The sequence below is a fragment of the Callorhinchus milii genome, unplaced genomic scaffold, assembly GCF_018977255.1.
Source record: "Callorhinchus milii isolate IMCB2004 unplaced genomic scaffold, IMCB_Cmil_1.0 Scaffold14, whole genome shotgun sequence".
In the NCBI taxonomy this organism is placed as follows: Eukaryota; Metazoa; Chordata; class Chondrichthyes; order Chimaeriformes; family Callorhinchidae; genus Callorhinchus; species Callorhinchus milii.
In genome coordinates, this window is record NW_024704755.1 from 2119128 (window position 1) to 2260146 (window position 141019).

General features: G+C 46.1%; 8 protein-coding genes across 12 annotated transcripts in view; 5 read left to right on the plus strand and 3 right to left on the minus strand.

The window, feature by feature from the left end:
* LOC103175913 (chromodomain Y like 2) overlaps window positions 1-9532 on the plus strand; it is a 38290-nt gene extending 28758 nt beyond the window's left edge. The window contains exons 3-9 of the mRNA XM_042340382.1: window positions 533-1118; window positions 1808-2022; window positions 3657-3829; window positions 5832-6042; window positions 6449-6592; window positions 7389-7466; window positions 8668-9532. Coding sequence (XP_042196316.1) covers window positions 533-1118; window positions 1808-2022; window positions 3657-3829; window positions 5832-6042; window positions 6449-6592; window positions 7389-7466; window positions 8668-8826 — 1566 coding nt within the window. The 3' untranslated portion in view covers window positions 8827-9532. The remainder of the gene's footprint in view (window positions 1-532; window positions 1119-1807; window positions 2023-3656; window positions 3830-5831; window positions 6043-6448; window positions 6593-7388; window positions 7467-8667) is intronic.
* Window positions 9533-17421: 7889 nt separating this feature from the next.
* Window positions 17422-20589, minus strand: cmc2 (C-x(9)-C motif containing 2). 2 transcript variants are annotated; one of them, XM_007889211.2, is made up of 4 exons: window positions 20456-20589; window positions 18820-18970; window positions 17993-18064; window positions 17422-17724 (listed from the first exon to the last, which is right to left on the minus strand). In XM_007889211.2, the coding sequence occupies exons 2-4, from the start codon at window positions 18898-18900 to the stop codon at window positions 17650-17652; spliced, it is 228 nt and encodes a 75-aa protein (XP_007887402.1). In that variant the 5' UTR covers window positions 18901-18970; window positions 20456-20589; the 3' UTR covers window positions 17422-17649. The 2 variants fall into 2 exon arrangements, with proteins under 2 accessions (XP_007887402.1, XP_007887403.1); XM_007889212.2 differs by lacking the exon at window positions 20456-20589 and adding an exon at window positions 20048-20065.
* A 488-nt stretch (window positions 20590-21077) lies between these two features.
* Window positions 21078-27618, plus strand: cenpn (centromere protein N). 2 transcript variants are annotated; one of them, XM_007889215.2, is made up of 11 exons: window positions 21078-21246; window positions 21598-21779; window positions 22654-22699; window positions 23011-23070; window positions 23351-23430; window positions 23542-23712; window positions 24313-24414; window positions 24979-25036; window positions 25214-25329; window positions 25839-25965; window positions 26215-27618. In XM_007889215.2, the coding sequence occupies exons 2-11, from the start codon at window positions 21615-21617 to the stop codon at window positions 26325-26327; spliced, it is 1038 nt and encodes a 345-aa protein (XP_007887406.1). In that variant the 5' UTR covers window positions 21078-21246; window positions 21598-21614; the 3' UTR covers window positions 26328-27618. The 2 variants fall into 2 exon arrangements, with proteins under 2 accessions (XP_007887406.1, XP_042196413.1); XM_042340479.1 differs by lacking the exon at window positions 21078-21246 and having other exon boundaries at window positions 21716-21774.
* Window positions 27619-28534: 916 nt separating this feature from the next.
* On the plus strand, window positions 28535-35951 carry atmin (ATM interactor). The gene is made up of 4 exons (XM_007889220.2): window positions 28535-28753; window positions 29650-29778; window positions 30045-30244; window positions 31721-35951. The coding sequence occupies exons 1-4, from the start codon at window positions 28538-28540 to the stop codon at window positions 33540-33542; spliced, it is 2367 nt and encodes a 788-aa protein (XP_007887411.1). The 5' UTR covers window positions 28535-28537; the 3' UTR covers window positions 33543-35951.
* Window positions 35952-36208: 257 nt separating this feature from the next.
* LOC103175916 (uncharacterized protein C16orf46 homolog) lies at window positions 36209-40583 on the minus strand. 3 transcript variants are annotated; one of them, XM_042340291.1, is made up of 4 exons: window positions 40547-40583; window positions 38177-38234; window positions 37641-37899; window positions 36209-37440 (listed from the first exon to the last, which is right to left on the minus strand). In XM_042340291.1, exons 3-4 carry the CDS (start codon window positions 37857-37859, stop codon window positions 36394-36396), a joined length of 1266 nt encoding a protein of 421 aa, XP_042196225.1. In that variant the 5' UTR covers window positions 37860-37899; window positions 38177-38234; window positions 40547-40583; the 3' UTR covers window positions 36209-36393. The 3 variants fall into 3 exon arrangements, with proteins under 3 accessions (XP_042196225.1, XP_007887409.2, XP_007887410.2); XM_007889218.2 differs by lacking the exon at window positions 40547-40583 and adding an exon at window positions 40023-40078; XM_007889219.2 differs by lacking the exon at window positions 40547-40583 and having other exon boundaries at window positions 36209-36950; window positions 37071-37440; window positions 38177-38384.
* A 199-nt stretch (window positions 40584-40782) lies between these two features.
* LOC103175918 (M-phase specific PLK1 interacting protein) lies at window positions 40783-41753 on the plus strand. Its single transcript, XM_007889221.1, has 2 exons — window positions 40783-40804; window positions 41131-41753. Exon 2 carries the CDS (start codon window positions 41227-41229, stop codon window positions 41737-41739), a length of 513 nt encoding a protein of 170 aa, XP_007887412.1. The 5' UTR covers window positions 40783-40804; window positions 41131-41226; the 3' UTR covers window positions 41740-41753.
* Window positions 41754-64212: 22459 nt separating this feature from the next.
* Window positions 64213-78030, plus strand: LOC103175920 (meckelin-like). Its single transcript, XM_007889222.2, has 28 exons — window positions 64213-64819; window positions 65486-65568; window positions 65712-65796; window positions 66194-66269; window positions 66548-66614; window positions 66831-66866; window positions 67264-67335; window positions 67476-67591; window positions 67707-67806; window positions 67983-68060; window positions 68282-68347; window positions 68489-68633; window positions 69238-69346; window positions 70060-70153; window positions 70449-70505; window positions 70813-70911; window positions 71289-71387; window positions 72000-72095; window positions 72535-72634; window positions 72932-73062; window positions 73265-73405; window positions 73785-73865; window positions 74115-74231; window positions 74804-74920; window positions 75471-75575; window positions 76539-76641; window positions 77022-77164; window positions 77733-78030. Exons 1-28 carry the CDS (start codon window positions 64591-64593, stop codon window positions 77811-77813), a joined length of 2826 nt encoding a protein of 941 aa, XP_007887413.2. The 5' UTR covers window positions 64213-64590; the 3' UTR covers window positions 77814-78030.
* Window positions 78031-78819: 789 nt separating this feature from the next.
* Window positions 78820-85823, minus strand: cibar2 (CBY1 interacting BAR domain containing 2). Its single transcript, XM_007889224.2, has 9 exons — window positions 85572-85823; window positions 84247-84481; window positions 83624-83692; window positions 83084-83185; window positions 82586-82591; window positions 81290-81394; window positions 80648-80761; window positions 79950-80048; window positions 78820-79549 (listed from the first exon to the last, which is right to left on the minus strand). Exons 1-9 carry the CDS (start codon window positions 85589-85591, stop codon window positions 79406-79408), a joined length of 894 nt encoding a protein of 297 aa, XP_007887415.2. The 5' UTR covers window positions 85592-85823; the 3' UTR covers window positions 78820-79405.
* Window positions 85824-141019: the final 55196 nt, after the last annotated feature.

Here is a 141019-nt window from a genome sequence, read left to right on the forward strand (position 1 = left end):
TGTTCCTATGTTAGTCAGGCACATTTCAATGTGAAAAGGCTCCATGTAATTGCAAGTTCTCTTAACTTTAATTCGATAAGGCTCGTCCTTCTGGTAAGAGATATGGGGAATTCACAAGTTCTTATGGATGAGTTAGCTCGATGGAGCTGAAAGATAGTAGTCAGGATCAGGGCTTGTCGTGATGGGCCGCAGAAGGCTGCAGTAAATAATTTCTCGGGACTGTTAGTTGTTGTGTGGCTGTTGTGTCTCCACTCACTGGAACAAACCTCCCCAAATCCTTGCCCCCTCTCTCCCTGTTTTCGAAACTCCTGCTCCTTCAACTGTGATTTCACCCTTCACTTTACCCTCACCCTCTTCCCAGTGCTCAATCATCCACATCATCCTTGCAAAGCACTTTGACTTATGCCCTTTCTGAATTAGTGTTGTGTAACTTCTTGTTGATGTCAAAATGGTAATGATGATCCAATAACCTATACACCCGCCCCCCACCCCAACCCACTCTCTCTCCCTCTCTCTCTCTCGATCCCATTAGGTCGAGAGGATAGTGGACAAAAGGAAAAATAAAAAGGGGAAATGGGAATACCTTATTCGATGGAAAGGCTATGGAAGTAATGAAGATACGTGGGAACCAGAGCACCACCTCCTTCACTGCGAGGAATTTATCGATGAGTTCAACGGGCTGAATGTGGCTCAAAAGCGGACTAAATCAGGGAAACGGGGCAGTAGCCCGAGGCAGGTCTTGCGAGACAATCATGGGACGTCTGCAATCAGGGCTTACGAGGCCACGAAGGGCAAAGGGGGAGGCTTGCGGAGAAAGAGGACTATCGCTCATCAAAAGCAAAAGCGAGGCGCGGTGGGCAGAGAAAGCAAGCCCGGCCACGGGGACCCAAAGAAAATTATCGCTACTAAAACCGTGCATTACAGAACCACGGCAAGTGGAGTGCAGATTATGCCTTACAAGAAGACTGTGAACTCCTTTCAGAATGGCGACGTGAAACACAAGAACGCATTGCAGTTCGACAGCACTACAAGGCAACAGAGAATGAACCTGGACTTTGAGGACGAAGACTTTGTAGACGGGATGGCAATGGCTGAACCGCCTTTAGTGAATGGAATAGGTACGTACGTAGCACGGGTTTGCTTGTGGTCCTCAATCTTCTGGTTAAGGGAGTAAAAGGAGAGGGTTCAGAGGGTTACATTAGGGCTCCGAGGTCTAATCCTACATAAAGGGCACTAGGCAAATGCCAGTTGTCATTATAATTTCTTGCATTTTTTTTAAAAAACGATTTGTTTACTCAATCCACGACTGTTCGTGGGATAGTGCTGTGTGCAACTGGCTGCTGCATTTTGCCTGCCAGCAACTCTTTACAATATATTATGTGAAGCATTTTGAAATGTCTCAACAATGTGATGGGGCGCAATAACAAATGTAAGGATTATATTATTGGCAGGGTGTCATTTCCTGGGGTGTCATTTCCTGGGGTGGCTGTTAAGAGTAATTTGATTGGAACATTTAAAAAATAATTCAACAAGCGCTTGCATATAGATAAGATATAGACACGTTCTCAACCCTGCAGGTCAAAAGCCCGAGTGGGGAGGGTGGTCCTTGTTGGGAGGTGTGTAGGGAGGGAGCAGGAGAGTGCAGTTAAACCAGGTGGCTCCTGTGGAACATAAATAACACCAATACAGACTTATTGGGCTGAATGGCCTGTTTCACTGCTGTAACATTCTGTGATTCTAAGACTTGGACTGTGCAGATACCAGGATTATTACACGAGGCTTTGTTGACATTGATTTCTCCTTTCAGGCACTTCAAATGGACAAGCCAACCACTCGTGCTCTGCAAAGAGAAAACTCACGGAGGACAAAGAGGACTATGTGTTTGATAAGAGATTGAGATGTAGCGTGCGACAAAACGAAAGTAACTACCGATTTAGGGACATTGTGGTTAGGAAACAGGATGGTTTTACGCATATATTACTCTCCAGCCAGACGTCTGATAATAATTCCTTAACACCAGAGGTAAGGTCCACAGTGTGTCTTTCATACAACATGAAAGTTGACCCAAGATTTAGTCTTGTTGGTAAACAGTTGGCGTACTTTACCTACTCACCCAACTAGGCAGCCTGGTTGAATAGACAGCACAATTGGTAAGAACGCACTGGCCTATTCACTCTTGCTCTCCTTTCCTCATCACAAGCTGAAAATTGTTTCAAAATGGTTTTGTTACTTGAGGATATGAAGGAACATTTGATGTAAATAGTAGTCTTGCCCACATGCTAAAGCATATGGTATGCTATTCGAACCAAATAAGGAACCCAATTTAGAGGGTTGCAAGTGTGTGAATGGGAATTAGAGCCAAGGGATATCTTCTTTGTACATCGATGAGACGTTAAACTGAGGTCCCAAATGGCTCTTCAGGTAGATGTTAAAGATACCATGGCACTGTTCGAAAAGAGAAGGGAGCTTCTCTCTCCTGGTGTCCTGGTCCAACAATCCATGTGAAATTAGTCATTCACTTCATGGCTGTCTGTAGGACATTGCTGAGCGTAAATTGGCTACTGCGTTCGCCCGCACCACAAAACACACAGTCACTACACTTAACAGTATATGCTTTGAAGTGCTTTGAGATGTCCTCCTGATGTGAAAAGTACTCTACCAAATGTAACGGTTATTAATACCTATTGTACAACCAGTATTTTTTTAATTTCGCTGTTTCGTACTTGTTTCAAACTTACTGTACTATAATGGGATGGGCAATCACAACCCTCGCGGGTCACGTGGAAATCTAGTGTCGCTGAGCAAGACCTGGCTGTGAACGAAATAGGTTTTCAGTATGTGTTTGCACATGGTTAGCACAAACAGTTAATTCACTTTACAGTCTATTCTGTGAAGCGCTTTGAGACGTCTCGAAGACGTGAAGAGCGCTATATCAAATGCAAGGATTATTATTATTATAAACACAAATTAGACCCATGATCAATAAAGCCACATGCCAGTGGAATGCTTTGTCAATGCTTAACTTGGAAACATAGAAACTCACTGTCATTGCACCACGAGGACAAAGATTGCCACGGAATTGGGTTATTCCATCAAAAAAATTGTTTTCCGTGAATGTTGGCATTTTTAAAAAATTGCTTTGTTACTCTCCGCAGCATTCTGACTAAAAGCATCAGCCAATATTTTTGTTAACTCCCCCCACTCTCCTCTCCCCTTCCCTCCCAACTCCCGCACACTCCAATTATACATACTTTGCCCCCAAAGTACACAGTCAATCCACTTTACAGTGTATTCTGTGGAGCGCTTTGAGACATCTCAACGACGTGAAAAGGCGCTATATCAAATGCAAGGGTTGTTATTATTATAAATAGAGCCGTGTTGGGTTGAGAAAGTAAATCTGAAACAATGCTTTCAGATATATCGAGTCTGGAAGGTGAGAGGACACGTGTTCAGGGTTATGAAATGCAGTCTTAGGACAGACACAAGGAAGTACTTGAATTAAAGCAGCCCAAATCAGGAAGGGTAGTAGTGAGAAGGATGCTGTACCCTTTTTTTTCTGTCAAGTGAGCCAATGCAAGGATTATAACAAGTGACCGATGAGTCTGTTGTGATCTGGTGATGTGCTTAGCAGTAAAGGTGGCTGATTCTCGCTGCAGATTATGAAGGAGGTTCGGAGAGCACTGAGCAACGCTGCAGCTGATGACAGCAAGCTCCTCTTGCTCAGCGCGGTGGGAAGTGTGTTCTGCGGGGGCCTGGACTATTCCTACTTAATTGGCCGTTTGTCGAACGACAGACGGAAAGAGAGCACTCGGATTGCAGATTCAATAAGGTACGTTTTGTGTTGTAAGGGCGGCTCAGGTATTGGATGTGCTTGAAGCTCACTCGTTTGCCTCTTTGCCTCTTGTGTTTTGTGACAAGTTCTCGAAAGCAAAAATGTTTTGTTAGGGTTTCTCACAACATCGCTTCAACAACGATTTCATATCAACAACAACAACAATAAAACCAACAACAAATTGAATGTATATAGTATCTTCCGCCTTGGGAGTCCAGAATAGTAAGGAAAACACCGTGTGATCCATGGCCCAGAGAACACACCTTACGTGTAACCAAGATATTAGGGAACACAAAGTGTGCGCTGGGTTACTACTGAAATTAAACTCCTGCTGTCAACTGAGTGTACGAGGTGCTGGGAAGCTTCCCACTTCTTGTCCAGGTGGGATCCCTGCTTAAGTCCGTCACCGACAGAGCAACAGCAAATATAAGTGGTGGAATCCAAAGAGAGATGCCTGGAAGCATCTCTCTTGATGCCATCCAGCGCTCTGATGATGAAGATATTGACGACAAAGATATCGGTGATGCAGATGTTGCCGGCGATATCACCGATGAAGACATGGAAGAGAACGACGATGAAGGTAGGCATGACAATGCTGACAGTGTACAGAGCACAGACCGTGTTGTAAGACAACAGAACAGTTTCAAGACAGCAGAGATGAATAAACACAGCTAAACACTGACAGTGGAGTGGTATGTGGCAGAGGGAGCTCGAGGGGCTGAATGGGCTCTTGTTCCTGATTTCCTATGAAGGGCTCATGAAATCGATCATCATTGGAAGACGGCTGATGAAGTGCAGATCTGTGCCCAGAGCAAAAAATTGGAGCCTAGCGAGCACACTCACACACACACACACACACACACACACACAGCTGGACTGTGCGCTACCTACTACCAGTTACTCGGGTAAAATGGTTGTTAGCGTACATTTGGATTGCGTCCCCCAAAAAAAGCCACACACAGCTGCGTGCAAGAGAATTTTTTTTTATTACGCTGACATATTTATGCCAAGGTTACTTCCTTCTGCAGATAAAGTGAAATGCAGTAGTCTGGTTAAGATTAGTAAAGAACTGGGAACACTTTTCTCCTCCAGAGCTCCCGGACTGTAGCAGCAATCGTGTTTTTACGATGATGATGATGATGACCGTGTTGGACTTGCTGTGCGTGAGCTTTCAGCGATTGGGAGCTTCAAAATTCCACCCGGTTTTAGCTTGCGAGGCCACTGAGTCTTAAATTTGCATAGAATTGTGGAAAGGTTACACGAGGGGGAAAAGCTGTGGGAGGGTGTCTCACACTTGGCGAGGTTGGGTTGTCGTGTGTTACGAGCGATGGATACTTATCTCCTGTGGAGTCCTGTAGCTCAGTGGTTAGAGCACTCGCTTTGCAAGTGAGAGACCTGAGTTCAATTCCAGGCAGAGGGCGAAACCTTGGGCAAGTTTCCTTACTCCACACAGAGCCTAATAATAATCCCTCCAAAAACCAAAACAATAATAAATTGGTCATTTTCAATCCACGACTGTCTGTGGGACATTGCTGTGCGCAATTGGCTGCCGCGTTCGCCCACAAATATACAGTCAATTCACTTTACAGTATATTCTGAAGCGCTTTGGGACGTCTAGAAGACGTGAAAAGCGCTATATCAAATGCAAGGATTATTATTATTATTCTTCCACATGGGTCTGGGTAGCTGTGACCACCCTCATTTCCTGGAAAGCCTGTATTATTGAGGCGTTCGGGAGTTTTTCCCCAGAGCACTGGCGAAGGCAAGCCCCGGGTGTCCTGGCTAAGCTTCCCCCGAATAAAACTGGTCACTCACCTACGCCGTGGCCGTTTGCGGGACGTTGCCGCGCGCAAGCTGGCTGCCGCGTTTGTCTGGCAAATTACACAAGTCGCCGCACTTTACAGGACATCCTGGAAGCGCTTTGAGATGTGACGGGTTAAGGCGCTGTATCGAATGCAAGGATTATTATTATTATTGTTGTTATTGTTGTTATTAACAGGGATTTTGTGAACGCGTTCATTCAGTTTAAGAAACCCATTGTGGTGGCGGTGAACGGGCCGGCCATGGGGCTTGGTGCCTCTATCCTGCCGCTCTGCGACATTGTGTGGGCGAGCGAGAAAGCCTGGTTCCAAACACCATACGCCACCGTAAGGCTAACGCCAGCCGGCTGCTCGTCTTACACCTTCCCACAGATCATGGGAGTTGCGCTGGTGAGTCCGTACCCGTTTTTATTGCCCACGGCCTGCCGCACGGGTATCTTTAATAGCCGTATGTCGGACGCGTTTGCGGGCGGATAGCCCCCACGCGCACACTAAATCCTCAGCCGCCGTCGGGAATCGTCCCACAGAGACTCCCGGTGACTTCCAATGTGTGACACGAAACGTGCTGTATACCGAAGCGAAAAGGACTTGAGAGAGTTTGTCTAGAATAAGACCGGCACAGCACCGGTGTAGAGAATGATGCCAAAGCACGTTTTTAAAAAAAAAGAAGTAAGAGAAGTAAGAGGAAAGTCGAAGAAACCTGGCGCCGGCATCGACACGAAGGGCTGAATGGCCTTCTCAAAATGCTGCAAAGTCTACAGTGCTAAGCTCAGCTCTTTTTTTTTTCCTTTTACAGGCAAATGAGATGCTCTTTTGTGGGCGAAAGTTGACCGCACAGGAAGCGTGCAGCAGAGGGCTGGTATCTCAGGTCTTCTGGCCGACGACATTCAGTCAAGAAGTCATGTTGCGGGTGAAGGAGATGGCCATGTGCAGTGCTATGGCAAGTGAACTGCCCGCTTACTTACCCCTCGCCTTGGAGTTATGGTTTCCAAATCCAGTCGCGTGCGGTGCTCGTGGGTATCAGGTTGCAGCCACTTTAATTGTTGGTGGAATGGAATCAGAAAACGAGAACCTCAATAGATCTGGATCCCGCAGACCAAAAGTAGAAGGTCCCGTGAATCAAGTCCCAAGACTTCTCAGCCAGGCTGCAGTTAAGGCCATAGGTCGGGGGGGATCCGAACACAACATACTTAGTGTTGGTGGTGTGGGGGGGAGGAGGAGGAGGAGGAGGAGGAGGAGGTTGTTGCCTGTGATGCAAGTGCATAATATTCTGGATGTTGCAAAGTCGAGCGATCCACAATACTTAGCGCTCACACAGGGTCATCCCAAGGGGCGTCAGGCATATAAAACAGCAGCCAGAGGAGATGTTCTTGGCCGTCGGGGTCCAGTCTTTCAACCACAACAACAACTTGAATTTACACAGCGTTTTTAGTTGGCCCAACTAAATCAGTTTTCTTGATCGAATATTTCTTCGATTTACGCCGTAAGCTGCAAAACATTCAATCACGGGGGAGGAGGAGGAGGAGGAGGAGGAGGAGGAGGGGGGTGGGGTGTGGGATGGAAACAAAATTTATGACCTAGACTAGTGGGAATGTTCGGTGGGCCACTTCCGTCCCCGTGGGCCATGGGTTGGAGTCAGTGCCGATTGAGCGTGATGTTAAAATACTGCTGTGAAATTCTCTCTCCCTCCCCACCCCCACCCTCCACCCTCCACCCCCTCCTCTCCTCTCCTCAAGGCGCTGACTCACGCTGGGGACGGTCCTGCGGTCGGTGACAGCCCACCAGTGCCTCACTCAAGCGGCCCTTTTCATTGTGTGAGTGTTGCGCACGGGATTTGACCATTGGGACCACACGGCCTGATGCTACCTTCGTCTCGTAGACTTTCACTCACTCGCTCTTTGGCTTTTTCACTCGCTCACCTTCTTTCCCTCTCTCTCTCTCTCTTTCTCTCTTTTTTCTCTCTCTCCACTTTCACTCTACAACCCCCCCCCCCCGCCCTTCCTTCTCTCTTTTCTCTCACTACATCTTTCGCTTTCCTACCCCAACTCTTTTGCCCCCCCCACCACCCCGCCCCCCCCCACCCCAACCCCCACAGCAAGGCTCATTGGCCAATAGTTCTTGGCACATTTCTTACCCCACTCAGCCCAGTAATGGGCCAGTTATTGTGTTATTACTGTCATGTTGGCAGCAACGACTTGGTATTGGACCCTGATCCAGCTTTGGGGTTGATGACTCAGCCTCACACCAGTTAGCATGAGAAACTAGAGAATGAAGAGAGGTCATTCAGCCCCAATCGGACACATTTCTTCCAGTTCAAAACAACACATAGCCAAACACAGCATTCACCCCCCCCCTGTTGTTATCTACTGGGGGAGAGTTCTGAACTACATTCTCCCTCTCCCTAATCCCCAAAAGGTAAGTTTGTTTCAAGCAATCACACAGCCTTGGCCTTTTGGAAGGAGGAACTCAATTGGCTTTAAACGAACCCTTGAACAGAATTGAACGCGGTGAACGACTGCTGTTGCTCGTCTGTAGTGTTTTCCAATGTGCGTCTTTCTCCAGCAACTTTATATAGCTTTATAATGTGGGTATATTAAAAAAAAAACAGCCTTGGCTTTTTTGCAATGTGTGTGTCTGGCATCCATCAGGTGAGACATTAAACTGAGCAATCGTCTACCTTGTTCTTTAGGTGGACATCAGAGCCACCCTCCCCCACCCACCTCAAATGACTATTTAATATAGGAGAAGGGAATCGTGCCTGGCGGATTGTGGCTTGTTTGTGGGACCTATGCTGTGTGTAAAAGAGCTGCCGCATTTGCCCATTAAAGACCACAAGTCTCCGAATTTGACGGTCGTCAGCGTGAAGCACTTGGAGGAGGTCTGACATGATTAAGCGCTGTTTTTTTTTTTAAAAAAAATCAAGCTTGCTTCCTTTCCTTCTTTCTTTCTTGTATCTATGCTGCCTGGCGTGTTGTTCGAGACGTTCACGTCTTGTCTGTCTCTTGTGTTTTGCAGGTCCTGGAAGAATCCAAGTGTCTGGTTCGCAGTTTTCTTAAGTCCACCCTGGAGCAGGTGAACGAGCGGGAATGTCAGATGCTCAAACAGCTGTGGAGTTCCTCCAAGGGACTGGATTCTTTGTTCAGCTACTTGCAGGAAAAGATCTACGAGGTATGAAGCTGCCAGGAGATCCAAGCTGCAGCCCATTGTTCCGTCCGGTGTCCGTGGAAGGAGCCAAGTGAGAGCCGGGACGGATTTGAGGAGTCCGGGGTCTCAGCGCTGCGAAGAGCGGCTATGAACCGACCGGCAAAAACGTGTCCTGTAATTCTAAGACCGAGCGGATCCGTTGATCGCGACCGAACGTGTGCATGTTGGCGAACGCTCCCACCTTCTGCATCAACGTCCGAACCCTTTAGGTGATTGTTTTAATCGATGCCGTGTTTAGCAGTTGCATTACTTCCTCGGATCCAAAGCCGAGCGACGTTAAGTTTTCGTCCAGTTCTTTTTCTCTCTTTCCGCAGAAACGCTTAAGCCCTCGCGAGCACAAAAGCTCGCGCTGTAGATACGAGTTTCCCTAAACCCTTTGCAGCGCAAAAACCAGGAACAATGGCTGTACAACCAACTACATCGAGGTTGTACGTCAGAACTCGATTGGTTATCCATTCACCTGGCGGGGAAGAATAATGGAAGGTTGCATTGGAAGATTCACTCACGTATATTTTACAGCGGTCACCTGAGTTGTCAGAAGTGCGTACCCCCCACCCCACCCCCAAAGAAAAAGTTTCAAAAGTTGCGAAGTTTGATAACTTTTTAAGAGAAAAAAATATACATATAGTAAATTCTTTTTCAGAGTTCTTAACTCTCTCAATAGAAAATGACTCGAGGCGTCAACTGTTCTTTCTTTCATGTTTTGTGAACAGTATCACTGATCAGTGATGTTGTTTTTCTTTGACCGTCGACACACTTTCGTGTCTTTTTCTGGGTTGGGGGGAGACGGGACATTTGCATTTTGTTGAGAATGGTTCCGCTGACCCAAGTGCTCTGGGGCACTACCCTGTGTGATGGGGGTGGGTGGGGGGGGGTGGTGTGTCTGTATAAGTGCAGGTTGTTGTTGACCTAACTCGAGACCTGCGGGAGAGATTGACGCTATCTTGGTGCCGTTGCGTAACTCTTAGAACGAGTCCTGTTGAGTGAGGTCCATTAAACACACAAGCGAGGCTCAACGTTACCTCCCGAGTGCCCTGTGTGTAACAAAATACAACGCGGTAGAAGGAATCGTTTGCTGGTCGATGGCTGTTTTCTTTAACTGCTCAGGTCTCATCGTGAATAGCAGCCAGCGTTCAGGTGTTGACTTGCCGTGTTGTGTTTTCCTGTTCGAGCTCCAGAGCCTGTCCGCGTTTGAACTTCTAGAATCCTGGGTCCCAGCTAAAATACTCATCAGTTCTTATTTATTTCAAGTAAATGCACTAATTCGGCTGCTGATTGAATAACTCAAGAGAAGTTTGTTGCGACGAGGCATTGGGTATTTAAATGTGACTAAATCGAAAAGGATTCGATGAGGACTTGCCAAGTTTAGAATGGCTGTGGGGGAAAAAAAATCTGAGCGTGATTTCTTTATGCGTGTCTGGGTCCTGGAACAAATGCGGTATTGACTAAAGTTAAATGGGAAGCCATAACACAGAGGGTCGGACACTGAAGTGTGTTCTTCATAAACTGCTGTAATTTTTTTTAAGTGTTCTTTTTCAGTGTTCCGACAAAAATCAATATCCCCTCTCGTCTGCCACCGCACGTTCTGAACGGGACCGTGTGCTGCCTCTGTGTGTGAAGGGGGAAAGACGTACAGTTGAGCTATTAGTGGTTTTGCTCAAGTTATTTCGGTAGCTGTGCAGAAATACCACTTAGGGGCACCCTGTGCGAGAGACGTGGTGAATCTGGAAGGTTGCAGTATATATATTTTTTCAGGACGGTAAAAAAACTTTCTTTTATACTTAATTCACTGTCCAAGAGATGTTTCTCTCTACACTTATCCGGCAATCCTTCTTCTCTGGTCCCAAATAGATGTTTTAGGTGTTTGACCCACTGCCTGTGTAAACCTCACTGCTTTTGTGCCAATATCATTTTGGATGTCCGTCGAAATACTGCTGATCCTCTCCCCATCCTCTCCCTCTCTCTTTCTCATTCAGACTCGTACTGTGTTTCAGCCGTAACACACTATTTAAAGGACTCGTCGCGGTGTGAATATTTTGCCAAGTCGTGTTTCTGTTCAAGATAACAAAGCGTTGTTTGATATGTGTAAACTTCAGCGAGTGACCTGGCAGTTAGAAAGGCTAAGGCTAAGATCGGTGAATCGATGCACTTAGACGTGAAGACAATGTGGGGGGGGGGGGGGGGGGGGTGGGGGGGAGGAGGGAATGGTCATTTCGGGGGTTCCATCTGTGAGACCCATTTTGTCTCAAAATTTGCGATCGCGCCAGAATTGTGCAGAAATTCTTAATTGTTACCACGGAAAGCTTTTTTTGTTTCTTTTGCGCAGTCCTCTTGCGTTTGAAAAGAAAATCTGCACGACCGGGTTTAAGAATTTCTCCACCACTCTGCACAAAGGTTAAATCTCACGGGTCTGTTCGCGGTCTGTCTCGCAAGGCTCAGGCCAAGTGGAATTTTGCGGCCTCAGACCTTACGTTTATACCCTCTTCCCGAAGGTCAGGCAATCCGTTTGAAGCACTTGAGGCTGAACCATTGAGGTGTATTTATCCCACAGAGGAATACAATGGGGTTTTAAGAGATTTTTTTTACAAGTTAATGGGGGCTGTGTTTATTTAAAATTGTTAGCGATCTGTTTGGTGTGGGCACCCTTTTTCTTACTCGGAGGTATATTATCTATGTTCTATAAACTACCAGGTTACTCTGATCTATGTGATTTTAAAAAAAAAAGACCGTGTTCGACCGAGATGTACACAAAACCCAAACGTGTAATGCTTTTTTTGTAAATTAGTGTCCGAACACTTTTCTGGGTGCCTTAGAAGTTGTATTTTTCATGTGTGTTAATATATTTATACATTGTGGAAAAAAAGCTGCTCCCAATAAAATTATACGAAATTCGTTGGCGGCGGCTCGACCTGGTGTTAAGTCCCGCAGATCGAGACAGAGCGCGCAGCCCAAATCTCCAGCAGTCTAAACAAAGCATCAGTAATTCAACTCCAAACACGTCGCGTGCGGATAGCTGTGGGCAGATATAATAATAATAATAATAATAATATCTGTTCCATCGGACTGTTTCTCGGAGCGAGGACAGCCTTCCGCAGCGTGTGAGATTGTGCATCATTTATTCAGGAGCGATTTGTATATGATAGCCCTCACGTTCGGTTCCAACCACCAACACATCGAGGGAGTTGAATCGAGGTCGCGGGTCCTCTTGAGATCTCGCTGCTTTCTCAACGCTCTGCTGCGCCGCGGCTGAGAAACATGCTCCAGATTACAATATAATAACGCGCTGTGTAGTAATTGCCCCTCGTAAAGATTCTGCATCAATGCACAGTGACGCCCAATGCGTATTTTTCCAATTCCCCTGTTGCGGATGTGGGGTTAATCGCGATAATAATGTGCTGGGGGCGAAACCATAGGCAAGTTTCCTTACTCCACACTCCTCTGTTTACCCGCTTGTTAGTCGATTGGTGGATCGATTTCCAGGGGGTAATAATCCGCGACTGTTTGTGGGACACACTGCTGTGAGTTGCGTCCACAAAATGTACAGTCAATTCACTTTACAGTGACTTAGTTTAGCGCAACTATGATGCGCTTTGAGACATCTCAACGACGTGATAAGGCGCTATATCAAATGCAAGGATTATTATTATTATTATCGTGCACAAATTAGCTGTTGCGTTCACCCACAAAAACAGTGACCACTCTTTACATTGGGTCCCGCGAAGTGCTTTGAGACCTCTGCTCCCCACGCGAAAGGCGCTGCATCAAACGCGAGGATTTTTTTGCATCAATAACTTGGCTAATTGGGCTGAACGGCTTCCTCCTGGTTCCCGTGTTCTTCGGTTCCTCAACTTTAATGTCTTCTTTCCCGGAGACCACACTTCAGTTCGTCCCTCAGAGCTTTCTGTCTTGAAGTTTGACGCTGTCCATTTCTTTACTAGGATAATATGAATGTCCTGATTAGCAGGTTTGGACCAGCGCTTGATGTTCCACAGTTTTATTAGAGCCTCCTGTAGTCAATGGTGTTCTTCGGTTTCCTGAGTGTCACAGTCAGAGATTAACCCCTTTGGATGAGTATAATTGCCACACTGCTTCGAGCCATCATTAACGTTCCCCCTTCCAGCACTTACCCTTCTGCATGGTAAGGTAGCCCTAATGCCGTGAGTCGTCAATTTAATTGTTTTCAGTTCAAAATTCTTCATTATAATGGATTCTCGACGAGAACGTGCCTTCAGGGATCAGATTTTTTTTCACAGTAAAGGGTAGTGACTTGTGTAGACCGGAGGTGTCATTTCGCCTCATGGCCGTTTGTGGGACCGTTGCTGTGCGCAATTTGGCTGTCGTGCTCGTCTGCAAATCGCTTGCCTTATAAACATCCACAGTCGCTGCACTTTACAGTAAAATCCTATGATGTGCTTTGAGACAGCCTCCTGACACGAACGGTGCTGTGTCAAATGCAAGAATTATTATTATCATTACTTTATCTGTTGGGACCATCCCTCAGTAGAAAGAAGAAGGAGCCAAATGTCCTCAGGAGACCAGGGCGGTGGAAGGGGGTGGGGGGTGGGGGTTGCAGTGTGGAGACAAAAATACACAAAATAAACCCACATGATGTTTGGTCGGAGTCTTGCAATTCCTTCTTGGTTGCCTTTTAAATCTACGCATCTCCCGTCCCGTTCTGTAACATGGGATCGGGTCAGGACACAGGCACCAGTGTGTGTGTTCGAGTGAATAGAGCCATTGTCTGCAGCCTCTCTGAGGATGGCTCACAGCTTCGGTCTGGGAGAGTGACACCCGTCTACAAGACACCTTTGTTTTCTGGGTCCTGCAAGTGCCAGGCTGGCCAGCGAGCGGGTATAAACCATTTGAATTTATACAGAGGCCTTCACACGGGGCAGCAGCTTGGGGCACTGAGCCGCAGCCGGTCTGATGCTGAGCCCAGGAGTTGGGAGGAAGTGCCCGCAAGCCCGTTCGGAGAGGAAGGTCTCGAATCGTGGTCGAAAAGGGTATACACAGCCCAGCGAGCCCACAGCCTGATAAACAGTCCGTGGTGAGAGACGGGGCAGTGGACGTGGGGCGGGGGGGGAGAGGGGGAGCTGATGTACACGTGCGTTTAAAAAGAAAAGTCACTGCACTTCACAGGGAATCCTTGGAGAGGTCCTCACGATGCGGAAAGCGCCGTATCGAATGCGCCGATTATTTAGGATCACTGGAGAAGCCTCGTGGAAGTCTGGAAGCGCTTCACGGGATTTTCTGTTAAGTGGAGTGGACTTTTGTCAACAAACCTGCAGCCAATTTGCACGCAGCAATGTCCCACAAACAGCCGTGACGTGAGTGAGCGATTTTCCCTGCAGTGCAATGCGCAATCCCATGTAACGAGCCCATAATTTCACTGCCGATTGAGCCATTGAGCTCATCGACCGGGACTCTCCTGCTCTTTTGCCCACTTCTCTTTCTGCCCCCCCACGCCCCAGCCTCTCTCCCCCCACCCACCACCACCACCAATTCCCGCACATCTCTGCTGCTTCGCAATAGTATTATTTGGAATCTGTATTTGTCCCTAATACGCACTAAAAATAGCCAGACATCTCATCCGCAACACACTGAGTGATGCTATTTTTGGGAGATATTTGCAGTACGTTTGAAAATATTTTTCTCACGCGCACAACAAACTGGTTAGTGTGCGTTGATGAAATTGCTATAATTACCGTGTATTTACCACCCCCCCCGCACCCCCTGCCCATCCCCACACAGACGTGTTTGACACCTTGCTGGTGGGTTTCAGTCTGTTTATTGTTCACTCATCCCCACCCGGTTGACCTCAGTTCCAGTTGCTGTATCCTCACGTTACGTTGAGCCGTAAGGGCTCTGGGACGCTACCCTGCACGAGGGGTGCTGTATAAATGTAAGTTGTCGTTGTTTTTGTTGTTGTTTACCCCCTCCCCACCACACCTTCCCCCTCGCGCTCCCCCCCCCCCCCCCTCCCCGTTTTGCTCCGCTCTTGGGAGCTCTGGGACGGTTAATATAAAAGGGGAGGAATGATGCCATCTGTGCTTTTCCTGGCATCAGAACCTGCACTGTGATGACCCCTGCAATTAGGCTATATTGGCTGTGTGAGTCCAGGAAGACAGACACACACACATAGACAGACCCCGGCAGCGGTTGTGCCTGGGGACTATTCAAGGTTTTGCAGATGCTCAATAGAGTGCGTCTGACAGGAAGTGAGAGCTCCTTATGCTGGCTTTGACTGGGGTGAAAATAAGCACTTTATAACTTGTTAAACTTGAATGTGTTGATTAATTCCTTATAATAACAATAATAATAATCCTTGCATTTGATACCACACGCAATATACCAGTAGGAGGACCATTAATGGCCCTACTATAAATGGACACAGTGCCAAGTTACCAACAAATCAGTTACACACACTAGACCTGGAAGAAAATTGGGCAAATGGGAACAGTGTGCGTGTTTTTGAAGGGATTAGATTTACAGTTGCAAAGGATAATTTCGGCACAGATCCAGGAAGTATTTCATTTATACTTACTGACTCACTGAGGGTAATGAACGAGAAGGTATTGGAGGGGAATAGTTAAAGGACATTGAGTGTCAGCCTAGAACTTGGAGCTCAAAGTCCTGACATGGGAGCTTGAATCCACTTTCTTCTCATCAAGAGGCGGGAGTGGAGTTAAGCTAATTTAAGTCGTGTCTCACCTGAGAAATTGCACTCGCTGAGCAAACAGGAATATAATCCTGTAAAACTGGTTATTTTTGCATTGACAGAACGTACCAAAGAGGGGGAGGAAGCGGAAAGAAATCTAGGGGTATGAGTTGATTCATCACTCACCATGTCAAAAACACTGTGAAGCAGCAATAAGCAAGGCTAACAGGATGATGAGCTATATTGCTAAATAAGTTGAGTTCAGATCATACTGAAGCTATCCTCGTCAGACTCCACCTTGAGTCCTGCACACAGCTCTGATCACGTCAACGTAAGGCCAAGACACAGAGACAAGCGAGGGCTCTTCAATCTTGAGAGGAAACTTGTAGAGGTAAAAATATTTTACAATTGTTTAATGGGATTGGAGAAAGTCAACCCAGAATATAATAATAATAATAATAATCCTTGCATTTGATTTGGCACTTTTCACGTCTTCTAGACGCCTCAAAGTGCTTCACAGAATAGACTGTAAAGTGAATTGACTGTATATTTGTGGGCGAAATACTTTTAGATGCAACAAGATAGTAGAACAACAGGACATAGGTTTGGATAATAATATTGATAATAATCCTTGCATGTAGAGCCTTATCACGTCTTCGAGACGTCTCACAGAGCTTCGCAGAACGTATTGTAAAACAAATTGACCACATTTTTTATGGGTGACATAAATTGCAAGTCGCGAAGGTGATTTTAAGATGGGCACCAGGAAGAATTTCTTTAGCCGGAGCTAATTAATGATGAAGGAACTCGTTACCGGGGAGGGTGATTGAGCTCAGGACACTGTGGGTGCACTCGTTTTTCTTTTTCAAAAAAAAACTCTTGAATCTTTGATACGAAGACTAGAATCTGGAAGATTGCCTTCATCCAAACTAATCGGGCCATTTTGTGACCGGTCTGTCTGGTTTTCATTGACATTTCATTGATATTTCCTTTCATAACTAGTCCCTCCTTTTGGATAAATGACAACATAAGCCTACGATGGATCAAGCTTTTAACGTCGACGAGAATTATTTGTCCGCCAGAATAGTGCATTGTTCTTACGACTGTTTGATCCCATTTCTAAGGGCTCTTTATTTGATTGCCTTCCTCTTTCACCGTTGCCTTGCCTTGCACTGGAGGAGTGGTGTGAGATGTCTAGTGTTGCAGGCGGTACCCCCACCGTACGTCAAACCTGCGGTCTATTATCAATAGCCCTTACAGTGCAGGAACCCGCAGCACAGACTATGTCCAGTAGGTGTCGCTATCGGCTCAGCTCAGCTCCCAGACTGCGCATCTCAATGCTGTTGCCTTTGCATTACAATTCCGCGATGATAAGAACGTGCGCTTGAGCCGGTGAGTGCAGCACGAATGGCCTCGTTTGCCGCCTCCCCCTTGGTCTGGTGCCGTCGGGAGGTCGGCGAAGAGGCACGCGGCGAAAGGCGAGAGGGACGTTGAAGGGTCAGAATGGCTCCTCTGGCACCCTCTGCCGGCTGCGGCGGGTCGCAGTCCGGAGACGGCGCGAGCAGAGGTGTGGATGGAGATGGAAGTGGACCGTATTGTCTAACGCTACCGCGTCTTGAGTCCAAGTTGTAGTCTCCAAACAGAACATTGGCCCTTTGACCTCACGCACAGGGTCAATTCGATGGGAGAAACTATCTTCTCTTTGAATAGCGCCGCGAGATCTTTAATGTCCACCTAAACATCGAGTGTCAGGCTAGACCGTCATCTTAAAAGTCTCGAGGTCCCGACCAGGCCTGTAGGTATTTTTGAGGAGGGCGACAGAATATTATAAAATCAAAATAGCTTCCTTCTCTCCTCCCCCCCCCCTCACCCCGCCCCACTCTCCCTAAAGTGAAGGCACCGAACCGTTAGGTTTAAATAGTCTTTAATGCTTTCAAAGAGAACAGCGTCACTCTGTAACACGATGAAGCAAATCCAGGTTTTAACGTGCCAGGATGTCAGTTTATGAGGAAACTCCTGAAACCTCCGGACCTGGAGACTGCACCGTTTGCAGGATGAGCCCAGCCGGTGTGTGCGGGGGGCGTTGCTGGTGACCACTGAAAGGGGCAGGAGATGTTAATGGCCGTCTGCTTCTCTCATTTCGATGCCTCAATCAGTCTCTTTCTCATCCGCTCTGCGTGTGCTTTGCTTTTTTCTCTGTTGGCTTGGTACTGTTGAGGAGGCCGAAAAAAACAATTACAACAGAACTTTAAAAAGAATAACAATTCGCACTTTTTTTTTAATATGTATAGTTCCCTCCACATAGGCAACATCTCGAAGCGATTCACAGAGACTGAGTTGGGAGCTGTGCAAAGGGAATCATTCACGAGGGCATAAGCTAGGATCGTCCTTGGTTGCAAGATCCAAGAGAAACCACTCGACTTTTTCCTAAATCGCTTCTCGCCTCATTAAAAGCAGAAAGAAAAACGCACGGCTTACCTCCTTTCTGAGACATCGCCTCATTTCTCGATCAAAGTCGTTGCATGTCCCGAAAAACTTCAGGAAGTTGTGCTGTTGAGATAAAAGTAGCTTGTCTTACCAATAGAGCTGGCTTTTAGTTAATGGCCTTTAGGTACCAGCTCACGAGGTTAACTCTATTTCCAAACCTATTCCTGGATGTTCCAGGACATTCTTTCCAACGTGAAATAGCGTCTTATAATCATAATATAATAATAATATAATAATAATCCTTACATTTGATATAGCGCATTTCACGTATTCTCGACGTCTCAAAGCGCTTCACAGAATAGACTGTAAAGTGAATTGACCGTATATTTGTGGGCAAAACACTATTTGCTATTTCACTATTCGCTGTTGTCCTGATGTTCACACACACACACTTCCCAGAAAAGGACAGCGACTGGTAGCGAGAGACCTGGCTCCATTCCCCCCCCCCCACCCCCCAACCATCACGCCACTCTAGATGCTGAACCACTCTTGACAAATTTGCATAGATTTCTCTTGAATGAGTTTGTCTCAGATGGGGGATTGAAAGGTAATAATTATTAAAACTCTTCCCACTCTGTATGGTTTGATTTACAGACTAGTCATTGAGGAAGGGTAGAAAGGAGCTTGGTTAACATTAATGAGGCATATGGATGATGATGATGATAATAAGAATAATAATCCTTGCATTTGATACTGCACCTTATCACGTCTTTGAGATGTCTCAAAGCTTGATCAGCAAGGATGGTGCTTTAAGAAGTCAAACATTGTACAACACTTTTGTGCTGAATCAGCGCAGCTCCATTTGGTACATTACTCACTTCACTGTGGCATTGTTTGAGGCGCCTGATCATGATGTTGCACTCCTCTGTGTGCAGGTGTGGAGACAGGTCTGGATGCATCTCGCTTAAAGGGTTATTCTATTGTTTTTCTGGTCGCTGAAGCCACGGAGGTCATTGAGCCCCGACTGACCTGTCAACAGAATGTTTATACACGGTCACTGGGCACAACCTGCCAGCCCACTCTTCCCCCAGCAGCAAATTGCTCATTCCCACAGGCACAGGGCCTGAAATTACAGTAACGAAGAGCCAGTAGTTAGCTATTTTCAAGAGGAGCTTTTTCTCAACTCCAATGTGCACCCACTCGCTGAGCGCTGTAACATGGGCCGATTGCCAGCAATTGTTTCCCACCAAACCGCCTCAATCCTACAAGGACATCAGCAGGAGATGGTTACTTCCCCCACAGGGAAGGGAATTGACATCCAGCAGTACTGTAGTCTAAGATTTGGGGGAAGCTGTGTTCCTGTTGTCTGGGTTGGAAGGAAATGTTACAGTGATTTCACTGTTTTATTAACAATAATAATAATAATCCTTGCATTTGATCTTGTGCCTTATCGCAACATTGAGACATCACAAAGCGCGCACTAAAGTTATAATAATATAATAATCCTTGCATTTGGTACAGCGACATCACATCCGTGAGACGTCTCAAAGCGCTTCACGAAATACACTGTAAAACGGATTGAACTGCGTATTTTGTGAGCAAAGTTAGGAAGGAATTTTTTTTAAAAAAAAAGACAGATTGCAGTGCCATCGATACAGACGGAGCAGTATATACTGAATCACATCAAGACGTTCCCTTGAAATAAGTGAAGACTTCGCAGACCCTACATACGACGACGACGACGACAACAAGATTACATTTGTACAGCGCCTTTCACGTCGGGAGGACATCCCAAGGCGCTGGACGGACCGAGCCTGGGTCGGGGCGGGGGAGGTCGGGGCGGGCGGAGGGAAGCGTCCGGGAGATCGACGGCTCTCGGTCGAAGAGGGAATGCACGTTGTGATCACTCGCGGATCCAAAGATAACGGATGAACGATCGGAGGAGGTCGAGTCGGGTCGCAAAACGGGTAACGTCTCGCAGTCGCGGGCGGTCGGCGGTGGGGGCGAAACTCAGGGGGTCTACATATATATATATATATCTACATATATATAAATATTATTATATAGTTACTATACACATACAGTATATTTATTATTATTACAAACCCTCGTATTCAAGTCCCTCCACTCCTCTGCACCCCCCGGACCCCCCGATGTCCTCTCTCCTCAAAACAGTGCCCCCCGTTGCCTCCTCGTCCCCCGAGTCCTCCGCTCCCCCCTCGGCGGCCGGGCCTTCAGCCCCTACGCCCCGAGGCTCTGGGACCGCCTCTCTCCCTCCCTTCGCCTCTCTCCCTCCCTTCCCGGTTTCCGGGCTCTGCTGAAGGCCTTTGGTCATCTTCCCGCCCCCCCCCTCCCCCCCCGTGACTCGGCCCCGGGTTCCGTTACTGTGAAGCGCTCTGAGGCGCCGTCCGGCGTGGAGGGCGCTGTGTAAACCCAAGTTGTCGTTGTTGTTATGTACATATCAGAGATAGAGAGGGAGAGAGAGAGAGGGTACAATCGCCGGTGTGTAGTTACTTATATAAAGTGAGCGGTGAATCGCCTGAGAGGGCTCCCGGTCACAGGGACCTCCGACCCGTCCCACACACAGCGGCACAGCGACCCCTCCGCCCTCACACTCCGGATGTGACACTCCCGACGATTGACAGCACAGCCGACCAATCGCAGGCCGCGCCGCTCGTCAGCCCCACCAATAGGCGAGGCCCGAGCAGCTGGAGGCGGGCGGCTCTCACCGTCAACCAATCGCAGCGGCTGTGAGGCAGGTGGGCGGGGCGGGGAGGCGAGGGTTGGTTGGTTGGGTCCTCCTGGGTTGGAGGTGACGCTGTGCGCCAATCGGCAGGCCGATCGGACCCTTCTTGCCCAGATTAGGGTGCTCTTTGTTTCTTTCCCCCGGCCCCTCCCACGTGTTGCTAAGGGGAGGTGTGGCTGGTTACCAAGGGGGGTGTGGCTAGGTACTAAGGGGTGTGGCTAGTTACCAAGGGGGGTGTGGCTAGGTACTAAGGGGTGTGGCTAGTTACCAAGGGGGTGGGAGCTGGTTACCAAGGGGGTGGGAGCTGGTTACCAAGGGGGTGGGAGCTGGTTACCAAGGGGGTGTGGCTAGTTACCGAGGGGGTGGGGCTTGTTACTAAGGGGCGGGGCTGGTTACCAAGGGAAGGCTGGGCCGCGCGCCATTGGTAGGTTTGAAAATTGGCGGTTGGCGGACGGGCCTTCAGACCAGAGACGAAGCGGGAGAGACGGAGCCCGGGCCCGGCCCGAGAGGACTGACTGACACACACACAGAGAGAGAGGAGCGGACTCGGCGCGTTCAGGTTTGAGAGCCAGTTTGTTTTATTAGGAGCAGCCCGTGTTTCGGGTCCGGGCCTGCGGGGCTGTGCGAGCACCGGCCTGTGTTTGGTCTTGTCAGCCGGGGGGGAGGCGGGGCTGCCTGACGGCCTTGGCCTTTGGTGGGGGTTGATGTCGAGCGGTCGCTTGCGGGCTGGGCCTCTCCCTGTCCTGTTACGGCTCGCGCAGGAGATAATAATAATAATAATAATAACGACCGGAGGATTATCACTGTGGTGTGGTACCCACGGGCCGCTCGGGACGCCTCCGCGGCCTGAGGTTGGTGCCCACCTCTCCCCCCCGAGGAATGACTGACTGACTGACTGACTGTCCCACAGGCGAACCCCCGGCGGCGATGGACGGGACCGAGTATCTGATCAAAGTGCTCTCCAAGTTCCAAGTCGCGGAGTTCCAGCGGCTGTTGCGGGTTTGGGGGGTGTTCTCGGAAAGAAAACTGCAGAGCCTGAACTTCAACCAGAACAAGAGGGAGTTGATCTTACAGATTGCCACACTGTGTGAGGTACCACATCTGTGTATAGATGTGTGTGTGTGTGTGTGTGTGTATATGTGTGTGTGTGTGTATATGTGTGTGTGTGTGTGTATATGTGTGTGTGTGTGTGTATATGTGTGTGTATATGTGTGTGTGTGTGTGTATATATGTGTGTGTGTGTATATATGTGTGTGTGTATATATGTGTGCGTGTGTGTATATGTGTGTGTGTATATGTGTGTGTGTGTGTGTATATATGTGTGTGTGTGTATATATATATATGTGTGTATATGTGTGTGTGTGTGTATATGTGTGTGTGTGTGTGTATATATATATATGTGTGTGTATATGTGTGTGTGTGTGTATATGTGTGTGTGTGTATATGTGTGTGTGTATGTGTGTGTATGTGTGTGTGTGTATGTGTGTATGTGTGTGTGTATATGTGTGTGTGTGTGTGTATATGTGTGTGTATGTGTATATTGATTGTCTCATCTGTGACAATGCTTTTATGGATGTGTCAAAGGGCAGAGGGCTGATTTCCCATCACTGTTCTGAAGGATATAACGTAGCAGTCGTAGTAGTAGTAGTAATAATAATGATCATCCTTAGAGTGTCAGAAGGACATCTCAATTCCGCTCCGCAGGAATTACTGTGCAGTGGAGTGACTGTATTTTGTGATGAAACGCAGCAGCACAACAGCGAACAGCAACGTCCCCACAAATAGGCAGGAGATGTGTTACCGGTTTTATTTGAGGGACACCGAGGGGAGGGGAGGGGGGGGGGACTCCCTTTTTGCACTGTACAACTCTACGTTGTGTGTGTTTTTGCCTCACGTTTTCCACATCTTAAAGGTTATGGTTGTTTGGAAGGCATTTTTTCACCTCGAATGTCTTTATGCCATACAGGACAACGGAATAACTGTAAAACAAACGGCTGATTTAGAAATCATGTGTAAGTATCTTTTTTCACTACCTTGTTTATTGCTGCCAAGTCTTTTTGTCATTGACAAAAATAGCACAAGATAATATAGTAGTCTCTTTATGTTGTTGAAATAGAATCGTGTTGGGTGTGATTATTTGATAGGTTTTCCTGCCTTCCCTCATTAAATTGGGAGTCTTTCGTCAAATAGCAGTAATGTAAGATATGGCACCTCTCATTTATTTGAAGGTTTAGCGTCAGAAAAAGACCATAACTTAATTTGCAATATCACTGAACTGCACTTTTACTTGCTTAAAAGATTTTATTATTTCTTCTATATTCAGTTTATTGTGCACATCCGCAACAGAAAAGATGGAGTGCCTATCAGATGTCTAGAATGCAAGGTAATGACTTCAGGTTTTAGTAGTTTTCACTGCTAAAATCAAAATTTGCTTCTCCATTTCCCAATTATTGTTTCCCAGCGTCTCCAGTCTGTGGAAAAACTACTTCCACCTGCAAGTTTTAAAATCCCAAGCTTTGTATCATGTAATTAATTGTATTACCTTTTCTCTCACTCTTAATCTCAGTGGTGGTTTGCACTGTGGGCTGTTGTCTTTTACCCAAGCTTTTTTTAAAAAATCTACTTTAATCTGATGATTCAAATATGTTCTATGTTCTTCTTAGGTGATGAGGATGCCCACTTGGTTGATATATGGAGCTTCAAGAAAAAATTTGAAAGTAACCTTAAATTACTTGTTAGAAATGTAAGTTTCAATGAGTTGATTAATTACTGTACCTATCTTTTGTTACTTGGCAGGAAAGTCTCGTTCAATACAAGAAGTTGTTAATTTAAAATCTTATTTCTCACCCTGAAGGTCACAATTAACATCTTAGAACGTGGGGATGCCTTTTGGATTCGTATTGCTTGGGGCAAACGGCACACATCACCGAACCAGTTAAAAGCCTCGTATGCAGTGTACTACCCACAGACTCCTTTCGTTTTCCTGTCTAATCTTACTTCACAGTACAGGGTATATTTTTCTCAGGTAAAGGGTCTAAATTGTATCATTATAATAATAATCTCTCAAAGGGCTTCACTGGATTGTGTATTTGTTGTCAAACAATCCAGTGTATGTTGGCCTATGGACTGATAACTATCCTCGAAGCGTTTCTCTTACCCTCTGAATGTTTTCTCTCACCTATTGTTAATGCTCAGATAATATTATACCATTTGACTGCCAGTGACAGGCCACTCTACTTTCTCCACACAGACCATGAGAGAGACTCTGGCTCAATTGGCAGCTTTTAAGGGTGAGATTGAGAACTTGTCATGGAAGCAAGTGTAGGTGTTAGTGCGTGAAAACAGTTTGCAGTGCTCTGAACTATTGCTCTTTAAGGGCCATTAATTTTTATCCTATTTTTTTTCCCCCCGATGTCTTTTCCATTGGTGGGGAATATAGATGGACTGCATTACTGAGTTTGAGGTAGCTGCTTACTTCCCTTAGAATATTGAGGAATAGATGCAGAAATTTGTTTTTAAGAACAAATTATGACACTTGAGATTTTTACTGGTGCTGGGTATTAACTTGTAAATGATGCCCTATAGGATGAAATCCAATCCTAACGTATTTCAATTTGTTTTACAGGCACTAGTTATTGCTGCTCAGTATACCATGCTCAAAGAGATGGATCTTTGTGGTCATTGTTTGGACTCCCTCCGGGACATTGCTTTTAAAAGGTTCAATCCGGTAATATAAGGCATTTTTCAGGAAAGAATGATTTTTGTTTTAAGGAAATTTATGAGCATAACACTCCTAGTACTTGCTGAATTAATAATGTAATGCTTTGCTTCACCATTCTTTCCTGCCCTTTGAAACCATCTATTAAAGATATTATAGTAAAACATGCATAATACTTTATAAATTGTATAATTGCCTAAATCATACATGCACCTGAGCCCCATTCAGTTTCCTTTCAAAACCACTTTGCACTACTAGTATTAATCGTTCCTTCTTCACCATCCACAAATCTTTTGAGTTTCAACTTTTATCTTGTGTCTTTCATTGCCTTTGACTAAGCAGCCTTGGTTGATTCCTTTTTTTACATTGGACCTGGATTAAACCAAGACCTGTTTCCTAATGAAATGTTCTGATTGATTTATTGGTTAGACTTCTTTATTTCCTTGTTCTGTGCCTCACTTAAAAAAACAGAACTGGTTCCCTTCGTGCAAACTGAAGTGAACATTGCACGAGTGTATGCAGTTCCTGTGTATTCAAGGTTTAGAGATCCCATTATACCATTTCTAATTCCAGGCACTTACTGCACATCATAGAAAACCTTTACAACAGCTGAATGTCGCCCAGGAATCTGGTACTGTGGTATATTTATATAGCTACAATTTCAAAAAATTGACATTATAATCCTATATATTAATTATAATTCATATACTTTTGCTTACTATATTGCATATACGTTTCACTACAAATGACCATAATGTACATATTATAATGCAGCGAAAATGATCGACTTATTATTTGTTTCCTAAAGTTCAAGACCCTAGAATCACAATGGAAAATGCAAAAGAGAACGCTCATGCAAAACGATTAACGACGGCAGCATTTGGAGACGGTCCATTACCAAAACTGGAGGAAGTGCAGTATAGGGTATGTATTTTCTGATGGATCACTTTGTAAAGCATAAAACCTTTACGGTATGTACGGCTGAAGTCATTGGCAAGTAGATTTAGTCTCCGGTGAGATAAGAACATAAGGAATAGGAGCAGGAATAGGCCATTCGGCCCCTCGAGCCTGCCCCGCCATTTAATAAGATTGAGCTGATCTTCTAACCTAGATCTTGAGACGTGTACTTCTGATACAGCAACTGAAGACTCTCCAGCTTACTTTTTACTCCAGTTTATTCAAGTGTTTATGATTTTTAAAAAAAATTATAGTCCTACTGCTGTTTTTCATGCATAGCACAACTTAGGGAAGCATACCATTGGCTGGAAATATAATTTGATATAGATGCAACTTGTTAACTCTGCACTATTGCTGCTATTGCTACTTAGAATTTGCCACCAGGGGGCAAATGAAAGCATTTGGTGAATGCGACATTAGCTTCAGTACTGTTAGGTTATCAGTTGCCTTATCATTAATGAGTATTTTTCCATTAGCTACAAACTGCCTTTAAGGATGACCGGAATTTGGGGATTTTATCAGACCGAGGAAAGCCATTCCGATGTATAGCAAAATTTTCCAGCCCAAATATCCTTGAATCCCTTCGAGCCCTGTCAGCATTGGGTAAGTATACAGTACTTGTGAACGTCTATGTTCAATATATAATGTTATCATGTTTGTTCTATTGTCATGTATTGCTAGTTAGTAAAATTAGTAGTGAAATATGAGGTATCTCTATAGTAGCTCAGTGGTGGGTTCTTGTGTTGAGGAGGGGGAAAAGAAAACATAAAAAGCATTTGGATTTAAGATGTGATATTTAGGACATTACCAACATTTTTATATTATAACAGTCAACCTTTTATTCCATTTTAGGTATTGTAGATGTCCCTATTTCAACAATGTTCAGCAGTATACCAGAGAAAAGAAGGAATTATTTCAAAGTAACAGACAGACGGACCCCTGGGCATAATGCTTCAGCCTCTTAATTCTATTGTTCAAGGACATTTTGTAAATACTCATACGTTTCCTGTGGAAAACTATTATTCTTCACATTACAAAACTTTGGATTTCCCATGTCTTTGACCCAACACTTTGCACTATTCCATGCAACATTGTCTTTATTTCTCCTTTTTTATTTATCCTGATTTTCTCCACTACTCTCCTGTGTTGCTAATTCATGCTGGGTTATAGCTCAATGATGCTCCATCCTCCACTACCTCCACCAAGAGTGTAGTCTTCACACAAGGAGCGTTGGGGGACTGTTATTGGACATATATAACTTTGTTGTTATGGCTGCCTGGAATACTGCCTCAAAAGATAATTCCAGGCTTCACCCCCATGAGTTATTTGAAAGCTGTTTCTATTTTTTAATGATAGTTCAGAAGCTAATTGCAGCATTAGTGCAACACCAGCCAATGCATTTACTTTATAAGTCATAGGAGAGNTTTTTAAAGTCCTTCCCTTGGTGCAAACTGTCAACTTATTAAAGCAATATAAATGTGCTTTTGGGCCAAGGATTTATATTTTAAAGTAATTGACTGTTGAATTTTCCAGGTCACTAGTGTGTGTTGGATATTATGCTGGTACATTTTCCATATCCATTCTGCAGTCTTAAGACGATTTCCAACCCGATCATTACATGTAATACTTAATGTAAACTGCTTGTTCCACGAAATATATGATGGGCAGGACAGACTTCACATCACACTTATTGAGTGAGTTTCTCAAAGGTTGGAGAGGTTTTGTACATCAGTTTAAAATTGATAGTCTGAAACCACTTTACTATTTAGGAAAATAGGAGACCCTTAGTAGTTGTTTGATCTGTTTAAGTCCTCTAACAGTAGGAGCAGTTAAAACCAGGAATGTCATAAATTGTGGTTCAATACATCTTAAGTGGGATTTCTCTCTGCCTGTCGGGAAATGCTGCATTCCCAATGGTTATTCCAAGTAAAGCAGTTAACGTTACATTTTTAATTCATGTCTGGTAGTGTTAAACATGACCTGATAGTTATATCTTCTACTGTTGACTATTAGCTTCCAGTTTTAACCTGTGCAGTTTTCAATCTTTAGAAAGCAATGTACAGTATTTGTGAATACTATTTTGCAAAAATGCAGCAATTGTTATTTACGATAATTACCTTCTCATATTTTGTAGATCTTGAGAATTCGTCTGTTTTAATTTCTGTGATTGCCATGATTTTAAAGATTAAGAGCTCAGTAACAATGTTGGGTTCCTATTGAAGAGAGTACATATAAAATAAAGCACAAACTTTATAATATAATAACCCTTTGATATATTAATGATTCTGTCCATTAATTCTTCCGGTTACGATAGGCAACATCGCCAGTAATTCACACGGTCAGCGTCCCACAGGCTGCATTAGTAATTCAGAGGCTGCCTGGTACACCAACTAAAGCGTTATTACCAGAGTTCCAGCGCTGGTTTTGTCCTATATATTGAATTTTGTGCGTGTGTTCTCGATTTGTGATTCTGTGATGCTGCCAACCATTTGGAGCGCTTTTCCGGAAATGGACCGGAGCCATTGATTCACAAAGAGAAACCTGCGTCAAATCTGCAATTAGAATTCCGAACAAGTCCCCGGCCGCGCGCCCTCAGGGCGCGTTGAAGAACCGTCCGTCCAGACTCTGTGCTCGCGGTATCCTGTCCCCCCCCCCCCCAAAGTCCGCAGTCAATCCTGTGAAGCGCTTTGAGGCGTCTCGATGATGTGTCCGAGCCCGACATCCAACGCAAGGATTATTATTATTATTATTATTATTATTATTCTGACTATTGCCCCTGGTGCCTGTGTGAGCTTTGTATCAGCACAATGTGACTGAGCGCCTGAGCCAATCGCGTAGCACGGTGGAGGATTAACCAATAGAATTGCGGGTGAGCCAATGAGAGCTCAGGGAGGCCGGGCTCTTAGCCAATGAGGGCTCTGGGAGGGCGGGCTCTCAGTCGCTGGGTGGGCGGGTTTAGCCAATGGGAGCTCTGGGAGGGCGCGCTCTTAACCAATGGGAGCTCTGCCTCTCGGCCAATGGGAGCGCCGAGCGGGCGGGCTCTCGGCCAATGGGAGCGCCGAGCGGGCGGGCTCTCGGCCAATGGGAGCGCCGAGCGGGCGGGCTCTCGGCCAATGGGAGCGCGGGTTGGCCGTTGGGCGTTACCGCGCCTGCGCTGAGCCCGACTAACGGCAAAATGGCGGCGGCCTGGGCTGCGGCGCGCTGCTCCTTTCCCGCCGAGAGCCTGGGCCCGCAAGCCGGGGGGCAGGGCCCCGAGATGATCAGGCCCTCGGTCAGCGAGCTGACCAGGGAGGTGAGGAGCAACATCCTGTGCACCGTGAAGGGCTGCGGCAAGATCCTGCCCAACCCCCCGGCGCTCGGCATGCACCTGGTCAAGTCTCACCGGGTCAAGGTATGTGACCTCCACAACAGCGACGACGACTTGGATTGATATCGCGCCCTCCACGCCGGACGGCGTCTCAGAGCGCTTCACAGTAACGGAACCCGGGCCCGAGCCACGGGGGGGGAGGGGGAGGAGCCACGGGGGGAGTGGGGGAGGCGGGGGGGTGGGGGAAGGTGACCAAAGGTGCGGTCGAAAAGAAAGGCCTTCAGCAGAGACCGGAAAACGGGAAGGGAGTGAGGGAGGCGGTTCCAGAGCCTCGGGGCGTAGTGGCTGAAGGCGCGGCTGCCGAGGGGGGAGCGGAGGACTCGGGGGGACGAGGAGGAGGCCAGACCCGGAGGAACTAAGGCAGCGGGTACTGTGCTGAGGAGAGAGGAGGGCAGAGAGGTCGGGGGGTGCAGAGGAGTGCAGGGACTTGAATACGAGGTGAGGATCTTGAAATCGATCCTCTCCGGGCCCGTGCAGTCCGGCCAGGACTGGGGGATCGGGGAGCGGAGTTTATTTAGGTGATAGGGGAGGGAGACCTCGTCCCTGCCTCACACCCAGTGATCTATACACACACACACACATATATATATCCCTGTGGGTTTGCTTTTTAATTGCTCTTCCTTTCTTAAGAATGTAACGCACACCAGGTTGTTGTCCAAAGGTCTGGCTTGTTGTCTAAAGTTTTTTATATATATATAAATAATAATACTCCTATTTGATGCTAATACATTGTGATCTCGGTACATTGTGTTTCGAAGAGTTTCCTGACGTTCTGAATGAGTGTGTATGTCCTGGAGATCCTGGTCTTCTACCACACGGGTGGTACAGTTAGTCCACCGGATGAATACATAGGGGGAATCAATACGTAAGTTGCTTTTTTGCAGCCGCGTGTATATTGAATGAAGTGTTTCTGGTTGCAGGACTGCAGCATAAATCCAACAGTTAGAAAGGACTTGAAGTCTTCTGTTCAAAAGCTATATTGCTGCCCCATTGAAGGTTGTCCAAGGGGACCAAATAGGCCGTTTTCTGAGTTTTCCCGTGTCAAGCAGGTAAATATGCCTTTAAGTATGCTATAGAGTGCTGTATTGAGGTTTATGTGGCATTGTCCAACTACGGCGGAGGAGTTCGTTAATTTTTCTTGAAGCAAAATGCGGCACTGATTCCCCTGCAGCATTCTTTGAGGGTTGAATATCATGTCACTGTCGGCGATTTCTGTTGCATAATTTCTTGCAGATTGTTTGTCGTAATTGAAGATTCGCCAAAAACATAAAACGGGCTTGTTTTGAAAACGTGTTTGCCATTTTGTTTTCTGAAGCACTTTATGAAAATTCATGCTGAAAAGAAATACAAATGTGACAAGTGCAGTAACTCGTATGGGACGGAAAGGGACTTGAAGCGGCACGCGGAATATTGTGGGAAGATCTTCCAGTGCACTTGTGGGTGTCCTTATGCCAGCCGAACAGCGTTGCTATCGCACATTTATCGGACTGGGCATGAAATCCCTGCTGAACACCGGTTAGTATTGTTTTGCTAAACACCTTTGAGCTCGGTGCTCATATCCCTTTCTTCAAAAAGCTGTGTGTGACTGGTCAGCTTTGCTGTGTTAAGCATCACTTTAAAAGTTCACATGAGTACTTCTACTACATGCAAAAAAAGAAAACTAAATAGCAAGACAGTCTTGGCAGAAGGACTTGGTTCTCGATGTCTATTCAGTATTATGTTTTCATTGGTGATAGCTGTGAAAAGTTCTGTGTGATCTCCTGTCTCCTCTTCCCCACCTATGTACACTTTCTGCATGTAAACCTTCAGGCTGGCGTGAAAGCTCCAGCAAGAAGAATTTTCATTTTCCCTTTCTTTCTGCCTCCATTTTTCCAGAATTAGAGGATCATGTGGCATTATTCTGAGCTACCAAGTGACTAAACTTGCTTCACTGGATTTTAACCAGGTTTGTAAGTAGTTGCATTCACTGAACATTGTAGAGTCCTGTAGCTCAGTGGTTAGAGCACTCGCTTTACAAGTGAGAGACCTGAGTTCAATTCCAGGCAGAGGGCGAAACCTTGGGCAAGTTTCCTTACTCCACACAGAGCCTTATAATAATCCCTCCAAAACCAAAAACAATAATTAAATTGGTCATTTTCAATCTATGACTGTTTGTGGGACATTGCTGTGCGCAATTGGCTGCCGCGTTTGCCCACAAATATACAGTCAATTCACTTTACAGTGTGTTCTGTGAAGCGCTTTGGGACGTCCTCCCGACGTGAAAAGCGCTATATCAAATGCAAGGATTATTATTATTATCAGGCATCCTCAGTTTTAAAGTTGTTATTGTTCAGTTTCTTTTTTTTAAAAAATGTGCTACAAAGCCTAGAATTAAAGAATGGTGTTTGGCTGAATTACTCTGTAATCCTGAGAGTTTAAATTTACACCAGCCTTTACTCATTTCTTTAGTTATGCATTAATCTTGTTTTAATGCTTTGAAAGCCTTTAAAAGGGCACGCACCCTTTTATCCTCTGGGAGGCAATGTCAGTGAGGTAAGTTGTGTGCTTCTGGGCATCTGTTCTTGGTTGGCTGCCAAGCAGTCTTTGAAAGGGCCTTGTGATGATTTTCTATTCCTTTTATCTAACATCTCTCTCAAGACACTAAAGACATCAAGCATTCACTTCAAATGTGCTGGAATGCTACAGCTCATGCCAGGTGTTGCCTGACTTCATGTTTTTTGTTGGTTAGTGTGATGTGGAACAGACTTTGTGTTTGTAGTTTTCTTCAAACACTGGGTCAAGACAGCACCAGTATTTCAATGTTTAATTCCCTATTTCCAGGAAGCTTCTCACAAGCAGCGTTAAAGCAAAATACCTGGGGCCAAGCCACAGCTGTGAAAGAATTGATAGTGTACAATCTTTTGACATTTTGGGGATTTTTTAAAATGCTGATGGTGTGTTGCACAATTTTATTGGAAAACCTAACAAGTTAACTTGTTTCTATACCATTAGAGATCCACCAGGAAAGAAGCGGAAGAGTGAAGAATTAAATCAGAATCACTTCACCAAGACTGCAAAAGAGCAACAGAAAACACAGTCTGTCCAAGAGCCAGCAGAGAATAATCAGGGGTTTTCTGTGGAAAGCACCTTTGGAAACTGTGGCAGTAATCAAAATCCCACTCCTGCAAAACAAATCCAGAAGTTGTTGCTCCCGAAGCCTAGGGTTGCACTGGTCAAACTACCGGTAATGCACTTCACTCACTTACCAGTCTTTGTATCTTCAGGCACACCTGTGGATAGCTCCATCAAATCAGTTGTAGTTGCTGTTGACAATCAAGGATCTGTTATGAGCACAATGCATGTCTTGTCTACTTCAGAGGGAACTCTCATACCAACTTTGGAAGCCAAAACATTGAACTTTAAAGACACTGTGCCGTTATCCAAGATGGCCAGTGTCATGGTGGTTGAACCAGTCAGTGCTGCAGTGCAAGTAAATATGGATTCAGACCACCAAGTCTTGACGCAATTTGGAGACCTAGGGCAAAAGAACAAGTGTACTTCTATGAACGTGCAGACAGACATATCGTACCTTGCACAGAACCCATTGCCAGAATCCCTTGCTGAATGTTGCTCCCCTGAGAGTACCGTGTCTGCTTGCGCACAGACTGATTTGACTTTCAGTGCCCAAGTATTGCTGCCCATCAGTGTTCAGACACAGACGTTTGGATCAGACCCGAAAATTACTACATCGATGAGTGCTCAGACAGATTCTTTTGACCAATCCTGTTTTCCATCGTATGGGGTATCTAGGGAAACGCAAACTAATGTGATGGTGAATTCAGCTCATGTTGGAGGCCCCATACACCAAGCTTTAATTAATACAGATAATCCAGAAGATATGTTTGACCATTCTTCAAGTTCTTATGCTGTTTGCAGACAAACTCAAACTAGTTTTGCTTTGGTCGCAGAGGATCTGGATCAAAGACTAGCCAACACGGCTAATCATGCCCTGGATCTGCAGAGCACTGATAAATCACTGGTTGATTTTCAGGTTCAAACCAGTTTACTTCAACAGAACCCTATGACTGACAATCAAACTCAGACAATGAGCCTGTTCAACGATTTGGAAAATATTCTATCAGAAAGCATGTCTGGTCATTCACTGGAGAACCGTGGGCTTTTATCTGAATCCAGCCACACCTCTGGAGAGAACATGGCCAGCAACCAGGTACAGACTGCAGCCATCGACTTTGATATTGAAGAGTTTTTGTCTGCAACTAACATCCAAACTCAGACAGAGGAGAATGAGCTTGGTGCTATGCAGGCAGTTTCTGCTCTGGAGTCCTTAGATATAGAAACTCAAACCGACTTCCTGTTTTCGGACCATCCTGGCCAAGTGGACACTGGCAGGGGGCCGAACAACTATTTAGGACTCGAAATGTTTGATACTCAAACTCAAACCGATTTAAACTTCTTACTAGACAGCAGTTCACATCTACCTCTCGGCAGTATCCTGAAACAATCTAGCTTCTCTCTAAGCACGGATTCAAACAATACAGAAACCCAGACTGATGTCCACAGCCTGGTTAGAAATAACTACAGCGCTGAAAGCCAGGTGCGGTTAAACTGTGCTGAAACACAGACAACAAGCAGTTGCTTTGAAAACCTGGGTAGTTTGTTCTGCACCAGCAATGAAACGCAGACTGTCGTTGATGACTTTCTCCTGGCAGATATGGCTTGGAATCCACTGGAGTCTCACTTCAGTTCAGTTGAGACACAAACGTGCGATGAAATCTTTTCCTTATTCCAAAATACAGACAAAAGTAGCAATTAAACTGCACAGAGTGCAGGAGGGATACCCTTGAGCTTGGTGTGGAGTGTGGCATTACCAGGACTTTCCACTATTGCTGCTCTGGAATCAACCGCTTGTCAGTATTGAATAGAAATATTTATTTCACTCCACTCTTCCCTTCCCCACCCACCAACATTGTTGGCATTCGGGTGGGCTTCCATTTGGCAGCTTTCTGTGAACACCCCCCCCCACCCCACTCAGGATTGGAAAGTATAGACAGAACATGGATCCAGAACTCATGTCTTCCCATTTCATATCACAATGTATTAGCCCATCAACCTGCTGAACCACCGTGGAAAGGCTGCCGTTCCAGTAGAATACGTCCAGTTGATTTAATGGTTGTGAATGATTCACACTTCTAGAACTGAGAAGTCCTTTTCTGCATACCTGGTCTTTAACACAGCCATCAGATCAGCCTTGGGAACTTTAAGGGTAGTAGGCTATAAAACTGAACAGATATACTTCTCACTCCTCCCTCTCAGTTCATTACTTTTCACAAGTATCTGGGACAGTAAGGGATCTGATTATGTGAGGGCAACCTTTCATGCACTGCAGTAGCTTGTTTGGTGGTGCCAGTAGGGGGAGGGGGTCACCTGAACCAGCACAAGGCTGAAGCATGAACAATAAGGCTCATCCATGGGTACCTCAAAAGATCCTTGCAAGAACAATTGAGTTTTCAGGCCCAAAGTTTATCGTTAGGATTCAAAACCCTCCAGTTTGGCATAGACATTTCACCAGCCTTGCATAAAGCTCCCTTCCATTAACTCAAGAGAGGCAAAATTCTGCTCCCCACAGCTTCAGACTTCATGGATTCAGTAGGAAGCAGATTTAAACATTCTGGAAGAAATTACATCCAGGTCAAAATTTTGGGTTGTTCCCTTTATTTGAAAGTGAATACTAACAGTTTGAGGGACAGCAGTAGAACACTAAATACTGATAGGTTTGCAGTTTTGTTTATTAGTTTCTGTATGGTTATATAAATTTTGCATTATTTATATCTGTATGTGTAAAATGTAATTGTTTGAGCAGAAAAATGAAGTTCACCTCGTATTTGTATTGCGCTATTGTTTGTGCAAATTCAAGTGGTCACTAACAGAGTTCTGTTAGCTGTCTTATTCAAAGAAAAGTTGCTACACACTACATTGATGATGGTACCTGCATACATTTCTGGTGGTCTTTTGAGCTCTCGCATTTTAATGCTTGCCCAAGATAGGTATAATGGCTACTTGGGTCGTCCTCCCAACATGAAAGGCACTATAAAATTTTATTTGTTGTTGATCCATGTTTTACACTTCAACACTGTTTAGTAGTTCCTGGTTTGTTGCAGTCACTGCTTTGTTTCCCAAGTCGACAAAGGCTCAGATGGGAACTTGACATGTTATCCCTCGACTTTATACTAGCTTTATTTTTTACAAATTTGATCATTAGCATTGCCATCTGCAGTGTTTAAAGAAGTTCCTTTTGAGGAGTGACTGCTTGGCAAGCAGGAGAGATTTGCAGAGCCCCTGCAAAAACTAAAATAATGATTTCCTTTGGAGTGACTTGTTCATCTATGACTGCTTTTGGTGATTAAATTGGAGAATGTGTCACTCGCACGCCTAACCTTGCCCTCGATGAATGTTCACACACCTGTATTATCCAGGTATCACAATGGTGATCAGAACCCAGGAACTTTGACTACCTTCTCCTGTATAGCCACTGAAGCTAATTGCAGTGCTTTGACTTTACCCTGGAGTCCAGTATTTAAACCGGTGACTTTCCGGTTTGTTACACCAGGGTGGCTTTAACCAAGGCAGCTCTTTGAATTTTATTCTGTTTAACTGATTTGGTTTTGCTAAACTTTGTATCAGTTCTTTGTATGGTGTTTCATTCATTTCACAGGTGTAGTGTTTATTTTGCATAGATCAAAAATGACTACACAGTATTTGTACAGTTTATGTTTGTGCTGTTATTGGATCATTTGCATTGCTGACTTTGAAAAATGAACCATTGTATACATAAAGCTGCTACACTCCATTACAAGTGTACCTGCATGTGTAACTTATTTGCAGATCTTTTGTTCAGAAGAACCTAAAGAACTGTGTGGTTTTGGAACTGTTTATATCACTAATGTGTTGTGTAAATGCATGCAAAATATTCAAGTGCCAAAGTGACAGTTTTTCTTTTTTTGGAAAGGGATTTGTAAGCTGATATTATCAGTGTTATTTAATGTAACCGTCAGAATGGTTTAATTGTACTCCAGTCTACTGGAAATTTGCACATTGTTTAATTTATTTTCCTTGTGTATATTGTACAAGTTCAGTTGATATTTGCATAAAGCACTTATGGATGCTGGTTAAAATTATTGGTGAGTTGCACAAAATAAAAGTTAGTTTCTCCACAAAAGATAAATGAAGTTGATTTATTTTCTGGCTGACAAAACTAACAAATCAAACTTCAATTAAGTTCTTGTCAAGCTGAAAGCAATACAATGTGATCCCAAACCTGGGCTCTATTTGATTTTATGAAGTAAAATGAAGGTACTGTATGTTAGAATTGCGATGTGGAGGCTGCAAATGCATTAAAAATATCTGCAATATTTGTAAATGTATTACAAAAAGCTACCTTATATATGATGTGTTTTCTCCAAATAAACATGGTACAAAAAATTATTATTGATCTTTATTTAAAGATTGTTAAAGGTTCAATACAGCAGTTGGAGGATTGTTCTCTGATCCGCGATGGTTCAGCTAGTCTCAATCAGCAGTATAATTGACCTATGTGATCCTGGCAGAACAGGACGTTGAATGAGGAAATAGTTAGGGTTCCTTGTCCCTAATTGCCTTCAAAAGACTCAGAATTTACAGCAATCTATGTGGCAATAAAGAGATTCCCATCCTAGTCCCAATAGGTAGGGTGGGGCTGGCAGTGGGAGCACAGGAAGGAGAGCTTCCCCTCCTGTATTCCGTTGTCTTGCTCGACCTAAATGTTTATTATTTAGGTTATTGTGACTCGAACCAGATCTGCTGAAGTCCTCTTGCTTTAGGTTTTTGGGGTTGGTCTTTGCTCCTCTTGAAGGGTACCCCCTGATGCAATGGTTATCCATTCTTTTGGAAGTCTGACCACTGGCCTTGATCAAGTTGGGTTTTCCAGACGAAAGTGAATATTGCCAGCACCAGTGTTCTTTGCTATGCAGTAAGGAAGTCCTTGAGATCTTGAAAGGAAAGGAACCAAGTGGTCTTTGAGGCCTTCTGACCAGCTCATTGTTCACATTAGAAACAAGGTGTCTCCCGTGCAGAGAATCCTCCTTGCCCTCGGTCGCTCTGTTGATAATTTGCAATTGTTGGTTGTTGCTTTGTACGCTGTTATGAGGGGCATCTCCAGGTTTGTAATCCGAGGAAGTTTCAGCAGCTGTGGCAATGACAGGTGGAAGCACAGGGAAGGTATTTAAAGGCAGTCCCTCTAGTTGACTAGGTTCATTTATCAGGATCTGCTGAGATTTGGTGCAATTTATGTCAAACTCTGTTCTACCTGCTCCGTTGACCTTGGTCTCTGTGTTGTCTCGGGCGCTGATTTCCCGAGTTATTTCATGTATTTGTTTCTCTGAATTTCTGGAGTTGTGGGTATGTATCTTGCTTCGTAAACCACGAATTAAAGTGCTCTCTATTGGCAGAGAGTTGGTATTCTTCCCTGTTAAACTACAACTCTCAGTGATTGACATGGATGAGAGCTCAGCGCATTCGGCTGGTGAATCATCTCCTTGCGCACTACTTTCTGAGACTTGTACCATATCTACACAGAGCACACAATGGCTGCCCTGAGGCTCAGTTGGTTTTGGTTTCCTTGTTTTCTTTGGAGGAAAAATACAGGAATAGGGTGGAGCCCTTCCCCAGCCTTGTGTCTACAAAAGAAAACCATATTTTTATTACATCAGCGACTTACAGGTTAGTGGCTGAAACTTACTGAGGTTACGAATGGTATAGAACGATACATTAAACCCATTTAAAGGGAGCAACATTAATTTGTTTTCATAACTTTAAGTTCAATGTATCAGACTACTCCCATTGGGAAATGCTTTACCAAGAAGGGAAAAATACTTACTGCATCTTCCCACCCCCCGTAAATAATAGATTCATCAATGTGCTTCTGGTCTTCACATGTTTCCTCAGTGATCCCATTCAGAAGATCAATGAGGTTTCTTTCAAACTCCCATGAATGTAGATAATTGGCAGCATTTGTTTCTTTATCGGTATTGTTTCCAGAAGCAATAGAAATCGCTTTATTTTCACTCTCCGACGTGTCGTCATTGTGAGACTCCATTTTCTGTCAGAAATTTTCGAGAAACTCGCTCCGTTTATTTCTTGAAAGATAGAAAGGTTGCAAGGAGTGAATGTTTTAATATTGCATTTTTCCCTCCAACCCTCTTCCCTTTGTTCCATGAAGAATTTGCTTCCTGAACATGACAGTGCTCCTTTAATTGCAAATTAACCTTTTTTTATTTGAAAGTCACTGAAATCCCAGTAGCAAATACAAATTATATTAATATACAATTATCCTCATCATTAGCAATTATTTTCAAAAGACTTAGAATTTTGCTCGCAAATACTATTATTTAAACTTAAAGAAAACACACATACCTTGAAGATCACACTGCAGAACAGACCTGCTGCTTGAGTTGGTTTAGCCTCATTTTCACTTGTAAAGAGCAAAATGAAAATTGTGAACATTTGAACTAAAAAAAATTAATATCCACTTTCCCTCGCAGGCCAACTGGATGCTATCAAATGTAGAGTCACTAATAAAGCCATCACAATGGGGCGAGTGCTTATTTTATCTTTAAAATCTCGGTGAGTTTATCCAGGCAGCAATTGTACTGGGGAGGTGCGAGATTCAAAGTGCAATCTGCACTGCATTAAGCCGATTGCTTTTCTGAGGCAACAATATGGGAGCTCTTCACAGGATATACTGTAAAGTGATTGACTGTGTATTTTGTAGGTGAAATGCAGCAGCCAATTGCACACAGCAATGTCCCACAAACAGCCATGGAATGAGTGACAACATTTTATTTGGGGGAATGTTGGCCAGTAAGAGTGAAAACTTCCTTCTCTTTTCAAAAAGTGCTGCAGGATCTTTAACATCCACCTGAACAGGCAGACAATTAAACATCATACGGACAGCATCTCTGACAATGCAACACCTTCCTAGCAGTACACTGGAATGTCAGCTCAGATGATGTGAACTCAAGTCCCGCCCTACGTGGGGCTTAAACCCACGACCGTCTGATTCAGTTACCACTGAGCCAGGCTAACACAGCAAAGGGAGAGGGCGACCTCTGGGCCCTGAATGGTAGGCAAGTGCAGCAAAGTTCCCACTGCACGCAAATAATAACGGAAGCAACTAATAATAATAATTTATAATAATTATCCTTGCATTTGATATTGTGCCTTAACACGTCTTTGAGACGTCTAAAAGCATTTCACAGGATATACTGTAAAGTGTTTTGACTGAATTAATTAACCACCAACAACTTGCACTTGTACAGCGCCCTCCAGCAGGATAGCATCTCAGGACGTTTAACAGTGGCGTAGCCTGACTCCGAGCCCGTTGAGGGGGTGGGAGGTGACCATAAGCATAATCGAAGAGGAAGGTCTTCAGGCAACTTGAAAAAGGGGAGAGAGGAGGGGGCAAGGGGTAAGGATTGGGGAGAGAGGAGGGGGCAAGGTGTAAGGATTGGGGAAGAGAGGAGGAGGGGGGGCAAGGTGTAAGGATTGGGGAAGAGAGGGGGAAAGGGGTAGGGATTGGGGAAGAGAGGGGGAAAGGGGTAGGGATTGGGGAAGAGAGGGGGAAAGGCGTAGGGATTGGGGAAGGAGGAGGGGGCAAGGTGTAGGGATTGGGGGGGAGACTAGGGGGCAGGTGTAGGGATTGGGAGAGAGAGGAGGGGGCAAGGTGTAGGGATTGGGGGGGAGGGGAAGAGGGCGGGGAAGGGAGTGGGGGCAAGGTGTAGGGATTGGGGGGGAGACTAGGGGGCAGGTGTAGGGATTGGGGGGGAGAGGAGGGGGCAAGGCGTAGGGATTGGGGGGGGAGAGGAGGGGGCAAGGTGTAGGGATTGGGGGGGGGGAGGGAGGGGGCAAGGTGTAGGGATTGGGGGGGGGGGAGAGGAGGGGGCAAGGTGTAGGGATTGGGGGGGAGTGGAGGAGGGGGCAAGGTGTAGGGATTGGGGGGGGGGGGGGAGAGGAGGGGGCAAGGTGTAGGGATTGGGGGGGAGTGGAGGAGGGGGCAAGGTGTAGGGAGTGGGGGGGAGGGGAGGAGGGGGGAGGGAGGGTGGGGGGGGGGGGGGGGGGGGGGGGGGGGGGGAGAAGGAGTGCAGGGATTCGAACAGGAGAGCGAGAGATGCTGAAACTCAACAGAAATAACTAACACGAATCATCCACACACACACACACGCACACACACACGTATATAGATAGATATAAAACATAATACCAAACGACGGGAGAGCCGCGGTGTCCGGGTGGTGGGGGGTTGGGGGGGAACTCCAAAGCAGCGACCACAGAAGAGTGGGGGAGGGGGGAGAGTGAGTGAGAGAGAGAGAGAGATAGACAGAGAGTGTGCGGTTGGGGCGGGTGAGGTGAAGTGAGACGAGCGGAGCGAGGAGGGAGAGAGGAGAGAGGGTGGGTGGTGGGGTGGGGGGGCACTGGCTGACAGGGGGTGGGGTGGGGAGGGGAGGGGAGGAGGGGGCCGTGTACCGGTTGCCACAGCAACGGGGCTGACAAAGAAGAAGAGGTGCGTCTGTTATTCTCTTCCCCACCGTCTCAACAAAAAAAAACAACCCCCACTGAACACAGCGGGGGAGGGGGCTGGGTCAGGCCCGCATCTATTAGAGAGGAGGGGGGTGGGGGAGGGGGGGGGGAAGGGAGGGGCCTTTAACCTGTTCGGTCGGGACTCGAAAATAAAATGAATTGGGAGGTGGGGGGACACACACACGAGAAGAAAATGAGGGTCGGAACCTTTTTTTTTTGCGCGCTGAGAGGGAGCGCCTGCGCGCGCACTCCCCCCCTCCCCGTGCGTGTGTGTGTACACAGAGAGTGCAACGCAAGAGGAAGTCGGGCCGGGGACGGGCGGAAGTATTTAGCGGTGGCACCGCTTTGACGGACGTTTCGAGAAGGTTCCTGTGCTGTGCGGGCGGGGCGGGGCGTCGTGGCGCGAACGAACGAACGAACGACCGACCGACCGACCGACGACGAGGAGAAGCAGTAGCAGCGAAGGTTTTTTTTTAAACCCCCACTCTCTCTCTCTCTCTCTCTCCTCGCCCTCCCCACGCGAGAGAGAGAGAAACTTATTATTATTTTCTCCGAATAATAATTATTATTATTATTCATCGTAGTAATAATAACGCCGCCGCGTTGGGCGCGGGTGCGGTTGCAACGCGGCTCAGCTCGGCTCGGGCGGGAAAGGGGGGGAAAAAGAAGCAGCAGCAGCAGCGACGTTATTGAGCGGGTTTTATACACAGCTCTCTCTCTCTCTCTCTCTCTCCATATATATATATTATATATTATTGTTATATATAAAAGTGCGGCCGATGTTCCGTCAGGGTTTTCGGGCCTCGCAGCATGGCGCAGGCAACAGGCAGGGCTTCCGCAGCCCCCCGCCCACGGCCTACCCCGGCTCGCTGAGCCCCGCCCTCACCATGCAGCCCCCCGGGGGTTTGCCTCACGCGTGGGGCTCTCCCACTCCGCCCTACGGGCCCGGTCCCCGCCACCGGGGTTCGCCTCAGCAGCAGCAGCTACAACAGCAGCAGCAGCAGCAACAAGGCCAAGGAGCGCCGCCATTTCATCACCAGCATCACCACCACCACCACCAACAACAACAACAACGCTACAACAGCCCGTGTGTCAGTCACCAACAACCGGGCTACAGCCCCCGGCACCGAGGAGGCCGCGGCTACTCCTCGCCGCCCTATCACCCGCTCTCCCCGGCCCACAGGAAGTACCAGGGCTCGCCCAGGACCTCGACGCCGTCGTTCGGTGGGGCCCAAGGCCGGGAGAACCGCTTCTCGACCAACGTGGAGCACTATTACAAGCCTTCCATGCTCGAGGACCCGTGGGCTCACCTGGAGCCGGTCTCTGTTTGTGACATTAACCAGCAGCACAGCCAACAACAGACCACCAGCTCGGGTCAAAGAGGGAGGTATTTCAGTTAAACAAAAACAGAGAGAGAGAGAGAGAGAGGAGAGAGAGAAAGTCACTCGCAATAAACAAAAAAAAATGCAATGCAGACAACACATTACTTTCCATTTGCATCTACGAGGGACAAAACTGGGTAAGCGAGAGAGAGAGAGAGAGAGAGAGAAAATAACTTGATCTATACATTGTCACAACCGATGAACGTTATCCAAGAACTATGGGTTTCCTACTGTAATTGCTTTCCAGAGACAAAGGTTTTTAATTTGACTTAAATATTTTCAGGATTGACTTTTTATGAGAACGTATTTTTTTAAAAACACCTCTGGTTTTTTTGCAACATGGGGGCTTGTTGGATGTTACCTAGGAGGGTTCTAATTACTTCAGAACTGGGAAGTGCCTGCTCAGAAGAACTGTTAAATGTTCTTTTTAAACACCAGCCAATGAACAATGACTGATAAATTTACAGGTGTCCATCTCTTCTATGCATTACAAACAGGTTAGACAGGTTGTCAACCTTTTGCTGTAAACCACCCCCTACAGTTCTTTTTTAATTTGTCAAAACTTTTTAGATCCAGGATAAAATAATAGTGCAATGTTATGACTTTGTATCTCCCATGTTTCTAGTCGTATGTGGAAAAAAAAAGAAATCTGGTTTTCTTTACTTAAAATTATGTGTTTCATGTATGATTTAGTAGTGGTGAGACGGTAACTCTTTGGCATGTGCAGTAAAGGTATAGAGGTGTGCGTACTGTTATCAGCATTTCTGTTTTTGAGAGAATAAATATTTTGCAAAGTATAGGTAAGAAAATTGAGTACATTTTAATTTACTCAGGGAATTGCATGTGAACTGGTCATAGAGGAGGAATGTCATGATTTGTCTTGTCAATAGTCTACTGGTCAAAACTTTATGTAAAACTCAAGAGCTTTTTTGTAATGGAAATATTTTTTCCCATAACTGATATTAACAGCAAGTACAGGGAAATGCCTTCCTTGAACCTGCTGCTATGGCTAAGCTGTTCTTTTCAACTCATACCCTTTTTTTGCTGGAAAGATAATTGTAGTATTATTTGCTCAAACTTCAAGAAATCTCACTTTCATTATTAGCTCTAAATTACTAACATGCTGATAACCCATTTTAAATAAAGTAAACTTTTTACATTTGCTTCCCCTGTTGTACCTTGTTTTCCTACTATTTTCTTACCCTCTATAATCTGAGTTTAGGTTTGCTTTATTCCTACACCTTCGTTTAGGATTTAAGCTTTTTGCCTCCTTCCATAAATGGAGATAAGAGTATTTTTTTTGTTATTTTAGATCATTTACCTCCCATCAGAAGATGCAAGTAATCTGATCCAGAAATTGGACATAAACTGTGGGAAGAGATGTCCATAATGCTTAAATTCTGTAGCAAACTAGTGTTTCTAAAACATTTTAAAAATTCTTATTTTTATAGTTGTACATCTAATTACATATTATTTTGGATAATAAATAACTGTTCCAGATCACAAGTTTGTGAAAACATTGCAGGTAATGTTAAATTTGTTTGTGGTTACTGACGGTATATCTGTTCTAACCCCAGATTTATTCAGTTCAGAAGTGATATACACATTTCCACCTTGCGCTACCATGGTGGTACTGCAATGGGTGCAAGTGAGTGGGAATCTTTAACTCAATTGCATTGTTTAAACAATAGGGACATTGGATTGAATGGCTGTCCCCAATGTTGTAAATTCTATGAATTGTCCCATAGCAGTTTCCTCACTGGCCTGTATGGATTCAAAGGTGTTCAGAAAAGTTTGACAAATTGCATTTGTGCAAACTGTTTGCACAATGTACAGTTTATTTCTGCTGCACAACATCGGTGGGGGAAATTCCACAACACCAGCATCCCTGAGCTATATTGCAGATCTGCATTCTCAAGTGGCTTTTTGCAACTCTTTTTTACAATGTGTGTTTTACACCAGCCGACCTACTGTTCTTCAATTCCAAACAGTAATTGGTAAAAAAAAAAGTTTTTTTAATATGAATTTGCTAAATGGAGTGAGGAAATCCTATAAAGTAGGAAGAGCTGCGGCTGGATATACAAACAAGCTTTGTTCATCTAGTTGGTGAGTAGAGTTTCTAAGTAGCAATTTTAGTTGCAAATATTTACATAAAACCTGTGAAATCTTCAATACTATTTTTAAATATCGATCTATTCTCTAGTTTCACTGTTTTTTTGTCTTTTCTTCTATGTCCTAAATTGTATTAATTCTACAGTCTAATGGAATGAAAGGAAGTGGGAGCTAGTTTTCCATGAGAATTTGATGCAAATATAGTGATAGCATTCCATAGTCACATCTCAGTCCAGCTAGCATATTGCTTGACCTTCTTATTTGTGGATATGTGTCTAATGTATTAACTTTTTACAGTATTCAGAAGCTTGTTTTGTGCCTCATCAAAACTATTCGACCTTAAGTGTGACAACATAGTTGTGGTTAATCGGTGCAATGAAAATTACAATCACATATTGGATTGTGGGAGCCTAGTGGATACCTACACAGGTGCAGAAAATATTATCGTCATACAGAGCACACTTCTTGAAAATCAATAAGCAGGTAAAAGTCTCTGGCAGGCTCGTAACTGGATGTATGTTGTAAGATGGTGCCAAAGTTGGATAGATTGTCGTCACAATATGAGTGGTAGTTTTTTACACTTTGTCTATTTTCTAATTGTTCCCATCCTTATTCAGGGAAATTGTGGAGGATAGTGCACAAAAATAGAGGACGACTTTGGCCCATCCCAATTTGTAGCTATTGGGATGTCCACCTAAGATACATACTCCACCGTATGAAGTGTACTGAGTGCTATTCTGTTTCTCTATTTGAGACCTGAACTATTGTTGATAATATAGGTAATAATAATAAATAATAAATTGGCAAGTGTGAAAGAAACCAGTTAGCTCTATCTAGTTCCTCTGAAATTGGAACAAGCTACGCTAAATCTTTGTTGAATGTAATTGAAGGTAAGTCTAAAGGATGCCCTTTAGGGTTGAGGTATCCCGTTGTCGTCTAACTGAGTTGTCCTACCATGTAGGAGAAATCTGAAGCTATTTCCAGCAACATCCATCATGAAGCTTTGGAAAATGAGAGGGAGCAGTCTTGTTGAAGTCATGGGGAAGAACAATTTGCATTGAAAAGTAAAATCAATTGCAGGTATGTTTTTTTTTCATCTTCCTACTTAAAGAAACTGTAGGTCCTTAGCTAACGCTCCCAGGGATGTCTATGTGAGAATTTAATTTTTTTTTCCTTTTTTTGAGAAAAAATTCCTCGAGCAATAAGCTCACAGATGTTTCTTAATACAAAAAATTCTTAATGCTCCGTAGATTCTCATGATCTTTCTGAGGGTATTTCCCCTTCTTCCCACCAATAATCTTTTTCAGAATTCAAGGATTATGATTGACTAGTTCATTCGAACCAGCACACTCGGTCCCATCGAGAATAGTCGAGGGGCCCATAATATATGGTTGGTATCAGCTTCTTGACAGTGTTGGAATGTCCAAATGTAGCATAAAGCATGCTTGAATGATTATCTCTTCACATGAGATGGAATATAGTTGGTGGATTTATTGTAGACTCCAAATAAGATTGATTTGCCTGTCCTAATCCTATTGTCACCCATTAATATTTAAACACGTGCAAAAGTGTATGCCGTTTCTAATTCACTTGGCGTGCAATATTTGAGCAACTTCATTCTACTGGGGAAAAAAGGCTACTTGTACGTTGCAATAGTGAAAGTTAGGTAGTTAGCCTCTGGATTAATAACTTGCTATCCACACAAGGTGTTAGTATTTACAACCTATTGAATTATCTGAGTCCAATATTAAGAGCAGTAATTTCCACTAGCAGATATTTGAATTGTGTTTGAATATATTAACCACAGGTATGTGCTGGCTATATGCTGGGGCATGATTGTGCTTGGATAGTGGAGAAATGTAAATTATATTTCCTCTTTTCTCCTTTCACAAGGTATCTGCCTTGGTTACTGTAGACAGATAACCAAGTAGAAGCCAGGCATTTCCTATGAAGAGTTGTCCACGGCCAGCCGTTGTTGCCCTTATGGTAGTTGTCCGAGTGACATTAGTGGAATCTTGGCTAGGAACATCCATCTTCCTGTTAAGGATTTAGCACTCAACAAAAACAAAGTGAAAGATAGCAGTGTGAGTTATTGGTGGCCACTAATTTGAAACCACAGTTGTAAAGTTAGAACAAAACCAACTGTTAGATAACATTTGATGTCATGTGTAATCTGGAATCTCATAGTCTAAAACACTGGCAAGGGTGGTAAGTGTGGGGGGGGACGGGGGGGACTGTTGACATCAATGATGATTAAAGGCAATGTAATACATTGAGTAGATTTTCAATGTGAAAATTCTTTTGACATTGCAAAAGTAATCTGGAACTTAGGACATAGCATTTTGTCACAAAATTGGTACACTTTGCAGATGTCTGTGCAATAATATCTTGTGAGTTGTTTAACTCCATATTGCATCCAATTTCTCCCTATGCTCCCAATTCTCTTTTCTACTCGAATTATAGAGTAAAAATTATCTCCTTTTTTTAATTTCTCATTTGATTTTTCCTTTAGTGGCATTAAAATAGGCATTTCCCCTGAATGTTGCAACTGACAGATTGGAAATGCAAATGTGTATTTCGTGTTTGGTCTTGGCTGCTGTAAAAATTGTAATTGTATACCAAAGCTGTTATTTAACATTTAAAGAACAAAGTACTCTGTATACTGACTGTTTAACGAGTATTAGTACAAGATGAGCTTTATGCTTCCATTTAAGGAGTTCTATTCAATAGTGGGGAGGTTGTTGATGCTTGGGTCTGTGACACTCAGCGGAGAAGGACTTAATAAGATGTTACCCAGAGAGAGAGAAAAACAAGGATCAGCCAATACAATAGCCACAACCGTAGCTAGCACTTGGCAACAAAGTCAGGTAATTTTGTAGCATTTTCTGCCTCGAGGTATAAACATAAGATGCTCTTTTTTAGTGATGACTGAATAGAAAGTGGGGGAGGAGTCGCTATGTAGTAATGTGAAGTAGCTGTAGGAGAGGAGGAATAAAATATGAAAGTTTTCATGTACTTTTTTTGAGCAACATCCCAGTTAGATTTGAAGGAAAATCTAATACTTGTGTTGGTATTGTGTCGAATCCATCTTGGATAAAGGTTTTTATTATGGTGAATAAACGGACTCGCAGAAGGTTGGTTTTATATCAAATCAACAAGATTATCTCACTATTTTCTTTGTAATTTTTTTAACCTTCTTGGTGACTTTCCCTTATTAAGCTCATGTGGACATTGGTGAACAGAATAAAGTACAACTATGTGTGTCAGTTTCATTTATTTTCATTGTGTTAATCCATTATTGGATGTTAATAGTATAATGTGTTGGAACTCACTAAATCCAGATTTTGCGGCCAATAGGACTTGGGTGTTTTTTTTAACAAAACAGATCTTTTGATATCAGGAACTGATGATATAATTAGGTTGTTTGGAAGCTTCACTTTTAACTCCCTCATTTTCAGCACCCAGTTGGAACACAGGAAAATATTGGGCACAAAGGAAGAGGAGGAAAGACCCAAAAACAGTTCAGTGGGAAATTAACTGCATAGAGATCCAATTAGGAAATACTGTACCACTGAAAAAGAACGAATACAGCCTTATAATAATCCTTGTATTTGATAATAGTGCTTTTCACGTCTCCTAGATGTCTCAAAGCGCTTCACAGAATATACTGTAAAGTGAATTGACTGTATATTTGTGGGCGAAACGCAACAGCCAATTGCGCACAGCAGTGTCCCACAAACAGTCGTGGATTGAAGTGACCAATTTTTTTTTTTCTTGAGGGATTATTATCAGGTGTGTAGAGTAAGGAAACTTGCCCAAGGTTTCACCCTACCGGGAATCAAACCCAGATTTCTCACTTGCAAGGTGAATGCTTTAACAACTGAGCTACAGGACTCCTTGTCTTCAGTTTGCATTGAGCTTGTCTTTAGCTAATTGTTATGAAATTTGAATACTTCAAATGTAATCTGCATATTGAATTGCAATTGTTACCCTCCATGGTTTGAAAGCTTGTGAGAATCTTTACCACGAGATGAGCGTTTCACAAAATTTAGATGCAAGCGTTTCAAACTGCTTTTCCTAATAGCTATATCTGTTTCTACATTCAACAAGATCTACTTCAACTCTTCCGAAGCTGCCTTTATCTGCCAATGTAAAATCTGCATTCAAATGAATAAGTTAGAGGTTAGCATCAAGTCACTGTTGAAAATTAAAATTGTCTTGGTTCTATGTCCCCTTGGGTCTTTGAGAACTGAATGATGGAAGATAAATGTAAAACATGAAGAACATCAGTTTAGAGGAAAGAATTAAGAAGCGCTTGATACTCAAGTCTGAATGTTTTAGTGAGCTCTGGATGAGATGGGTTATTTCATCAGTTGGGCTTGTATTTTATACCTCTGTGGTATACAGTTTACTTCGGCCATTTGGCTGTCAATGAGCAAGCCTCCTGTGTATACTTCATTGATGGAGGATGTCACACAGACCACCACAATGCACAAGCCATGCCAAATGAGTTGGGATAGATTTGATAAGTTCCAGAGTTAAAGGACCTTACCCAACTGTACCCATTCACCACAACCATCTTTGGCATTAAAAGCAGATGAGCAGCAGCGGAGCTAAGTACGTTGTGAGAAAGGGATCGTGATGACTACCACACCAGGAAAAATTACATAAATATTAACACCTTGGAATAATTTATATTGACAATTGAATATCAAATCCATGGAAGCGAAGCAGTCATTGACTGCCACAGCTTTGACTAACATTCAAGATTACTGCTGAAAGTGTTGCTTCTAATTTTAGCATTCAATTTGGTGTGGTGCCAAATGACTTTGTCACAAAAGACTTGCTGTGTTTCAGGCTACTTTTGAAATCAATAAATTGCAATTTGCAATACATCACTTTGTCTCTGGAAAGTTGCTGCATTACAGTAATGTGGAAAATAAGTTGTGGGTTTTTACCTCAGTGGTGATGCATTATGTGGTGGTTTTTTTTTCACTCAGTGAAAAACTTAAGCAGTTACTCCTGGATTACAGCAATATTAAGCATTATATTTTTACATTTTGTACATAAAATGTCAGAAGTGAAATGTTTTTCTGTACACTGATTTTCTCTGGATAATAAAGTTTTTGCTCTCAAAGTTCCATGTCATTATTGAAATTGTGTAAATTGTTAATCAAAATGGCTTCAAATGACTACCACAAAAGCAAGAATTAGTAGAATCATGTTTTTATTGCACACTGATGAAAACTGTTAAGTAGTCATTGTTGCTAACTGCAGCATAGCTGTCTTGAGGAGTAAATTGCTTTTTATTTAAACTAAACTGAAGCCATGAATATAATTTCCATATGCATAGATATCAAAATGATGAAGTAAGTTTATGCTCTTAAGTGAATGTGTATTGGATAAAAAGATCTGAAGTACTGCCATGTCACATCTAGTTTCTGTCTGATATCCACACGCACGGGATTTGCAACAAGAGAAACATGAACCAGCAATTGGCAGCAAGAGCCTCTGGTGATATTTGCCTTTGAGGCCAATTGTAGCACCCTGACTGCCATCATGATTGGATTAATTTGATAGATCAAACTTCAAGACTGTTAATGTGTATGACTCAATTACTATTCCAGGAAGTGGTATTCCCAAGTAGCCATCAAGGGAGCCTTTTTAAAGTAGCGCATTCTAATGTGTATATTTTCTACAATCCTTTTTAACTGCTTGTGTGTATTAAACTGTGTTTGTACATTAGGACATTTTCAAAACCTTTAATAATAGCTGTTGTGAGTCAGTAGCAAAATGAGCTTTTTCCTGTTTTGCCTATGGGAATGCCTCTGTTATCAAGCATTGTGGTTTAAATTGAGTACATAAATCTAGGAGATCGCACACTGCTAAATGTGCTCATGCCAGTATAAATAACACTAATGTTTCATTTAAAGTCTCTGGAAGCCGAGAAGTTGGGATAATTCCCAGGTCCTGCAATGGATTGCCAGGTTAGAGATGAGCTCAAATCCCAACATGGGCCTTGACCCACAACCTTCAGCCCCAGAGACCAGAGTGTCACCAATTGGACGTGAGTTGACAAAGGGACATATTGGTGGGTCTGGGCTCGCTGGAGAGAGAAGTTACATCTGTGATATTGTGGATGACAGAAATGACGGAAGTTGACATTGATGGATGGAAGCTAAGGGGGATGGGGAGCAGAAGTAAAGGAAGAAATCTGGGAAATGGTGCAGGTTCAATCCAAGGCCTTCGCAATCGTAGATAAAATAATCCTTGCATTTGATATAGCGCTTTTCACGTCGGGAGGACGTCCCAAAGTGCTTCCCAGAACACACTGTAAAGTGAATTGACTGTATATTTGTGGGCGAACGCGGCAGCCAATTGCGCACAGCAATGTCCCACAAACAGTCGTAGATTGAAAATGACCAATTTATCATTGTTTTTGGTTTTGGAGGGATTATTATTAGGCTTTGTGTAGAGTAAGGAAACTTGCCCGAGGTTTTGCCCTCTGCCTGGAATTGAACTCAGGTCTCTCGCTTGCAAAGCGAGTGCTCTAACCACTGAGCTACAGGACTCCACGATGAAGAAAGCGCTGAGGGCGAGGCCATTTCGCAAGATGGGGGCAGATTATTGCAACCACGTTGGGATAGATAAAAGTGTTGCAAACCTTAGTCAAGTCAGTAACGAGGCACAGACAGACCTGCTGAGCTCAATTCAATCATGACTCATGAAACAGGAGACGAGCTATGAATCAAATAAGGCGTCATTGCGCGCAGTCTCTGCCTGCCTCATATGAGTTGACACATCGGTTTATAACATGCACGTCGCTTAAGTCTGAAAGAAGAAAATGCCAATCAGCCGAGCCGAGTTATTGGGTAACACAAATGAAAGGCTGCCAAGTGATTTAAGATCAAACAGACCCCGCGAGCGACATCAAACATGCCCTATATTTAAAATCAAGTGGCTTATTGATCTGTGGTGGAATGTGAATCAATCTAAAGTGCGAGTGTTGCTTACAGGATGTACATACTGTGCAGCAAAGTAGCTCCCCTTCTGGAACTGAAAGTTTTTTTAAAAAAATTACAGTGAGATAGATGTCCATAAACCAGCTTTGTGGCTAAGATGATTTAATGGTAGTAATAATACTAATAATCCTTACATTTGATACAGTAGTGCCTTATCACATCTTTCGAGACGTCTCAAAGCGCTTCACAGAATATAGTGTAAAGTGGATTGACTGTATTTTGTGGGTGAAATTTTGTGATGGATACATTGAACGCACCCAGTACCATTCATTAATCCCTCCCATTAAAATCAAATAAATTGGTCACTCGTTCCATGGTGGGACACCGCTGTGCGCCATCGGCTGCTGCATTTCGCCCGCAATCGATACAGTCGATTCACTTTACAGCATATTCCGTTCGGCGCTATTGAGACGTCTCGAAGACGCGATGAAGCGCTATGTCAAATGCAAAGGATTATTATTGTTAAGTTTTCTCTCCGGTTGCTTTAACCTTTAACCAACCGAGTTCACCAAACGTGTATATGCTGTGAGTGTGTGAGTGAGTGAGTGAGTGAGAGAGAGAGAGAGAGAGAGAGAGTGTCACACACACACAGATCGATGTCAGCGCAGAGACGTTTTAAGGTCGTTACCTTATATTTTATGACAACTGCACTCGACCCTCTTTCTTACTCACTCACCCTTCGCTTCCTGGTCGGTGGCACTTGACGCGTATCGTCGCTTCCGAACTTTGCAACGCCCTATTGTTTTGGTTACAATCGCTTTCATTTTTTTTTAGATTTCTGAATGTTATTTTATTTCAGTGCTTTTTTTTTTATAGATACATCTATTTAAAAAAAAAGGGAATATATATATATATCTATAAAATAAAATAGGGCAGTATTTCTCCGGGTTGGTATTGGGGTTAATAGACAGACAAGAGTGGTGGATTCCCTTTCGATCGGGGGGAGGGGGGGGGGGGAGGGAGGAGAGAGACACAGACAGAGAGAGAGAGAGAGTGTGTGTGTGTTGTAAGGTCTTAACTAACTTCCATCATCCGCGTCATTCGCTGCTTGAGAAACCCAGGAGCGAGATGATAGGGGAGAGGGGGGGAGAGGGGGGAGAACCCGCATTGCTGCTGCGGGAATTGGACTGTTTGACATCATGTTTGGGCTATAAATCCCCTGACAGCTGAGCGACCGACACCAACCTCCCCCCAGTCAACTAACCCTCCCTCCCAGCCCGGCCAGGACAAGCCAAGCCCAGCCCGGCCAGGACAAGCCAAGCCCGGCCAGGACAAGCCCAACCCAGCCAGGACAAGCCAAGCCCGGCCAAGCCCAGCCCAGCCCGGCCAGGACAAGCCAAGCCCGGCCAAGCCCAGCCCGGCCAGGACAAGCCAAGCCAAGCCCGGCCAGGACAAGCCCGGCCAGGACAAGCCCAGCCAAGCCAAGCCCGGCCAGGACAAGCCCAGCCCAGCCCGGCCAAGCCAAGCCCGGCCAGGACAAGCCAAGCCCAGCCCGGCCAAGCCAAGCCCGGCCAGGACAAGCCAAGCCAAGCCCGGCCAGGACAAGCCCAGCCCAGCCCGGCCAAGCCAAGCCCGGCCAGGACAAGCCAAGCCCAGCCCAGCCCGGCCAAGCCCGGCCAGGACAAGCCCGGCCAGGACAAGCCCAGCCCGGCCAGGACAAGCCCGGCCACCGCCGCCGGTCTGCGTCGGACGATGGAGCAAACTGCTCTGTTCAGGTCGCCTCCTCGGCTGTGTCTCCCTCGAAACCTGAGCTGTATGGCTCGGCTGCAGTGCTGTCAAACGCTCGAGACTCAGGCGGCAGTGATCGCCTGCAATGGACCTCAGCACAGCCCGAGCCCCAACCCCAGCCCGACAGACCCCGAGAGACAACAACAACAGCAGCAGCAGAGAGGACGCGAACCGTCAGCCAACACCAACACCACCACCAGCAGCAGCAGCACCGGCCTGGACCCGGACTCCAGCCCCGGGCAACGCAGGAGAGCCAAGTCCTTGTCTCCGGTGGGCGAGCGGTGGCTGCTGCAGCCGGTCTCCGAGCGCGGGCCCGCGGGGCGGGCGAGGAGGAAGCGGGTCCGGTTCGCCGACTCCCTGGGCTTGGAGCTGACCAGCATCAGGCACTACCGCGACACGGACGTGCCCGAGGTCCCGGGCCGGGTGCTGGCCCGGCTGGAGGCCAGGACCGAGCCCGCGCCCCCCGCCCCCGCCCCCGCCTTCCCGGCGCCGCCCTGCCCGGGGCTGGAGCCCCTCTTCCCCAACCCCGGGGACTCCCCGGACTTCCTCTCCCGGGTGGAGCAGCGGGGAGTGTGTCTGGAGTCCATCGCCACCGACGACTTCAGCATCACCGGCACCGTCCGCGTCCTGAACCTGACCTTCCAGAAGGCGGTCCTGGTGCGCTACACCTTGAACCAGTGGCGCTCCTTCGTGGACATCGCCGCCGCCTACGTCCCCGACTCGTCGGACGGACACACGGACGCCTTCGCCTTCAAGATGATCGCCCCCGTCTTCCTGGAAGCCGGAGGCCTCCTGGAGTTCGCCATCCGCTACCGCACCCCCGGGGCGTCCGGGCAGGAGCGCTGGGACAACAACGGCGGCGGCAACTACCGGGTAAGGAGCCGGAGATTCCGGGTCTCCCCCCCCAAGGACTGGGAGGACGCGTGGATCCACTTCATCTGAACGGCTTTGCTGTGGTCTACACTGGTGAACTCTCTCCTTCGCTCCCCCCCCCCCCCCACCCACTCCCACTCCCCCACCACCACCCCCACCACCACCCCCTCTCCATATCTCAGTCCCCCCCCCACTCACTTCGAGTCCAGGGGTTGGGGGCTGTGGGGAGGTGGAGGGCTGTGGGGAGGTGGGGGCTGTGGGGTGTGGGGGCTGTGGGGGGGGGGGGGGTTGGGGGCTGTGGGGAGGTGGAGGGCTGTGGGGGGTGTGGGGCTGTGGGGTGTGGGGGCTGTGGGGGGGGGGGGGGGGTTGGGGGCTGTGGGGAGGTGGAGGGCTGTGGGGGGGTGTGGGGCTGTGGAGTGTGGGGGCTGTGGGGGGGGGGGGGGGGTTGGGGGCTGTGTGGGGGTGGGGGATGTGGGGGGGGGGATGGGGGCTGTGGGGGTTTCTGACCTGTGGTTCCCAGGGGAGGTGTTGGGGATTTGTTTTTGTGTGTTATGTCTGCAATTTGTTTTAACAATTCAAACGGGAACCTTCCCGCGTTGAAACTGTTCAGCTGTGGTTGTGTGTGTGTGTGTATGTGTGTGAGGGTTTGTGTGTGTGTGTGGGTCTGTGTGTGTGAGGGTGTGTGTGTGGGGGTGTGTGTGAGTGTGTGTGTGTGGGGGGGGGTGTGTGAGGGTGTGTGTGTGAGGGTGTGTGTGGTGTGAGGGTGTGTGTGTGAGGGTGTGTGTGTGAGGGTGTGTGTGTGTGAGGGTGTGTGTGTGTGAGGGTGTGTGTGTGTGTGAGGGTGTGTGTGTGTGTGAGGGTGTGTGTGTGTGTGAGGGTGTGTGTGGGGGTGTGTGTGTGTGAGGGTGTGTGTGTGTGAGAGGGTGTGTGTGTGTGTGAGGGTGTGTGTGTGTGAGAGGGTGAGTGTGTGTGTGAGGGTGTGTGTGTGTGTGAGGGTGTGTGTGTGTGTGAGGGTGTGTGTGTGTGAGGGTGTGTGTGTGTGAGGGTGTGTGTGTGTGTGAGGGTGTGTGTGTGTGTGTGAGGGTGTGTGTGTGTGTGAGGGTGTGTGTGTGTGTGAGGGTGTGTGTGTGTGAGGGTGTGTGTGTGTGAGGGTGTGTGTGTGTGTGAGGGTGTGTGTGTGTGTGTGAGGGTGTGTGTGCGCGTAATCTTATCTCTCTCTCAAACCCCCTCAGTCGTGTTCATTTCGCCCCTATAAATAAAGCGCTTCCTACATCTGGACAACTATCATATCAGCCTCACACACACACTCACACACACACACACACACACACACACAAACACACACACCAACACACACACACATACCAACACCCACACACACAAACACACACACCCTCACACACACACACACCCTCACACACACACACACACACACAGACACACAAACACACACACACACACACACACAAACACACACACAAACACACCCACCCACACACACACACACACAAACACACACCCCAACACCCACACCCACACCCACACTCATCTTGAGTCGGAAGGATGTGGGTTCCCCCCCAGCTTCCTTGTTGTCTGGGCTGACACTCCAGAGCAGTGTTGGCGGTGTAGAAAGGTTGTCTCTGCTTATTTCAGGTGGACATTAAAGATCCCATTGGTACTATTGGAAAAGTGAAGGGAATCTCTCTGTCTCTCTCTGTCTCTCTCTGTCTCTCTCTCTGTCTCTCTCTCTCTGTGTCCTGGCTCCCTGACCAACAACCTCACAGATAAAGTTAGGCATTCACTTTGCAAGGGACAAGGATGGATTGATTTCAAAAAATGTATATATTTTTTAAATGTGCGGTAGTCCCTTAATTGTGCTCTTTTTGCCCTATTTCCGGAAACCATCTTAATTTTCAGCGCTGCCTTTGGGTTATTTCTGCTTTTTGAGTACCGCGGCCCAAGTTTTGTTCTTGAAAAACCATTATTTTTTAAAAAATAGCAAAAGTATTTGGCTCGTAATTGGCTCAGGGCAGGGCTTAGTGGAAGTGTTTCCTTAGGCGTGTTAAGAGGGAAATAGGAATTTTAAATAAATGTTTAGCGATTGCCCTTTCGCTCCCTCCCTCCCCTCCACTCGCAAACACACACACAAGTTTTGAAACTTGATCTGACTCGCATCCAAATCACGGTGTCACTTTCTTGGATCGTTGTGACAAATTGATGCTGATCCCTCCCACGAAATATCATTCCAAATTCCACTGCCCGTGATGTTTCGGCAAACTTTAAATTGGTACAAAGTCTCGAATTCCAGGCAGAGGGCGAAACCTTGGGCAAGTTTCCTTACTCCACACAGAGCCTAATAATAATCGCTCCAAGATAAAAAAAATAATAAATTGGTCGTTTTCAACCCACGACTGTTTGTGGGACATTGCTGTGCGCAATTGGCTGCCGGGTTTTGCCCACGAATGTACGGTCAATTCACTTTACAGTCTATTCTGTGAAGCGCTTTGAGATGTCAAGAAGACGTGAAAAGCGCTATATCAAATGCAAGGATTATTATTATTATTATAAAGAACATCCATTGTTATACAGCAGCTACGTTTAACATTGCAAAGCAATTCGCAGTTAATTGTTGTCAAGTATAATCACATTTTAAAGCCTATTTTAGAAGGCTTTAATTTTAAGCTGGAGGATTGTTGGCCAGTACCCGCCCCTGGAGAAATTCCCTTCTCTTGGGGATTAGGAAACAATTATATGGGTTAGGTTTATTTTGGGAGATGAAGGGCGTAGGTGTTGTCAGCACTGCTTGACTAAGGAGTAAATGATTTCTTTATGACTGGCTATCATCAGAATTCTCTGTTATCTATCATTGTTTTTTATAGGCACCGTTTAAACATTGAAATTGCCACCGACATGTTTTTATATATATATATATATTTACACACACACATACATATGTAGTATACATACCTACATATACTGTATGGTTATATACTGTATGTAATATATATGTATGGGGAATTTGGTTTTGGGTTCAGTTTGTTGAGCAGACTGCTCTGGCAGGTTAAGCAGTGCTGTAAGAGCCCTGTGAACTCTTGCTTATCAAGTCGATGAAAGCTGGTGCTGGTGAGTGGAAACACGTCCATTTTAGGCTCTAAAATGACAGCATCACTGCTCTCGCCAGGTTGAGTGTAGCGTGGCCCAGTGAAACATCCTGTGTTCTGCCCCAATCTCAGAATATCCCGTTTCCCATCGCACTCTGTGTGAACTCGCCAATTGTATTGAGGAATTCAGGGCAGGTTTTGTTCAATGGGTGTGTTATGCTCACTGGGAACAGGCTGAGAAAGTCCAAACTCCTTTTCACACAGCAGCCTTACAGAAGGGAAGCAGAAAGGGAAACCTTCCTCTATTTAAATGGAGCTGTCAGAAGTAAACGACCAGTGTTGTAACTCATTGAATTGACCATTTCCCTCCCCAGAAACCATTCAGTGCTTTTTAAACTATTTGATTACATCCCTTGCATCCAAAGAATACTGGAACAATGTACAGTAAAATTCCTGATTGCTCATCAGTCCAAGGGAAAACGTCTCAATGACGAGTTACCTGGAACGGCGAGTTAGGCATATGTGTGTATATATACACAAATAAATGCGGCTGGGATATTGACAGCTTGATAGTGGCAGTGACGGGTTGAACCAGGGTTGGGTTATTGGGAGTTTACTGTACATAAATCGTGTATGTACCCTATAAATCTCAGGTGAATTCACCTATGCCTTTTAATTTCTGGATGGTGTTGATTTTACGATGTACCCCCCTTCGCCCCCTCCCCCCCCTCTCCCCACATGATCTCTGGAATTGTATATGGGGCACGTCTGTGGGAATGGTTGTGTTTGATTTAATTGCTTGGCAACCATCAATGGCTGCCTCCACTGCTGCCTACTGTCACCATGACCTCTGTGCACAAATGTGTCTCATTTTCTTCAGCTTTTGGTAAACTGCCTGGAAACCTTTCGCAAGAACTGTGACAGCCTTTCTGATGATCATTCCTAAAGCTCGCTTTGTAACAATTTTTATAAAAATACACATCTGAGAAATACATCAATTTGTACATCAATACAGAAATCTGAATTGATGTATAAAATCACAGGTGTATTATCACTATGCATTCTTCGACAATCTTTATAATTCATTTCGGACACTTGTCAGCTCTGGATATAGTGGTGTTTTGTAAAGGTACATTATTCTGATGACACTGCCCCTTCAAGCTCTTTCCCTTCAACCCCCCCCCCACCACCACCCCTCAGCATGAGAAAATGGGTGCCTGCACTTTTAAGGCTGGGCTGAAGGAGTTGTTCTAAGCTGAAGTCATCAGCAATTCTGCTGGTGTCAGGATGTCAGGATTCATATGAGAGAGATGCAATGGCAAAATCTGATTGTCTCCTCTCAGCAGATGCCTGACCTTTTGCTCCAGGTTTGGTGAGTGGGTTGACTCAGTACTACTTGATCCCTTTCATTTAAACATGATGCAACTTCCTAACAAACTCAAATGTCGGGAGATTGCAGATCCAGATCCCGTAGGGAAAATGATAAGCAAACTACAAATGAAAAATCAAACGGAATCGGTTTCACAATCTTATTAATAATTGTACTAACTTACTTTTAATACCAACACAGTACACAGTTGGTATGCTAACTGTAACTGTGATAAACATCTATCTGTGTTGAGAGTATGAAGGATTACATCTATTTTTATAATAGAAATGTCAGCATGTTCTGTTTCAAGCTTAAGGTCGTATGGAGCATCTCTTAATAAGCTTCATTTTGCCATTGATATTCAGTATCTATTCTCTGTGTTCCTCACTGTGAAAAGTTCCACCCATCTCCTTTGTGTCTTAATCATAAAACCTGCATTTTGCAATTGATTTTTTCTTCTCAAACCAGACAGCGTAGCCTTTAACCCGCTGTTTGTTTTGGTTAAAATTCTTTACCCGCACTGTCTCGCACTCCACGCCTGACATTGCTTAGGAGGAATGATTCCACCCAGAGAGTTGCTGGGAATGTGGAACGCCCTGCAGAGTAGGATGGGGCAGTGGAGTCCATTGTAGCTATCAAGAGGGAAGCGGACAGATATATGTCTACTTGAAGGGAGATGAGGATAAGGCAGTCGATGGGATTGAATTGATCTCCTGGCACTGTGAGCTGCAGCGGACTCGATGGGCCAAATGGCCAGCTTAAGCGTTGTAGATTTCTATGTTTCTAAGACAGTTTTAGCACCTGTATGTCTTCTGCATCAAAGATCCAACCAATTGTTCACAGTCCATGGTTAGAGCCTGGGACAATTGCAGATTGCATCACCTGGCCGGTGGGGGCAGGGGGAGTGGGTGGCTGTATCGATGTATTTACAGAAATGCTATCTTATCTGTCTGTGCAAATGCTGACTGAAGACATTCCTTTAGAATATTGATTTTAAAACTCCCAGAGGATTAAGGATGGGGGGAAAATCAGCTTGGTTGCTATATAGGGATTTTCTTCCCTTCTTCGACTCCCCCCCCCCCCCCTCCCCCCATTAGGAATTTTGTATTTGGGTGTGCGATGAGTCAGGATTAGACAGGATGAGATAGTAATGCCCCCCACCCTCCCTCCAGGTTCAATAATCTGCAAATGTCTTAGCTCTGGGCCCATGTATGAAGCATGGTCACTTGGTGAGATAGAAAGGGCAGGAAATTGATCTCAGGGTATGTTAGGAGGCATAGAAGAGGCAACATTGATCCCGCGCCCACACAATTTTTTATTTCATGTCAAATTCCTTAAAGAAGTCTTAAAATCGAATACCTTCAGGGTTTAGAATATGTCAACAAAAAGCAAAGCAAAATACTGCAGATGCTGGAAATCTGAAACACAAACGGAAGTGGCTGGAAACACTCAGCAGGTCAGGCAGCATCTATGCAGAAAGGAAAGTGAGTCAACGTTTCGGGTCCACGACCCTTTGTCAGATTTGTTTAGAATATGTAAGTACGTTTAACAAGTGGCCACTGAGAAAGACTGACTGATCTATTGAAATGGTGAGGTTGTAGTTCCCACAAAGGCAGAAAAAACATTTGCCAATCTAAGCACGTCCTTAAATGCCAATAAAGGGTTGAGGTTACAGAGGAGCAACTGATCGTAAACCATCTACACAAAAGTGAAACAGAAGGAAAGGATTATAAAGTTCAAATGAGGATTTAAACTCAACGTTTCTTTAAAACAAGTAAATTAGCCATTGATACAAGGGTTCAGTAGATGTAACTAGTCGTTCATTAAGATGAGTGTTCTGGGAAGTGTCTTAAAATAGACAGGAGGAGAAGAAAGTTAAAGGGTCTAAAAATATGTTATGTATGTTACATAATGACAAATGAACATCCCTTGAAGGTTACTGTACTCTAGTTACATCCTTGTACAAAGTGTGAAGAAAGACATTTTGGTCATTGTTAATTTTCCAGCACAGAGTGTAATGTGCTGTTAATGTGTGTGATTACATGTGAAGTACTAGATTATTGCACTATAATGTTCCAAAGTGTTGAATATTTGTTTATTTCACTCTCTGGCCTTGACATTACAAGCCCATACTTCTATTCCTGCCCTTCCCAGCTATGCACGATTTGAGCGGGGAGGAAGAGAGGAGAACCAAGAGCCATAGAACCAAAATCTGGGCCGGTTTTAGTACAAGACAAAGCATGTTAGAAATCAGGTTGTGGAGAGAGGATAGTTTTATTCTGCTAACGCAGTGCCTTTGCACTCCTTGGCGAAATTATTCGATTGGAATTTCTGCTGCCGTAAGCTTAGCCATGTTTGCTTTGATTTAAAAGCTGATTGCGTGTGTGTTTTTTTGATCGGAATTCGATCTCATTGCACAAAGTAGCACACAAATCTTAACACATTGCCAACGGCTACTGCTGTCACAGCGACTGCCTCAGAGCTCCGCTCCTCACTGCTCACCCAGCACACGTAACATTTCACACGAAATGGGCAAACAACTCTGCATCATTTCAACCTCAGCCTCATCTCAGCGCACTGACTTTCCATTCAGTCTTCGCCTTCAACGATAAAGAATAATAATCCTCCTCCTTTCAATTCACACAACGCCATATCACTCACGCCGTCGAAACGTCTCAAAGCGCTTTACAGGATACACGGGAGAGATTAAAATGTGTCTTTTAAATTTGAAGACACCAGGTGGAATTTCGTTCTGTTCTATTTCTTGAGCAAACGCGGTTGCCCCAGTGAAAGGCAAAGGGAGTGATCTGAAAGATAAGAGATTGATTGATTGATTGATTGATTTATGGTGTCCGAAATAAGTGTTACCTATGACTTTTATATTCTATGCATCTGTATGCAAAACTCTCTGCATACTCTCCTTAATGATTGCACTAATAATGACATTTTCTGTGCTGCTTAAAACCTTTCTCATGCCCAGTGCACTGATGTGTGTGTTTGCTTTAATTTTTGAAGCTGTTCCTCCTGTCGCCATGAGCTGGCTTTCACTGTGAAATTCGATTTTAAAAAGAATTCTCTATCTCTGTCTTAAGTATCTGACCTTGTATCTGTGCATTGGTGAACTATGCAATATTCAGTCATAACTGTGTTCTATTCAATGGGCAGAAATAACTCAATGATAGAGCTTTGTGTACGAACTGTTGTGTGATTTTTTTTGTAAAAATAATTTGTCTAATGTGTCTGACCTAGGTACAAACTGTTTGTCCGTGTGCATGGGTCTATCTTGTTTGGAATGAGAACATGTTGTAAGTTATGATTTTAATGGTGTGCTTTAAATTCTGTGAAATAAATAGCTCGATGAATCAATAAAACAAAACAAATGAACGCTACAAATTAATTATAAGGGCGTTGTGCTGTTCCGTAGACTATTTTACTTAGTAAATCATTAAGTGTTCACTTCATGCTGAAGGCCACCATTACATAAAGTTTATTATAAGTTGGTTCCAATGCCTTTTACTGTAACAGAGGGAACCAATCTCTCTGGAATGACTGTTCTGGACAACGTTACCATGTATTATATTGTCTTTCTATTTCGTAAATGTTTTATCTTTGTGGAAAATATGCTTTGTACTGTATTTTGTATATTGTGATGTCATTAAAACATACTATGCTGCAAATGGTTGTGTAATGAATCGATTTTAAGCAAGACTGTGATTACCTAAGAATCCATAGACTGTCTTCCATATCCTGCTCTTGTGACGTTTCCAGTCTTGTTGTTGGGACCACGTATACGATTGGAAGAGATATTCTTCCAATGAAGTCCAGTCATAGACTTGTTCCCTTCCCATTTGGGGGGGCGTGCACATTTTCTTTGAAACTAAAGGCTGAATTTAACAATGACCCAGAGATTTGCCCGTTCTGAAATGCTAAAGGGAAGAAAAACAAAACAACTTGAATTTATATTGCGCCCCTCACGCAGGCTAGCGTCCCAGAGCGCTTGACCGTGGCGGAGCACGACACAGGGAGGGGGGAGTAGGCACGATCGATGAGGAACTTCTTCAGGAGCAACTTGAAGATGGAGAAAGAGAGGGCAAGGTGGAGAGAAGAAAAAACTCCCTGCTCCATTAGATTCCCCCACTCCCACAGCCCCCCTCCCACAACCACCAGGTCCCTCAATTAAGAAGGAAAATTGTTTCTCTGTACCTGAGCCCCAGATTTCCTCTTAAAACTAAGACTGATGTCTTCAAATATAAGCCATTTTGAAAGCCGGCTCAACACAATTCCTTTTTTTAAAATAAAAAGTGGAATCTCTTAAGATTTAAGATCGAATTTAAGAATTAATCAAAATTCTGCACAATCTTAAAAGACCACGAAGGAATTTTGGTCCTCAGATCATTATTCAGTGACCTCTGAATGTAGGGACATCAGGTAAGAATAGGATACAGGTTGACCATAATGTACTTTTCCTTTCTTTCTCTTTCCCCCTCCCAATCCTGTGAAAAAACACACTATTTTGGAGCTTCTATGGTATTCAGTTGTGCTTTTAGTTCCACTCAGTGATATTTTGCTGCTCTTGACGTCAGTCCTCTCTCTATAAATATAAATATATATTACAGTTTCATGTCTGAAGGTTTTATCAATGATTATTTTTATTTTTTTCCCATTTGCAGCTGAAGCCAATTCATATCAGATCCAGTCACCATCCACAGTGTGCCCAAACCAGGCCAGCCTGCCTGTCAGCGGCAGACTGGGCAGCAGAAATATAATTAGGAAAATGAGCAGCACTCATAACAAGCACTATCTCTTAAACACAGCCACCCTGGATAAGATTAGAGGGTCAGTGCTCCAGGGGCAATTTATCTAGAAGCACATTATAAATTATTTATTGTTCATCTCACGGAAGTTCCTGTCAACTTGCATTTTCTTTCCATCTGTATTTTCCTTCCGCTGGCTTACTATTGACCAGTCAGTCTCTGGTACCTTGTCAAGTGGCCATTATATTTTTTGTGTGAACCTTGACTGAATAATAATAATAATGATATTCCTTCCATTTGACATAGCGCCTTATCACGTCATTGAGATGTCTCAAAGCCCTTCACAGAATATATTGCAAAGTGGATTGACTGTGTATTTTGTGGGCGAAACGCGGCAGCCAAGTCCGCACTGCAGTGTGTCCCACAAACAGTTATGGAGTGATTGACCAAATGTATTTTTTTTGGAGAGATTATTTGGAGGGTTGTTCTTTGCAGAGTGTCTTGCACCCCCTCCCTGTTGCCTTCCCCTTTCTGGGCAGTACGGACAGTTTCACAATACACAGTACATCAGCTAACTTAAATACACAAGGGATTGGCTTCTTTGGGAATCCTTGGTTCCTACTTGAACACAGTGCCTCAAATTAACCTGTCAAGATGATTTAGTGTGCTGCAAGGTCACTGTAACTCCTTTCCTCCAAGCTTTCACAGAGCAGCCTTCATGATTAGTTATCCCTCTATCTCTCCCTCTCTCTTACACCCACTCACAATTACAGCCCTGCCACCCTGTTTAGATGGTCAAGAACATTTGTTTGGCCACTTCACCATTCTCATTTACAGGAACGTCATTCGCAGAAACATCACCACTTCTCCATAGGATTCATATAAGGTTATTCAGAAGGTAACTATAGTTTCCTTTGGTTAATTAAACAATAACAACTTGTCAAAAGCTATTACCTGGAGCAGGTTGTCTCTCGCCTCTGAGTCAGAAGGTTGTGCGTTCAAGCTCCACGTCAGGACTTGGAATCACATAATTTAAGTTGATGCTCCAATGCAGTGCTTGGGGGCGTATTGCGATGTCGGAGGTGCCGTCCTTCGGATGAGATCTTAAACCGAGATCCCGTCTACCCATTGAAGTGGACGTTAAAGATACTATGGCACTATTCAAAAAGAGAAGAGAATTTCCTCTCTCTCTGTGTCCTGGCCAACAAGAGAAACTTGTGCCATAGTGCGATGGGATCTTTAACAAACAATGCTGTATCAAATGTAACTATTGTTATGATTATTGTAAAGTGGGGGAAATGTAGGGCCTTTTGCAACCTATTAGATGTCACTTGGCTTCTGCTGTAAAGCATTCCAGTGGGCAGGGTGAGTCATGTGAAATGTATATGATGAGAATATGGGAGTGGGGGAGGTGAGGGAGAGAGAAAAAAGGTGTTTCATTCGGTAACGATACCTTGATGCATTTGCCCACAAAATATACACGCGTTCACTTTCCAGTTTATTCTGTGAAGCGCTTTGAGATGCCTCGAAGACATGAAAAGGTGCTTTATAAAATGCCAGGATTATTAGTAGTAGTGATAACAGTTTCACAAGGATGTGGCCGAAATACTAATAAGGGGGGAGGAAAAAAGAAAGTGGATTGGAGCTGGTTTCTGGAACGAACCAGATCAGAAAGCTGTACAAATCAGATGGTGGAACTCCCCCCATCTAGTGGTGAGAGGAAGAGGAGAAGAGAGAGAAAGAGGGAGGAGGAAAAGCGAGATGTAATTTGACACTGAGTTCTGGAAACCATAGACACGACTTTTACACAGTGAAGTGAACGTCAGGCGGGGCCGTAGCCCAACAGAACAAGGGGGGAAAAAAGAGCCATAACGTAACAGGCCCCAATAAACATCCTTTGCTTTGTGAACATGTTTTCCTCCCCAGCATTAGTTACAGCAGCAGCAGCCGGAGGAGGAGGGAGCGCAGTGTGTGTGTTTGCGGTGTTGCTGGCTGTGCTGTGCGAGCTCCCTTCCACCCTGGCTGCTGACACCTCCATTCCCTTTGTCCAGCCCCAATCCTGCAGCGATTCCCAGTTTTACCAGACTTCCCAGCTCCGGTGCTCCCCGTGTGGGGCTAACCAGGAGCGAGGCCCTGATGGTAAGCTCTGTGTGTGTGTGTGTTTGCTTTTATTGATTGGGATCCAGTAGCAACACCTCTGCTCCCTGTGTAGTGTGTTTACCAGATCAGCTACCTTCAACAATAATCTGCATTAAATCTATTGCATCCGAATTTGCTTCTCTTTCCACCCCCCCCCCCCCCACCTCCCTCCCCATCCAAAGTGAAGAGAGTGTTTTTTTAAAGTGTGTGTGGAGTGGTGGGGGGGGGGTGGGGGGAGAGGGAGAGGTGATGTAAGGCACCAGGTAAATCCAATTTGTTATTGTTAATGTAATACAACACTGAAAATCTACACTCCAGGTGAATGTACGTGTATAAAATAAATATACATGTAGGTACCTTGCCCTCCACCGCACTGCGATCCCAACCCACAGCTGGGGTGCAAACCCTCCTGACATATAGGGGTGAGGGTGGGGTTGGGGGGGAAACGGGTGTGAGGGGACCACTGTGAAATTATAAGATTTGCATCACTAACTCAGTCTCCCACGTGCTCCCGGACACAGGAGAGGCTGGTGGTGGGGGAGGGTGGTGGGGGAGTGGGGGGCACGTGGACCAGTTTTTATGGAGTCCTGTCACTTCCAATGGAAATGCGTGATCACGTGAAGGTTGTGTCATCGGCTTCAATTCCTTGTTTCCTCCCGACTTCAGGCCTGCGCTGTGTCTGCGGGGACGGATACACCACAAACGATACAGTATCACCCGTGGCTCAGTGCACTCCGTGCAGCCGAGAGGTACGTAGTCACACCAGACCATAGGGTCCCCCCCCCCCCTGTGCCCGTGTACCCCCCGGGTTACCGCACGTGCTGGAAATAACGCGCTTTTTAATTTTAATCAACAATATATTTTTTTAAATGTTTCCCCGTTGACCGTTCAGGGAAAGGTCGTGTCTCTGGATGGCCGGAACTGCTTGACGTGCATAGGCGGAGACTGCAGGTTGTGTGGAGACAACCAAGTGAGAGGTACGGCTTCAGTGTGGCTGGCCCCAGTAGTCAAGTGAGGTTAGGCGGTACTTGGGAAGGTGGGGAGGGGGAAATTCGCCATCGTGCTCCGCCACTGAGTCCTGCAGCTCAGTGATTAGAGCACTTGCCTCGCAAGCGAGAGACCTGGGTTCGATTCCCGGGCAGGGCGAAACGTTGGGCAAGTTTTCTTAGTCCGCACGCGCACACGCGCCTCTGTTAACCAGCAGTAAGTAGGGACCCGGTTGTTAGTCGATTGGCGGATCGTTTTTCTCAATAATCCCTTCAAAAAAATAATAATAATAAATTGGTCACTTCAATCCCCAATCGTTGGTAGGACGCTGCTGTGCGCAGTTGGCTTGCTACACTACTTTTTTTCTTCTTCATCTTCGTTCTCCAGAGGAGCATTTGACCTCGAGGACGGCCAGGTGTATGAACTGTGGGAACAATACTGTGCCAAACGCTCTGGGGAATGCGTAAGTCTCTCGCTGTGCGCAAAGCAACCCTATCTGGTCATTCTTGCTGAATCTCACGTAAGTTCCTGGTAAGGTGTTGTATGGGATCGCCTTCTCAAAATACATTGTGTGTTAGCTCGGCGCAGTGGCAGCACATCTTTGTAAGTGATACAGCGCCTTTCATGTCGGGAGGAAGTCTCAAAGCTCTTGGCAGGATTTTACTGTCAAGTGTAGCGACTTGTGTAGATGAGACTTGAAATGAAATGGACTGAAGGAGTTCTGTTTCCTCTCTCTGCCAGGTGTGTTCCTTGTCAGGAAACCTTCCTGTTGACTACAGGCAGCTGCACCTGTCCGGCTGGTAACCTGGTAAGTGAAGCGGGGGAAAGGATAGTCGAAGGAGAAGGCCAGTGCGAGTGGCCAAGTGATGGTGGTTCGTCACGATGCTCACCACAGCAGAAGTGTTGCTCAAGTGACCCCAAGCGATGGATATAAACTGAACTGACCTGCTCGATCACTGCATTGCGTGCATTACGGTTTTATTATTTGTAATAGTCCGTAACCAGGTTTCTGATTTACTTTCAGAGAGGAGGCTTGTGTTTTGGAAACACCCAATTGCCGGTAAGCAACGTTACTTTCGGGTGAAAGTTGTTATTATTGACATTTTGTGGGTGTAGCCCCTGTTTCCCCCCCTCCCCGCGCCCCACACACACACATTAACACAAACACACACTCGCTCCCAACGGTCAAGCTCAGAGCCAGATCCTAGCGCAATGAAGTGCTGGTTAGTAGGACACCAGCTTAACTCCACATACAAACCTGGAATTAAGACGGTATGAGTTGTTGTTGTATGACACTACAATTGAACCCAAGCCTGGCAAGTCCAATTTGTGCTGAGGGTAAGGGTCGGCCTCAACCGTTCGTGTTTTTTGAGGGGGGTGGGGGAGTGTGGAAAGAGCTCGCAGCTGTGTGTAATCCAGAGGAATCGGCAGTCGTTATCAGTAACCTTTCCCTTCAGCCCACAGAGTTGCCCGTCCCTGACTCTTTCTGGTACGGAAGGCACCTCCACGCAAGTTACCTGGCGTGCTCAGTGAGTCGTGCTTTTCAACTCAAAAGAAAAAAAACTTCTAACTACGGGATTTGAGGCCCCGTAACAAGCGGGATCTTTAAGGTCACTTTCTCTAAAGCTAAGCAGAGATTTCTTTGCCCCCCTCCACCCCCCCCACCCAGAACCCAAGCTACAAGAATCAGACTGCGTGCCAGCTGCTCACTAACCTGGTTGTGCTGCATGTCAACTCATTGGAGAGGAGCAAGGCGTTCGTCCTGTACAGTGCAGTCGCCCCCTCGTGAGTGTAACGTCCTCCGTTGTCGATCGCAGCCCTTAAATCCTCTCCTCGTTCGGTGTCGAAGGGCAGGGTATAAAATTTCGTTTTCAATCTTTTTTTCTTTCTTTCCCTTTAGTACCAAGCACCTTCCCAAACTGTTCTACGTGGACAGCAATTTGGCAGCCACGCTGGGACAGACAGCACCCAGTGGGCTCTCCTTCCAGAAGGACTCTCAGGCAGGTGGACAGCGCAGGGCGTGAGTTAACACTTTGACCAGTTGAGCTCAGTGCAGTTATTCACTGTGACTCCTCAAGCCGGCAGATAAAGAAGGCCAACACAGCACTGCACGGTCTTTGGCCACTCTTTACTGTCTGTACTGCTCTCTACCATCTCACGTCTCTTTTGCCTACAGATCGCCCTGAAAATTGTGAAGTACGACGCCCGAGGGAATTTTTTGGGCTGGGAGGATGTCACGGGTGGCACGTTACAGGTAAATCATTAGGGAGTTTGACATCATCTCGTGTCAGTCTGGCTCAGTCGGTAACACTCTCGCCTCTGGGTCTGAAAGTCACGCACAGTTTGCCTACGTGTAGACAGTCGTCGCTACAGTTGAAAGCAATTGCTTCTGAAGCACTTTGAGACGTTGTGGACGCTGTGTGACACGCACGGATCATTGTGAACGTGTCTTTTGTCTCTTGTTTGTTGTTACAGCTGTGCCCGGGTGCTCAACATGTACAAGATGCTGCGTACAGATTTGGCTCTTTCTATCTGCAGTCTGTGAGTGATGAAAGACCGGCTATATGATTAACAAGATCAATGATCACAGCTGACATTGACTCCTGAAAGAATTGGAATTGAATTGCAAGCAACCTGAGAGAAATGAGCCGCACTTATTTAGTGTTGTTTTTTTTGGTGCAGTGCACGATCCGAGTTTCAGAGCTGCTCAGCCGATTCCCAGAGCCGGTCCTTTACGAGCTCTTTCTTCAGTACAGCGACTCCCAAGGACGGATGAAGGTTTGGCCGATCCCCGTACGTAGCCTGAACCTCGACAGGGATGGCTTTGGTAAGTCGCTGGCGGTTGATGAGCTCTTGCAGACGAGGCTTTGGGTTGGTGACCTGTTGGCTTAATAGTAATAATAATAATTATAATAATCCTTGCATTCGGTGCAGTGCCTTATCACGTCGGACGGACGTCTCAAAGCCTCCTCATGGGATTTACAGCGAAATGAAGCAACCGTGTATTTGTAGGCAAACGCGGCTACATAATTGCGCACAGCAGTGTCCCGCACACAGCTATGAAACGAGTGACCAATCTTATTTTGGGGGAAGGTTGGCCAGGGACAGCGGGAGACAGAAACTCCCTTCTCTTTTCGAATAGCGCCGTGAGATCTTTAACATCCACCTGAACAGGCAGATGGGACCTCTGCAAATTTGCATTACAAGCAGAATACTCTAGTTACTTTGAGACATTTCGTTGACGTGATTTGATTGCTGTATCAAATGCATGGTTTATCATATATTATATTATATTCTCTAAGGCTATAAGTGGGAGGATTTTTGGCTGAGCGAGCGAGACATTCCCCCAAAACAGGAATTCTAGTTACCTGGGGGCAATGTTGTGACAGGGAGTGACTGACTATCGATACCATGTTGGCGGCTTCACACAGGGACTGGAGCTTTGCGGAGATTCTTCCTGGTGGACGGGATGACGGGGAGGAGTCGGAGCCTGAGCGACTCACCCAGTTCCGTGACATACGCGAAGGAGCTTATACTGAGGTGAGCAGCGGCTGTTAACCTCTTAAAGCCTGCAACGAAACACCTATCCCCCCCACACCCCAATATTCCAATTCCCAAGGGCAATTGGCTGCTGCGTTTCACTCACAAAATATAGAGTTGCTCCACTTTACGGTGTAACCCGTGAAGTGCTTTGAGACATCTCAACGACGTGATGAGGCACTGTATCAAATGCAAAGATTATTATTAAAGGAGCTAAGCCCTTCTTAAAACTGAAATACACTCCGATACACTCCTACATAATCCCTCCAAAAACACAAACAATAATAAATTGGTCATTTTCAGTCCACAACTGTTTGTGGGACACTGCTGTATGCAATTGGCTGCTGCGTTTCGCCCACAATTATACAGTCAATTCACTTTACAGCATATTCTGTGAAGCGCTTTGAGACGTCTAGAAGACGTGAAAAGCGCTATATCAAATGCAAGGATTATTATTATTATTTATTATTCCATGCCAATTGGGTACAGTGTATTAGCACGCTGCAAACCCAGCTCAGAGTGAATTGGAGGCAGATCTGTGCAGCCCAAATAGCAATGAACAGTTGCAGGGAGAGAGCTGGTAAATGGGATTAGTAAAAGGAGGAGTGATTCAGAAGACCAGGCGGCACAGACACGATAATAATGATAAACGTTGGGGCCTTTCCACACAGAAAACCTCTACCCTTCTCATTCCATTATCTCTGTTTCCACAGGAGCTACCTGCCAACCAGCGAGCCATCCAGCCAACCTCCATTTCTGTTGACCATTCAGTATGCTCAGATACAGGACCTCAGTGCACAAACTCAGGTGAGGTCAGTGCTCGGGTGCTGAAGGTTTGTCTGTTAGTCCTTCGCACTCACCCAAATACAACAGGCGTCCCAGGGCTGGTGCATTTGCACAGCTGCTGTGGTGGACCAGTTAGTCACCCGACAAGCTGTCGGCTTGGCTTGGTTGTTGGCGCTCTCGCCTCTGGGGAGAAAGGTTGTCTGGTCAGGTCCCGATCTGCAAGAGGACACAGCTTTAGGGTTATAAAGTGGCAATTTCTGGACAGTCACCAGTAACCTGCGCTGTTTCCTCAAGTCAATGTTACTTTCCCCTCCAGGTGACATTTTCCGTGACGTACGACATGAAGCAGTCCACACGCAAGCGAGACACTGACGTAAGTAGCGAGGGTCCGTGGGTCCCTGATGCCGTCCTTTACCTCTTGTCTAACGTGTCAATCTTAGGCCATGATACAGCCGGGGTAACGCAAACAAAATCGTAGAGTTAAGCAAATATCTCCCCCACCCACCACTCTCCACCCCCCACACCCACCTCCACACACACACTCATACACACACACACACACGCACACAGTCGATGTGCAGTTTGATTCACGCCCAGGGTTGTGATTGAGGATTCCAGCCTCTGGCTGTGTTTTCCGGACGTTTTTGCCTGTGACCGTGTTTAACCCTGAGCGTGTGTAGGTGGCTATGGGCGTGCTGGGATCACTGGCCATTTTCAGCGCCATGCTGGAGACCAGTAGCTGGAGGCGCAGGACGGGGCTGCAGTTCATAGACGTCACGGTACGTCATTTGTTGTTGTTGGTGTTGTCATCGCGCACTGAGTTTAGCACGCTGGTCACCTGTTCACCAGTGGTTCTGTCTACAAGTGCCCGTTTTAATAATAATAGTAATTATTAAGAATAATTATCCTCGCCTTTCTCCGCGTGGCATTCCACAGCACTTCACGTGACTTATTGGGAAGTGTAGTGACTGTGTATTTTGTAGACAAATTCTGTAGCGCAATTGCTCATTGCGACATCCCACAAACGAGCCAACAAAATCAGTGTCATTTGAGGCAAATATTGTCGGCCAGGACACTGGGAGAAACTCCTTTCTCTTGACTACTGCGAACTAACTGCTTATCTCTATCCTTTAAACTGTGCCCTTTCCTCCTACAGACAATTATGAAATACTTTGCATGCCTGGCAGGGGCTCTCTCCAATGCCTTCTTCCTCGTCTCGTACGGTACAGGAATTTATTGGCTCGTTGTGTATAAGGTAAGAGTTTTACTGCATTGTTTCAGCGAGGCTCAGACACTAGCTGTAAATCCTTCGATCCCGATTAAATTTACGACCAAGTTTAAGAGTTTTCCAATACGATTCAATTTGCCGGTTCAATTCCTGAGCAATTGCAGAGGCACAAATTTCTACTGTGCCTAAACTTCTTATAATTTTTTTTTAAGTTTGAAGATGGCAAAGATTTGTGGTTGGTTCTTGATTTCGATCTCACTTTGGAAGCTGTTTGTTTCCCTGCATTTCTTCCGAGATTAATATATTCCTTAAAAATCCGACTCTAGCTGGTAATTAAATGTTTTTCCTGACTAATCACACCCTAAGTTGCAATTTGCCAGGGAAGAAATATTAATACTCCTTGCATTTGATACGGCGCCTTATCACGCCGTTGAGATGTCTCAAAGCGCTTCACAGGAAATACTGTAAAGTGGAGTGACTGTATATTTTGTGGGCGAAATTAAGACTGGATTTAAGAATTTCAAGCACTTTCACACCATCGTAAACTATAGGACAAAGTGGGCTTGCAGGCTATCAGACGAGCAGGATTTTGGGCCTGTCGAGGTGAAAAGCTCACTAATGTTCTACGTCTCTCCTCAGGGCCAGCAGTCCACAGTTGAGGTGACTCTACCCCCTGTTGGCGGTCAGATCGAAACCGACTTCATCATCTACGTGTCTTGTGCGTTTGGACTCAAGGTTGGACTCTTGTGATGACATTGGGCTGGTTTTGTTTTGGAAGTTCATGCTTTGAACTCAAGCATACTGGGTTTAAATGAGATCTCCTTCCCCTGTACCCCCACCCCTCCTCCACCCCCCCCATTAAAATTTACAGGAGTTTGTGGGATATACGTGGGAATAAATACCTGAGGCACATATAACTGGTGGAGAGTTAAACATCCCTCCCTTTTAAATATCCCAGTCAATCCTGTTGCATGTTGCACGTGAAGAAACATCTTCTGAATCCAGTGGTATTTAGTGTAAAAGTGAGGTGATCACTGTCCAGACTATTACAGACAATATGGTACAGATTTCCCACTGCTCAGGCGAGTGTCTCTCATTGTAGGATTGGAACAACCGTCGGGAAGAGATTCTCGGAGAAGCGGTTTCTAATGTTCAAATATATGATTTGTTTCAGGCACTGGAGTTAATTCATATCCTTATCGTTCAGATGACAATTTCAATCTTCCTAATAGACTGGGAGAAGCCAAAAGGCAGGCAGTTACCTAAATCAGGAGGTAGGCTGCTTTATACGATTTACACAGATCAGATTTATGTGAGTTTTACCGTATTAAAATAATAATCTTCACATTTGATTTAGCACCTTATCGCGTCTCAAAACATTTCGGAGAGTGTTTCTGAAAAGTGTAGTGACTCGGTGTATGCAGTTGAAAACTTGCTGTCTTTTCTTATTGCCTAAGTCTCTCTTGTTTCCTGTTCCGTTAGTAAAACTAAATAATGGTTTGGATTTATACAGTGCCTTTCACGTTAAACTGAACACCGCCAAGTTGTTGCTCTTTTAACTGTTGTTGCAGGAAACCAGCCAAACAACTCGTCAGTCAGTATTTGGAGAACCTACTTCATAGCCAATGAATGGAACGAGATCCAAACTAAGAGGAAGATAAACCCATTCCTACAACTCTTTGCTGTTATACTCTTGCTAGAGGTACTTTGTTCTCTGTGAATCTACGTTGTCCTTTGGATGAGGTGTTAAATCGAGCTCTCTGTTCAGGTGGATACTTATTATTAGTATAATGTACGGTTAAATACTGTGAAGCGCTTTGAGACATCCTCCGGACGTGAAACGCACATTATGAACAGCAAAGATTTTTATAAAGTTGTTTTTGTTTTATTATCTCCGGTTCCAGGTTATCGGCTTGAAGAACATCGCGAGGAGAGACCTGCATTTGGACCTGGACCCGGGGCCCGACGTGAGCCTGGCTCCCTGGAGCCCGATTCTCCGATACGGGATAGGAGTTTCCATGTGGTTGGCCGTTGGCTTAGTTCAGGTACGTCACGTGCCGCTGACTGATTTAAGTTCTGATCAATGTCCAGCACACAGTTAGGGTTCATTAAGTGAAACCCCTAAAGGTATCAGACTGACTCAGTTGTTAACACTCTCGCTCGCCTCTGAGTTAGAAGGCTGTGGGTTCGAAGGCTCCAAAGTCCCACATTGTAGAGTTGAACTCGTATAGTCGAGGCTGATGCTCCAGTGCGGGGCTGTGGGGAAGAAGTACTTTGTCAGAGTGCTGTCCTTTGAATCGAGACATTAGAACTCAGGTCGTGTCGTGCTTGTTTAGATAGATAGACGTTAAAGGCAAGTAATTGACTTCACGGCTCTTTGTGGGCACAGAACTAACCGATGGGCTGATGCTGTACACGTTTCAGGTGCTGTTCTTTGTCGCCATCTACGAGCGATTTGTCGAAAACAAGATACAGCAATTTGTGGACCTGTGTTCCGTGAGCAATGTGAGTACCTGGAGCCCCTGCTACCTGCTCGCTGCCCCCACCCCCACCTGTTCAGCAGCCCCGCCTACCCCCTGAGATGGCCCCACCCACTTCCACATCGACCCTGCCCACCTGCTTGCCAGCCCTGCCTCTTGACGCTTGATCTTTCGAGCCCCACCGCAGTGGTTCAGATGAGGAACGTCGCCACGACTTCCTGGCAAAGCTGGCTCTTCGCGTGCGAGTCACCCTCTTCTGCTCCATCCCAAACAGGTGTCGGTCTTCGTCTTATTGTACAGATGTTACGGCTATTACATCCACGGCCGCTCTGTCCACGGACAGACCGATGTTGGTCTGGAGAACATGTACCTGAACCTCAGGAAAGAAGAGGTAAGCGATGGAGCGAGGACTAGACGAGCCGGGGGGGTTGTCAAGTCTTGAAAGGAACCGTCTCAGAGTCCAGATCCGTTGCGTCCTGTAACGGGACAATAACATGGCTTGCGACTTTTTTTTTTCTGGAGCAGATTTGATACTGTCTGAGACCAGGGTAAATCTATTTTAACAAACAAATATATATATTTTGTTTAAATTTTTTTAAAGAAATAATGAAACTTTAAAGGGGATTGGGAAAAGTAACCCCAGAATTCTTTTAGACGCACCGAGACAGTGGAATGAGAGGTTTAGAGTCGCAAAGGGCAGTTTCAGGACAGACAACAGGAAGTATTTGTGGCTCGAAGAGTATTTTCAACCTCTTCAAAGTATTTATGCTTCTTTCATCCAAATTGATTTTGTGATCCTGTAACTCGATGTTGACAGTTCTCATGGCAGAGCAGATTTAATCTAAATTTAATCTTCGGTGAGAGAGAGAAAAACACATGCAAAGGGGAGTCGTTAGTTGGGGACAGGCAGATAAGAAATCAGTAGACTCCAGGGTTTCCTAATCTTTGTATTCTGCATGACAGGAAAACCTGTGTGGGATGAGAGGCCTGGAGCCCAACGCAGACGTTCAGACCTTTGAGATTTTACTTTCTAACAAGGTCAGGCAACAGTACGACAGGATTCTGGCTCCTTTGCAAGAGGTACGTAATGCAACTGAATTATTAACCGTCACAGCTTGGCTCAGTCGATTGCGCTCTCGTCTCTGAGTCAGAAGATTGTGCACTGAAGCCCCACATCAGGACTTTGAAGTCACAAGGTCCTTCGGATGAGATGTTAAACCAGGATCCCGTCTGCCTGTTCAGGTGGATGTTAAAGATCCCACAGCACTATTCGAAAAGAGAAGGGTGTTTCTCTCTCCCGGAGTCCTGGCCAGCAATCTCCCAAATAAAATTGATCACTCACTCCACGACTGTTTGCGAGACATTGCTGTGCGCAAATTTGGTTGCCAAGTTCGCCTACAAAATACACAGTACCTCCACTTTACGTCAGACTGTGAGTCTAGACGTTACTGTGAGTCGCTTTGAGATGGCTCAATGATGTGATAAGGCGTCATATCAAATGCAAGGATTGTTATGATTGATTAGATGAGAATCCTCCGCCGTGACCACCTGACAGCGAGCGCAGTGCACCACCTTAAAGTTCTGCCGTTACATTGTGACCTTCCCTTAGTCTCTATTTGACCTTTTAAAGGTGGCGAGGATTAACCGAGGCCTGGGTGGGGATTCAGAGTCTCTGCAGCAAAACCTGAAAGCGTACAGCACCATGAATAAGTTTCTTTCATCCTTCCTGGACCACGTGAGTGAACTCATTTGCCTTTTCATCTCAGTTTGCCTGATAGGTATAAGAGTGTTGGGATCTGCCACTCCTTGACTGGAGGTCTAGGCAACAACAACAACAAATTACATTTACACAGCGCCTTAAACAGACCTGACAAAGAAGCCTCAAGACTTTTGAATCAGAACGCTTTTAGCTTTGCCTTCCCTCCCTGCAGTCAGAGACCTTGAGCCATACATAACCAATCCATTCCCTACTTTGACGTCAACGAGCAACAGTTCGACCCTTTACTATCACAGAGAGAGCGAAAGCTCCAAATAAATAATTTTGTGAAGAATAAAATAAATCACTGGTTGAGGGCAAAGCATTAATAAAACGGAGGGTTTTTTGGCACACAAAGTGGGAAAATAATTTTGTACTGTTTAAGGGAAAGCGACTGCAAACATTGGATATAACCCGGCTGCTCGCTCTCCCCCCACCCCCGCCCGCCCCACCGTCCAATCTATATCGGGAGTGTGTTCTGTCTGGGAAGCCTCCATCTCACGGGTCAGTCTGACTCTCACATCAGTCATTTGACCCCAGGTCTTTTCAGTGAGAGAGTAATTGACTGTCACATGGGAGTTCCCAAGAGAACAGATGAGAGATTCAATGGGAATACAGTTCAACGCTTTACACATGCCAGAAATCTCAACTTAACCCTGCGTATATGATGCTGAATCGTACAAGCTTTTTGTATCTCTCTCCTATCTCTCTCCCCTGCTCACCCCTGCACTTGGGCTAACTTGGGCATGTCCCCCGTCCTCTCGTGCCAACATCATTGGCCAAGCTTTCGTATACTATGACCCTAACCTCCAGACCTTTACAAAGGTTCTTACGTGTGATGTTGGCTGGTGGATGGCTGACTCTCTTTGAGTGGGAAGCCATCTCTCTTTTGCTCAGCAGTCAAACTTTTCTCTCAAGTGAGTCTTCTCTCACTCCCCCCAGGCCTACAAAGACATGGACTACACAGTGAGAGATAAACTCTTTCTGGAGAGGATCCTGGACTTCGAATTTCAGCAATCAGAAGACAGAAGTTTTTTCTACAATGGTGAGAGAAATATTGGCATTTGAATAACAAGTAGTTAATTAGTGCTTCATTCCCAGCTGCTCATGTACAGTTGACTCACAACAATAAGTACTTGTACTTATGATGTGTCTCTCATGCCAGCCCTCTGTGGTGGTCAGGTTCTTGAGCTAGACGGGTCTGATGTGTTTCAGGGCACTGCTGATGACAGATCAGCCAGCCTGACTCATCAAAAGCTCTTGTTTTGTCCACAAAATATACAGTCAATTCACTTTACAATATACCCTGTGAAGCGCTTTGAGACGTCTCAAAGACGTGATAAGGCGCAGTATCAAATGCAAGGATTATTATTGTTTAGTTTCTGTTTGAGTTTTCTTATAATGTTTGTGTTTGGCTGTTGTCAGATGAACGAAACCTCTTCAGTAACGCTATCTACTACGGCCACGAACTGGTTCTTCTCCTCTTTGATGCTCTGCTCTTCTCAGTCGTGGACCTGGGTACCCAGAACTATGTCCTGGCAGCGATCATCACTTACATTGTACAGAAGGTGGGTGAAATTTTGCGTGTCAACCGATTGGTAGCACAGCAAGGCTCAATCAGTAGCAACCACACCTCCTGATTCAGAAAGTTGTGGAATCGAGCACTCACATCTAGACTTTCAGCTTGTGTGGTTCAGGCTGACACTCTAATGCAGCGCTGGGGGAGTTCTGCATTGTTGAGGTGCCATCCTTTGGATAAGACATTAAACCAAGGTCCTGACTGTGCCTGTTCAGGTGGATGTTAAACATTGGTCTCTCACTCCAAGGCTGTTTGTGGGACATTGCCGTGCGCATACCTGCTGCAATGTTTCACCCACAAAATACAAATTCACTCCACTTTACAGTGTACCCTCTTTAACTACACCTGAATGATGTGATAAGGCACTATATCAAACAAGTATGTTGGTTACAAACCACTAACTTACTAACAATCACACATCCCAAACCCAGCCCTTGATCAATTACAGTCGGTGTACCTTTCAGCCCGATTGGGAGATACTGAAAACTGATTGTATGGTTCAATCGAGCAAGCGTTTGCTGCAATGTTTCCTTTTTTTTTCTTATTGTTTAAATCAGCTTCTGGAATTGATCAGAGAGATGGTGGCGAGGAGGAACTTGGCTGTGAAGACACTGGTCGATAAAAGGTTCCTCATCTAGAGCTTCGCTCCATCCTTTCTCCGCAAGAGACCGTAGTGCAGAGTATCAGAGGCAGTACATTGCCACTGCATTCCCGGGAAAGTAGGTTCAATAGGCACCGAGAGCTAATGAAACCAGTTGGTATTCGGCTTCAGGATTTGTTGAAGGCAAATCGAGCCAGTGATGGAGCTAGTTAATACAGCCAACTGGACTGGGCACATGGATTTGCTGGTGGAAAGAAAATACAGAAGATACAAAGACCCCAGCCAGGAACAAGAGAGCCGTTTGAGTGACTAGGAGACATGAGGACTGAGCGAGCACAGAATGCAGTGCCCGATCTTCTGTTATTCGTGACCTCGCTGCGAGGATGCTGTTTTGTGTTCCCGGAGCGCTTGGGAAAGACGAAAGGTCCCAAAAAATTCACCCACTGCACGAGACGATTTTCCCATCACGGACAGCTCTGTTGCACCGGTATTCATGGGATTTTAGTGCCATTCGGTCTCTCAGGTTCTCTTCAAATTCCTACCACTGAAGCAGCTCAACTCAAAGCAGATACAACTGGCGTTGGCTTCCAACAGCATAATGTGACATTGGGAATCTAGTGCCACACACACACATATATATATATATAGTAAATGCTTGATAACTCAACTCTGGGAAACACCACACTGTTTTCACTGGGAATGTCTTGTGAGGGATATTGGGAGCATTTTTTAAATAATAATTATTTTTTATTTGTGTGTAATTTACTATTTTGTTTTCCCCAGCAGGTTTGTATTTTTTCTACTACAAATGTTTTTATTAAAAAAATGATTGTCCCTCCATAGCCTATTTGTTATCTAGTGTCTTGTGAGTCCATTTCTCTCTCTCTCTCTCTCTCTCTCTCTTCTCTTCTCTCCCTGAAATCCTGGCTTTAATGATTCCGTCCCAGTGTATTGATGCGAGTTGTCAGTGTGGAAGAGCATTGGGCTCCGGCCAATTGTATAATCATGAGAATGGAGGAAAGTAAGTATTCATCAATGAAAGAGACAGCTCACCCCTGCTTTATTTATACACAATGACTGATGACACTGTGAAATGTACATGCCCCACACAAAAGACAAGACTGAAAGTCACACATGATGCTTCCAGCTGTGGGCGCCATTCATTTTACGAACCACACGAGACCCATTAGGCTTAAAGAACACACATAATTTTCAACTGACAGCATGGAATAACTGATGTTTTTTGTGGTTGAAGTTTGATCTCTTTTTCATTCATCCCAATTTGTGTACACAAAACACTGTCAGAAACACGTACCAATGACTGGGATAGTCTGTGAGACACTGTTACAAAGAGCGATACATTGATGGGATAGTCTGTGAGACACTGTTACAAAGAGCGATACATTGATGGGATAGTCTGAGACATTGTTACAAAGAGCGATACATTGATGGGATAGTCTGAGACACTGTTACAAAGAGCGATACATTGATGGGATAGTCTGAGACACTGTTACAAAGAGCGATACATTGATGGGATATTCTGAGACACTGTTACAAAGAGCGATACATTGATGGGATGGTTATAAACAGTGATACAATGGATGTGCATTATGTGTGACTGATTGTGCTTCATCTCACAATCTTCGCATACTGAGCATATCTGTGACTATTCTCTTGTAGCTCTTCAACCTCTTCCTCCTCCTCCTCCTCCTCTACCTCCTCAGACTCCTCTTCCTTATAAAGAGGATGAAGATTTCCCCGTGGAACCCGACTCTGCAGCAGGAGAGAAGCCAAGATTGAATTGGGAAGCAGAAGGGGATTGGGAGATTGGTTCAGTTTGCTCGTCTCTAACCTATGTCACTTGTGTATCAGTCAATTGAGGCAGTCAATTCACATTACAGTATATTCTGTGAAGCCCTTTGAGATGCCTCAACGATGTGTTACGGCCCTATCTCAAATGCAAGGATCATATTTATGCAGCTGGAGTTCATCCCATATATATCTGGCAGATTGTAACCTGCTGGCATGTCAAGCACCAAGTCCCAGAAGGGTAAGTTGCAGGTACTTAGCTCGTAACTCTCTCTCGGTAATAGTTCCAGATTCATGGTAAATCACTGAGGATTAAGATGTACCCAGAGTCAGTCTATCCCAGTATATCACAATGAGCTGTTACCTGGCTCTCAGGAGAGTGTTGCAGGGAGGAAGTGCTTTGTGCCTGAGTCAGTCGTGTGTTTTTCTCAAATTCACTGATGCAGATTTTTGACCTGAAAGCCTTTGAGGGGTGGAAGAAAATTATAAGCATAAAAAAAGCATATAAGCATAAAAAAATCTCTTGACATCGTCCAGAATAATGGACACTTCTTCAATTCAGTCTTAAGTCAGAAGCTGTTTTTCTGCAGTTATAAGAATGGCTTCCCAACTTGGGACTGGATTGAAGATCATTCTACGCCACTCTGCACGGTCTTAAATATTTACTGTAAAGTGTAGTGACTGGCTTGTATTTTGAGATGTCAGCACAGAAGTAAGAGACTCAATTGGCTGTAACATTGGCTTTGGGTCAGGTCTTTCTTCTTTATGTTAATATATTATTCTGATCCCAAACCCCAGCTCGGGTCCAAATCTTTGAATGTCCAGTGCCTTGGGACATCCTCCCGACATAAAGTGCTATACAAATGCAATTTATTGTTGTTTCTGTTATCAGTAAACCCTTGATCTGAGTATAAATAGTAATTCTCAAATTATTATTTTCTTGCTTGCCAGTGAACACTCCGAGACTCCACCCCACGTGAAGGGCGCTTTATAGGACCCCACATTTGCAGTTGTTGTTGCTTATGAGCTGTCTATGTTTGTCAGGGTTGGTGCATTCCTTACCTCCAGGTCTTTTTCTTCATCAAAGTTCTCCAGGTGCAGGAAGGCGCTGGAGTAAACCTCCAGGGCTCGGGCGTGGAACAACATCTCAATTGTCACAAAGTTTGAAAAAATGGTCTGGAAGGTGCAACAACAACTTGCATTATAATGTAATTCAGCAGTGAGGAATCGTGTGGTTGAGAATGGGTACAGATATTAAATCACTGGGGAAAGGGTGTTAATGCAACCAATTTGCTCACAGCAACATCCTATAAACAGCCATTTAAGTTAATGACCAATTTTATCCAGGGAATTGTTGGACTGGATGTCTGAGCGCTTCTCTTTTTGAATAGCGTCACAGGCTCTTGAACACCCACCTGAATGGGTAGACAGACAGGACCTCGGTTTAATTTCTCATCCATAGGACGACACCAACACAGTGCTCTTACTGCAGCTGAGCTTAGCATCGATTAACCGTCTCCAAATTCATCCTTTTTTTGCGCAAATACCAGGAAACTAACACCACACTTTGATCTCATCCCTCCAGAATCCCCAACAAAACGCCAACCCGCCATCACAACTTACAAGCTGTTTCTTAATTGAGTCCAGTGCCCTGGCCTCAACACTCCCTTCCTGGTAACTCAGTTCCAAACCAGATTCCTCTACCTTAATGTCCTTCATTTTTTGCTGCTGAAATTCGTCAATGATTTCCTCCAGTTGCCGCGTGGTGTGATTGGCATTGACAGAAGCCTTCTGCACGTTGGCCTCAGCCTGGGCGAGAAAACTCACTGTCACACAGGCTGATCATTTGTTCACGGTTGATACAAAAGCAAAGAGACGCCTCAGACAAATGTGCTTTGCTTTGAAACATGCACAGACCCAGAACACGGAAAAGCTGGGACATGGGGGTGAGGCGGGGGGGGGGGGGTTAGTGGAGTGGGAGCAACATGGATAAAGAAAAAGATTTTGCACTTAGATACCTTGCAGCAATGTTTAAGTGTCTGAAATGCACACAAACGTTTGGTAAACATCATGAGATTTGTTTGGATGAAAACTGATCTCATCCCTCCAGAGTGCCCACCCTACTGTCCTGCCATCATCAAGCTGTTTTTTAATCGAGTCCCATTGTCTTGGTTAATGACAGATAAATCCCAATCTAACTATACAGCGACACGTGCGATTTGAAAGAATTCTGGTTCTGAGTCTTGGTGTAAAGGAGATATTTTGAAGACCCTTCAAATAAATAGCTTTGCTGCTACTGAACCCTCACCAAATAGGGTTTTCCTGATCCATTCATCAACTCGCTCAGAGACACACAATTTAGCTGAACATATTTACTCTTGTTTATTCAATCCATTCTGCCCTCGGCCACCCACCCATTCTCACTCCTAGAAAAACTTTTGATGGGCAAAGGTGGTGGACTTGTCTTGGTGCGATGGGATGGTGGGAGAGAGGATTAGAGAGGAACAGAATGGGTCATATCTCCCCCTCACCCCCCAACCCCCCCCCCCTCCCCACACACACACACAAATAATGCTGTAATGCTCTGAGACCACACTGCAAAGTGTCCCATACCAGGCAATGTATGTTTGCAACAAATATATATATCAATGAATTGTAGGATCGCCGGTTCGCGAGGATGACGGATGTTCACTTACCTCTGCCAGAGCAGCCTGAAGTAATCAGTCGAAAATAAAATTAAACGATAAAACACATGGTATCAATCTACCACATTTTTGATTTGTGAACAAAAAAAAACTAGGAGAACAGCCCATAAGTTTATAAATGAATTTGTCCACCATCCAGTACCAGTGAGTTGGGTCAAACATCCCTCCCCACAACAATGGGTTCAAATGTGACCGATGATACCATAAGCAGCTCGAAGGCAATATTTTAGACCGTATTTTACAGGTTAAGGTGAAGGTCTTGATATGGAGACGCAGATTGTAAAAACCCACGTACCAGTGTCTGATGAAAGTCAGTTAAGGAACAAAAAAAGTACCTTAGTTAACCTCTTGTTCAGCTGTTACTGGGGCTGTTCATTATAATGACACTGCAAGTAATTTGTGTTAACGTTAGGTGTTGTGTGTGGTTGATGCATGACATCCATATGGAAGGATTGCCTGATCCCATGTGTTTTCTGCAAACTTGAGTAAAAATTCATTGTTGTTATAGGGAAATGAATCCCTAAATAAATTTGGGTGTATGCTTTGGGTTGTCTGATTGTCTGAGGTTTGGATTGGATACGCCTAAGCATGGTGACGGGTTTCCGCATGTGTCAGACACCCGGCTGACAGACAAAACCCTCCAAAAATGTCTGAGCAATGTGTAGAGTTTGGACTTGGAGCAAGTTTTATTTCAATGCACTAAAAAAATCTTTAATTTTGTGCCACCAACATTGACCACCTCTGCGCTTTCTGAACTCCACACTTTTACTGGGGCAGATTATTAGAAGGATACAATCCCCTGTCTGTCCGAAGGGTTCTTCTGTCTCAGCCGCTGCAGTTTTTCAATTTCTTTTATTTCACGGTTTCTCACGCTGATGAATTTTTTGATGTCCGCCTGATTTGAGTGGAAAATAGGAAAAGGGCGGGGGATGGAGGGGGCGGGGGTTGGGGAGGAGGAGAGACACACCTTATAAACGTAAACCCACTTTCAATCCTTATTCAGCCTCTTGAGAACATATGGGGTTTTACAATAGATATTTCTATCTCGGTCAAAGTGTACCATGTTGAAGTCGTCATCCCATACCGAAGTGCTTCATTCTAGTAAGTGCCTTAAACTCGCTTAAAGCCAGCGTGAGAGATGTTTTCTTCCCCCCTCCCCCACCCCCTTGCCTTCCCTCTCCATTGAATGGGACTCAAGTCTCTACCACAGAGCATGGACTAGTGGGCCGAGTGGCCTATTTCCGTGGGGTAATCTATGTAATGGAATCTAATCCTCAGAGTTGTGGTCCTGTGAACGAGACCCAAGCCGAGCGGCAGTAACTGAGAGAAATACCCGTTTGTTCTTTGTAATCCTGCCGTAGGCTTTCAGCGGGTGCACCACCTTGGCATCCAGTCTCTCCACCTAAACGGGTAGGGAAGCGGGAGCAAAGAGACGCGTGTTAATAGAAATAATTATTAAGAGCCCTTGCATTTCATAGAGGGTCTTACATCACTGAAACATCTCAAGCGCTTCACGGGATTTTATTCCGAAGTGTAGTGACTGTGTATTTGTAGGCAACCGTGGCAGTCAATTTGCATACAGCAACGTCCCACAAGGAGCCATGAAGGGAATGGCCGATTATTATGGAGTGGGGGAGGTGGGGGGGGGGGGCGGTGATTGTTGGGCAGCACACTGGGAGAAATTCATTTTAAATACTGCTATAGGATCTGTCCACCTGAAGAGGCAGATGGATCTCATTTAATGTCTCATCCAAAGGGCGGCATCTCTGACAATGGTGTCAGCCTACACCATGAGTTGAAAATCCCGCCGTGGGGCTTGAACCCCCAACCTTCTGACTCCGAGGTGAGGGTGCTACCAACTGAGCCAGGCTGTCACCTACCTACTTTGTACACGGTGGAGCATCAGTAAGAGATTCCTAGGTGCTATCTCTATGGAGACGTACATTTCTCTCCTACCTCTGCCTGTCGATAGTCCTGGATTTTGGCTAACTCTTCGGCAAAGTCCTTCAGGCATCTCCTGAGCTCGGAGTTCTCTGTGTTTGCGAAGTCCATGATCTGCCTGATCAGGAGGTCGGTCTTGTCTCTCAGTCTGGCAGTCTTCCGTGAGTAGCAGCCCATCAGGGTGCAGAACTGCCCAAGGTACTGCTCCGCATTGGTGACTGTGGTTTCCATGATCCTGACCTGAGCATCTCTTCAAGGAGGGAGGGAAATGGGGTAGAAAGAGAATCACACGTCTCTAAGTTGTGTGAAATCTAAGCTGCTGCAACAATTAACCGGGGGATGAGAGCACATCTGGAACAGATGTCTCAAAAACTCAGAATTTGGGTGGTAAGTTGGAACGAAGCCAAAATCAGACATTCTGTCTCCATGTGTCCAGAGTCTCAAATGTCTGTGTTTTCATTTGTACTGGTGCAAACATCAGTCTGAGCCCAGTTTCCCATTTTTCTATTGATTTCAGAACAGAACTCGTGTGTGTGTGTGTGTGTGTGATTGTTATTTTGTTACAATAATAATAATAATAATAATGATCGTTGAATTTGATATTGAGCCTTTCAGGTCAAGAGGAGGTCTCATACAGCTTGACAGGATATACTGTCAAGTGAAATGAAGGACTGCGTATTTTGTAGGTGAAATACGGCAGCCAATTTGCAAAGTAAAATCAGCATGGCTTCAATTTATTGCTTTTGATTACTGTACTAAGAAGCAAATGCATTCAGAAACGTTGAGATTTGGGAATAGTGGGCAGAAAGACTGGAGCTCTTACGGTGAATAATTAACTCTCAGGGTTGGGTGCTTGTGTGCCAAATGGCTACGGGTTATTATTTAGTTAATGATCAAACTACTGAAGTGAAGAGTGGGAAGAAAATAATGTCTCCCCCCCCCCCCCCCCCCCCCGCCCCTTCTCTTTCTGTATTTTCCTCTCATTTTAAAGCTCAGTCTATTCGCAGGAGCCTACTTACAACAACAAGATTACATTTGTCTAGCGCCTTTCACTTCGGGAGGACATCCCAAGGCGCTGGGTCTATTGCATTAATCTATTGCATTAATAGAAATCAGCAGAGAGCAAATTCAGCCCAAGGTGCTGCTGCCTCTGCTACTGGCCTTCCTCACCCACTTCTTGTTTGTTGTCAATCCCAGAAGGTGTGGGTGTTGCTAGGCTCAGCAATGGCTGACGCAGCTCACTTAACTCTCGCTCCAACGTTTTGCACACACACGCACGCACTGTCGTGTCTATTGCAGATCTAAGGCTGCTTTGATCTACCATCAGACAGACCCCTTACCTGGATAAAGCAGAATTCATTCTCCCCAGCAATTTGTTGTGCTTGTGGTGTTATCTCGCAGTGCAACAGGTGTTGTTTAACAAGAGGCGGCTTTAACCCAGTCTCTAGGAACAGGTCGACAAGCACAAAGCTTGCTCAGGTAACGCTGTCCTTGGTTGTTATAGTGATGATGCATATGCAAGTACTTTATTTGCACACATCAAAGCCAGCGCCACTGAGACGCATTATTGCCACAAAAAGACCCCTAGGTGGCAGACGAGAACCACAATTCACTCTTAAAAACCCTTGCAAAGAAAAGTTTTTCTCTTAAGAGGCAACGGTATTTATAAATAGTCACGACTCATGGTAACATTCAAAAGGATTTGTATCTTAAAACTCGCGTCTTTTGTTGAAACCTTTCATATGAATGGAATATTATATTTTGCACTGTTTTCACGCAATTGCCTCTTTCCTCCACCCCCCCCCACCCTCCCAACAGAAACGTTTGGGGAAAGTTGTTCTGTGTTGTTGCAAATGACGTGATGTGTAATGAAGGAAGGAATTCCTTCAGTGCGAACAAGTCGACACGTAACAAGATCGACTGAGGCTCCTGCAGAGAGATAGCTCCCAGCTTGGGGGAATCTGTCAGCTGGCCATATTATATAAACATTCACCAACTCAGTTCGTACTTTGCTGCCTTTTGATTTTAATTTATTTTTTTTATTTTAATTTATCCGACCCGGACTGAATTTCGAAAGCCAGGTAAAAACATTTGTGTATTTTGTGGGCGAAACGGGGCAACCAATTAACTGCGCGCAGCAGTGTCCCCCACAAACAGTTGCGGATTGAGTGACCAAATTACTATTATTTTTCAAGGGATTATCGCTCCTGGAAAAGCGATCCGCCAATCGACTAACAACCGGGTTCCTACTTGCTGCTGGGTAAACAGAGGCGTGTGAAGTAAGGAAACTTGCCTAAGGTTTCGCCCTGGCCGGGAATCAAACCCGGGTCCTTTCGCTTGCGAGGCGAGCTGCTAACCACAGCGCCTCGGGACTCCGATCACTTTGTTCTTCAACAGTTTGTAGGGTTGAAAAGGGTCGATTCCTCTTGGAAAGGCAGTTGACCTGCAAACGCTCAGACTCTGGTGTGAGTTAAATGGGTCACTGCCTCTTGGTGGCTTGTCATGTGCTCAAGTAGCCTTGTATCACTTCCCAACACAGAAAAGCAAACAGCCTGTGTGTGTGGAGGGGGGGGGGAAGTAGGGAGAGACAGAAGCATGATTTATACAGCAGAGCGCCATCTCCTGCCTCTCCAGCCTATTCCAGTTCCAAGCACAACCAGTATTCTGTGGGGATTTACTGGCACGTTATTCGCTGTTGAAATGTCTTCTGCACAGCTTTCGGTCTCTCTTGTCTGTCGCTCTCTCTCTCTCTCCCCCTCTGTCTGCCGCCACTGCACCCGCCACCCCCCCCCCCCCCCTCCACCCCACCCCGTAAATAGTTTATGCACGTGTTAAACACATCTGTTTTTCCTATCGTACTCGCGCCCCCACTCCCCCCAGAGGAGATAGCCACCAGCTGTGAGCCAAGCTGAGAAACGCTGAGAGTTGAGGCAGACCGACAGTCACACTACCGTTTGCTGGCGTAACACTGGCATGTTCAACAGACTGTATCCCACTCACTGCTCAATATACACGCAACCAGACCCCAGTGCCTTATATAATAGTAAACATCATAATGCTTGCATTCGGTACAGCACCTTTCACGTGGGGGAGGACTTCTGCTTCGCAGAATTTACCGTAAAGTGCAGTGACTGTGAATTTGGGAGCAAACGCAGCAGCCAATTTGTGCACAGCGGTGTCCCACAAACAGTTGTGAAGTGAATGGCCACATTTTATTTGGGGGAATTGTTGGCCAGGGCACTGGGAGAGAGAAACTATATTTTGTCCTATGTGGTCAAATAGTGCCATGGGATCTTTAAAGTCTCGACGACGTGATAATGCGCTATATCAAATGCAAGCATTAGCCCCGTCCTGTTCCTATGTTACGAAGAAACATAAGAGCAAAGGGGTAGACCATTCTACAAGATCATGGCTGATCTGCACCTCAACTCCTATTACCCCTGGCAATTGTTCCGAGGCAGCAATCGATGAATCCGAAAATCCCACTGTTAAAAATGTCTGCTGGCTGTCTGTCAGTCTGCGGAGTAGTACAAATGTCAGCCATTACTGGGAGCCACGGCAGTAACATCTGCAGTTTATTATAGTAAATGGGAAGCAGGCGATCTCTTCATTCTATACCTTGCGAGTGTTTTGGCGTCATGCTGCTAATTCAGAGCTGTTGGGGGTGGGGGGGGCGGAGGAAAGCGCTTTCTCAGGTTCTCTGTTGTTAGCAAAACAATGAGCTCGCTACATATTTTCAGGGAACTCATGCGAATCCTGTAATCTAACACATCCCAGTAACTGGGGAGATCTTCAAAAAAGGTCAACCTGTCAATTATTTGCTTGTATATGTATGCGAAACAGCATTTGAAACCCATGTGAGATATCATGATCTTGTTCGAATCATTTTAAAGGGAGAACGATACAGAAATTGCAGGTTGTGTCGTTTCTACCTCAAATTAAAGTCTATTGCTGATGACGTTATCTGCTTTCTCTCCTCTTCAGTATTTTACTCCCTTGTATGCATCATAACCAGTGAACGTGGAGTCCCATGGTGTAGTGGTTTATAGCATTCGCCTCGCACGCGAGAGGACTCCGGGTTTGATTCCCAGCCAGGGTGAAACCCTAGGCAAGTTTCCTTGCTCCACACCCCCCCTATTTACCAAATAGTAAGTAGGAACCCGGTCGTTAGTCGATTGGCACATTGCTCAACAACGTGATAAAGCGCTATATCAAGCGCAAGTATTATTCTTATTATAACCATCAAATGCATAGCATGAAGGGTTAACCAGTGTTGTTACTTCAGGTGCTGATCAACTTGCTATGAATGTCCTGCTGTACTTGTTAATTCAGCTGTGATCAACTTACTTAGCTGATTTCAACTTATTTAGCCACGTGTGTGTGCGTGTGTGTATGGAGGGCGGTGGGGTGAAACAGCTCGGAATGATTCCGATCTGAAACCTAAATGAATTGTCAGAGGTGCAGATGAGCTGTTAAGCCGAGGTCCCATCTGCCTGTTGAGGTGGTGGATGTTAACGATCCCATGATATGATTGGAAAGGTTTCTCCTCGTATCCCAGCCAACAATCCTCCAGATAATTTGTACATTCACTTCATTGCTGTTTTTGGGTCCTTGCCGTGCAGAAATTGGCTGCAATGTTACTTCCAATTATCCAGTCAGTTCGACTGACACTAATACAGTAATTCCTTGCAAAGCGCTTTGAGATCTTTCAGCGTTACGAGCGCTGTGTCAGATGCAAGTGTTTACTATCGCTTTACTGTAGATTTAAAACCTCGAGAGGCATCGAGGAACTTACGATACCTCGCTGCCGCGTCAGGTGTGAAAGTCCCTTGTGGGGGGAAAAGCGCACACTCGTTGCGTTTAAAGCAGAGATGCTGGACTTCACAGGCGTGTGTCAGACCTTCTACTGTAGTCTGTGTGTGTGTGTGTGTGTTTGTGTTTTTTTCCCCCACAAAAAAAAATCTAATCCTTGCCCGAGGCTTGTTTAATTTTAAACGTCTTTGGAAATTCATAGACAACATAAACCACAGAAGTGATTCTCGAGCGCTTTATTTGTGTTATGTGAACCCTGCATTCTATGGGAAGCCCAACGTGCTTGACTCATGACAAAGGATCCAGTGTTTACACATCTTGAGCCGAGTTCTGCTGTAGAGTAGACATGTTTCTTGTGCTGCCGTTTTTTTAATGTGTGTGTGTGTATATATACATACATAAAAACATACATATGTTCATATTCTGGCTAGGGGAAAAAAAAACTCCAAGGCATTTAATAAAATAAGCCTAAATATTTATCACATTTTCTCATTTGACTTTGTTTTTTTTTGTTCTTCTCGGTGATTGCCCGTCTCTTTTCTGTTAGTTTTATTTGGTTTCTTCTGCTTTCGCAGTTTGCAGTTATAATAATCCTTGCATTTCATATAGCGCTTTTCACGTCTTCAAGACGTCTCAAAGCACTTAACAGAGTGTGCGGTAAAGTGAATTGACTGGACATTTTGTGCGTATGTTTTGTTGGGCTGAAAGAAAAGTATTGTGTACCCTTTACTCAGAATAGTTTGTAAATAAACACAACCAGTGCGAATGCCTGAAGGGGAGAAAGCTCCATATCTGAGCAAGCAAATGGGATTTTTATTAGTTATTAGTTCCACTATTCAGCTTGTGTGAGGTGAAGGGTTACTAAGAACTGCATGTTTTGGGGGTTTTATGGACTGCTTTTTTGAAGCCTATTTCAGCTGTGGTCAAGTGGAAAATAGGCCTGGCTTACTGTTTATTGGGGAAAAGGCTGGATTCGGTCCAGCCAGAGCCTTGTTTATTTTCTTGCGTTTACTTTGAATGAAGGAACATCAATCTGGGTCTGCGTGACAATGCTCCACTTTCCCTTTTCTAGATTATAAAACAGGTCGCATTTTAATACTCGTCAGATTGGACAACTGCATCAGCAGCAACTCGTGAATGTTTTTTAACAGTGAACTAACTGGCTTTATTTACTCCAACCTTAGTAAAAAGTATTTACTTGGACCCAAAGCGTTTGATGCAAATACCAGACGCTCTTAAGAGTGCCTGAATTTTCCAATTATGTGTGAATTGCAATTTAGTGTGGCTCTGCCCTTTGACATTTATCAAATTAGCAGCCCCGGTGTCAAATTAACCAACTCATATGTGAATCCAGATATTTTAGACCTGCCTCTACATGTTGGACATTCACGGATGTGCTTCAGAATTGGTGAGAGCATCTGAAAAAGTAATCACGAGAGTCTTTTGGATACAGTTTAACGCTGTGTAATAAGGAATCACTTTGGGCAGAATAATACAGTCTTGATTTTTTTTCACGAAAGGTGGGACTGGTTTGAGAAGCGTGTGTGGTGCTGCAAAAGGAGGATGGTGGGAAAGGATCAAGTGGACTTAAGATGCATTCCTCTCCTGAAGAAGTCCCTGGTCATCTAATGTTTAGCAGATATAATGCTGGAAACAATAAACATGAACACAGTCGGTTAACCCTTTATCTGCGGACTACTCTCTGCTACAGCAGGTGTCTAAACGTGCTTGCCATTTCTCTCTTTGAGAACGAACGTGTTTACCAGTGATTTTTACTCCCCTTGATATATTTCCCTGATTTAATTTGAGCAAGACCTGTATTTAACAAGAAATCCTTCAAATTCATTGTTCGTTACACTTTTAAGAGAATCCTGCATTTCTTTTGCACATGCATGCTTTACACCCGTGTTTACCCACACACCTGGTTCACACATGGCTCATAAATAATGTCTAATTGACCCCAAAGTGTACTTTTTAAGATACATGTGAGAGAGCATTTGGAACACTCCCTCAATACTCATTACATTCAATAAACAATTGGCCAAGTACACAGAAGCATGTTGAGATTCTCCAAATATGTTGTGTGGGTAAACCAAGGCTCTGTGGTGTGTATGTAGGTCAGCGTATGTTACAGAAAGCAAAGAAAAATTATCAACAGAGGAGGAAGCTGCAAGTTTTGCACAAGCTGTTTTGTTTTTTAAAATGATCCTGAGTTTAAAACAAAATATTTTAGAGTTGTACTTTGCTGTGCGCAATTGGCTGCTGCGTTTCGACCGCAAAATATGCAGTCAATTCACTTTACAGTGTAATCTGTGAAGCGCTTTGAGACGTCTCAACAAGGTGACAAGGCGCTATGTCAAATGCAAGGATTATTATTGTTATTACTGGGAATGTTTGTTTGTTTTTCAGAGAAAGTTACAGTATGGCTTCTCTTCACTGAGATGAAAGGTTTGTGAGTGAACCTGCGAACATGCCAACCCAAGCCAAAAGGCAGTAAAAGATGCAAATGAGTTGTTTTTGAAATAAAGCCACAGTTCCTTTTCTCAGTCTACTTTAGCTTCAAAATTCTTATCTGAAAATGGGTCACTCGATAGATTTTTGGTAGGTCGGGGCGTTAAGGGATATGGGGAGAAAGTGGGAAATTGGAATTGAAAGGATGAGTTGAGGTACAGATGATCCAATGAAATGGCGGAACAGGCTCGAAGGGCTGAATGGCCTCCTCCTGTTCCGATGTTCCCACACGTTTCTCATGTGACGATGAGGTGTTATTTTTGGTCCGCTGGGAGTCTGACATGAAAACCCGTTGTCATTTGTAAGAGTATCCAAACCAGACTGAGAATTCCACTTATGTAAGAATTCCCTTTGCCTGAAATGGATTGCGCCCTCTCTCTCCCTGGTGGGAAGTTTCCCTGCTTATATAATTCCAGGAAGTATTAGACGCAGGCTTGCAGGAGCCAAGGCTTGGGAGCCCACAGAGTGCGCGTGAGGGGTACTGCCAGAGTTTAACCAGCTAAAACCACATAGCTTTCCATTGAGGGCATATTCTGGCAAGCTTCTTGCCCAGTTAGGACCACCCATTGCGAATTTGGCTTGCAGGGTTAGCAGGAACTGTGTGGGAAGAATTCTTTCTCTCAATGACTGGTCTGTCCCCTCCAAGTCCTGCTGACAAGCTAGGCGCCTTCAGTCGTGCCTTGAGGTAACACGGACCCACGTGGCTCACGAATAGGACCGACGGAGACTGTCACGGAGGATCAACTTGATGCTGACATTCCGTTGCCAATTAGCATTGTGGGGAATCGGGAAGGTTTCACTGAAACAAAAAGTAACATTTCAGCTTGTTGTTGTGCAGTGTAAAAGTCTGTGTGTGTCTGTGTGTGTGTGTGTGTGCGCGCGCGCTGGTCAGGGGCTGAGGAATGTAAATTTGGCATTGTTTGTTGTTGAACTATGATTTACTGCAATTAGAAATCATTAAACATTGCAATGATTTACTGTTTAATAAGCCCAGCTATAAATGTTTGACGTGCCAAAAATACCTCCTAATTGTTTTATTTCGGAGTCTTTCTTCAGTTGGAGTTCCAATGGTCATTTTTATCCTTGATGTGGAAATCTTTGTGACTCGCTGTTTATTAGAGAAGACGGCTTGGCTCCGAGTCAGTGACATACTGACTGACTAACCCAAGCCAGGAATTGTAATGTGATCCAGTTCCCAGATCCAACCAAGTACAAACACAATACTTGTACCAAGGATGTTTCTTTCCCCTCCCCACCAATTGATCATTTTATTTTCTCTCAAGTATTTTTTGTTTCTCTCCTGAAGATGTTGTGGTGCAAGGTCCGTTTGTGTGTCTGTGTGTGAGAGAGAGAGAGAGAGAGAGAGAGAGCGTGGAGGGGTTGGTTCCTGCCTGGTCCCTATCCAATCCTCCTCCAATCCTCAACAATAGTATCAACAAATTGCATTTACGCAGCGCCTTTCACACTGTGAGGATGTCCCAAGGCGCTGGATAATCGAGGTTTGCACTCGAGCTGTGGGCTGGGCGACAAAGTGGTGGGAAGATCACCAAAGATGCAGTCAAAGAGGAAGTTCTTGAGAATGGCTTGAAGGGGTTCAGTACAGCAGGAGCATCATTATTGACAGCCGCAATATAGTTGGCGCTAACTGTATTTCATTCCTCACCTTTGCCAATTGATTCCACCAACGTTCCTTCCAAATGTTTGCACAGGGATTTACGCCGTCTTTTAATGAACTGAGGATTGCCAGTTGCTCGGGGCTCTGTGCTGGCGGAAAGGGCCTCTGGGAATGCTGAGAAATGCATGGGAGGACATGAAGTGTTGAGGAGGGGATCTGAAAGTCACAGGGAGATTGTGGGAGATTGAACATTCTTTCAAAAATAGGGAAGGCGCTGCCAAGATTGTTGCATCTCTTCCAGAGCCTTATGGTAATTGTCCCACACACTGTGCTGAGAACTGGTCAAACTTGCTATAAAATATGTGTGTAAAATATGTACGTATAGTACAGGACAGGACAGCTGGTTCTTGCCAGATACAAATAGGAGATGTTCAGGAGCAAAAACTGGGATTACTGAGACTTGGCAACGTAACTTCAACAAAGTTTACCCTTTCCCAAACCTTGCTACGAAAAGAGATAGGATTTGAGCGTGTCAGCCTGGGGCAGCGGTAGCACTGTGGCCTCTGAGTCAGAAGGTTCAAGCCCCCACATTAGGGACTAAGTCTAAGCTGACACTCCAGTGCAATTGCTAGACGGATGCTGCATTGTCAGAGGAGCCGACAATGGTTGATTAAATCCGGTTTTAATTTGAAAGCCTATGCTTTTTAACCAGGGTGGGGAAAATGACCACCAGTTTTAAAGCTGACAAATGTAACCAAAATCCCGAAATTCTGCGCTATCTTAAATTTTAAGACCAAAATGGCACGGCAGTCTCAGGCGAGGTAGAATTTCAGTCCTCACCGTGCTGTGTGCTGTGGGACCATACAGATCAAGAAGGTCCCAGGGTGACTCACTGGGTTAGCTGATCACTGTTGGGTGTGTTGCTGAGATAGATGATTTCCATGAGGGGGCTGTACTGTTCTTCCTAATGTGTGACTGGAGTGAGGTTCAAGATAGGTTCAGTGAGGTCGCTTGATCAGGATTGACCTTTCCCTCAGATCCCTGCCTTCAGCGTGTTTCTGAAATTCCTTCTTCCTCCCCACCCTCAAAGTTTCTGAAATCTCTTTTCTGTTTCCCCAATCTTCCTTCCTCCCCCGCTCAATCATGTGTCTTGCCTTAGTGATTTAATCAGGTGAGAGGCAGGGGAATAAACACTGTATATGTTTCAGTGAATAAACCTGTTTAGTATTGAGTGCATTATTTAATAGCCTTCAAAAGACTGATTTAGTGTTTTGGCTCAATGATCCACTAAGCTTTATGTTAGGTTTATTGGCCGTCCATTAAATCTGCATGAGGAAAATCCAATTTGATTTAGGATGTCAGGATTTAGGCTTGCATTACATCAAGATGGTTTCAGACTGTTTCTTAAATCTGCAGTATCATGTAACTGTTGATATACTTTTGGACCAAGTTTCTTGCCTTTACGTAATGCTGTTTTGGTGGGATTAAATTGGCGAGATCATCTCTATTATTAGGAAATCATTAATAAAAAAAATCACCAATCATCTCTGATTATCCTTGACTTGCCCCCACAGCAAATCCTGTTGTGTCAAGCGCTCTGGGAAGTTACCCCATGCATGGGGCACTATATAAATGGAAGTTGTTGTTGTTGACACACTGTAACATGCAGAGACAGGAGGATGAAAGGGCTCTGTGGTCAAATTCTGGACAATATGTCAAACGTAATCTAGAACAAGGACATATGGACTCTAGAACAAGAGGAAGGTGAACAGAGTTCAGATTATAGATACTTAACACAGACAATGAGGAACATGTGGAATAAACTACCCAGTGATAGTGTGGAGGTAACTGTACAGAAAACCATGATGGTGAGGAGCGGGTAATATAAGGGTGATGCTTTTTTATTCAAGGTTGCGGGGGATATCAGCCTGGTTTAGTTAGTAATGTTCTCACCTTGCGCAAATAAGGTTGTGGGCTCTAAGGTCCATGTCGAGCTTTGAGCTCACAGTCCAGAATGATACTAGGGGATCGTTAAATTGTCCAGAGATGCCCTCTTTCAATAGAGGCATTAAAAGTGAGGTCCCCTTTGTCTTTTCAGGTGGACGTTAAAGATCCCACGACACTATTTGAAAAGAAAAAGGATTTCCTCCTGGTGTCCAGGCTGTCAAAACGGCCAGATCTTGCTGCGTGCAATAAGGCTGGCTGCGTTTGCCTACAAATACACAGTCATTAACTCGATACCAAATACCTGTGTAAAGCTTTAAATCATCTTGACATTATGGGCGCTATATCAAATCCAGGGATTATTGCAATTATAAGCACCGCGTGGTATGTTAAACACGACAGTACATAAGAGCGTGCTGTGGACAGGTGCATGTCTGCTCCACACAATCTATTGTTTTATTGCTTTTGGATTGAGAACAGGACCATGCAGCAAGATCGTAAGTAGAATGTTATGAAAGTTTTCTCCGCTAGCCTAACTATACACAGTTATCGGGTGACGCTACCCTGCATCATGTTACTCCCACCCGATCATCGATGGGTGAGTTTTAGTTATTCCTCTCTCCCACTTTCTGGAACTCCATCCCGAGGTCCCTCCGCCTTGCCAATCCCTCCTCTACATTTTTTCCCCTATTTGTCCTTCTCGATTGAATAAATTGAAATACTGTCCTGTTAAAAAAAAAGGTCTTTTCATTCAAAATACACTAGAAGCTAATTGTAATTTTTCGGAACCAGTGCATTTCTAGCCCATTAGCCGTTGTTAATGACGACTCCAATACTTCCAAAGATGTCCTCTTAGGAATTCCTGGAAAAGGTGCTAATGTGTGAGTGAACTTGAAATATTAATACACGGAGTGAGTGAGTACGGCAAAAAAGATTCTGAAGTTGGGTGAGTTGATGTGTTCGAGTTGCGCAGTTGCAAAGCGAAGTGGACCCTTTCTCTTATCCAAATCGGAGCCCTTCGATTTTGCCTCTGTCCTGGAGGCTCCTCGGTTGCCCCAACTCAATTCCCCACCGGTTGGATTCCAATTCCCATCCAGGGCCGTGAAGTCTCCCTAAGGGTTATATAGTTATATTATACACAAATATATATATACGTGTGTGTATCATTTTGCTCACAAAATATACAGTCAATTTCTCTTTACATTGTATTCTATGAAGCGCTTTGAGATGTCTCGAAAACGTGATATGGCGCTGTATCAAATGCAAGGATTATTATTATTTTTATGCCTGTCTGTTTCATCCATCAAGTCGGTTAGACAAGTGTTGTGGAAAGTATCAGTGCCTCCTCGTGGCGAGAGATGTGTGGTTACCAACTTCTGAGCAGAATTGTCACTTTTTTTTAAAGAAAAGGGGGAGTTAGGGTGTAAACCCCTCGCATTCCTGCTTTCTTTCTACTTCTGTGCTACACAGGATCTACCAGGGTTGACATCCCCACTCTCCCCCTCCACCCCACATATACCTTTTATAGGATGGGAGAGATGCCCTTTCCCCTCATTATGAGGATCTACACTGTGACCCCAATGCCCCTTTGGAGCAGCTGATATGACTGGCAGCTGCATATTGACTGATGCTGAAAGGCTACAGAGGACCTCCCACAGCTCAGCTTCTTACATTTCAAGTCTCGCTCTCCCCGTACACCCCCCCCCACCCCCCCCATTCAATTCAAAGTCAGAGAACACACTCAGAAGTGTCAAATTAAACCTTCCTTTTTAAAAAAAGAGCGAAATTAACTCTCCCTGTTTGTGGATGTGTCAGTGTGTTTGTGTGTGTGTCAGTGTGTCTGTCTGTGTGTTAGTGTGTATGTGTCTGTGTGTGTGTTTGTGTATGCGTCAGTGTGTGTGTGTGTGGTGTGTGTTTGTGTATGTGTCTGTGTTTGTGTATGTGTCAGTGTGCGTGTGGTGTGTGTTTGCGTATGTGTCAGTGTGTGTACGGTGTGTGTTTGTGTATGTGTCTGTGTTTGTGTATGTGTCGGTGTGTGTGTTTGTGTATGTGTCACAGTGTGTGTTTGTGTATGTGCATCACATCCAGAGTAGCTTACACAACACAGTGAGGAGACAAAGTGGCTAACAAAGGGATTGCATCGCTATGTAATTACTATACAAGGGAGAAAGAAGCACATTTTTTGGAGAGTCTGATGTTTTATTCTTTTTCTTTCTCCTTCTCCCCCTCTCCCTCCCTCCCTCCTTCTCATCGCAATGAAAAACAGAGAAGGTGTCATGTTATCTGCCTTGTCTGAGCTCTGTTGGGTGGGGGGGGGGGGGGGGAGAGAGGTGGTGGGGGGGTGGAAGAAGAGGGGACATTTCTTTAACATGATCTGCTGCCAAGAATAACAGCCGACTCCAGTAGGTCGGCGCAGGAAAAGAGAGGCTGGAAACTGATTTGTACTCTGGCTGCCGAGAGCCAGAATGGCTGTTGAGAAATCCCTTGAGAATCGTAAAACTTCCACAAAGCACATTCCTAGCAAATATTTTTAACTTTATATACGAAAGGTTTTTTTTTTGCACTTGGGAGTTTTTAATGACAAAATATTTGATGCAACTAAAAGTTTTGCTTCTTTGGCCACAGGGTTTATAATTGTTGAGTTGCGGTTGGGGGAAAGGGGGTGAATAGTGCCTTTTGAAACTTTTTTGAGGGTAGAGAGGGGCGTGTGATTGCCTCTTATAAAGGACTGTGTCTGCAGGGAATGGGGCTAAGAAGTCTATAATCCATTTGTGATAAGTTTATTAACCTGCCACGGGTGTCCCTTGTGTTGCTGCTTCTTTTCCTTGGTAATACTGTATGAGCCGCGGACATCTGGCTTACTCCCAAAGCCTGAGTAAAGAAAACACTCCTTCCTTTTTTTTCTGGACACACTTAAACATTTTGCTTCTTGTTCATGATGCTGTCAAATGATTCCTTGACCCCCTTCCCGCAACCCCTCCCCACCCCCCGCAATCCCACCCTCCAACCCGTATCTGACCGGGATCTATACTCAACAGTACTCAAGTCAATACTTGACAGTATATTCTGTGAAGCGCTTTGAAACATCTTGACGACATGATAAGATGCAATATCAAACCCATTATTATTATTATTATTAGAACACGGTGTGCAACACAGCGAAGACCAAGACCATGGTTTGATAAGTGCTCTGGGACTCTACCCTGCATGAAAGGCGCTATATAAATTCAAGCTGTTTTGTTTTTGTTGCATTCCTAGTTTGTCCTGAGTTAGCGTTAGGGTACATCCTACAATTGGCATCTGTGTCTCCTGGATTCGGGGTGGTGGGGAGGGCCGCTGGGGTGGGGAGGGGGGCTGGGGAAATCAGCCAGATATCTCGCTCCTGATCCCTATTAAGTGACGTCTGCTGGTACCTATGTGTGGGTGGCCTCCCGAGGCCTGACATTCTGTTACTCGAGGCAACATTTTCAGTGTTAGCCTCTGATGGGGTTATTTTCCAATTATAATCGCATGTTGCCAAAGTCTGGACAGGTAGCTTATGTGGAGATTGAAATGCCATCCCTCGGGTGGGGTTTCAGAATTCAGTGCTGAACTGGGGTTTAATTCTACTACCATAGCCATGCCCCCCCCGATCAATAATCCTTACATTTGTTACAGCGACGTAAACGCTAGAACTTCTCACTGTGTGGGAAATTGTTGTCGTGTTCAGCGTGGGCAACTGCAGCAGCCAATTTTGCTCAGAGGCAGAAGTGAAGTCGCTTTTGTGTTCCTAATGTTCCTCCCCATCCCCACAGCCCACACCCGCCCACCCCACCCCCCACCCTCCCCGCCAAATCTTGGCCAACAGTCCTCCCGTCCATTCAGTTACCTCATGGCTGTTAATGGGATCTTGCTGGCACTCATGACAGCCGTGTTTACTTACACTAACAGTTAATAAGCATGACAGCAATTATCTGTGAAGCTCTTTGAGATGTCAACGTAAGAGAGCACAATTTAAAAAGAATCCATATCCTTTCTTTCCACTGGCTCTTCCATCTTCGCGTCACACTCCTCTGTGACCTGGCAGTCACTCGCCTCCCTCATACCGCTAGTTCCCCTCCCTGTGGTTACTGTTGATTTTATTTCACAAGCTATATGGGGGTCATTATTTTTCATCGAGTAGTGATTTTCTTTCTGACGTTAATTGAGTTTTGAGTCACTTAAGGTCAAAAAAATAATCTCTGGATTTCTAAGGGTGAAATTGGTGGCCTTTCATAATGTATTTGTGATTGCGTTAACTATCAACAGGAATGTGTTACGAAACATCGCAAATTTCATCCCCATTTTCTTTCTGCAGCTTCTTAGTTTATCCATTTTATATTGTATTACTGTCAAATGGGAGTAATTGAAAAAGATGGAAATCCCTGACTTGTTCAATCTTATTAAAATATATTCACTGGGGCTCCCCTCAATGGCTCAGTTGATAACATCATCGCTGCCTAAACTGAAACCCAAGCAATGGTCCCTGTGCTGCAGGATTCCTGCAATACGGAAACAGAGGTGAGAGGTTGCAATGTTTAGACTTTAAGTAGTTTAATCAATACAAGGTCCCATCACTATCCTGACCTTGCTTGTTATAATGAGTACATCGCAAACTGTAAAACTGGGATTGCTGACGGAATAGTATCATAACATAAGGAGCTTTAATCCATCTGCCTGAAGCATACTCTAGATTTAAGTACAATTAAAGGAATATATTTTATTAACTGGAGGATTTTGTTTCATTTGAGAAGCGTTGTTTGGATAACATATCTTTAAGGAGAGTTATTGGTTTGGCGACATCCGAAAGGTTTTATGGATCTTTGCGCTGTTTTATTTTGCTCGCTGCAGGGAAGCGCGTAAACCCTGCAAATAAATTTTTCTATTTATCTGCACTGCGGGTCAGGTGCAAGAACTCCCAGGTTAGTTACAGTATGAATTAGACGCAGGGTAAAACTCCCTTTGTACTCCCCATCAATCAGTGAATCTCTTTTGCCCTCCTTCATCATAGCAATGTGCACTGTCCCCCACACTGGTCAATCCGGTGGCATCTCTGAGTGGGAATGCCAATTTAATGCCAATTAGTGCTGAATTATGGCTGATCTTGCCCTTTTGTCATACCCCCTAACAACTGGGTTGATATTTCCCAAGCACGATTCACCTACGAGCCTGAAAGGCGCTATACAAATGTAATTTGGTGGTGCTGTTGTTGCAGATTCAAACCAAGGTGAGCACACTTTACCTATTCCCCAATTACAGTGTTAGCTTGTGGAATACATTGCCATAAATGGCTTTTGGAGCCAGGTCAATTTCTGCTCGAGGAAGCGAGTGAATTAACGCAAGAAACGGGTTAAGGAATGCCCTCTGTGTTTGTGTGTGTTTGTGTGTGAGAGAAATTGTCAAAAAGATCCAGAAAGGAGCTGCTTATCGCAGTGAAATTCAGTGCAGTAAAGGCCAAAAAAAAAAAGGAGAAAATAACAGGACTTCCAAAAAAATGTCACTTACTTAAAGCTGAACAATGTTAAAATGTAGGCGATTGAATGTGAGGTTCTCTAGAGAATCTCGATGATGGTTCCTTGGGCCAAATGGTGAACTTGACACAGTTCTACAGCGGTGTTTTGCATGAACACCAAATAACAAGGAGCATTTTTATCGCCAAGTAATTGAAACTTGCAGCCATTCTGGTCTCTTCACTGCGAGGATAGATAGTTGGTGTGTCGCGAGGCAGCTTGAGAAATATTTACATGCTTGTTCCCTCTCATTACATCAGCTCACTGGAGAGTGGGGGCAGGGGGAACTCTTTGGCTCAGTTTGTAATCTCTTCACCCATAAACTCTATTCACTGATTTAGCTTTTTACTGTATTGTTGCACTGGGCTTTGCTGCTGCAAATTTGCGCCTTGTGTTCATTTGTGTTTATCGTAAAGCTATTTGGGCCAAAGGTCTGTTTGGCCTCAGGCTGTCATGAAAACCCCCTGAACTTTGTAGCTTGTGTACATTTTTAAAGCAGCGTGCAGTAATTTCCAAGGGTATCCTTTAATCAGAGTGGGGACTCCTTCTGGGAGCTGGATGTGCAACGCATGAACACACGTGTAATCTGCAATAGATTTTAAGCTATTTAATCTAGAATTGCTGCTTATAATAACCCTTCCATTCGATGCTGCACCTTATCGCGCCGTTGAGGCATCTCCAAATGCTTCATAGGATTTACCATAAATTTTCACGATTGTCTCCTTGTAGCCAAATGCGGCATTTTTGATCTGAAACGAGGATTATTGGTCAGAACACCAGGAAAAATTTCCTTCTCTGATCAGACCGTGTCCCTGGATGTTTAAATCCACCTGAAGATCAGGCAGATGGGACCTCAGCTTAACCTCTCATAGAAGTACAGTTCTATGAGCTAAAGTTCTGCGTAGGGGTTTGAACCTACCGCCTTCTGATTCAGAAGTGAGAGTGCTACTATGTGAGTCAAGCTAAGCACCAGCTCCTGACCCAAAAGTTGCAAAGATAGGCAAGAATGGCATAACTAAGGGTTGGAATGTGGGCGTACACACAGCACACATTGCAGTGGCATCTAATATTCCTATCCGATCGAGAGAAGCAGGATGTGAAGGACTAGCGGGAAAGCTTGCCAAACAGCGCTCTCGATGGCAAGCCGGTCAGACTCCTGCAGTTACCCCAACGCACACTCTGGGATCCCCAAGCCTGGGCTCTTGCCAACCTGCGCCTAATACTCTCCGGAATTAGGTAAGCCGGATGTGTCCCTCCAGGGAGAGAGTGCGCGTTCCATTCCAACAGTCTTATCTCTGGGATTTCCGTGTGTCGGTGGGATGTATGGAATCCTCAGTTGGGTTTGGATGTTCTTAAGCAACGGTGATGGGTTTCCACATGTGACACCCGGCTGAGTAAAAAAAAAACTGTCCTGGCTTCACCTATCCTTCCTTCCCTCCCTCCATGCCACAAACACACACACACACGCACATCAGTGGAATCCGTGTCTCTTGTTTACAAGGCAATCACAGACGATAACGGATTTTAACAACCCCGCCAAGACATCCCAACAATAACAGAGCAGATTGTGTGGTAAAGTACTGTATAAACATTCCGGGCAACTGGCTTGGCAGAACAGAAGCCGATCACAAACCCAAACATTGATCGATTTCTATGCAATCTTATTCATGATTTGGTTCATTGGGGTGGGGAGGATGGAGGGATGGATTACAACAACAGCTTGCATTTATGTAGCGCCCCTCAGGAGGGGTAGCGTCCCAGAGCGCTTGACAGTGGCGGAGCACAATGCCGAACTGGGGGAGGGGGAGGTAGGCGGAGGAGAAGGGGAGTGGGGGCGGGGGGTGGGGGGGGGGGTGTGGGAGGAATAAACAGAACGAGATGATAATGTGCTGTTGCAACACTGAAAGCAAAAATTGAGTGGTGTGTGTGTGAGAGAGAGAGTGAGTAAAGTTAATGGCATTCGAAAAGTGCGCAGCACCAGATGGAATAAATACACGGTCACTGTGACAGATGGATTACTGTACAGTGCTGGCTGGGATAAAGTGTGTGTGTGTGTGGGGGGGTGGGTGACATTACTGGAAAGATTTCTCATGTAAACAATAATAATATATCTTCCTCACAAGTCGAGTCGTAAATTGTGGGCCTGGACGGTCTCTCCAATCCATCATAACGTGATCACGCTTGTTTTTGATCTCGGATCCATATGTTTGTCCATCTGGAAATGTAAACAGGCGCATTTCTCACAAGTTGTTGCTGAGACGAGCAATAACTTTAAGATCCCATATGTGGCGATGCGGGGTGGGGGGGATGTGTGTGTGTGTGTGTGTGCACGTGTTGGGGGGTGGGTGGGGGCAGTGTGTGTCTGCATGTGTGTGTGTGTGTTTGTGTGTGGGTATGTGTGTGTGTGTGTTGGTGGTGGAGGGGAGGAGTGGGGGGTTAGAGAGACCTCTATCTTTGGATCACTGGTAAAATGTCCCCCCTCCCCCCCCCCCCCCCAACAAAAAAATGTCAAGTATTTCAATTGTATGTTGTGTTGTTAGTTGGAAGGACTTTTTAATGGTAAAGGGACAGATTATCGAAACAGTCAAGAGGACAGAAGGAATAAACCTGAAGTTTTTTCTCATTGAAATAGGGAATTGATGTGTTTTTTTTTTTGTCTTTTTAGCTACGAAACAAAAACGTTTTTCTCCCCCTCTTCCAAAGCGTTTTTCGTCAAAAGTTTTCTTGTTAAATCGCCCACTGTCTCTCTCCCCACCGCCCTCCCCCCCAAAAAAAACACACACACACACACACACATAATTATCTGCAAAATAATCCACACGTTATAAAAAGACACTCAACGCCCTCCACCAAACGCACACGCACACGCTCACTCATACTCACGCTCACTCACACTCACACACACACTCACCTGCGAAAAAAAAAAAATACGCAACAAATCATTGATTTGGGATTAGTTTTATCGAGCTGGCAGCGAGGTTTGTGCACCCAACGCGGATGCGCAAAGTTCTGTTGTTTCTTTATCAATTCCCCCTGGAGTCGAGGTGACTTCGCTCAAATCCTCTCGTTCTCAGGAGAGAGAAATCCCATCCCATTTCTGCTGCCAACTCCACAGATGCGGTCTTTGTGCTCACCCTTAATATAACTTATTATCTTAGCTAAATATTCCGATGTAGGTCCATTTCCAATCCACCCCCCCACCCCACCCCCACCCTTCTCCCCCACGTTTGATCTCACTCTCCACCCCCCACCCTCCCCCCCCCATACAATAAGTTAAAGTGAATAAGTTTTTTTTAATTAAAAAACTGTTTGTTAATCGCACTGTATGTAATGTACGAGAGAGAGAGAGAGAGCGGATTAAATCAGCCCAGAATTGAATCGAGAGGCAGTGATAGGTGAGATAGTGTTATCTATCAAACTTATCGATCCTACTAATGACTGAGGGGGGAGGTGGACAGGGAAGGGGGACATTTTTAAATGTATGAGTTTTTTTTGCAGGTGTGTGTTGTGTGTGTGTGTGTGTGTGTGTGTGTATATGTGAGTGTGTGTGTGTGTTGTGAGTGTGTTGTGTGGGGTTTGTTGAGTGTCGCTCTGGCAGGGACAATTTAACATGTGAATTTCTTTGCTGATGAGTGTGTGCGCATATGATTGTGTATGTGTGTGTATGAATGTGTGTGTGTGTATATATATGAGTGTGTGTGTATATATCTGAGTGTGTGTATATATGTGTGTGTATATGAGTGTGTGTATATATGAGTGTGTGTATATATATGTGTGTGTATATGAGTGTGTGTGTATATATATGTGTGTATATATAATAATAATAATAATCCTTGCATTTGATATAGCGCTTTTCACGTCGGGAGGACCAGTGCTCTAACCACTGAGCTACAGGACTCCACATAGATATATATGTGTATATATACGAGTGTGTGTGTATATGTGTGTGTTTTGTGGGGTGTGTTCAGCTCCTCTCTCCCAGGGAAGTTTTGAGTGTGTAAGTGTGTGGGGGTGAGTGAGTGAGTGAGTGAGTGAGTAAGTGTGTGGGGGTGAGAGTGAGTAAGTGTGTGGGGGTGAGTGAGTGAGTGAGTGAGTGAGTAAGTGTGTGGGGGTGAGAGTGAGTAAGTGTGTGGGGGTGAGAGTGAGTGAGTGTGTAAGTGTGAGTGAGTGTGCAAGTGTGAGTGAGTGTGTAAGTGTGAGCGAGTGAGTGTGTGTGTAAGTGTGAGTGAGTGTGTAAGTGTGTGGGGATGAGTGAGTGAGTGAGTTGGTAAGTGTGAGTGAGTGTGTAAGTGAGTGAGTGTGTAAATGAATGTGAGTGTGTAAATGTGAGTGAGTGTGTAAGTGAGTGAGTGTGAGTAAGTGTGAGTGAGTGTGTGTGTAAATGTGAGTGAGTGTAAGTGAGTAAGTGAGTGTGTAAGTGTGAGTGTGTGAGTGAGTGTGTGTGTGTAAGTGTGAGTGAGTGAGCAAGTGTGAGTGAGTGTGTAAGTGAGTAAGTGTGTAAGTGTGAGTGAGTGTATGAGTGAGTGAGTGTGTAAGTGTGAGTGAGTGTGTAAGTGAGTGAGTGTGTGAGTGAGTGTGTAAGTGAGTGAGTGTGTAAGTGAGTGTGTAAGTGAGTGAGTGTGTAAGTGAGTGAGTGTGTAAGTGAGTGTGTGTCCGATGCATTGTGGGACCATGAAAGTCCGGCACAGGGAGATGGCGCTGCGCTGCCGATGGCTGAAGCTGATGAACCGGGAGCAGCGGCGGGAACAGGAGCAGCGGCGGTGGGGGAGAGGGGGAGTGGGAGCGGGGAGAGTGGGAGTGGGGGAGAGGGGGAGCGGGGAGTGGGGGGCAGAGGGGGCAGTGGGGGAGAGGGGGGAGAGGGGGGGATCCGGATCCGGAGCTTCACAAAGTTTGTGGAATCCGCGGAGGAGCGCAGTGAGAGCCACAGCCACAGCCACAGCCGCCCGGGGTGTGGGGCCGCCCCCCCGGGACCCCCCGCCCCCGGGCCCCCCGCCCCCCCGGGACCCCCCGCCCCCCCCCACACCGGCTCCGGAGCGGCGGCGGCGGCGGCGGCGGCGGCGATGCTGATGATGATGAACGAGCCGAAGAAGCCCCCGGTCAGGGGGGGGGAGCCCGTCTCCAGGAAACACCGCCTGATGATGGCAGCGGGGACCGGGACCGGGACCGGGACCGGGGGCCACCGGGAGAGCCGCACCAGCCCCGAGCGCAACGGGCGGCCCGACCCGAGCGGCGACGGGACGGAGGACATCTACTGCTTCATCTGCGGCGGCGGCGTGAGAGCCGGAAAGGAGCTCCGACTGCCCACCAGGTCCAAGGGCAGCGGCGGCTTCTCCTCCTCCTCCTCCACCACCACCTCTTCCCACCCGTTCTTCCCGTTCCTCCTGCACCAGGAACCCGCCCCGGGAGCAGACCGGGTGTCCCCCGAGGGTTGGGTCCTGGTGTGCGCCGTGTGCCAGTGCTTCCTGGCCGAGCAGTGGAACTCTTTCGAGCGCCTCCGGACCCCCGTGGAGAAGCGCATGTATTGGCTGAAGCGCCCGCACCAGTGCGAGGGTCGGAACCTGAACCAGGAGTGGAACCTCTCCTACGACCCCGACCGGAGGGTCAGCGTCAGCAGCAAAGAGTTCGACCCTCAGGACTCCGAGATCTCCTCACTGTCCGACCAGGACCGTGACATCTCCGACCAGGAGATGGAGATGGAGATGGAGGAGATGATGGAGGAGATGGAGATGGAGGAGGAGGAAGGGTTGGAGATGGACCTCCATGGCTTCCCCGGGGCTCGGGAGGGACGCGGCCGCGGGGAAGGCTTCAGCCTCCAGAGCGAACCCCCTGACCGCCCCCGACTCTCCGCCGCTCTCCCCCACCAGCCCCGGCGCGTCCTGGTGCCTCAGGGCGCCCCCAAAGCGGGTCCCCCTCTGCTCCCCGCCCCTCCCCGCGGGGGGAGCCGCGCCGCGCAGTCGGTCCCCGCGGGTCACCCTCCCGACCGGCGGCGCCTCCTCCTCCGCCCCCCCCTCCCCCCCCTCCCCCTCCCCCCCGGCCCGGCCTCCTCTCCGGCTCACCCCCGGACGCGAGGCGGCAGCGGGATGGCCCCCACCAGCGCCGGGCGACCCCCGTCGCCCCCCGGAGAGGGGAGAGGCTCCGGCGGTGACTTGGCACCTGTCGAGGCTCTGAGCTCCAACCGGGAGCGCGTCCGGGACCACTCGGCGCAGCACTGGGCCAATGGCAACCAGAGGGGCGCCGCCGGCGGGAGCCGAGAGGGGGAGGGGGAGGGGGGGGAGGGGGCGCGGGGGTACCCGTGGCCGTACCCCCGGTGCCAGGCGGCGGCGGCGGCGGCGGCGGCGTCGTCGCGAGAGGAGAGACCCTTTGCCCCCCCACGGAGGGGGAGGCGTGTTACATCTGCGGTGTGGGGCTCCCCAGAGCGCCCCCCCACTCCCCCTCCTCCCCCTCCTCCCCCTCCCCCCCCAACACCGGGTTTACGTGCAGAAACAGGAGGGGACCTGCAACAAACCTTTCTTCCCTTTCCTCTGGTTGCACAACCCCCCTCCCCGGGCCAGACCCCTGACCTCCGAGGGGGGTGCCCTGGTCTGCCCCTCCTGCCACACCTCGCTGATGCAGCAATGGCGGGGGTTCCAACTGGCCCGCGTGCCGGTCCTGCAACGCCTGTACGTGGTGCCGCTGAACGGCGGGGTGGCCCCTTCGGGGGGCGAGAGGCGGTTGCCGCCCACCAGGGGCAAGGACGGGAGCCCGGCTTCGTGCTACCTGTGCGGGGAGGAGTGCGGCAAAAGGTCCCGGCTGGTCAGCTCCAAGGAGCAGAGCAGGAGCGAGCGGGGTCAGCGACAACAAGAAGAGCAACAACAGCGACAACACGCGCCACCCATGCATTTCCCCTTCATCTGCCTCCTGCCCTGCCCGCCCGGCTCCAGGGGAATGGACGAGCGAGGCCGGGTGGACTGCTGCTCCGCCTGCCACGTGGTGCTGGAGGACATGTGGTCGGCCTACAAGGCGTGCGAGAGGGAGGAGCTCATCTGCTCGGCTCAGGCTTTCCTGGGCAGGACCCTGAGGGTCAGCGCTGGGTCAGGGGTCCGCCGCTGCCCCTTGCCCGGGCGTCAGCTCTCCCTCGCCCGCCCGCTCTCCCAGGTCTGCTGCTGCTGCCTGTGCGGAGTGGACTTGGAAGCCGCCAGCGAGTTCAAGTTGCACGTCCACCCTCCGGGCCGCCACGACGACAGCGAACCTTTCTTCCCTTTCCTGGCGTTTAACCCCGAGGCCCCCCGAAGCCGGCCGGCCGACCCCACCGGGCTGGTCTCCACCTGCGTCTTGTGCTACCACGACCTCCTGGAGCAGTGGTGGGAAGGGAAGAGGAACTCCCAACAGCCCAGCAGCAGCCCCTGGTCCAGGCAGTACAAGGTGGACACGTTCATCTGCTTCTTCTGCAGGCAGGTGATAAGGCGCTACCAGGGCTTGAAGTCGGTCAACATCAACCGCCTCCCTGTGTTTCTCTACGCCCCCCGAGTGGCCAATGCTCTGATGGTGGACAATGGCAAGGAACTGACCATTGGGACTTGCGAAGACTGCAGAACCCTGGTCCTGGCCGGTCACTGCCTCAAGAACGGAAGCCAATCGGATGTCGTGTCCCCATCAAGTCAGGTGAAGGTAAATAAATAAATGTTTGGGTTGTGTGTGTGTGTGTGTGTGTGTGTGTTTTCAATGGGATTTATCATAATAATAATAATAATAATAATCCTTGCATTTAGGATAACGCCTGATCACGTCATTGAGATGTTCCAAGGAGTTTCACAGGATATGCTGTAAAGTGAATTGAGGGTATATTTCGAGGGTAACCTGTTATGACGCGGGGTTCAGTTTTTCTCCATCTGAGATTCTGTCCCATTCTCATTCTCTGCTTTGTTCTCAGCGTAAATGTCTCTTCATTATGAATCTTAAGAGTGAAGAAGTGGATGGTGCAGTCAGTCGTCTGTTGAGTTTCAGTACATTTCGCTCTCGCGTTTGACACTGAAATCCTACAGAAATTCCCACTGATTTTGTGCCTTAGGGACACGGAAAAATTGGAATGAAAAGTTGCAAAAGTGGTAGAGGGATCTGTCATCTCTTTCTCGGTTTTTCTTTGATCTATATATAATAATAATCCTCGCATTTGATACAGCCCCTCATCACGTCGGCGTGACGTCGCAAAGCGCTTCACAGAATATACTGCAAAGCGCAGTGACTGTGCATGGTGTGGGTGATATCTAAAGGGAACCATGATCGCAAGTTGGTTGTTGGGAATCGATGAGGTGTCGCTTTACGGCAACGTTTCGATGTGAGCATTTTACTCGTCTCAGAAAGCCCAACGGGTCAGTAAGCAGCGAATATCAGAGAACACCCAAATAATGTTGTTGTTCTTCAAACTCTGATGCAATTGCTACCCCGATTCCTATCTGTCAGGGGAGGTTGGCAGAGGCTATTTCCGGAGAGCTGGGAGAGATCCTGTACACATTTGTCATCAGTCATCAGCACTTTGATGCCCTCAAGCGTGTGTGGCATGGTATCTGTTTCATCATCCGTCTGCAGAGCAAATACACCTTATCTCCATCAGCCGTAAAGAGCAAAATTGGATCTAATTTGCATTATTTTTTAATGAGGAATTCTACTGAATTCCCATCGACCCGGGGAATCCCAGCTCTGGAAGCTGATTGTGTCAGAATGGAGTTCCCTCTGGTCAGCAGGGTGGATTATTTATGAATGACTGACCTCTTTAGCCCGACACGGATGATGATAATAATAATAATAATAATAATAGAATAATTTCCTAATTCCATTAAGAAATTCCGCAAGTTAGAATTCTTTTCTTTTAAAAAAACTTCTGGGAGGAAGAGTTCACTTTCGAGATGCAACGCTATGTTTTGAATTGTATCGTGCCTTTGAGTATTTGCCAAACACTTTCCTTTGAAGACCAATGCCTTTTAACTGGGGAAGAAGACAGTGTCTTATCTGTCGCATCAGTTATGCATCTTAAAAAGTCTGCTCCCATTGATTTTACTCTCTCTCTCTCTCTCTCTCTCTCTCTCTCTCTCTCCTCCCAGAATAGGTTGAGCCTTAACCTGTGGTGCTGTACAAGTCTCGGGTGGGTTGAATAACAAATTAATTGCTGCTTCACATCCATAGGTCACTTGCAAATTAGCTTAGTACCCAACAACAGTTATAGTTCAACCTCCTGGCTGTTTGTGAGACGTTGCTGTGCCGTTGCAAATCGACTGTCGTTTACTCCTACAAAAATACACAGTCACTACACTGTACACCAATTCCTGTGAAGAGTCTTGATGACGTAATAAAGGGCTACATCAAGTGCAAGGATTATTATTTATACAAGTTATTACCTGATCATCAACTTTTTTTTAAAAAGATGTGTTGATTTGACACTCTGTCTGCTTTGAGGTTCAGGTGGACGCCACTGCTCTAATTAAAACCCAGAGTCTTTCTCCTGGTTTTTCCTGGTTTATATTTCCCCTCCCTCGTCTAAATGTACCCCCAAATTCACATTAGTAGGCTGTTGTTGTGTGCGTGGGGGGGCATTATTGACGTGTCTGCCTGTACAAAACCATTCGTTTCACTTCTACAACTAAGACGTTCCGACGTTTATCTTCCGACAATAAATTATCTTCGCTTGGTAAATCACGCCATGGAAACGTCTCGAAGGGCTTCACAGGAGTGTAGCTCCGCGAAGGGTAGTGACTGTGTGTTTTGCCGTCAAACCCGGCAGCCGGTTTGCACGCAGCAATGATCCGCACTGTTCACATGTGTATGTGAAAGTCGCTACGTAACTGCAGGTGGTTGGTGTTTTAACGGTGTGGAGATTGTATCATCTTTGTGGAGGCAGAGTGGTTTTGTGACCTTTTTGGTGGCTGTGAGCTGTTTTCTTCTGCAGTTCCCACGTGAAATATAGGAAAGGGGGGAAAAAAAAGTGCATTCTTATACAAAGTTGTTTGGACCTCCCTCCCTCCCTCCCTCTCGTCCTTTCGAAGAGATGTTAAACTGAGGTCCTGTCTGCCTGTTCAGGTGGACGTTAAAGATCCCACGGCACTATTTGAAAAGAGAAGGGAGTTTCTGTCGCCTGGTGTCCTGGCCAATAATCCGCCAAATAAAAAATTGGTCACTCACTGCATGGCTGTTTGTGGGATATTGCTGTGCATAAATATTGGCTGCATATACACAGTCACTCCACTTTATAGTATAGTAAAGTTATAGTAAAGTTAGAGTATAGTAAAGTTCTTTGAGACATCTCGACGATGTGATAAGGCACTCTATCAAATGCAAGGATTATTATTCTTGTTATTATTATTAGATTGTTACATTAAAGGCGATAAGGGAATGGCTGTAAATGATTGCACTGTTACTTAAACAGCATCTGGAAAATCTGGCATGGTATTGTTCTCATCTGTCATTCAAGCTGTATTTTCCGAAAATGGGATCTGTACATCGGTTTCCTCCTGGGAATAATGAAAATTCCATATGTGCAGATATGTCACCCACCCCACAGAGCCTAAGCAGTAAGGAAACAGCTGGGAGCAGTTATAAACAATGCTCGACTTATGTGGTGATTATCTGATTTGAGGGCCACAATTACTTGATTACAGAATAACAGCGCTTCCAACCGTTGCTGTTATCTCTCCCTCCGCAGTCTTCGATAAAAGGTGACGTAACTGCACCCTCTAGTGCTGACACACACTACTGCATTAAACACCGCTCTTCTCAGCGCTGCGCAGGTTCAGGTGTGCTTTGACGCAGTGTCAGCCCGGCTCAGCTGATGGCAGTCTGGCTGCTGGTTAGAAGGCTGCAGGTTCGAGCCTCACGCGGGGACTTTGAGCTGACACTGCAGTGCGGGACTAGGGGGAGCGCTGCATTAATGGAGGCGCCGTACTTCAGATGAGACACGAAAGCGAGGTCCGGTCTGGTTATTCGGACGCATGTTAAAAGATTCTGTGACGCAACCGGAAAACAGAAGTGAACTTGTCACGCGTCTTGGCCAATAATCCCCTCGATAAGATTGGTAATTCACTGCACGGCTGTTTGTGCGTGTAGTGGCTGCCACGTCTACCTACAAATACAGTCACTACATTTGAAGGCATCTGTCTGTGAATTGGAACAAAGCATCTTGTACTTCAACTCTTCAACTGTGCCTTCACCCCCCCTCTCGACTCTCTACCCCCTCTTCGCTCCCTCCCTTCCCTCCCCTCACCCTGACCCCTTGCTCAGGTCCCGACCCAACTGTCCAACACCTTGGGACGTCCTCCCGACGTGAAAGGCGCTCTATAAATGCAATCTTGTTGTTGTTGTTGTTGTAAGCCGGTAGTGGTCAACCATGGTGCTCGACCAACAAAATAAATTTAGATTCCCTAAATCAAAAACTATTTGATGTAGAAAGAAACGAAAACACTGCTGATTGAACGTGGGACTTACCTGTGAATGTTGGGGGGGGGTCGAAGTGGGGGAGTGCTTCTTGACTAACTTGTGGGCCACTTCCAGCCCGTTGGATTCAAGCTGGTCGCCACCGTTGTAAGTAATGCAGAAAAGTCTGTCTATACAAATGTTGTTGTTGAATAATGTATCATAACATAGTAACTTACATTTAAATGGTTACAAAATTACTTTTGGGACATCCTCCCGACATGAAAGTTGCAGTAAAATGTAATTTGTCGTTGTGATTATTGTAGTGTTTGGTAACTCAGTAGCAGTTTCAGACCATTGAGTGATCGCTCGTCTACTCATCCCAACTTTAATATAATAATAATAATCCTTGCATTTGATATAGCGCTTTTCACTTCGGGAGGACGTCCCAAAGCGCTTCACAGAACACACTGTAAAGTGAATTGACTGTATATTTGTGGGTGAACGCGGCAGCCAATTGCGCACAGCAATGTCCCACAAACAGTCGTAGATTGAAAATGACCAATTTATTATTGTTTTTGTTTTGGAGGGATTATTATTAGGCTCTGTGTGGAGTAAGGAAACTTGCCCAAGGTTTCGCCCTCTGCCTGGAATTGAACTCAGGTCTCTCACTTGCAAAGCGAGTGCTCTAACCACTGAGCTACAGGACTCCAACTTTCAGCCTTGGCACACATCTGTCTCAGCATCTTATAACTCCCGAATCCGGTCCAGGAACTTGTCTCGATCTTTTCCGAACCTTTCTACATATCCTTGCTCCACCACCTACAGTGTACTCTAATTTGTTCCATATGTCTCCATAATGTTTGATACCAAAGTAGGAGTAGGAACGGGTGCATTAAATATAATCCCCCCCCCCCCCCGTCACCGTCCCCCACATCCTCCCGAGCTTTAGATATTGTCTGGCATTGTCTGACTTGAAGAGGATAGCTCAATGTGTTGTACAGATACCCTTGGCTTTATCACCTATATATCACGGAGTACAGGATCAGACTGATCCGCGCTACACATATCTTTTGTTCCCAGCTCGTATGAGTGTTTGTTACCTGCAGAATAACCACTGATCAGTAGTATGCTACAAAGCTGCAGCCACATTCCCTTGGGTTCAGATTACTTCATTAACTGAAAGAGTGAAGCTCGAGCGGTTTATACGGTCACCCGAGCCCTGAGATTATGTTCCAGTTTTCAGCACACTTGTATCTGTCACTTAATATAGATCGTAGCTAGTCTGCTTTGACACATTTGGCTCTCTGTCAAACACTCTGTCTCCACGGAAAACCTTTGTGGCTTCATCGATACTGCTGCAGTTATTGCTTCTCTGCGCTTCCTTCTTGTCTCTCGCAAGGATAGCACACGCTCCTCCTTGTCTCCGTGTTAAATTGAAGCGTGGCAAATATCACACTATTCCCTCACTTATATTACATATATGCCAATTCTTTGTTTTTTTTTCAAGCAATGCAGCTCTGATCTCTTTAAATTATTGAGTCACTCTACCCCTCCCGCCCCGGTTAAAGGCTAAATATATCGCCACCTCCACCCCCCCACTCCCCCGTGCTCCTTGCCAGAGTTTGTACACAGTTCCCTATCCGTCATTCCTTGGTTGCCATCTCCATAGAATGCTGACAAGATGTTTGGTGCTGATTTAGTTTTTGCAGGCAATGTAAGAACAACTTTTTGTTTATTGATCTTTGGCCTCGGGATGTTTAGAGTGCCGTTATGATTGTCCTTGTGTTAATCTTGAAAACAAGGGAACACAATCTTCAATTTCAAGTGAAAACAGTTCGAAGTGAGATTAGAAAATGCTTTGTCACCACACAGGGTTGCGATGATGTACGATAGACTTGTGCACTGCCCCAGAGGGGTTGTAGAGGCAGGATCATTTGGGATATTCAGAAGGGTGCGAGATCAATGCTTGGGAAATGAGGAGTTTTGGGGTTATGGAAAAAAGGGATTAAAACCCAGAAGCTAATTTATGTTACCAATGTTGTTACCATTGAGATGAGTGGCCAATTTGATTGAATATGGTTTGGGGCAAATGGAAGTCAGGAGAACGGGGAATAAGCTCCACTTTGGTTGAAATAGCCAAGGTGGATTCTTTGTTTCAACATTCACCTGCTTCACAAGATGGAGGGAACCTCAGCAAATGATTCAATCCCCCCAAAAATTGCAAGAGCGTGCATTCGATTGCCTGATATGGAAAATATCAGAAAGACATTTTTGCTTTGTTTACTATTGCGATCTCCAAGTGCCTAGTGGGTATAATAAGGATTAATGAAGCTTGTGACAGGGGAGTATGTTGGCTCTTGTAAGCAGCTCAAATTCTTCTCCGAAGCCACAGTAATAATTTATATGACTTGATGCGATAACAGAGATGTAGTGTGTGTTGGGGGTGACTTTCAGCACTTGTTCCGGAACGAACAGCTGATCTAACTCCCGAGTATTTGGTCCATTGAGATTCCCAATCAGATGTGACGGGGGAAGGAAGGGGGCTGGAGGTGCGTGTGTGGGGGGGTGGAGGGGGAATAATCACTTTGGATATTACCAGTCGAGAGTCTGTCTGGAGACACGGTTGTATAAAGCGTCCTGAGTATGCCTTGGTTAGCCCCCTGATTGCTGCTACTGTTATCTCTTTTTAATTTCCTACAGGTTGAAATGTGATGTATCTTTGCCTTGCCCTTGCCCAACATGGCTCCCAGTCGAGCCGAGCCTTACCAGATGTTGTTTTCAATGCTCAGAGTGTACGAGCGATGCTTAGTTGCGAACGAACATATGGAGAAAAGGCGCTGGATTGGACGAAGGGAGCAGAATAGTGGAGCGTTACTGCATTAGTCATTCTAATGGCTGTTCAAATTGTGGTTTTTTTCCCCCCCCTGGGAGGTTTCCTGAATTGATAATACTTTATGAGACTGAGTAAGTAATTGTAGGATTACAAAAAAAGGCCCTACAGCCCACAATGCCAGTACTTCCCATTGTCCACCACCACGCCCTACCATCTCGTTGCCCACCATTTTTGTCCCTCCCATTAGCCATCCACAAGGCATTCTATCATTGACCTGCTCCCAAGCCTCTTAGATGGCCCAGGAAGGTGGAAAAACACTGGTTAAATGGGTGAGAGGATCAAGCTCAGTGGTATTTCTCATTGACCTTCTGGTTAATCCAGTGAAACTCTGGGATCTGATGAACATTACGACCTGCGTTATCAAAGCTTGGATCAGTCGTGTTCCACAGGAGGCATCTCTGCTTGATCCCAGCAGCACGTGAACTATTCTGTTCCACTAACTCTGTGCGCCTGGACTCATCCGCCTGTCCTTCGAGCAGATATTTATCCAGCTGCTCCTGAAAAGAGTTAGTGAATTGGCTGCTTTTGCTAGAACTCTTGAATGAGACTTGGGCAGATGTGTGACTTAGTCGTAGGCGATTGTACGCTTTACACACATCAGACTTGTGTGAGTTTTGCTTGATCAGCGCTGATTCCGTGCATTTGAGTAAGTTGCGCTGTGGAAATTCTTGCTGGATTTATCCATCTCCTGCTGGATTTTGTTGCTTTGGGCAATGGGCGAGCAGATTCCTTGTTTGTTTATTTCTAAGGTACCTCAAGCAGACAGAGACACGTAGACTCGTGGAACCTTGTAAACACGATGTGTGGGGGGAGTGGGGGGAAGGGGGGGGTGAAGGGGGAAGGTGACGAAAGATTAACGGTGAGAAACACTCAGTCAATTCATCTTGGGAGTGAGTGGGATTCCCAGCAAACGCAAATGATTTATTTTACTAACCACTACTTTTCACTAATATTTTTCCGAAGCGGCTTTCTCCTTTTCGGCTGTTTTTCACCCCCCTTTGATCTGAGGATTTATGTTCTCGATTGGTGCATTGGGTCAAAATGACTCTCATTGCTAATAGCTCCGCAATGACTTCTGTTTCTGTTCACAGCCAATTCCTTCTCCTCTTCTGAAGGAGCTTTTGAACAGTTTATTTCCCCCTAAGATACAATGCAATTGTCCTCTGTATCTTGCACATGTGACACATTATTCATACGTGAGTGTTGGCAAGTGGTACTGGCGGGAGTCAGTGTGGAGATCTCAAGCTGGCTCAGTCCATTGTACTCTCGCTTCTCAGTAAAAAGGTTGTAGGTTTGAGTTCCAACGCTAGGACTTTGAGCTCATTGTCTACTTGACATGTTAAAGATCTCACAACACTGTTTGAAAAGAGAAGGGAGTTTAAATTCCCCCAAATAAAATTGTTCATTCGCTTCATGGTGTCGCTGTGTACAAATTGAGTACCATGTTTGCCGACAAATACACAGTCGCTGCACTTTACAGTAGTGCTATGAAGTGCTTTGAGACTTTTCAGCAATGTGATAAGACGCAATGTTGAATACAAGCATTATTATTGTTGTTGCTGATATTATGCCTTGTGGGAATGAGGACAGAGCAGCGATGACGATGGTTAAATAGCCCCTAGCATCTCGCTCCCGAGACTCATGGGTGGAAATAATCAGCAATTCGGCTGACATACTGGAGAGCAGAGGTGGAATCCACCCCTCACGAAGGCAAAGAAATGAGACAGACCCCTTCGGGAGAGGAGACAAGAAGGCGGAGAGGGAGGAGGTGGTGGGTGGGGTGTGGGAGAGTGAATTGATAGAGAGAAACTGGCAATGTGAAAATCCTGCAACTCTGACACTTTCCATTTGCTCAGTACAAACATTGGTGTTACAAAGAGCAGCTATACACTGAACGCATTAGGTCGAGTGCTTTCCCTCAGCTACTTGAGTACTCTGCCAAAATCGCAGCCCAACATTTGTCAATGCTACTCAGTTGCTGAAAGGGGTTAGTGGAGGAAAGCCATTATCGTGGCTTCATCTGTCTGTGCTGAGTTGCCGTGGGATTTTATTTTAACACCACCTCCCCACCCACCCACCCCTTCGCCAGTTTATACTCAATGAAAGAGATCATTATGCATTGGCTGTGGTATAATGCTGCTATCCGCCTTTTTATAGTGCTGTCTTTGGAAGTGGTACAAAATTCATAATCGTGGAGACAGGTTTTTCAGGCGGCTTCACTGTTAATGGGGCAACCGTGAACAATATGTTACCTTGGAGGTCACCGTGTACTGACTGACGGGTTTGTGTGCTGAGAGGGCTTTTAGTGCTGGCGAGAGCAAGTCTTGAGGGGGGAAATAATACATGTGGTGGGACGGTTTGTAAACTTGTGCTCTGATTTTTGGAGGAGTTTTTTCTTGTGTTTGCATTTGATACAGCGCCTTCTCACACCGTTGAGACTTCCGAAAGCACTTCACAGGATATACTGTTAAAGTGGATTGAACAGTATAAACCCGAAACCCGACAGCTAATTGTGCAAGGCAGTGTCCCACAAACAGTTGCGGATTAAGTGACCAAGTTTTTTTTGAGGGATAATTATCCTCCCGGAAAGTGATCAGCCGATTGACTAACTAACTAACTAACTAACTAACTAACTAACTAGCAGCTTTTGTGACTGCAATAGCCAAGTGAAACCGGACAAATCAATTGCAGGACTATCAAATACGACCTGTGCCATTGGCCTTTATGCAAAATGGGTTAAACCTCATCTAACCTCACTCTTTCCTAAAGGTGGGCCACTATTTCAAAGGCGACTGTACAAAAGTACCCGTGATCAAAACCGCTTGATAAGTATGGCTGCTTTTCAACTTGGGCCAGTGAGCTGACCCTTCCTGCAGACTGCCTCATAAGCTCACGCGCTCGCGGCTCGCTCTGTCTCAAACTCATCCCAGACCAGCCCTGTCCTCTCCCGGCTTCCAACCGCGCTCTGGTCATCCCTTTCATTGAGGAGTGGTGGAGAGAGAGGTTAGACAGATCCATCAAGCATTTAATCCTTGCACTTACAACGTTGAAACATCTCAGAGCGCTTCCCAGAGAATTGCTGTAAAGAGCAGTAATTATATATATGCTCTCTGTGATGCTATAAATGCAAGTGGTTGTTGTCGTATATGCAGGCAAACTCAGCGGCCAATTTGTGCACAGTCAGAGGGGTTGCTGTAAGGCAAGAGATACTTTGGAGAACGTCCATTGCTTATCACCGACGTTTTGAGGGTTTGTCTCAGTTTAGAGATTGACCTGAAGGTGTTGGGAACTGTGTGATGTAGGTTTGAATCCTGATCTGTGCTGATTGCGCTGGTCTGGGCACATAGAGGCTATTACTAGCCCTAGCACTTCCCTGGATCGAGGAGTGGGAAATCAGCCAGAGTTCCTACTCTTGGTCCTTCGACACCACCCTCTACTAATAGTACGTGCGTGTGGCAGGCAGGTGGGGAGAGATCAGGCTGGGCTGAGACACCATCTGCAGTCGCGTAACCTCAACCTAGAATGGTTTCTGCCACAAGTTTGCTGAACCCTAGCCAGCACAGGAACCAAGTGATAGATAGATAGAGGGTGGGAGTGGGCGGGGGGGATGGGACATTACGTCATCGCAGTGGCATTTCCTCCTGCCATAGGGAAACAGCAGAGATGAAACATGGACCCAGCTGTCACTCCAGACCCACATGTACATGGTCCGCAGTTTGAGAGCAAAATCTCGGGTGACGCGTGCATCAAAGTCACAGCTGTGGGATGCGGTGAAGTGGGGGGAGGGGGGAGGCTGAAGAGTGGTTGCAAGGAGCCCAATGATATTTCAGCCCCATCCTTCAATTTGTTGTGAATTTGGCGAAATAACACCAAATAGCGTGTTGATTTTGTGAGCTCAGTTATTCCACTAGAGTTCAGAGTGAAATCTTTTATCCGTTGGCTTTGGAGTTGACCCAGTTAGTGTAACAAGATTTGCCCAACGACTGAAGGGGACTTCCTGATACAATGACGACAACAACTTGCATTTGTATAGCGCCCTTCATGGTTTAACTATGGCGTGGCTTGACACTGACGGAGTCGGAAAGGGGGGGAGGAAGGGAGGGGGAGGTGGCCGAAGGCATGGTTGCAGAGTAAAGTCTTTAGGTGTGATTCGAGGACAGGTAAAGAGGGGTCAAGATGTAAGGTACGAGGGGCGTGTAGAAGACACTTAACCAAATCGTCGTAGGTTCGAATTTGAATCCGTTGCTACAATTGACCTTGTGTTACCCCCCCCCCCCCCCCCCACCCCCCACCTTGGATTAGGTGAAGGAAGGAGAATCAGCTAGCTTTCCTTCTGCTAGTTATCCCCAACTTCCACCCCCCGAGTGTGCGTGTGCCCCCCTTGCTTGTGATTGAGCAAACACATCAGGTGAGGATTGGGACTGGGCTGTGTTTTTTCGCCTTTACCAGTCTGAGCCCACTCACCCCTCAGCATCAATGAAACGCCAGGCGCTTTGGTGAGGTACCAGAGGACGATAATTATAACAATTATTACACACAAGTGTCGAGCTGCGCTGTAATCAGACGAGCGGGTCAAATGAAAGCCGAACGGCGTGAAATGAGCAGCCCCTGTGTAAACCGAGTCTGCGTCGTTCGCATGCAGACAGCTCGCTTTGGCTCCAGCTCGGAGCCTCCGAATTATCCTTCATTTCCACAGTGAGTATCATTGCATTCCTTGGCTGTGTTTTCACGCTGACTTTCCAAAGGGCTTTTCTGTAAGGGCGGACGGGATTAAAAAAAAGCGATTCCCCCTCCACCCCCCACCTCCCCGCACCCCATTCCGCCGCCGCCCGCATCACGAGAAATAAATCGAGACAAATTTTTTTTTAAAAAAAAAATACTTTCCAATAACTTTTTTTTTATCAAACTTTTTTTTAAGACCAAATTACTTTTCAAAACTTTTTTTAAACTTGGGTACTTTGTTAACTTTATCCTCCCTATCCTGGTCCTATCCCTATCTTTTTGTAAGATAGGAAAAATAACATATTTAGCAAATAAACTGGACAAATAAACAATGACGACCACATTCTCCCTCCACCCCCCTCACTCCCCTAATTCTCTCCCTCCCTCCCTCCCTCCCTCCCCCCCCCACGAACAATGCTGTGTTTTTTTTAAAAAAAAACTTGTCAGGCGCTATAAAAATAGTGTTCGGTTCCATTTAGGAGCCGGGGTCTAGTTTTCCTTAAGGTATTAGAGGATAGAGAGAGACCACATGTTGCCAGGACAATTGGCTGGTGGAGGCAAGTGGTGGCTCCAGGCAGGCGAGCAGACTGCTGCACAGATGGAAACTTGATCACTCGCTGCTCAACAGATTGTTTGATTTATTTAAGTCAAGCAGATGGCTGGAACAGCAGTTTGTTTAAGTTCAGTTCAGAGTCAGGCCAGGGTCCAGGATACTGTGTTGAAGCTGCCAAAAAATGTTCATTGACTTCTTGACTGCTTCCCACTTCCCCCACTCCCACCTCTCCGAAACCCCCTAACCCTCCTCCCAACACTCCCTCGCTTTATCTGCCAAACGCCACACAGTTAAGATTTGTCTCTCTGCCAACCCCCCCCCCCCCCCACCCCCGTACTTGTTCTTGAAAGTTAAATTTAGTTTGCGGGGTGGGTGGGGGGGGGGGGGGCGGGGGCGAGAAAGAAAACAGCCCTTGAATTGTACCAAAATACATGATAGCGACTGAGTGTCGGATTTGCTTCCTCTTATAAAGGCACTGATATTTTTTAAGGGATGTGTGTGTAGGTTGAAGCAGGGAGCTAAAATTAGCAAAAAGGCTTTTGAGTTTTGGTTTTTAGGGGAAATATCTAATAAAAGCGTGTGGCAGGGAAGGCTGGAGCCTGTTCAGTACTAAAGCTGGAATAATTCAGGAAGCCAGGCGATGAGTGCCAAGTCAGTGTTGTACTTGAGCCAAGACTCTACTTGTTTCCTCGTCTTGCTGGAGCCAGAACCTGACCTTATTAACTTGGAGGGCAGCCGCCTTATTAAAACGCATCTGGCTGAGGGAGCTCAAATAGTCCTTATATTGTCTTCCTGCCCATGTGACCTTGCTTTACCTTACAGGAATGCTGACAGGCTTCACGCATCTGTTGAGAATTTTTGTGCGAGTGTGCGTGTGTGTGTGTGTGTGTGTGTGTGCGTTTTCCTCTGTGTGTGAGTTGGTGTGTGTTTTCCTCTGCGTGCCTTGTGAGTGCGTGTGCGCGTTTACCCTCTGTGCGGGTGCGCCTGTGAGCGCTATCGTGCCAGCTTGCGCGTCAACTTCCTGGGCAATCCTGAATCCCAACTTCGCAACTTTTGTCCCGGTCACCGCCACATTGGGAAGTGCGCCGGGCGGAATTCTGAATTGAGTTGAGCGACACCCAGCAACAACACCAGGACGCTCTCCCTCCCAGAACAGCCGGGCCGCCCCTGAGCTCGCGCGGAGCATTAGCAGGAATAGCTCATGGTTTTATCTGGGTCCCACAGGCCTCTGGTGAGAGTCACTTGAATCTGTGCCAATGGCCATTCCATTAGTGGCCTTGGCCTCTCCTTTGTTGTCTTTTACTTTACTTTTGGCACCTTCCGCTCGCAGTTCGGATTGAAACTTGAATCCTTTCTGAAGGAATTTATTTCACTCGATATTTATTCACAAGACACAAGGAGGCATTTGGGGAGAAAAAAATAGCTTATAAATTATTCTGACTGGTTTCGGGTCACGGCTCATTTTTCAAGCAAGCAACCCATCACTGGTCTTTAGATTTCGGCGAAGTAGAGAATAGAGGAATGTTGCGATATAAAACAAATGTTTTGCCTGTATGCCTTCCCCTCGTCTCTGCCCCCAGCAAATGCATCAGTATATGAGTAGCGTGATACAAACACGTGCGTGCAACTGCCAAGATGGTGGAAGGCGAACGGGATGGACCCTGGTCTTTATTTGTCTAGCCTTGCCTGTTTTCCCGTGTCCCTAACCAGGAAGGGAGTTGAGGCCAGAGACGCTGGGACTTTTTTAAGAAAAGGCTTGATGCTGCAATGGGATAATAGTAGAACGGTAATAGTAAAATGCAAGGATTATTCTCTACGGGAAGCATAAATATTTAATATTCTTGTTATGTGATTTATGCCGTGGATTTGTTCCTCATTCCTTAATTAGTTGCTCAACTCTTGCTAATTGTTGACTATTAATTAACAACTTGGCTTTACTCGCCATGCTGCTCTCCTGGTCACAGGACCAGTTATTGGTAGAACCAGATTTCCCCATGCACACCGCATATAAATAGATACCTCTCCTCACTTAAAACATCACCCCTCACACATGAACATATATCTGCAATTAAAAGCACACACACACACACTTAATGCCTCACCTACAGAGCACACAATCACTACACTTTACGAGTCTACCCTACGTAGTATGTTGAGACTTCTCTCCCGACGTAAAAGCGCTATCCTCAAATGCAAGGATTATTTTATCCCCCCACACACACACTTCCTCCTCTCCCCTACCCCCCCCACACACACACTTCCTCCTCTCCCCTACCCCTTCACAAACATCTCTCCCCCCCCCCCCCCCACACACACATTTCCTCCTCTCCCCCCCCCACACACACACACACACATGCACACACACTTAATGGACCGCACAAAGGCAGGAGAGGATGCAGTTACCCCAATGACACTTTGGTACGGCTGCCAATGTGTACACGTCTGAGATAAAGACTCCAGGCTGTACCTGGGGAGCCGGGGGCTGGAGTAAACCACAGAGCATCGGTTTCGCTGAAATTGACCTTTGTGTTGACAAAGGAGGTGAGGGACACAAATTGTGGAGCTGCAACACTGGTCTGAAAAAACAAACAGGATTTTCCTTGCCTTTAATTGCAAACTGTCTATAAGGTTTACGATTTCTGTGTGTGTGTGTGTCTGTCTGTCTGATAAAGCTGTCCGCCCCCAGAGAATCTTATTTTTACTGTTTGTTGAAAAAAAGAAAAAGTGTGTATGTGTGTGTGTGTGTGTGTGTGCGTGTGGTGGTGGTGTGGGGGTCGGGCGGGAGGGAGAGATGAAAGGATTGATATTTAAGGGTATTTGCTATAAAAATAATGTGGTTACTCAATCCAATACTGTTTGTGGGACGCTGCTGTGTCTCGCCCACAAAATCCGCAGTCAATCCACTTTACGGGATATTCACTGAAGCGCTTTGAGACGTCTCAATGACGTGATAAGGCGCTGTATGAAATGCCAGGAGCCTTCTCCTTTGATGTGACATGGAACGAGACAACATAACATTGCCTTGCAACAAAACTGTTTCCTTTTGAGATACTTTTCCTTTCTTGCTGTCTTTCTCTCTTTTTCTCTCTCTCTTTCTCTCTCTCTCTCTCTCTTTCTCTCTCTATCTTTCACTCGCTGCTGCCCAAACCCATTAGGCATCGTAAGAATAATCAGAAGCAGGATGTGAGTGTGCCGGATTGCAGCAAACCCTGCCAGACCTCAGGCTCCTTCGTGGCTGCGACTGCAGAGATTTAGGAAAAAAAATACCCCTGTGTTTGCCTGATCAGCTGTACAGCGGGCTGTCTATCCCGGGTGTTGCTGCTTGCGGACACATCAGCAAAATACATCACAGTCAATCCACTTTACAATTACTGCCAAGATTTCGCCCACAAAAATATACAGTCGATTCACTTGGTCGTATGTTCTGTGAAGCGCTTTGAGACGTCTCGAAGAAGACGCGATGAACCGCTATGTATCAAATGCAAGGATTATTATTAATACTATCAGCCTGACTCACAGAAAACCCAGCTGTTACATTTCCAGGCGTGTATCGTGGAACTTCTGCAGGGAATTAAGGGCCGTTCTGATGAAAACAAAACCAATTAGATGCCCCACCGAAAAAATTATTCTTGCTTTTGATACAGCACCTTAACACGTCATCAAGGCGTCTCGATGCGCTGCACAGGACTTTACTTTAAAGCGTAGACACTGTGTATTTCTAGGCAATTTTGCTCCCTCCCTCCAGTTACAATGCCAATTGAAAGCCAACTCTCTATCCTGCCTGTCTTTCCTCCCCCTCCCCCCCGCTCCCCCCCCCCCCCCACACACACACACTATTTGTCAGTCTGGCTCAGTCGCTAGCATTCTGGCCTCTGAGTCAGAAGGTTGTGGGTTCAAGTCCCACGTCGGATGTTTGAGCTCACAGTCTGGTCTGATACCATGTTAGGGGAGTGCTGCATTGTCGGAGGTGCCCTTGAAGTCAAAGTTCAGCCTTCCTGTGTAGGAGGACGTTAAATGTCCTGTGGCACTGTTTGAAAAGAAAGTTTCTCCCAGTGTCCTGGCCAACAGCTTCCCCCCCCCCCCCCCCCCCGCAATGAAATGAGTCAGTCACTTCACAGGCTTCTGAAATGCTGTACGCTGTCCAGCGCCTTGGGACGTCCTCCCGATGTGAAAGGTGCTATACAAATGTAATCTTGTTGTTGTTATTGCTTGTGGGGAGTTTGCTGTGCGCATTTGCCTACAAAATGCACAGTCACTACACTTCACTGTAAAATTCCTGTGGATCATAGTTATCGCTTATCTCTGTGGAAAATGTTGTCTCTTTCTCCTACTTTTAGGCTGAGCGTGGTCTGTGCTCTCTGTCCCAGACGCAAGTATCTGTGAACAGGATCGGGGGGGGGGGGGGAGTGGGGTGGGGGCCCTGGAGCTGAATGCCTCACTGACACTTGCTGTCCAGGGCCTGGCTGGCTGGCTGGACGCTGTGTACTCAGCTGGTATTGACGTTCCACTGAATTGGACGCCTTTCAATTTGGCATTCAGATCCAAGGAGGACACTGCTGTGTGAGGCCGCGTGTGGAGCCAGTGATGAAGTGTCTGTACCTGATGTCTGCCCAGCAGGTCGCTCGTCAGTCTGGGCACCTGAGCTGCGGGTCTGTCTCGGGATGGAATTACCTTATAAATAAGATTTTTTTTTCTGTTTGTTTCTAAGTAAATCGTACAAACAAAGGACCTGTATTTTTACACGGCGCCTTATCATATCAAAACATCTCAAAACATTTGACAGTATTTGCTGCCTGCCCACGACAAGCGGTTCTGTTTCACGGCAGCTGTTTTTTTTGTCGTTGCACGCAGCGCGGTCTCGCAAACAGACATGAATGAGGTGGACGAGCAATAAATCTGGAGGGTTGTGTGCCAAGGCAACATGGGATATGTCTCGCTTCTCTTTCCAAATAGTGTCACGGTCTTGCTAACGTCCACCCTGGAGCAGGCAGATGGGACCTCAGTTTAACACCTCACTGAAGGAGGGCGAACCCTCGTCCTCTCAATTGCGAGGCGAGCTAACCACTAAGTTACGGGACTCCACAATCAAGTTCCACTTGAGTGACTTGAAACCTGTAACTTGACAGTGCAATTATTTTATTTTAAATCCCCATCTCACCATCACCCCCAACCCTCCCACCCCACCTCGCCCACGTGCGTTCTCTCGAACTTGAGTCTTGCACGTGCGACTGTCAGTAATTGTCAGTGGCTGGTGTGACTCGTAATCTGACTGCTGTAATTGATGCGCGAGCTACGAGCTGTTTAAAGGCACCATCTGTGCAAATTGGATGCTCACCAGACACTAGGAATCGATTGCCTGTCTTTCTGAGCTGCCGGCTGACAAATTGCCCCTGTCTGTCCCTGTGGCCACGGCTCGTCTGTCAGTTACCGGTGACTGGGCTCAGCCGAGTGGCTCCCAGGGCGCGGCCCAATCGATACGGCAGCCGTTGTGCAATAATTAGTGGAGAAGCGTTTGTTTCTGGCAATGGGCTTCAGACAAATCCTGGCTTTCAAAGCCCTCTGCGGTCTTGCTCCTCCCTATCCCGTGTGACCCGCTAACTCCAAACCAACCTGTCCGCTCAGCAGGCTCCTCCATGCTCCACGTGCCCCGCCTGATCTGCCCACTCCACCATCGTTGTCGGGCCTTCAGCCTCTCTGCCCCCGCTTTTTGGCACTCCATCTCACAGTCCCTTCGCCTCGCTGCCTCCCTCCCTCGCCTCGTTCAAGGCCCTTCTCAAGACCTTCCTCTTCGACCGCGTCTTCGGTCACCCTCCTACCCCCATCCTCCCTACCCTCCACCCCTCCTGATCTCAAGCCCTAGCTCGGGCGCAAACCCTTTGACTGTCCAGCGGCTTAGGGTGTCTTCCCGACATGAAAGGCGCAATACAAATGCAATTTGTTGCTGTTGTTGACGCTCTCTGCGTATTTTCTGCCAACTACAATCCAGACAACATACATGCTTTTTCCGTGTAGCTTCGGAACCTGCTCAAGTTCAGACTGGCTTTAACCATGTGGGCTCCAGCGTGGGTGTTTTAATGAAGTATAGATTAATCACTTGATGTGAATGACTGACCGCCTCCACAATGCAGCTCCTCATGTTCTGACAGATAATGAGCCCCTTATTGATGTGTAGGTTCCAAGTTCAAGCATCTTGTGTGAACGCCTCTCTCCCGCTCTCTTTTCCTTCTGTTTTATCTGCACTGTACACTGCTTGGGGTGCAGGGCAAGAGGGTCGAGGATGGGAATATGACCGACTGCGCTGTTAAAGGGGAAGGTTTTGAGGTGGGCCTTGAAATTGGCGAGGGGTTGGGGGGGGGGGGGGCGAGGTGGAGGGACTCCGGGATGGAGTTCCAGAGATTTCAGAAACTTCTGACACAGATGAAGCGAGAGGGGGGGACTGACAAGACATCAGTGAGAGTTACCGCCGCAATTTTTTTTCCAAAAGAAGCTTTTTTTATATATATATAGTATATATAACTGTATATAGTTTGCTGGTGTATTATTGCTGGATGTACTTTGGCTGGGTGTTCGACTGAAAAAACCTAGAGATGGTTTTCCACACACATCCTGCTTTGTGCGCTTGATATCCGTCAGGGACAAAGTGCCAGCTCTTGTCACTTTGAACAGCAAAATTATCTTTTATTTTGTTCTGCCTCAACGTTTTATTCTTCCTCCCCCTCCCCGCCCCCCCCACCCTCTGCACCATCCCTGTGATTCCATGCTACATAACAGGGGATTGGTGTGGCACTATCTCCAGTGACATTGGCAAACTGTGGGCACTGTAACTTTGGGGTGAGCACTTACGGTCAGCCGTGGGAAGGCTGATGGTGAGAGGAGACTGGGTGGGGGGTGGGGGTTAGTAGTGAGGGAGAGGGGGGAGGACTGGGGGCTAGAGACTCGGTTTGTTTGTAGCACGGTTGCACACGGTGGTTCCCCAGAGGCGGAAGAACAACACGTTTAACCTACAGCATCACCCGACCCCTGGGCTGAGGGCTTTGAGTCGGCTGATTTCACAGCTGTGGTGACTGTGCCTCGAACTGCGTTCGATGGCAACACGATCCCGGCATCTGCTAAAGTCCTTTGGTTTTGCGCTCAGGAATGCGAGCGCCACGAATTAAACCTACAGTGCAGCAGGAGGCCATTCAGCCCATCGAGTCTGTGCCTCTGCCCCCCCACCATCCACTGCTCCGTGTTACTAAATCACCTTCTTGATTATTTTATATAACGCATTTTTCAGCTCTTTCCCTTTATCCGCCCATTTTAATGATAACTTTATGTTTTTTTTATAGAACTATTGAATTGGACAGAACAAATGTTACAAATTAAAACATGGCCCAAAATAATAATGATAATAATAATAATCCTTGCATTTGGAATAGCGCCTTATCACGTCGGAAGCCCATCTCAAAGCGCTTCACGGAAACTGCTGTGAAAATGGGATGACTGTGTATTTGTAGGCAGCTCAATTGCACACAGCAACGGCCAAAGAAAAACACACACGGACACAAAACCCCTGCAAAGTTTGTTTTGTAATCGAAGTGTCTGCCTGAACAGGCGCCTGGTTGCAGGTTATATGTGCCAATGACCTTGGTGGCCCTGTGACTGGGGCTGCGTGTGGGTGTGGGTGTCGTTTGGGGGTGGGGAGGAGGGGGAATGGGTGAGGAGGGGGGAGGTCGCGAGCGATGGTGAGAGAGACTGAAACAGCAGTCGGTGGTCCTTGGGTGGGTTGGGGGTGGGTGGTGTGGTGGTGTGGAGAGTACGCAAACACAGGCTGCAGACACTGGCTAGTATTCCCGGTGGGTCGGATTTCCGCACAGTCCAGTCTTTCCCCCGCCACCCCCCCGCCCCCCCCCCCACCCCTCCTCCAACCTCCCCCACTGCGCTGTAATTGTTTAAAGTTGTTGAAATGATTTATCTAAAAGATTGCGGGGGAGTCACAGGTCACCAAATTGCAGCAGATGCGATTCAACCTGAATTTCCTGGCCTTTTCAGTCACAGACAGTCCTGACGCCAGTCTCCACTAAGCTGTGTGTTCCCGTAACCCTTTCAATCACAGCTGCTGCAAGTGTGAGTAACACATTGAATTCATTAGTTTGGTGACATCCTGAAAGGGGGGGTGAGGGGGGGGGGAAGCGAGGGTTTCTGGCGGCATCTGTTTTTTTTCATCCCCCAGAGTAAAACGGAGCAGAGTGCATCATTTCGCCCACATAATACACAGGCAATACACTTTACGGTGTATTCTGTGAAGCGCGTTGAGACTTCTCGAAGACATGATCAGGCGCCGCATCAAATGGAAGGATTGTTATTATTACCATCCAAGCCTCCTGAACTCCACACTCTCGGCCTCCCCCACGGGAAGTGGTTCCGGATTATCCCAGGTTTTTGGAATCCACGTTTCCTGAGGAATTCCTGACTTTTTGAACGCGTTGGTTGCGAAGGGATAACTATAATAGTAATAAATAATAATAATAATCCTTCCATTTGATACAGCGCCTTATCGGGTCGTTGAGACCTCTCAAAGCGCCTCACGGGATACACTGTAAAGCGGAGCACTGTCCCACAAACAGTCATGGATTGAGTGACCACGTTATTATTTCTTTTGAAGGGGTGACTCTAGTGACTGTGCATCTTGTAGACAGAAGTGACAGCCCCTATTTTCGCATAGCAAGGCCTGTTCCCCTTACCCTTACCCCCCCCCGCCCGAAGCAACCACAAAGAATTGTTGGCCGGGATAGCGGGAATGACTCCCTTGTTTAAAATGATGAATGCAACTGATTTATGAACGGCAACATATTGGAATAATTGGTTCAGCGTTTGCAGTAAAAAAAAATTACACTGGGCAATGGGCTCAGCTGGGAAATTCGTTAACCATTGTGGAACCGTCCAGCCACACAGGCCCAGGAAAGTCCCCTGATGTTGGAGAGCTATGCTGAGTTAACTGATCTCAGCTGGGCTGGTCGGGGATGTGGGGGGTGGGGAGAGGAGGGGGGCGGCGGAGGGATGGTTGACATTGTGGAGTCCTGTAGCATAGAGATTACTGCGCTCGCTTCGCAAGCGAGAGGACCTGAGTTCGAAAGCCGGGTCGGGCGAAACCTTAAGCAAGTTTCCTTACTCCACGACAGACGCCTCTGCTTACCGAGCGGTAATTAGGAACCCGGTTGTTAGTCGATTGGAGGATCGCTTTCTTTGGGGGAATAATCTCTCCCCCAAAAAATAATTATAATTTGGTCACTCAATCTGTGACGCTGTGGGACAGTGCTGTGTCCAGTTGGCTGCCACATTTTGCCCACAAAATGTACAGTCAATTCGCTTTACAGTATATTCTTTGAAGCGCTTTGAGACGCCTCGAAGGCGTGATAAAGTCGCTGTATCAAATACAAGGATTATTACTGTTGCAGTTATTTACAAACTCGCAGGGATGAATTTGCTAAAGATTTGCAGGATACAGCAGAATAGCACTTATTCCACAGCAGTGAATCCTGTTGTCAGGAACACAGGGAGCAGGAAAACCCTCTTCAACTCTCACCTCCTTTAGCCTCTTGGAGAATGGTGTGTCTCTGGGTCTGTGATCTGGTGGAAACTCCACTTTGTACCAGACGGTGGCGGTGTACGTAGATGATAATCATTCCGTCTTTTCCAGCAGGGATAGATTTATACTCCACCGATTCCCCTCAATTCCCTTCCCACTCGTGTGTGCGTCAAGCTCATGCTTTTTGCTTCGTGGCTGTTTGCGGGACATGGCGGTACGCAAAAAATTGACTGATGTGTTTGCCTACGAAACGTACAGTCACTACACTTTACAGTACAGTATTGCCTTTGAAGCACTTTTGAGACGGCCTCTCAACACAAAAGACGTTTTATATATATATATATAAGTTTTGGTGCTGGAGGGATGTGGGTATAGATTCGACCAGAGCAACATTGCTCTTAAGCCTGTCCTGTGTTACTTGGGCACAGCAACATTGCCCAGGGGTGACATTTCTGCTGGTATCACCTCGTGGATGCCACCAAAACCTCCGGGTACAATCCACTACCACATTACTCTTCGCATTACTCTTAACAAGTTACTCCCCATCCATGTGATGAGATGTTGGCACTGTCTGTCCTTCCCCTGTGTATTTTTCTGGGCAAAAGGCAGAACGTGAATTCTGACACATTTTCTTTACATTCTTATCTTTTTATCTCTGCACAAACTCACACAAATACACACACACACACACAAACAACAACTTGCACTTATGTAGCGCACATCACGCGGGGTTTCAGAGCGCTTTACAGTGTCGGTGCCTGACACACAGAGCAGTGAGGTGACCTTAAGCACTGTCGAAGAGGAAGGTCTTCAGGCGTGGCATGAAAATGAGGAAGGAGGAGGCAAGGCGGAGGGACTGAGAGAGAGTGTTCCAAAGATTCAGGGGGTAGCAGCTGAAAGCACAGCCGCTAATGGTGGAGCGGAGGGGGCGAGGGATCAACAGGAGACACACACACACACACACGCTATCCTGGTTCAGATTTGGGTGCGTTATGAGCTGCACTGTCCTGCAAGGGGCAGTGTCGGACTGCTGTGCAAACTGAGCGACTGCAGTCCAGGCACACTCCAGATGTGACCTGGGCAAAGTTCATGTTGTCCGTCGCTGTTCACACCTTAAGGTAATGGCTTAACATCGCAAGTAAATGTGCATTGTTCAAACACAGTGGCAGCTACTGATGTTATCCCTTGGCAGCAAAGCCAGCGAGTGGGTGTTTGCTTATCCTGAAAGCCCCCAAACGGTCAGGTTGCAATGTTCCCTATGAGTACAGTCATTCAGATAGTAAGTCATTATTCGGGAGAAATAATCTCCCCATTGACTTTACCAGCCCCTTTCCCCCTCGTCCCTCCCGCCACCCCCCTATACCCCACCCCCCTACACACACACACACACACACACACTTAAAGACACACACACACATAAAGAAAGCCGTTGTTTACAAATTACAGCTGCGTTGCGAATGTATTGAAGAGACTGAGAGGAGGGCAAAGTTGGGAGCACGTATCAGGTGCATACATAATACACTTGTGATGCTTTAACCTCCAGTCAATTCACTTTACATTGTATATTGTGCAGTGTTTGGAGACGTCTAGAAGACGTGATAAGCTGCTATGTCAAATACAAGGATTATTATTATTATTATAATATTATGATATGGAACATGTGGAGGGAAATGGCCCCAAAAGGCTTATTGTACTTGGTCCCGCACCCACTTGTCATTGTACCTAATGATTTACGGCTTGTGGTATAAACCAGCCTGCTGGGAATGCTCACGTTGGAGCATCTGATTTCTATCCGGCTTTGTGACTCCGGCCTCTTCTGGGAATATAAATCACTTCCTGTGAGCGCTTCAAAACATGCCTTTGGGATTCCGGGAAACTCCAAAGTATTTTTTGCCATTGTGGGCTTTTTTCCCCCTCTTAGGGTGGAGATTAGCCCACAAAGCACACAGTCACTCCACTGTGCAGTGAATCCTGTGTTTTGAGACATGAAAGCGCTGTGTCAAATGTAAAGATTCGAGGTTCCTACTTGCTAGGTAAACAGAGGCGTGTGTGTGTGTGTGTGTGGGGGGGGGTGGGGGAGTAAGGAAACTTGCCTATGGTTTTCACCTGACCCACTCGGGGAATCAAACCCGGGTCCTCTTGCTCTGTAACCAGGTAAAGGAGGAAATTCGGTCACCTTGGAGTTAACTTGGTTCGATTGAATCTTGTGTGCACCAAGGAACTCTGCGGTTGAGCCCAAGCCAAGGGAAAGAGAAGGCAAGCCGAGAGTTAATTGAAAAGAATGAGATGATTACTCCTAATTAACTAATCAATGTTCAATTAGAAAAAAAAATTGCGAACGCCTCCCGTCTTGCCGAGCTCCTTTATTGATCTTTGGTAAAGAGCTCGGAACCGCTCGCCTGTCCCCAAAGTGTTAATTGGTGTTGTATTCAGCCTCTGGATGGATCAACACTGCATTTCACAGGCGGCAACGTGATGACACAAGGGCGGCAGAAATAAAGGGAGAGGAGAGATGAATAATTTAAACTTAACTATGGTAATGCATTACCCAAGATCTGCCTTCAGTCACTCAGTCCCCTGTGCTCGCGGCTAATGCACAAGTTTGATTTGACAGCAGAGCTCTGTTTAATTAACATTCCAGGTTTACTTAAGAATTAGTGTCACCTTACCCTGGACGTACTTAGTAATGGATTATTGTCAAATGGCGTTCTACTGGGAAATGGGGAGCAGATCATCATTTTAATTGGATTTGTTTTTAAAGTTGTTTTAACACTTTAATAAATATTCCTCTTTTAGTGATGAACTGGGCCTCTCTCTGTTTCGTGCGAGCTGGCTTGTGTTGAGCATACGTACCTGTGTGCGATCGAGATTGATAATGATCATTAAAACGTGACCTGTCGACAGTCGGGTAAGGGTAGGGCGTGAGGTTCCAGTGACTGAGCAGTGGTGAAGTTACATCCAGGGCTGTGCTCTCTATGCGATGCCTGCCTGCAGCTGGAGTTCATTCACACCTCTGTGCGCAATTGGTTGCTGTGTTTTGCCCACAAAATACGGTCAATCCACTTTTACGGCATATTCTGTGAAGCGCTTTGAGACGTCTCAACGACGTGATAATGTGCTATATCAAATGCAAGGATTATTATATTATTATTATTGTTACACACTCGCCCTTCACCCTAAGGGACAGAGTGGTCAGGCCGAGCGGAGAGACACAAATTGAGGAACTCGCCATGTTGGTTCACCTGGAGATATTGGTGGCAAATTTAGGGTCAGATTTATCCCTTTGTTTCCCTTGACAACTTACTCCTCCTTTCCTCTTAATTTCTCCTCTTCCTCTCTCTCTCTCTCTCTCTCTCTCTCTCTCGCCGTCTCTCCTCTCCTGAAAGTGCCAATGCTTTTCTGGGTTGAGATTTCAATGTTCCAGCTGTCGCCCCCTGCAACTGAGCCAGGATAACACCTAGGGGAGTGGGGTAGGGAGAGAAATCAACTTCCCCCCCCCACCTCCCCCCAAAAAAGTGTTGACGTTCACTGCTAGTGAGTTCACGAAACAAATGGCAAACCCCCTCCGCCCAGCAGATACCAGCTCCCACTAACGCTGTTCCGTTCTGTTCTGTGCCTCTAAAGCTGTCGGCAGCTGTTGTTATGTGACCTGCAGAGAGAGATGACTGTCATAGCGCCTCTGTGAGCACCTGAATTATCGTCTCCATAAATTGATCTGCGAAGCTAAATTGCACTATTATATAACAAATAATCAGCGTGCCGTTCCGGGTAAATCATTTACACCGACCAGCGTTTAAACAGTTGATAACTGAGTTCAAAGTGGGCCTTTTTGAAGCTCTTAACGATGCCTTAGACCTTTCTTTACAAACCCGTGAGGGGAGGGAGGGTCAGGCAGAATTACTGGCAAATTGAGACCGAATAATACATTTATTTTCAGATTGTCTCTCTGAATCCTTTTTGGAGAGGGGGGGAGGGAGAGGGAAGAGTGGGGAGGGAGCAGGGCACCTTTTGCAGAAGTGATCTGCGGAACACCTGAGTCTAAAAGCGACATCCAGCAATCATAGCATTAGCCTTGTGCAAAGGGATCCGGAAAGAAAGCAAAACCCCCTTCTCTTTTCCGATGAGGTGATTTGGCTGCCCCGTGTTTCGCCCTCAAAATACACCGTCGTTCCACTTCACAGTATATCCTGTGAAGCGTGCGAGACGTCTCGAAGACGTGATAAGGCGCTATATCAAATAATAATATTAATAATAATCCTTGCATTTGAACACATAATAATCATGAAAGAATCATTATTATTATAAATAATAACAGCGCCTTTCATGCCCAAATTAGCTGGATGATGATTGTTGGCCAAGAAACTGGGACAAACTCACTGCTTCTCCCACCCCCCCCGCCCACCCCCCCTCCCCATTTCATGTTGTGGGATTGTTAACATCCATCTGAACAGGCAGATGAACAGAGGCAGCTTGGCTTGGAGGACAAGGTCACTGGTCAGGAATGTGGAGCAGGAATCCTAGAGGAGATTGTGTTCTTATGGTCTAGAAATCCAATGACGGGGAATATTCACTGGACAGGAGTTGCCTGGATGGACGAAAGAGGCCTTGTCACTGACATTAGCGGTTTAAAGAGATAGATACGGCAGGAATAACAATAACGATAATAATGATAGTAATAATCATCCTCGCATTTGATATGGCACCTCAACACATCGTCGAGACGTCTTAAAGCGCTTCACAGCGGTGACCTCTCCTCATTCGGTGTCAAAACATGATAAGGTTCCCACAGGTGAATACCGTTAAGCTCCTTCCACATGTGTTTTCCTTTGTGTCACTGTTGGTGTTTTCATGTTTGACTTGACAGTTTTTTCGGTTGATGATCAATGACATTTGCATGCCTTGTGCGGTGTTGGTCGCCTCACACCTGGTTCCCGTACCCTTTAAAACCGTTTCCAAAGCCACACAACCCTTCTGTGTTGAAACCAGTGTAAGAGTGGGTGGGTGATACCAGGGGTGGGTGGAGTATCTCAACTCCACTCGTAGGTTTACTGCTGTATTTATGGAACACGATAGCTGGCTTAAAATAAATCAAACCGCTTCAAATCAAACATTGACAGCTAAAATGCCCGTGAAATATTTTTTTGTAGTTTCCAGATACGGTTTAGTGTTTGCTCATTGTCTCTGTAGGTTTTCCCCTGCTGCTCACTCTGCTTTATCATGCAGAAAGATTCCCTGTATTGAGTGGATAAGATGCATCATTAAATGCCTGTTCAGTTAGACCTCGAAGACCTTATGGCACTATTTTGAAGAAGAGAAGGGAGTTCTATATTTGGCCAATATTCCTCGCTTATCCAAATCCAAGGAGGAAAGGGATGAGGAGGGAGCGGAATAGATAATAATAAGCCTTGCATTTGATATAGCTTCTTATCACGTCGTTGAGACGTCTCAAAGCGTCTCAAATTCACAGAGTATACTGTAAAGTGAAGTGACTGTTTTTTATTGTGAGCCCAGTGTCCTGGCCACAATCCTTTCTGGTAACCTTGCCTCCCTGTATAAATGAATACTCCCTGATGCCACTCACAATCCTGATCCTGTTCCTTCTTGTCCTGTAGCCTTGGATTATCTAAATCTTGGACCGGGATGCTTTGCTTGTCTACCACATTCTCTCAGTGAAGGTTTCACATACACTGGGCTTCGCTTTTCATCCTCGATCCCAGGTGGTTAGTTGTCGTATCGATAATCCTTGCATTTGATATATAATAGCACCAAGAACGCCAGCAGAGCACATTACATGCCATTGTTGAGTGTAGTGACTGTGCGTTTGCAGGCACACCTGGCGCCTATTTTGGTGCCCAGGACGCCGGGGAGAAATGCCTTTCCTTTTTCCAACAGCGTGTTGGGATTTTTCCCAGATGGACCTTCATTGCGTGCCACACATGTCAACCTGCATGAAACGCAATTATAGAACTATTACATCTCTTATAACTGCAGCACAGGTGCCTGGTTCAGTCCGGCTCCGAAAGAGTGAGTTACAGTGCGCGACGCTGGGTACTGAGGGCAATTGTACACACCTGATGCTGCGTCTGTAACCCACAGGGCAGTAGTTTAGAAAATTACAGAATGTGTTTGTTTAGCTATTATTATCCCTTTTGGCTGAAGTCACTTAAGCCAGACTGAATCAGCTCAGCGAATGCCTCCGAGGGCAATTGTCTGCGTTGTGACATGGCAGTTCAGTGAGCCATTGTGATGCAATGCATATGGAAATGCTGTTCTGCTGTATTGCCATCTGCTGTCATCTGCTTAAAAGCCTTTTAGCTGTTTGCAGTGGATCGGTGAACGGCAAAAAAAAAAGTCAGCCCGCATGTAGCAACACTGGATCCGTAAGGGGAAGGCACTGAACCAAACAGGGATCTTCGCACCGTGCATAAAATGTGTAGAGACGTGTGAAAAGTGAGAGGGAACAGTGCAGATTCACCAGCGTAATAATAATAATAATATGACAGGGATTGGGGGAGAGAGAGAGAGAGAGCGAGGATTGACAAAGATAATACAATTCCATTTACATTTTTATTAGGGCCTCTCACATCAGCACAGGACAAGGTCTCAAACAACAACAAATGACATTTACACAGCACCTTTCACGTCGGGAGGACGTCCCAAGGTGCTGGACAGTGAGGGATTTGCAGGGGGTTGGGATCAGGAGGGGTGGAGGCCAGGGAGGGTGGGGGTAAGAGGGTGACTGAAGGCGCGGTTGAAGAGGAGGTTCTTGAGACAAAGCACCTCATGGCAGGGATGAGAGTTTATCCTTGCATCGGAGGCAATTGAAAATTTGGGTGCGTTTTTTCAAAGAGATTTCCTGTAAAGTGTAGTAATGACTGTGTTTTATAGTCTTAACACAGCAGCCAGTTTGCACACAGCGGGGACCCACAAACAGCCTCGAGATGAATGACCAAGTTTAAGATGGTGGGGAATTTGTGGAATTGCCAAATTCTTAAAAGTCTGTCTTCAGGTTCCTGCATTTCTTAAAAACTTGTGATATTGCTTCACTGGTTCTCGCTGCATGGGGGGAGTTTGTGTGTGTGTGATGTGGAGGGGAAAAAAAGCACATACATTTGCACAGTCACTACACACCACAGAAGCCCTGCAAAGCTCTTTGAGATGTTTGAAGTTAATGAGCACGGAATAAAATGCAGGGATTATTATATTGTTGATCTGTCAGCGAGAGGAAGATCTCTTTTCAAGGGTGGAAAGGGTTACGTTGCAACCTAATGCCCCCGGGGATGCGATGGGGTGACTGGGCGGGGGGGGAACGACAGGGGCAGAGAGAGAGAGAAAGGGGAAGGGAACAAGTAAACCAGCTCCCCCTCTGCTCCATTGAGAAATGCCCTCGCACCTGGCCCCATCTCCCAGCAGTTCTTGTGTGTGAGTAATGACAGCTATTAACCTGCTTTACCTTTTCACTGGACTCATTACTGCGGGGAGGGAGGAAGAGGAGAGGAGAGGGGTGGTGGGAGGAGGGTTGGGGGGTGCTTAATTCCCGAGGATAGTGCCTTGACTGAGGAAACCAAAGGCATTGTTCAAACAAACATGAGGTTAGTTAATTAACTGGGTATTGAAAAGGGAAGTGAATCCCTTTGTCTCCCCTCCTGCTGGGAGCCTATGGAGCGGGTCTATTGGACCCTGCATGATAATTACATTTCTCTTTGTGATTTCCCACACCGTTCCTTCTCTCTGGCTCTGCCACTTGGTCTCATCCGACTTGCTAATCAAAAAAAATTGGATTCGCCAAAAAAAAAAAAGCCCTTTTAGTTTACAGCTGCTATTATTTGGTTTGAGGTTTCGTATATGTGTGTGTGGTGTGTGTGTGTGCCTTTGACTTGGTAGAGGAGGCAGTGATAAACTGAGCACTGGGATTCTTATTCGCTTCGTTGGATTGAACCCCTTGGGTGGGTGGGTGGGTGGGTGGGCGAGAGAGAGAAGAACAGGCGCTATATCAAATGCAAGGATTATTATTAACACACCTTGTCTGATCTCATTATCACCTTCCTCACGGCTGATGCACAAATGAGGTCAGATGAGAAATGCAGGCCCCCCCCATCGCATGATGTGTGTGTGTGCGTGTCCCTCTCCTTCCCCTTTTGCTTCGCAGCTAATGTGTTGTGAAGCTACATGCCTGCAGCGTTCTGTGGGTGGGTGACTGCAGTGTCACTGGGATAATAGGTCCCATTGAGGACCCTGTTTACACTGCTCAAGTGGGGTCGCTCATTCCTGCCTGACTCACTGCCACGGTTAAGGCTGCGTTTCAATCGCACCTGACATCTGAACGGCGCTTGTTTTTTTTATTAAAAATACATTACCTTACACTGCGTGTTTGCACGCGGGTGCCAATCAATAGGGAGTGGCTTCGGGGTCAACTTTGCTCTGTTTCCTATAATAATGATAATTATAATAATCCTTGCATTTGATATAGCGCCTCATCACGTCTTCGAGGCGTCTCAAAGCGCTTCACGGAGTACACTGTAAAGTGGAGTGACTGTATGTTTGTGGGCGAAACAACAACTTGCAATTTATACAGCGTTCCTTCACCCAGGGTGTACAGTATCTTGGAGAGCAGCGAATTCTTAACGAGATTCTTAATTAAGAAATTTGCGCTATTTCTAAATGGGATTTCTCAATTTTCTCTACTCCTAAATCTAAACAGGATATCGTAATTCACGCTTTTTTTTAAACAGGGAAAATAAACCTAACATCCTATTAGTATCTGGCTTGATTTTTTTTATTTCCATCAAATTTACCTGGGGCAAAGGGGCGGGGGTAGGGAGGGGCTTGGCACCAAAATTTGCTTCATCCATTGTGAAAAAAAATGCCCCCCCCCCCCCCGCAAAACACCAGGGTTTTTATTTTGTGGATAAAAGCTGACTTTAACGTTGTCTGAAACAAGTTGCTCTTTGAACTAGTCAGTGCCTGTGGTTTGGAGCTTGAAGCTTTCTGTCTATCGGATGCCAATTCCATTTGCACTTTCATGTTGAAAGTGATCTTCGACACCTATCTCCAAACATGGATCCTCACAGCTTACAGCTGCTGTGTTTGCACTGTTGCTCTGTTGTTCCAACACCCACGGAGTCTGCCTGCCTGGCTCTTTAACCCTTTGTCTGACGCAAGAAACTGAATTTACTGAACTTTGATAATTCATAGAACCGTATTCGGCCCATCGTGCCTGTGTCAGCTCTTTGAAGGAGCTACCCAACTAGTCCCGCTCCCCCGCTCTTACCCCGTAGCCACTCTCCAACCCCGTCGCTGTGCAGCTCTCTTGACGTGCTGTGTGCAGCCGTGTGAAGGGCGCTGTATAAATCGCGAATTGTTGTTGTTGAGTTGTGCAGGCGATATCCATCTGAAAATATGGATGGACGTTTCCTGAAACGTGTACGTTCTTCTGTGAAACCCGCAGTCACGACACTCGGCAGCGAATCCCATGAAATGCTTTGAAACGTCCTCCTGACGTGAAAGGTCATGTCCAGTTATTTCTCATAATAATAATAATCCTTGCATTTGATACAGCGCCTCATCACGCCCTTGAGACGTCTCAAAGCGCTTCACACTGTAAAGTGGAGTGACTGTGTATTTTGTGAGCGAAATCGCTGCACTCCCCAAGCCTTAAAACTTTGTCCCTCTTTTCTATCTTCCTTCCTCCCCCCACTACCCCCTTCCACAGTTGCCGTAGCACCCAAATGTCCAAACATGGTAAACTTATCAGCGTGTTAATGAACCGAGACCCTGTGTGCACAGGTGGGGGGGGGGAGTGAAGCCATTCAGTCGCCATCGGCTCCCGTTAATGTCAGCGAGCTATGTCTCTATCACTTGCCGGAGTCTGTCCGGAATGCCTCAGTGTAAACACCAGAGCCCTGTGTGTGTGTGTGTGTGTGTGTGTTTATTTTCCGCTGTGGATCATTATTCCTTTTGTTCGCCTCCTTTTCAGCAGGGGGCTGTCGCTGGGGCGGGGGGGAGTCAACGGGGGCAGTGAATGGCCGACCTCTGACCCCCAGCGAGCTGAGTAGGGCCACATCTTGCTTTATTCTGATTGCATTCCTGCCCCGCTGCCCTCGACACCCGCCGATTGCTGTGGCAACCATTTCTCTTCACTCCCCCCCCCACCACCACCACCACTCCTCTTCTCCTCATTGCTTCCCCCTTCTTCCCTCGTCCCCCCCGCCCCCCGCCCTCCCCCTCCCGCCCCCCCCCCCCACCTTTCCCCATCCGTGTACTTGTTTGGTTAGCGCTAGGGCTGTCTGGCAGATTGCCAGGGGCACCTGAATTTGTCAAGCGAGCAGCTGCTCAAACAGGGCCCACTTGGTAAACAGAACCCTTCCTCCGACCTAACATGCAGTTTTGACATTGTAAAGAGGAAAATATATTTGCATGTTTATCTCCAGCCTGCCTCATTCTTCCGCACCTCAGCATCTGCGATCCGACAAGCTCCCCTCGTGCTTGACTGCGCACAAGAAAGAAAGAAAAGGGAAAAAGAGAGGGAGGAGAGAGAGAGAGAGATAGGGAGGGGGGGTGGGGGAGATGTGTGGGTGGTGCGAGACAGGGGGCAGAGGAGGATGAGGAGGAGTGGAGTGGGGGAACAGACAGCAAAAAATGATATTAAACCTTTTTGGTGGGGCTTTGATGCCAATTACAATTTGATGCTGCTCAGTCCTGGCTCGTAAAAAACATTTCGGTCATAATCATTTATTTTAGCCCAAATATAATTTTTAATGCAATCTTGAATTGGGGCACTCACCTCTTGAGTCAGAATGTTTGCGGTTTCAGCCACACCCCCCCCCCCCCCCCCAACCCCTGCCACGTTGGTACTTTGAGCTCACATAGACCACTAATAGTCTATAATATTAATAATAGACACCGTTAAATCGAGATTCCCTTCTGTGCCGGTTTAGGTGGATGTTTAAAAGCTCCCGTGGCGCTGTTTGACAAGAGAAGGGTTAGGGTCAGGGTTAGTTTCTCCCGGTGTCATGGCCAACCAGATAAAATTGGCCATTCACCTCACTTCGTGGACGTTCGAGAGAACGTTCAAAGAGAAAGTGGCTGCCGTACTGAACAAGTTGTCACTAGATGTCAGTGTGGAGTTAAGGTAGAGAACAAGCCCCACAAAGTTACCTCTACTATCCAGTATAACCAACCCTGATTTGAAGAGGGCGCTGTGCAGTGCACATCGTCCAGAAGAAATTAAATGGATTTAAACACTTCATATTTGCATGGA

Bases quoted from the DNA above. Each gene is read 5' to 3' on its own strand.
- LOC103175920 (XM_007889222.2), top strand. From the start codon at position 64,591: ATGTTTTCCTCCCCAGCATTAGTTACAGCAGCAGCAGCCGGAGGAGGA. The intron at 68,348-68,488 runs GTGAGTGATGAA...TTTTTGGTGCAG, and splicing joins GCTCTTTCTATCTGCAGTCT to TGCACGATCCGAGTTTCAGA. The intron at 69,347-70,059 runs GTGAGCAGCGGC...CTGTTTCCACAG, and splicing joins GCGAAGGAGCTTATACTGAG to GAGCTACCTGCCAACCAGCG.
- LOC103175916 (XM_042340291.1), bottom strand. From the start codon at position 37,859: ATGGAGTCTCACAATGACGACACGTCGGAGAGTGAAAATAAAGCGATT. The intron at 37,441-37,640 runs GTAAGTATTTTT...TTTCTTTTGTAG, and splicing joins ACGGGGGGTGGGAAGATGCA to ACACAAGGCTGGGGAAGGGC.
- atmin (XM_007889220.2), top strand. From the start codon at position 28,538: ATGGCGGCGGCCTGGGCTGCGGCGCGCTGCTCCTTTCCCGCCGAGAGC. The intron at 28,754-29,649 runs GTATGTGACCTC...TTCTGGTTGCAG, and splicing joins TCAAGTCTCACCGGGTCAAG to GACTGCAGCATAAATCCAAC. The intron at 30,245-31,720 runs GTTAGTATTGTT...CTATACCATTAG, and splicing joins GAAATCCCTGCTGAACACCG to AGATCCACCAGGAAAGAAGC.
- cibar2 (XM_007889224.2), bottom strand. From the start codon at position 85,591: ATGAATTCTGCTTTATCCAG. The intron at 80,049-80,647 runs GTAAGGAATGCA...CACCCCTCAAAG, and splicing joins ATGAAGAAAAAGACCTGGAG to GCTTTCAGGTCAAAAATCTG. The intron at 79,550-79,949 runs GTAACAGCTCAT...CTCCTGCTGCAG, and splicing joins AACACTCTCCTGAGAGCCAG to AGTCGGGTTCCACGGGGAAA.
- cmc2 (XM_007889211.2), bottom strand. From the start codon at position 18,900: ATGCATCCAGACCTGTCTCCACACCTGCACACAGAGGAGTGCAACATC. The intron at 18,065-18,819 runs GTGAGTAATGTA...TTATCTCAACAG, and splicing joins TCAAACAATGCCACAGTGAA to CACAACTTCCTGAAGTTTTT. The intron at 17,725-17,992 runs GTAAGCCGTGCG...CCTCCTCAACAG, and splicing joins GGCGATGTCTCAGAAAGGAG to TACCAAGCCAACAGAGAAAA.
- LOC103175918 (XM_007889221.1), top strand. From the start codon at position 41,227: ATGCAGCCCCCCGGGGGTTTGCCTCACGCGTGGGGCTCTCCCACTCCG.
- cenpn (XM_007889215.2), top strand. From the start codon at position 21,615: ATGGACGGGACCGAGTATCTGATCAAAGTGCTCTCCAAGTTCCAAGTC. The intron at 23,431-23,541 runs GTAAGTTTCAAT...CTCACCCTGAAG, and splicing joins TTAAATTACTTGTTAGAAAT to GTCACAATTAACATCTTAGA. The intron at 25,037-25,213 runs GTACTGTGGTAT...TGTTTCCTAAAG, and splicing joins GAATGTCGCCCAGGAATCTG to TTCAAGACCCTAGAATCACA.